This window comes from Pinus tabuliformis, chromosome 7 (assembly GCF_031772625.1).
Source record: "Pinus tabuliformis cultivar Carrire ecotype Pingquan chromosome 7, CPIR1, whole genome shotgun sequence".
Classification (NCBI taxonomy): domain Eukaryota; kingdom Viridiplantae; phylum Streptophyta; class Pinopsida; order Pinales; family Pinaceae; genus Pinus; species Pinus tabuliformis.
In genome coordinates this window covers 1,845,840,526-1,845,984,704 of record NC_142293.1, presented here as the reverse complement: position 1 = coordinate 1,845,984,704, position 144,179 = coordinate 1,845,840,526, and the positions used below count along the sequence as shown (strand labels likewise).

At 36.8% G+C, this 144,179-nt stretch overlaps 1 protein-coding gene across 1 annotated transcript; it reads right to left on the bottom strand.

Annotated features, from left to right (window-relative positions):
- Positions 1-43,420: 43,420 nt before the first annotated feature.
- LOC149255805 (phosphoenolpyruvate carboxylase 4-like) lies at positions 43,421-126,231 on the bottom strand. The gene is given in 21 exon segments (XM_089460579.1): positions 43,421-44,359; positions 44,361-44,822; positions 44,913-45,119; positions 45,238-45,364; positions 45,487-45,575; positions 45,929-46,027; positions 84,819-84,965; positions 85,050-85,151; positions 85,240-85,365; positions 85,593-85,907; positions 86,095-86,165; positions 104,809-104,946; positions 120,761-120,902; positions 121,162-121,257; positions 121,400-121,476; positions 121,545-121,623; positions 121,749-121,817; positions 122,464-122,541; positions 122,626-122,740; positions 125,456-125,619; positions 125,963-126,231. Coding segments are annotated over 21 exon segments (3,222 nt in total). The 5' UTR covers positions 126,119-126,231; the 3' UTR covers positions 43,421-43,996.
- Between the last annotated feature and the right edge of the window lie 17,948 nt (positions 126,232-144,179).

Sequence of the window (144,179 nt, the reverse complement as noted above, 5' to 3'; positions counted from 1 at the left end):
ACTTCTTGAACTTTTTTCTTCTTGATGTGTCCTTCTATCTTGAGAGTTTGAGGAGTGGTAATTCTTTCCAATGCTTTACAAGATATGGTCAGATTCATTTCTTGTTTCTCTGGGGTGGGTTCCTGGTGTATATCCTCTTATTTTTATGCTTCTTGATCCTTTTCTTCCTCCTCTTCATAATTTATGTAAAATAATTTCTTCTCAACACACTTATGACCTTTAGTGTATTTGCTATCACAATTGTAACAAAGCCCTTTTTTTTCTTTTTTCTTCCAATTGTTGTGGTGTAAACCTTGTAGGTTGTGGAAGGCTAGGAGAAAAAACACTTCCATAATTATAGTCGTGAGTGGTGGTGTAGTGGGGAAAAATGCCTATGCAGGACGATCCTATCCACCTAAGGCGTGATAGTGCCTTAGCAACAAACGAATGCAGCTACTTCGGTTTCTTCCTTTATGAAATACGAAAGAGAGGAGATTGGTAGACTTACCGTTATCTTTCGGTTGTCCCTCGATCTAAATCCTCTCCCCTTTGTGTGTCCACAGCTACTTGCCTCCTCGCTTTTGCTCCCACGAGATCACAAGAGAACAGCTACCTGTGACAAGAGAACAGCTACATGCAACAAGAGAAGGACACAATACAAAGGCAAATATACATATTCATAAATGATTCAGGATTAGAAGTAAATCAAATACACTAATGCAAATCATACAATAAACACCAGCATATAGGAAAGAACCGAGAAGCTTTATTGATTGATAAACAGGGTTCAGGAAGAGATACAACCCATAGGGTTCCAACCCAGCATCTCCTTCCCAGCAGCAAGGAATTCCTTCTTCAGCCCCTTTCAAAAGCATAAACACCCAATGATCTAACCACAATCCAACAACAATTCTTTACAATACAATCCAGCCTCCCTAGACCTCATGAGAGAGCTCTATATATAGGAGTTTTGGAGAAAGGATGAGTCAGCTTGAGGCTGGCATGAAGCTGACTAGTGTCCTCTCCCACTTCAGTTCTTGAGTCCACTTGGAGATTCTTACTTCCACTTGGAGATTAGGAACCTCTTACTCATCACCAGTCGAATTCCCTGATCCAAGTGTCATTTTGGAAGCTTCCTGGGCATTGACACCTTGAGGAATGAGTCTGCCACTTGTCCAAGTACGCTCAGCGCAGGTGGCCTTCTTTGCAGTTGACATTCAGCGCAGGTACAGAGTGGAGCACTTGACATTCAGCGCAGATGCTCAGTGGAGCAGTTGACATGATCCAGAAATTGCTTGTTTTTGAGTGTTTTCAGGTGGAGAACTTTCATAAACTGCTGTGGTTTGCTGGCCTTGTTCCTCTAGGGGTAGGAACAACATGTTTAGGGACTTTGGATCCCTTAATTATTGACATTTCATGCTCAGTGATGCAAGGCACAAAAATGTCTATAACAGTTGCCCCCTAAAGTATGAGGCCGTTTATCGGGTGAAATGCTTTATCCAGGGGATTCCGAAGTTCATCCATTTGCTGGGAGGAGACCTGTAATAAGATACAATACAATACATTATGATTCATTCTGCTTTCATGATCTAGCTGAGGCGGGCATTCCCATGCTCAGCTTTATAAATACATTTTGGGACATAGAACAGACGATTGTCTGATGGTAGACTGATAGTTCTGGCGAAACTATCATCCTTTGAGAAGGATGATCATCTGCTGCAATGATGTACATAACAAATGTCTTTATTTTCCTGAATATATTATCGCAGCCCGGATGGATGAAACTAGATCCGGGGTCTTCAAACTCGTTCGATGTTCACTCTAAGTACAAGTTGATCCATGTGAGAATTGCGCTGAAGTCGAACATGGAAAGACATCGCTTGATTACCGGTCAATGATGTAAACCGTTAACAAGCGCGAGAGGAATCACCGATAATGATGATGACCCTCAAGGTACTGCAGTACAATTCACGTGGTGTGAATAAAGGACTTGGCGTCGAACACCATGCAAAATCTTCTGGTCGAAGGTCATTGATGTATACCTGTCGGCGGAAGTGAGAAACTTGCCATTGAGGCATGCAAGCTTCAAAGTACTGAAGGGGTTGTTCCTAGATCAACTTCTTGGATAATGAGCTGATGTCGACAAGAAGCGATCCGTCAAAGGAGGGCCTTAATGAATCCCACATCAGTGACACGGAACGGAGCTAATGATTTTAGTGGAGGTGAAAACAATCTGTGATATATGATTCAGGGTGGCGGTCATGAATGGACGAAGGATAATGTATGGCAGTGGATGGGACCTGGTTGACTCTTTCTGAACGACTTCTCTTGAACATATGGCGACACTGATGCGATGGATCGGTAGCATTACCCCAAATATGGATGGTATGGCAAAGACCATGGTGATGTGATCGGTGAATGAAACAACCCAACCCGATGTGATACGGAGGAAAAGTGTCATGTTCAAGAGCGACCTGCTACCATCAAAGACTTCTCGATTTTCCCAATTTTTCCCCAGTCATTGCTGACCAGTACCTCTTTATTTTTGTCAAGCTTGAGGAGGATAACATATGCTTGTTCTATAACCTGCCCTTCGGGCAAGCCCATCGCTATGTTTTAACGAGCCTAGCGATAGGGAAACTCGTTCTCGTCTAAAGACAAGTTTGTCGCTATTTAATAATTTTAACGAGTCTAACGACAAGGAAAACTCGGCCCTTTTCATTTTTAGAGAGTCTGAAAAGGTACATAAAGTCAACTCCAAAATTCCTTTTTCGTCATCTAATCCCTTAAGTCCGAAAAAGTATAAAACAATACAGAAGGGATGAGTTTTCGGTACTTTTAACGAGCCGAACAAAACAAGCGCTCGATCTTTTTGTGCAATAATCCCTCAGGTCCAAAAAGATTAAAATCTAGAGGAGGGATAGCTCTTCCGGTCGTTTAACGAGCTGAATGGCCAAAACTCGGCAATCTTTTCATATTTTACGAGTCAGTTGAAAAGAGCTTAAAGAAGACTCATCTTCTGAGGGACGAGTGATGAACAGGGATAGCAGCTGATTCCAGGTACAGGTTGGAATTTTCCAATCACGGCAGTGTCACAAGGATGGCTAGGTGAAATCACTCTTCGCAGCTGTTCCTCAAAATGGGTAAACAATCATATGGAGGTAAACGATCGGCCAAATGAACGGTGGAGGTGAAAGTGCACAAACACGACCAAAGCTTTTATGGTTGATCAGGTTACATACTCAATGGTTATTTACCGAGATGGGTTTATTTTTTAATGAGCTTGAATGCGCCGCTAAAACTGCTCAATCTTATGTTTTTTAACGAGCATGAACTATGTGCTGAAACTGCTCGTTATACCAGTCATATGATAAGTTTGCATGCCCCCAGCATAATAATGCAAATCGAGGTGCATGCCCCCCAAGCTTCATTGCATTCAACTCGGTGGTTGGAATGAAGGTTTACCTTTGAGATTCGGAAACGAGATTTGTTTCATTTTTTAATGAGGTTGACACAGTGAAAGAACTATCCTCATGACTCCTTGTTTCATTTTTTAACGAGGTTGACACGAGATAAGAACCGTCCTCGGAGCCCACTGTATTTACAGTATTTCTATTAGGGCGATGATCCACGCTGACAAAATGTTTAGGAATCTTCCGAATCCATTAGATATAGAAGATTTCATATTGTAGGTTTCCACTGTGGCCACTTCCGTCAGATTATTTGCAGGCGGTAGGGCAAAAGTACCCATTAAGGCGGGGTATTTTAGGAGACCTACTCCAATATTTTGAAGCGAATGATTGCTTCCATGGATCATTGGAATGCTTCCCGTAACTTGTGAACTGTCGGGGAGGAAAGTTTGTTGGTCGACGACTGTAATTCCTCCTTGAAAGGGAAATGCAATCTTCCTGAAGTAGGTCGACACAACTGCGGCCATGGCATATATCCAGGGCCTTCCCAGTAGGATGTTGTAATCGAGGTTTCCATCGATTACTTCAACATCAATTCCTACTGTTTTGCCCCCTAGTTCAACTTGCAAGTTACTTAAAATCCCGTATGGAGTGTATGATCGTCCATCAAATGCTTTTAACGTCGTTGACGATCTCGACAAGGGTGGTGAGCCTAAATTCTTCCAGCAACTCATCGACATAATACACGTAGATGCCCCCTCATCAATAATTGTTCGATGAACAGTTTTGTTGAGGGCTTTCACTTGAATAAGGAAAGCTAGTTGAGCTGGTAACTGAGGGTCATATCCTTTATGATCAAAGGCCACAAGATTGGAATCCATTGGGTCAATTCCACCTATTGCTGATAATAAAGCTTGCTCTTGGGAGAAGCAATTTTGCGGTACCTCAAGTGTCGACATAACGGATGGCGATTGGGCCAGGTCCTCTATCTGTGCTATTTTCGCACAAGGATTAAATGTTGATTTGTGTACTGCTCCCTTTTGCGACTTTATCATTGGCTCAGGGACGATGGGTGGCACAACTTCAGTCAAAGTTGTTGTCGAACTACTAGGTTGTTCATTAGCCTTGTTGTTCGACAGCTTTGGATTCCTATAATCCTTATTCCTCGTCAAAGCATCATTTTGCTGCTTTGATACAGACAACATAAGCACTTGGGATCGGGAAGCATTTTGATTAGCAACCAGTTCGGTCCTCGGGCTTGGAAACGGATCAGTCAACACAGCTGAGGTTTTCGAACTCTTAAAGAATCTTTTAAGCTCAGCTTTGTATGGACAATCTGCTGTCCAATGATCCTCATCGCATATATGACACCCCGTAGGGGGTTTCCTTTTTCTCCCTTTCTTTTTCTTCTTGCCCCCTGGTTGCTTCAGTCGTTTGCCCTTGTCGTCCGACACGGCACTTACTTCTGAGGCAAGAAGTTCCTCATTTGCATTTTGACCGGAAATCTTACGGGCCTTTTTAGATATAGCCTTTGTCAATTTCATGTCTGTTGCGCCAATCACGCCATCGCCGGCACGAGAGTCACTATTTGATTTAGGAGGAGGAATAATTGAAAATTCCAGTCTAGGGGCGTCAGGTATTTTATCATAGAGCGTGCCGGACTGAGAATATACTAAGTCTAGATATTGTGCACGAGCAATAACTTGCTCCTCCGTTACGACTCCCCCCTTGGCCACATCTTCCGTTATGGCAGGAAGTAACGACTTTATAAACCATTCAGCTAACAGCTGATCTAGAACGTAAGTCTTTACCATCCTGCGACGACGACGCCACTCATGTATATGATCGGATATATGTGTGGCCATCGTCTGCTTGAAGTTGTTAAGATTTCCGTTCTAGTTTCATACCTTATCGGTAATTGAAAATGGGTTAAGAAAGTCGTGGCTAGGGAACTGAAATTGTCGAAAGAGGCTCTAGGTAATTCAATATACCATTTAGCCGCTGGACCCGTCAATGTCCTCTGAAAAAGGCGAAGCCTTATCGAATCATCGTTCAGGGTGTTCGAAGAACACCACGGATGAAAAGTCATGACGTGATTCGATGGGTCTTCACCTAGATTTCCATTGAATTTAGGAATGTCCGATGGAAGTTTATGCGGAATCGCTGGCCACCGAGGGGCATAAGCAATTGGATCATTCGTCAGCCGGTTTAGATCTGGTAATTCTAGAGTTGCTACAAAGGGCAACTGTTGATTCAGGTTAGGCGGAGCATACCCAGGATAAGATGGAATCGCCTGAGCATTGGGTCTTTGCATACCAGCATAATGTATTTGATGCTGGCAACTTTGACAAGTTTGATGGGCATAACCGTTATTATACGGTTGCCCATTACTTACAAAGACTTGTTGCTCGAGTCCTTGATATGATTGCTGGAATTGCGGTTGTTGAGTTTGAACCAGCTCCGGTTGTTGGACCATTTGTGGTTGTCCAATACTGGATGATTGACCAAGATGAGGAGTCATAGTACTTGTTTGAGCCTGAGTCGCTCCAGATAAGGAGGCACTAACCGGAGGTTGTGATTGAGTTTTCGAGACAAGAGGCTGTTGTATGGAAACCTGAGAAACTTGGGGTTGACATAAAACAGGTAGCACTCGTACTTGCGACGCAATTAACATACCAGGTATAGTGGCGACATTCGACACAGGGTGGACTGGTTGCATTGAATATGCAACCCTTGGTTGCTGAGGCAGTATTGGTACCCATTCGCTGGATGTAATTCCAGTTTGACCTGAACTTTGTTGTAAACTCCCATATGGTTGTTCTTCGGGGGGGAACAATGAAAAGGCATACTGCCCTCCATATGGTGGCAATCCAGTGCTTAAAGGGTAGATTGGCCTTTGAAGACACATTGGATCAAGTTGTTGAGTTTCAACATAAGAAATACCAGATGATAATCCGGATGAAGAAATAGGAACTAACCATGTCGTCGAAACAGTCTCTGATTGGACTCCAGCTTGTTGTTGACAATTTGCCGGGACAGATGGTATACCAGCGAACATCGTTGGAGTAGCAGCAGGAGGCTCTGCCGCTGCTGTGTCGGATGACACAGTCCTGGATGTCGACGGTTGTTCAGACATATTTAGTCTATCCAAAAGATTTCCTAGCAATTCTACAAGAACTTTGTGATGAAGGTAGACTAACTTCGAAGATCAACGCAGGAATAAAGGGTGATTGTTCCGTTTAAAATAAATTGTTAACGACGCTTTAGACACAACTTGCTTTTTCAGTTTTAAAGAGTCGAGAAAAAGCTAAAGATGACTCTAGTCTCCTTCGATGTTTTAACGAGCCCGAAGTGACAAATGCTCGGATGGACTTTTTCTGTTATAGAGTCTGAAAAAGGCCAAAAGAAACTGCTCTGGAGATCTAGGCAGAGGGTGTGCCAAACTTTTCGCAAAACCACAGAATACGTTTTACGGTACGGGTGGTCGATCTTCGTGAATGCTGTGTTCACTGCATTGCGATCAGTAGGGCGGCCGACACGGCTTCCTAAGGATAAAGGATATATGCCTATAGGGGTCTCCCAATATATACGCGACGGTAGGTGGGAGAACAAGTCTGTATTAGTGCTATCGTCCCTCAGGAGGAATCACCCACCTTCTTAGAGATCGACAGTCACTAGGTTTAACGACGCCGGAACACGTCTCTACCTAGACCTCTATGTTGTGCGTTATGTTGCAAAGCGTTGTTAGGTTCATTCAGTTTATTTTAAGTTGATCTTTTTAAAGTTTGTCTTTCAGGATCACCACGAGATGTATGGTACAAATTCCTAAATGCAGTCTAAGATGATAAGCAAGCTTTATAATCTTTCAACTTTGAAAATCCTAGCTACTAAGGGAAAAGAGAGCGACTATCTTTTCTCAAAGAGCAATCAGCACACTCTAATGCACTCTTCCTAAATCAAACATGCAAACTTATCAAAATGCAAATGCACAATGCAGGTGTTTGTTTTCCACTTTCTTAGTATAAATGCCTACAAAGAAAGCTTTTTGTACAATTTTGAATTTGCTTTTAAATGACTGAAACAAACAAGTTTACTTTTCCAAAATCAGCAAGGGTAGAAGAGATTACAATCACTTTGCGACTTTTCGAAAGAAATACTCGTTTCGACACTTAAAAGTGACAAATTCAAACCAATAAGCAAAAGCAAATGATAATCAAGCTGCAAACAGCCAATGAACTCTCTCCCAAGATCACAATCAATCAATCAATCAGATCTGAATCAAGGCTACAGGATGACTATTTCGCTCATGCAAAGGAAAACTGTAAATGACGCCACAAACACATAAAAACACTTACAGTCTTTTTGTACAAAAATGAGGCGGAATTCAAGCAAAGAAAAGGGGTTTCAGATGTGGTACCTATGCTGGTTAAAGGCAGCAAAAACAGAGATCAAAACAGGGCAAAAGACAGCAAGGAACCCCAGCTGCACAAGGCCAAACTGGTTCATCGCAGGTACAACACTGTCAGTTTGACATTCAGCGCAGGTAGCCTTCACGGGACCTGCGTTGAAATGCAGACTGCCTTCACAGTGCCTGCGCTGAAAGGAGAAACTCTCGTCTCTCTTGGTTTCCGGGTCATAAAATGCTCGAAAATCAACTGTTTCAGGCCAAATCAGAAACACAAGCAAGGTATAAACAGAGGGATACTTTGAAAGGGTACTAAAGACTATCACAAAGGATCATCAAGTCATTTATGAGTCCATTGTTAAGATCATAGACAAAAACCCAGTAAAGGATCAAAGCAGCAACATTCTACTTTGCAAAGCAGTTCGATTGTTGCCGTTGAGTCTATGAAGTAAACAATGATGCAAGCTCAAACAAAATGACTTAAAGCAAAGTTCTTCCCCAGTGGAGTCGCCAATTTGTTGTGGGGAAAAATGCCTATGCAGGACGATCCTATCCACCTAAGGCGTGATAGTGCCTTAGCAACAAACGAATGCAGCTACTTCGGTTTCTTCCTTTATGAAATACGAAAGAGAGGAGATTGGTAGACTTACCGTTATCTTTCGGTTGTCCCTCGATCTAAATCCTCTCCCCTTTGTGTGTCCACAGCTACTTGCCTCCTCGCTTTTGCTCCCACGAGATCACAAGAGAACAGCTACCTGTGACAAGAGAACAGCTACATGCAACAAGAGAAGGACACAATACAAAGGCAAATATACATATTCATAAATGATTCAGGATTAGAAGTAAATCAAATACACTAATGCAAATCATACAATAAACACCAGCATATAGGAAAGAACCGAGAAGCTTTATTGATTGATAAACAGGGTTCAGGAAGAGATACAACCCATAGGGTTCCAACCCAGCATCTCCTTCCCAGCAGCAAGGAATTCCTTCTTCAGCCCCTTTCAAAAGCATAAACACCCAATGATCTAACCACAATCCAACAACAATTCTTTACAATACAATCCAGCCTCCCTAGACCTCATGAGAGAGCTCTATATATAGGAGTTTTGGAGAAAGGATGAGTCAGCTTGAGGCTAGCATGAAGCTGACTAGTGTCCTCTCCCACTTCAGTTCTTGAGTCCACTTGGAGATTCTTACTTCCACTTGGAGATTAGGAACCTCTTACTCATCACCAGTCGAATTCCCTGATCCAAGTGTCATTTTGGAAGCTTCCTGGGCATTGACACCTTGAGGAATGAGTCTGCCACTTGTCCAAGTACGCTCAGCGCAGGTGGCCTTCTTTGCAGTTGACATTCAGCGCAGGTACAGAGTGGAGCACTTGACATTCAGCGCAGATGCTCAGTGGAGCAGTTGACATGATCCAGAAATTGCTTGTTTTTGAGTGTTTTCAGGTGGAGAACTTTCATAAACTGCTGTGGTTTGCTGGCCTTGTTACTCTAGGGGTAGGAACAACATGTTTAGGGACTTTGGATCCCTTAATTATTGACATTTCATGCTCAGTGATGCAAGGCACAAAAATGTCTATAACAGGTGGGATTCCTTGTTTCCATAATTTCTCTTTCAATTTTTCTTGCCCACCTGAATGCCTTCTCCAATGAATCAGGTTCCCAAAGACGAACCTCGTGTTGAATATTATCCTTTAAAGTCCCTATGAAGACATCAACCATTTTCTTCTCTGGAATATCATTTACCCTTATATTCAATTTTTGGAAGTCCTCAATGTGCTCTACCATTGAACCCTTTTTTTTGAGATTTATCAATTGGCTAAAGAAGGTGTTTCTCTTTGTATCCTCATAATGTGCTATCATTTCCTCTGTGAAAATTGACCACGTGACAAGTGGTTTACAAGAACATATCCCTTTATGCCATAAAAATTGATTCAGTTCTAAATAATTAGATGCAATACATACCTTTTGTATTAGGGGTACACCATGTAGATCAAAATATTTCTCCATCTGTAGTATCCAATTTACCGGATCCTTGCCATCAAACTTCCTCATCTCGCTTTTTCTTGATTTTAGGAGCTCGATCTTGAAATAACCATAACTCTGTACTTTTGGATCTTTAAGTTCTAAAATTTCAGTCTGTAATATCCCTCTTAGTCCTCTTTCTAACCCCGCAAGTCTGATCAAGATTTGATTCTCCAATGAAAAGTTATGCCAAATCTCCCACGATGACCTGAGTATATGCTGGTTTAGTAGAGAAAACTTGTACGACGTGCCACAGGTCACAGTTTCCACCTTAGGTTCTCAAAATGACACCCAAAAAACTAGAGTCCGTCCTATTTCTGTAAATTCTTATGAAAATTCAATCTAATGCTCAGAGCAAAAGTTATGACGATTTTCCCAAGGTGACCTGTTTGTAATGTAATTCGGGGGTCTGCAAAAATCCTAACTTCTTCAGATTATATCTCTGCAAATATTGTGAGACAGGATCTGAAATTCGAAGCCAAGGTTCAGACCGATTTCGTCTCCAATGGGTTTTTTTTAGCTTCTGAAACGTTGCCGAAAAAAATTTATAGCGAAAATGCTACGATGACCTGTTTGGAGCAGCGAAACCCTAGAATACAAAGCTCTGATACCAAATGTTATGAAACCAGCTCACAAAAAGATAGAAAAGATAGATCAATGCCTTAGAATTCAGCCTCTTCGAGGGGGAAACCTCCTTTACATTACACAAATGAACAATTCTTGGATGATACAAATGACAAGACCTCCTTTCTATGTATAGGAGTCTAAGGGGTCATAATATAATCAGAGCCGACATAACAATAATAATGTAAGGGCACAATAATAACAATAGTGGGCTTCTATGGGCCACAATAATAACAATAGGGGACTACATGGGCACAACAATATAATAAGGGGGTTGTACTAATAACAATAAGGGGTTACACTAGTAGTATAGGGACCTAACAGAAATGAGAAAAATTTTTAATCCACATCATTCCTACACCCTTCATCAAGGAAATCTGATATGTTTATATGTCTTAAAGGGATGTTTATTTCAATGCCTCCATATCCACTACCATGGGAGGATGTTGATGGAGTTATTTTTCTATGTAATTGTGGGCTATTATGTTCAAAGTCACCCTTTGATATTTTAAATTTATATTGGTCTTCCTCCTCTTCCCTTATGTATTTGGCTCTTTGTTGTGTTGTCACACTTACACAAGTTTCGATTCCTATTTGTTTACCTCCATCCCATTCCATTTTCCCACAGAGTTTATTTTTGAAATGGGTGTATGAACCTGTGTAATTTCGTTTTCAATGGAGGTATGTAAATTTAGTGGTTCCACCCCCTTTCCTTGCTTAAAGCCTAGAAACATATTTCCACAATGGGGTTTGGTTTGCTTTTGTTTTTGTACCCTCATATCCACTCTCCTCTTCCTCCTCACCAAGGTACTCCTCCTCTCTAGGGCTTTCAAATTCACCACTACCCACTTCTTCATCATCTTCATCATGATCAACCCTCCTTCTTCTACTCTCCACCAACATAATAATAAAAAAAATCAACCAATATCAAAAGAAAGCCAAGCCATATAGCCATGATGTTTGAAGTTTTGATTCTTTGAACTTTGGTGGAATTACAGTTTCTTTCCTGCAATAAAATGGAGGAATGGGAATGGGAAAGAGAGAAGATAAAATTTCCATTTAACAATGAACATATAAAAAACACAAATGCTATATTAGAGTTGATATCCTACCTCTTTGGCCTTCAATCCCAAGCTCCAATCTCCCTTGCAAGCTCCTCAGGCTCCCAAGCAATCCTCTCAATATTTCTCTCAAACTTCCTCCTCAACTCAAGCTCCAATTCCAAAATCCCTCTCTTGCTCTCTCAATTTGAAAATGGTGAGTTATAAGAGGGGAGGAGGGCCTTTTATTTCTTTTGTCCCTTCCCCTCCCTCCCATTCCGCCACGCGGCCCACCCATTTCACCCATGGGGAGAAATTTTTTAAGGAAGGAGCGATTAGGAGTGACCGCTCCCCAACCGCTCTTACCTTAAAAAAATTGCTCCCAAAGTAAACAAGAGTGGCTAGGGATCGAACGCTCTCGAATTCTCCCTAGTTCACTCCTCAAAAATCAGGGAGCGATCTTTTTTAAGGAAGCATGCTCCCAAAATTCACTCCCTGAGAGAGTGAATTTTGGGAGAGTGCTCCCATGGTCACTCCTGAGTGGAGAGCGGCTTTGGGAGTGGATTCGAGTGGGGGTCTCCCTTGTAACCCTGATCTAGATGACTATCTCCTTTCCCATCATATAGTGTTTCCACTTTTTGATAGCTTGTATTAGGGCATAAATCTCCTTGTTGTATGTAGGGTAGTTGAGAATCATCCCATGAAAAACTTCAAGATATCCGCATACATGGATTCCTCCCTACATCAATACCATTCCCATAGCATACGTAGTTTCATCTGTCTCCACATTGAAGGGTTGTTGCAAGTCCAGTAATGAAAGAACTAATGATTACCTAATTTTTTTCTTCAACTCTTCAAATACCTTCTACTGACCTTTGCCCCATTCAAAAATTTTAGCACTCATTGTTATGGCATGGAGCGGTGTGGCTACTACTAAACATGAGACTATGAATTTCCTTAGGAATTTTGTTTCCCCAAAGGAACTCCTGACCTTAAAAACATTTCTAGGATTCAGCCACTTCATGATAGCCTCCATCTTAGCAAGATCTATCTTAAGCTCCCCTCCACCAATTGCATATCTTAAATACACCAAAGTTTATTGTGATTTTTCACATTTCTTAAGATTTTCGAATAGTCGGTGCTTCTTTAGAGTCTCTGGCACCTGCATCAAGTGTGAGATGTGCTCCTCCTAGATAACATTGTAAATGAATATCTCATCCAAATAAACAATAACAAATTAATGTAATTAAGGGTGTTGTACATCATTCATTAATCTCATGAATGTAGCTAGTGCATTACATAGACCAAATGACATGACTAACCACTCATACAAACCTTATATAGTTTTGAAGGAAGTATTCCAGTTTTCTTCTCCTTTAACTCACACCTAGTGATACCCTAATTTTAAATCAATCTTGGTGAAGTATTTCACTTGCTGCAACTATTCCAACAAGGCATCAATCCTAAGCAGGGGGTTATCTATTCTTAAGCATAATTTTGTTTAATGTTCTATAGTAAATGCATATTCACCAAATATGATCTTAGTTTGGCACAATTATGATGGATGACCCATATGGTGAGGTTCTTGTTTGAATAGCACCTTGCTTCAATTGTTGCAACTACTTCTTCACCTCAAATTCTTCTAAAATGGATTGTGTATACAACCTGATGTTTGGAAACAATTGAATCTCATGCTCCAATTCTCTCTTGGGTGGTATCCCTTTAGGCTCTTGGAACAGTCCCCTGCATGCCTATAACAACTCTTCCAATTGCTATTTTTGTCCATACTGCACACCTCCAAGGATGTCTTCTCTCTCATTGACTCTTCTACATATTGATTCTCTTCAAAATAGTAAAACATACTTCTTGCTAGAACTGGTCAGTTTCTTTTTTTGGTTAGCACTTACCAATAGAATTTAAGGCTTCTTCTTCTGCATGGTAATGATGAATAATTTCATGTCCTTGATGAGGCGATATTAATTGGTTCTCTTCATGAATATTTCCTCCTACATAGTTAATATGGGGATTCCTAAACACAACTCCACATACATCAATTATAACTACATCCAATTCTACTTCATCAATAAAATAAACACTGATATAGAAAACTTAATTTTACATTGTTTGGTTACCTTTATTTTTACCTCCTTGTTGACCCATCCCAATGGATATGGGCTAGGATTTTCATTAACCTCTAGTCCAAGTTTGTTGACCATATTCACTACTATGGGATTTTTCCTATGAACCTAAGTTGAAAAAGGCATCAATCATTGTCTTTTTTACCTATATCTTTATATGGAATATTTGTATCATCTCCTTCTCTTACTATTGAAGAAGGCTACTCAAATTCATCTCCTTCCGCACTAGGGTGAAAAAGATCTATTTTCCATGTCGAAACTACTTTCCACCTAATTTCTCGCATCTATGGTGATAAGATTATTTTTCTTCCCATACTTATTTTAGTTCTTTAGGTTGAGCTCTATTCAATTTCCAACACTTTCCATCTATGTGACCATCAATGTTACAATGATTGCTATGACATTTGCAATCATGTATAGTAGTTGTTTTCTTCTTTCGCTTTCCCACTTTCCACTTCTTCTTCCCCTCCCTGGAAGCTTCTTGGTGTTCCATCTACTTTTAACCATTTGACTACCCTTTCTCCTAGAATATGTTTTCAACATACTGCATCTACACACAAGCATCATCCATTGTTCTTGGTTGAATAACATCACTTTCTTTTCTAGATGGTTTTGTAGATCCCCTAGATAATTGAGTGCATATGGGTTCTTAGGAGAGATACCAAACATTATTTCCATCTTCCTAAATTCTATGGACACTCTAACCCTATATATTCTTGAATTAATGCCACTGAATCCATTTTCTCTCTACATACCCAATAGGATAGAACCGGGACTTGATGATATTTTTAAAATCTGCACACCAAGTTACTGAACGATCCCCCTCTAACCTATGGGTTTTTGTTTGTCTTTTCCGCTAGGTCAGGGCATGACCCTCTAATTTCAAAAAAAAAAAAATTGTTCATCTATGTGGTAAACATTGAAATAAAACTCTAACTATTGCAATTAGTGATTTAATTTCAAAGCATCAATCTCACCCCGATACAGATTATTGGCCACCTTTGTTTTTATCTTGAAGAGGAACTATGAATGGTTAACTACTCTTGAACTTGCCTGTTCTTTTTCGAGTTGCGTGGACTCTTTCTCTAGTTCTTCCCAATCCCTTGATTTTCCCTCTGATCTAAACTTGAGTTGGAACACGTTTCTTCTCTTATCAACCAAAGCTTACTAGTTAGGGCCACCATGATAAGGCTCGTATTATGGTTTATAAATGCAACTTGGACTTCCATCTACACATAACACTCCTTTGCCATATATCAAGGGTTATCATAAAACCAATTCATCGGCCATGGTTGTGGTTTCATGGCTTTCTACTTAAATCAATTTGATCCCTTGCAACTTCCCACAAAATACACAAAGAAACATTTTTTATACCATTATGATCTGTAAACGGCCATGGATACTCCATTGGACAATTCATCACAACGGACCTGTGAAAATAAACTAAAATATATAATATGAAGCATTAATTCCTTTTCAGAATCCATATTTGTTATTTTTTTTTTGTTTTATAAATACAGTAGATAATATGTGTAAGGAAAAATAATAGATAATATGTGAAAACTAGAGAAAAATTAAATAGAATCACTCACCAACCACAATGAAAACCATGACATGCTCTAGGAAACCTTTGCGGGAGAAAACCTAACTAGAAATTGAGGTTCCTCTGCTCTCTTTTGTCTAGAATGAAAATAATGTAAGTACAAAGGAGAAGGCAGTCTCTACGGAGTTTCTTGAGACCTATGGCCAGTGGATTGCTATAACAAAAACCCCTTTGTTATGATCTCTATCTATCCATACTCAACTACTCTACTCTACTCTACAATGGAACTCATTTTCCTCCTAGTGACTTAGTTATAAGATAGCTTGATACCCAATTAGGGGTTAGTTTTGACCCATTCACCCCTCAACGTGAGTTAAAACTTGGCCATTCTAAAGTCTTCTTCATATTCCCTATGTGGCTAGCCCCTTTTCCGTGAGTGATACTGGCTGACATAGCACCCTCTTGAATTATGGTGGTCAAACACAATAATTCAACTTATAGGAGGCATAATTTTTGCATTTGAACTCCATTTAGCGTCTTTCTTGCACCATAGTAAGGGTTTCAGTGTAGAATAGAATCACAATCCATGGCACTTATCTCATAGCCACATGGGCCTCATACAAAGTAACCTCTTATGTGCACTGAAGTGTTTTTTGAAACCATATGGCCATTCAATTATATGTCTATGTTGTGACATGCTTATGCCCATTGTAAAGTACCTCCAAAGTCATATTTTAAACTAGTATAAGAATCATATTTAGGTAAAATCCAATTATATCTCTCTTATTATCACAGAATTAGAGGATTTCAAAACAATATTTTCCTCATCAATGTTATTAATAGTGCTTATCCTATCCCTTGAATTTATGACCATAAGGCCATTCAACCATCTCTAAGTTATGGCATGTTTATGCCCATTGTAGGATTGTTAGGATATTCTGACACATAGGAAGTAATTCAGTACAACTTGGTCTAGTGTATAGTTAGGTAAAGTGTGTTTCTTTAGTATTTACTTTTTGTAACTTACAATATGACGGTTATGATATGTTCTAGACATGAAGTGACCTGACCATTTATTCTCTCCTCGATATTACCGACACTTGATCTGTGGCTTAACACCCGATTGGTCCATTATTTCTATTTAAAGAGAATGGAGGGTCATTTGTTAGGTGACCATTTATGACAGAAGCTTATGAAAATTTTCTTTCTTTAACATTAATAAATTACCTAAAGTGGTCGCGTTGGCTCAGGTCATGGATTGTTTCCCTCTTTGAGGGTTTTAACCACGTTAAGAATATTGGTGTGCTAATATGTGATCTGTTTGTAAGTGGTGTCCTTTGGTGGTCTATCTAAAGAACTTACCCTATAAATTCCTACATGGTATCAGATCTATTCGAGGGCCACATTCGTTGGTGATCCAAATCTGAAGTCGGTACAACTCATTCGACTATCATTTCCTAGATCTACTATTTATGACCACTTTCGAGCTAAGAGGACTGCTCTATTGTGTTAGAAGCATTTGTTCCAGTGAGGAACCCCTTTTGTTTCATGCGAAAAGGTTTATTGTAGCCCTAGCTATGTCATTTTTAAGATCTGGAGGTATATAGTATTTATTTGTAGTTTTAGTTATTTATCTCTCTGTTTATTTTGGTTTATTTATCTCTTTGTTTTTATTACCATATCTATACATTTCATTTCTGTGTATGATCTTTTCCCCGCGACTCTATACGATCTTGGCAAACCAGAAACAGAAAAAAAGGATTTTTCTCATGTGTATGCTCTTTTCCGCCGTGCCTTAATGTGATCTCAGAAAATCAGAAACATTGAGGGAAATATATAGTTTTCGGCTAAATCTAACTTTAATTCATAAGGCTCGAATACTTTTGTTTGTTTGTTTGGTTTGTGTGGTTTTTTTTGTAGGCAAAAAGGGGTTTTTGAAGTAAGCATGCACCCCAAAGCTTCAGTGAACAAACAAAAAAAAAACCCATTCTTCCTTTCCAAAAATTACTAACTTTATAAACTAGCTCACTTGATCCAAAGTTACTTTATGATAATAGAGGTATTGGATTCAAGTCTTTATTTTTGTTGAGTTACTTTTTCAAGAAGCACATGTATCTTATGTTTTAAAGTTACATTATGTAAAAGTGCTCTCACCCATTATAAAAAGTGAGTCACTTATAATTCTAAAGTCACTTTATCTTTTATTTAAATTACAATTTAGTGGATAGTTCATAAAGTACCATTGTAAAAGTGGCTTTCACATATAAAGTGGGTCACATAAAGTAATATTTTTTATAAGTGAGATAATTAAATAAATTTTGGAAAATGAGAGAATTTTTTTTTAAATATAACATTATCATTCACTTCCCAACATTTACGTGGTTTGTCAGCGTCTTCAACAACTTTTCTTCAAAAATCCATAACTTCATCCAGAAGCCGTTTTCAGAGCTGTTTTTTTTAATCAGCCTAATTTTTCAAGATCTTTTCATTAGAACACTTAGTTTCATCATCTACATCTTCAATTTCTTTTAAAATGGAAAGTCCATGCCTAGTTATTCTTGACAACAGCAACTACTTCCAATGGCTATCTTACATTGTGGATTTACTTAGAATTAAAGGCCTTTATAGAATAGCCTCAGGCCAAGTGTCTAAACCTCAAGATGGAGATAAGCAAGCCAAATGGAAAAATAAGCAAGATCAAGCACGTGGGTTGATAGGTATGTCTATTTCTCCAGACCTTAGATCCATATCACAGAAATTGATACCTCTGATGAAGCAATGAAACAACTCAATAAATTTTTTGGAATTAAAAATGAAATTAGAGCCCATCAACTCGAAAATGAGTTTCTTACGTTGGACCCCAATAATTTTTCTAACATTGAAAATTTTTTGTCCAAGTTCAAGACCCTTAGACTTCTCTTGGAAGGTGTTAAGGTTAAGAAAGAAGATGGTAGCCTTATCTATTCCATTCTTACTAAGTTAGGACCAGCCTACTCTGTGTTTGTTTCCACCTTCCATTCTACTAGAGAAGCTTTTATTTCTCAAGGACAAGACTAAAAGACCCCTCTTTTGATGCATTTTGTGATTATTTAATAAGAGAACAAGAAAAAATCCTACATCTTAGTCTTCTTAATACTGGAAACTCTTCTAAGAAAGCCTTAGCAGCCCAGTAGAAACCAAGTTCAAAGAATCCTAAGAAGAAGCATCCTAAAAAGAATGGTCCTAAACCAAACAAGGTTCCTAGGCAATTCCAATCTCACAATGAAAAATCAACTCAACAAAATGATAAGGCAACTGAAAACAAAGGGAAGAAGACTAATAGACATTGCAACTTTTGTAATCGCGATGGCCACCTAGAATCCAAATGCTTTAAGAAAATAGAAGTCTTGGAAGAAGCAATGAAGAAGCACAACATCCATTTGGATCACTCTTCAACTTCAACTTCATATTCAAGAATAACACTTTCTGCATGTGGTTGTCAAGCATCCTGATCTGGTTATGCACTAAATGTATCTTCTTCTTCTCATTCTCATAAGTGGCTCATTGATTCTGGAGCTTCTTATCACATGGCCAAAAACAAAGCCATGTTTTCTTCTTTAAATGATAGTAACACCAAAAATATATATGTTGGTGATGACAGATCTCTTAGTGTTGTAGGGACTGGAACTATCCATCTAGACAATGCTCAATTTAATGATGTATTATGTTTTCCTACCTTATCCTGCAACCTCCTATCTGTATATCAGATAACTCATTCAGGTGAAGGTAAAATCGTTGAATTTTCACTTCATGATGTTGTAATTAAGGACCTAAGATATCCTAGATAGATTTTAGCTACTAGCATTGTTGATCATTCTACAAGGTTGTAAAATTTCAATAACTTTGGGTCATCAACGATTTGGTCACTTAAACTATCGCTCCCTTCAAAATCTATGTAAAGAAAATATGGTGACAGGTCTTCCTATGGTATCTTACATAGATGGTGTTTGTTCCGGATGTATACTCAAAAAACATCATCAATATAGTTTTGAAAAATGTGCCTCTTGGCACGCCTCAGCCCCTTTACAACATGTGCATAGTGATTTATGTGGTCCACTTCTAGTTGTTTCATTCTCTAGCTACAAGCATTTCTTAACTTTTGTTGATGATTTCTCCAAACGCACTTGGGTATACTTCTTAAAACTCAAGAGTGAATTCTTTAACATGTTCTTGGCCCTTAAGGCCTTTGTTGAGAAACAATCTGGACATCAAATTCTTAAGTTGAGATCTGATAATGGCAGAGAATATGTTAACAACAAATTCATCAACTTTTTCACTGAGCATAGAATTCAATTGCAACATATTGTTCCATATAATCCACAGCAAAATGGTGTAGCTGAAAGGAAGAATCACACCTTAAAGGAAATGGTTAATTGTATTCTTCAATCTAAAGGACTTAGTCTTAATTTTTGGGCAGAAGCAATTAACTGTGCAATTTACATAGTAAATCGCACTCCTACTAAGGTTTTAAAGAATATCACTCCAGAAGAAGCATGGAGCTCAATTGAACCAGATGTAACTCACTTTCATGTTTTTGGAAGTGAAGCATGGGCCCGTGTTCTAGATGAGAAACATAAAGCCTTAGAACCTAAGAGTGAAAAATGTATTTTTGTTGGATATTCTGAAGATGTCAAAGGATATAGACTTCTTCAACCTAAATCAAAAAATGTTATCATTAGAAGAGATGTAAAGTTTTCTTAAAATATATCGGCCTACGAGACTAGTTCGGTGGATGTGCCACCTCTCTCTATCCCTTCTACTTCTGAAAATAATCCTTCTTCAGATGATGACAGCGAGGATGACAATCCTTCCCACCTTCTCGGGATCCTCCTTCAACTCCTCAGCTTCCAAAATCGGTCTGTGCTACTCGGGATGCAACAGATGCTCATGTAGGTGATCCTACAGATCAACATCATACACATTCTTAGTTCGACAAAGCCTCTTCTTTACTGGCTCAAGCTTCAGCAAATTATGATCATGACACCTTTGCAGAAGCTTCAAGCCATCCAGATTGGGTGCAGCTATGAATGAAGAATATCATTCACTATTGGAAAATGATACATGGGACCTTATTCCCCTTCCAAAGGGATGAAAACTTGTTAGATGCAAATGGGTTTATAGAACCAAGTTTGGACCAGATGGAAAAGTTGATAAACATAAAGCTCATCTTGTTGCTAAGGGATTTTCATAAGTTGAAGGCATTGAATATACTGAAACCTTCTCCCCTGTTGCCAAAATGAACTCTATCCACCTTGTTCTTTCCCTTGCTACCTCTTTCAAATGGGAAGTCCGTAAGATGGATGTTAAATATGCCTTCTTGCATGGGGATTTGCATGAAGAAATATATATGGAACAACCTCCTAGCTTTATACAAACAGACTCCAGCCTTGTATGTCAGCTTAAGAAATCCCTTTATGGTCTCAACCAAGCCCCTCAGGCTTGGTATGCCAAAATGGATAGATTTCTTTTAGATATTGGCTTTTCTAGGTGTCATTTTGAGAATACTATCTACACCAAGAAAGTGGGTAAGGTATGTCAAAATGGATAGATTTCTTTCAGATATTGGCTTTTCTAGGTGCCATTTTGAGAATATTGTCTACACCAAGAAAGTGGGTAAGTCTCTTATCATTCTTGTTCTTTATGTTGATGATCTTATCCTTACTGGTAGTGATCCCAACCTTATAAACCATGTGAAGTCTAGCCTTAAAAATCATTTTGAAATGACAGACTTAAGACACTTGCATTATTTTCTTGGTCTTCAAGTCTTACAATCCAAAGAAGGTATTCCCCTTTCCCAGTCCAAGTATGCATGTAATCTTCTACGCCACTTTCACATGGAATATTGTAAGTCATCCCCTTCTCCCTTTTAGTCTGGAGCCAAACTTTCAGTCATGTGTACTTCCCCTGAAGTCGATGCTACCTTATACCATCAACTTATTAGAAAACTTTTGTATTTGACCCATACTCGTCCTGACCTTTCCTTTGTTGTTGGCCTTGTTGCTCAGTTTATGCAAAGCCCACATGAAAGTAATTGGAAAATAGCTAAAAGAATACTTCGTTATGTTCGAGGTATAGTTCAGTTTGGGATTCATTACAATGCAGAAGCATCTCCTATATTGGTTGGTTTCACTGATTCTGATTGGGCTGGTGACCCTGATGATCGGAAGTCTACTGCAAGTTTTGTCTTCACTTTTCGTTCTGGACCTATTACATGGGCTTGCAAGAAAGAGAGTTCCATTTCTCTTTCTTCAGTAGAAGCAGAGTATCATGGTGTCGTTGAAGCTAGTAACGAAGCCCTGTGGCTTCGTCAGATCCTGTTAGAGTTTGGTTTTCATCAGCAACAGCCAACTACACTTTGGTTTGATAATCAAAGTTCCATTCAACTATGCAAAGATCCAGTCCAACATTAGCGCAACAAACACATTGAACTACACATGCACTTCATCAGAAAGCTCATTCATGACCATGTTCTTGAAGTGCAATATTGTTCAACCAATGATCAAGTTGCAGACATCTTTACGAAGGCTCTCACATATGCGAAGTTTACTAAACTTCAATTTATGGTTGGAGTTCAGGAAGTTGTCACTAAGGGGGGATAGGCTCTAATGCCTCCTTCCTTCTCCTATTGTGTCATATTTGTACATCCTTCAATCTTATCCCAAGTTGTTCTTAAGGGGGGATGTTAGGATATTTCGACACATAGGAAATAATTAAGTACAACTTGGTCTAGTGTATAGTTAGGTAAAGTGTGTTTCTTTAGTATGTACTTTTTGTAACTTACAATCCGACAATCACAATATGTTCTAGACATGAAGTGATCTGACAGTTCATTCTCTCCTCAGTATTACAGACACTTGATCTATGACTTAACACCTGATTGGTCCATCATCTATATTTAAAGAGCATGGAGGGCCATTTGTTAGGTGACCATTTATGAGAGAAGCTTATGTAAATTTTCTTTCTTTTACATTAATAAATTGCCTGAAGTGGTCGTGTTGGCTCAGGTCGCAGACTGTTTCCCTATTTGAGGGTTTTAACCACATCAAGAATACTGGTGTATTGATCTATGATCTATTTGTGAACGGTGTCCTTTGGTGTTCTATTTAAGGACCTTACCCTGTAAATTCCTACAAGGATACCTCTAAAGCCAAATTCAAAATTTACATGAGTCACAATTATGAAAGAGTAAATTATACTCTCTTTTCTTTTCATAGCATGGGAGGCTTTCAACACTTAAGATTTTACTCATCCATTGTATTGGTAGTGCTTCACATATCCCTCAAATTTGACGCATCACTTATTTCATTGGATATTAGCATTCATCAATGATCTTTGGAGTTGTCTTAAGGCTGTCGCTAATTACTAAAATGAAATACTAGTTTACATTAATTATGCTAGTGTGTCTAAAACTACGAGTAACACTTGCTATATATTCCACTACCAAATTTATCCAACACAACTTAGACATTAGGTCAATAGTTTGGAAACCCTATGGTATTGTGTAGCCTATACCTCAAATTTGATAAATCACTTATTTCCTTGTACATTCATAAATGATCTTTGGAGTTGTATTTAGGTTATCCCCAATTATTGAAATCAGGTACTAGTTTACATGATACTCTAAACTAGTGCCTCAATGCACAAGTGATATTCATTATCTATTCCACTATGATTTTTATCCCACATAATTAAGTCATTATGTCAATAGGAAGCCCTATTTTCTTCCCTCAAAATTTATGCAATGAAAGCCCAATATTTATCAATGACCTTTAGAATTGTGTCTTCTCTTTAGACACTATTAATTATCACCTTGGTTTGGCCCTAGTTATCAAAATGAGATGCTTGTTTATGTTAAGTTGAGTTTACATGTTAAAACACATATTTAATGGAGTCTTTTGGGGCACTTTCATTTTCTTTGAAAAAAAAATTATTCTCTCTCCTTCCCTAACATCCATCTACATTTCAAAAGATCTACTTCTTTTCAATCTTCTTCTCACTAACATAACTCCACACCTTCAACAAGTTGCTAACAATAAATGTTTGATACAATAGAATGATTGATTGGCACTCAACATGGCCATCCTATTTGCTACCTGAGAGACATGGGTAATCTAAGGGATGTGTCCTCCCATAATTCAATGGATGAATTCATTCATTATTATAATGTTTTCCCTATTTTGTGTTCACTACATGAACATTAGGTCAATTACAGAAACACTAGAAGAACAATCTCCACCATAACAACAATTAATTAAAAGATCAACAACATTGAACAAGTTCAACAACAATGCTATAGCAATTAAATAATTTTAATATAACTCTTATTTCATGGACACCTTATAATTTAATAACTTAATGATGTTGATAATACATAAGAACAATCTCCTAATAGGATAATTATATTTATTTATTGATTTGTTATGGTCATAATACATCCAAAATAACATATTGATGACAATAACACATTAATCACTTAACTAATCCATGGGAGACAACAGGTCGTTCGACCCTACAACTATTTACTTTTTTGGACCTTTTGAGGGCACATTGACTAACTATATAGACTAATAAAATGTGGTTCCTTGAACAAACTACAATTACAATTGTTGGAACTAGAACTTGACAAATTATTGTTACAACAAATTTGTACAAGTCTTTATTTATATTAATATATTTTCAAATAATTAAACATCACATGATATACCTTCTTGTTTAAAAATCCACCCATTACATGGATAAGAAAACCAAAATCAAGTAATTGTTTAAGTTGTCATGATGTTATTAAGCTTTCTCTCTTCAACTTAGTTCATATGAATTTCTTTACATACTTTTGTTGAGCCGAGAGGCTCATTCTACAACCCAATATGAGGGCATGTGTAAGTCTCTTTGTCTCTCTATTGAGTCGATACGTGCCCCTTGAAATAAAAATAAAAATAAAATTGTGCTCTAAATAGAAAAATAATGTCCACTATAATAAAAGAAAATGAATATGCTATAACGTAATTAGAAAAATAATGTTGGCTATAATTAAAAAATGAATATTCTGTAAAGTAATTAAAAGTAAAAAAATGTGTGAGTAAGATGTTTAAACATTAACATTTAAATAAACTATTTGAACATCTATGTTAACTAATTTATGTTGATGTCAACTTCATATATATCTATATAGAGAAAAAAACATTGTTAAAATAAAACATTCTATGTTGTATATAAAAAATTATTGAATGTGGATTATCAATCAAATATTTTAATACGAATTAGTATTGACATATACTTTAAAATATATTAATAATAATAATAAACAATCATTTTAATTTGCCATAAAGAAGTTGTTATGGTTAAAACATTTCTTTGGTCTTATATATACTCTATATAGTGTTCAAAAATACAATTTAAACAATGAAAATTATACCTTGTATTTTGCATTTTAAAGAAATTTGCACATAAAGAAATTTGATCCTTCTGAACTTATGTTAGATCTATACTTAAAATGGATCTATACTAGTACATTAGTAAATGAACATTATTACATTTTTTTTATTGAGAAATATTTCTCAATACTATATTTAAAATCCATACTATTTCACTAAATAATATATGTTATTTTTTATCATTGCAATAACTATTTCAATTTCCATGTTTCCGAACCATGTAATTTTCCTAATAAAATAAAATAAATAAAAATATAAATAAATAAATCTATAATTTTGGTGCTAGCTACGAATAAAATGATACTGTCACTTATAATTTATACCCTAGTTTCATATTAAAATCTAGTTTTAATATAGTCGAGAACGCTCTTAAATCTTTTCTATACTATTCTCTTACATTGAGAAATATAATTTTTTAAATGATTTTGGAAATATCAAAAAATATTCGCTAAAATTAATTTAGCCATTTTAGGAGTAATAGTATTTTATTTGAAAAATAATTGCATACTTTATTAGCAGAACCCCCTTACTAGCATTCGTTATTTTTCTCTAAAACTATGTTCAAATTAGCAATGCATATTTCTAGCCATAAGCTATTCAATAATTTAGACTTATCAATATTTTTAAGAATTCTTAATAATAATAAGATAACAATTGATGGAGTTGTAAAGGTAAGTGTTATATTATATATCTGAATAAATCTAACTCCAATTTATTGGTAATATATATACTTTGCTAAAACAGATAAATCCATACTGAAGTAATGCATGATCTCTAAACATATGGTGAAATGGGTAATTCGTGTTTTGTTACTCTAAGACTTATCAATAATTGTGGATTAACATGGTGTTATGATTGATCATAAATCGGATTGTAATTATTGGTGTAATATCAAAGATATAATCATAAAGATCAATGTTATGTTGTTAATATTCTCCAACTTATATATTTTGGCTTTCTTAAATGCATTGGAACTCAACTCTTCAACTCAGTCAGAACTTTTGCAGATAATAAAACCAATCTAAATTCCATTCTTCACCTAATTTTGTTTGGTACTTGCAGATAACATACATTATCTAAATTCCATTCTTTACGCAATCCTTTTGAGTACATATAAGACGTTTTCTTCTCACTCTCTTTCACTTAATGTGTTTCTAAAAACCACTCTCCTAAAGAGTTTTTACTTACAAATGAATCATCTTGTTTGACAATTTTGAAAGTTCATGTGCAAGCTTATACTAAACTAAAAACTCTTTGCTATCTTTATTTTGTAAATATTATAACAGAGATTATTTGAAAGGTTTTTTTCACATAACCTTATTAAACCCCTCTTTTTTACATAATACTCGGATTCATTGAATTACAGGTGTTGATTCCTAAAGACTAGACTACAAACACCTCACCATTGAAAGTTCTTTTTCATCATATTGCTTTATTAAAACCTCTGTAACAAGTAATGTTTGGGAATATTCCCCAATATTATTATCCCATTGACTAGTACCAACGATAAAATAAATATCAACTAACAAGTAATGTTGGGGATATTATTATCTCATTGACTAGTACCAACGATAAAATAAATATTATCTTCAAAAGATGAAGATATTAAATCCCTTTTAAAACTATAGTTATTCATAACTTGCTTAGATTAATTTCTAATTAGTTTCTAATAAACAGAACAATAAGCATTTCTATAATCAACCATTAATTCAAAATCCCCTTAAAAATTTAGTTATTCATATCTTATCATAATAAGCATTTCTATAATCAACCATCAATTTCAAAATTCCCTTAAAAATTATAGTTATTCATATCTTATCAGATTAATTTTTAATTAACTTCCAATAAATAGAATAATAAACATCTTTATAATTAGCGACCAACAATAATTTATGTGGAGACAAAAGAATCTATGCATTATGATCTATATAATCAGCTACCAAATGTATATTTTAGGGAAAACAAATCTATATTGTAATCTTTAAAATCAGCTAGCAACCAGAATCATTGTTTGATTATGTTTTGCAACTATCCTCTATTCAAGATTTGTGACCATAATGTTTGAGGAAAAAAACAAACAAACAAACAACAAAAATAATGGAGTGAAATAACAAAACGTTTGCATGGAAAACCCAAAAAATGTAACAATAAAACTCAACAGAGAAACAAATACAAAATAATAAGCATCTCTACAATCAACTACTCACTGTAAATTTGTCAGATAAGTAGTTCAAAAGTCAAAACTACAATATCGGGGTTAAGCAAGGTTGTCCCCTTTTCCCTACCCTTTTTTGGTATTTGCATCGATAAGCTAGAGTGTCTGGAAACTATGGGCTGCAAAGGCACCGAGCTCGCCAGTATTATCATTACTCTTCTCCTTTATGCTAATGATATTGTTCTTCTCGCAAGGAGCCATGATGACCTAGACAAGCAGCTTAAGGCTCTTCGTGTCTATTGTTCCAAGATGGGTATGATAGTTAATACTGACAAGACTAAAGTGTAGAAATTTTGAATAATTAAGTATTTATTCACAGAGATTATCCTGATTATGCACTATTTTGGAATACATAACCTCCTCTACGTTGATCATCAACAGCGTTAAAAACAATGAAACATCAATCGCATGCACACATTAACACAGTATGTAACTCGGGGAAATCTTACAGCTGAAAACCCCACACTATCTGTATATTATAATGATTGAGAACATGTAACAATACATAGTACAATACTCCTCACAAGTACTCAGTACTATCTCCACCTGTTACACACAAAACTAGCTTAGATCCAAACAAGTCACAGGTTCAAATCTTCTCTGTTGCTTTGCCTGCCTCCACTGCACAATGCAAAGTGAAAATCACATGGGCACAAGCTACAATTGCCTTGATATTGGCCCACATTGCGCAATCCTCATTGGCATTACTCAATCCATGCATGTGCAAAATCTCATGCACAACTGATATTCACAACTCACCCTTTCACTTACCTCTAACACCTGTCTCTGTTGAACTGTCCATGCACTGAGTTAACTGATGTATTCTTTAGTTGCTTTATGAGTTAATAATTAGTGAATTAATTAATATTTAATTCACACAACTCATCACTAGAGTATTCTTTAGTTAGACTAAAATACAACTAGTTCAACCAAGTCAAACTGAACACAACTCCATCAACTCCACAATCAACTCCACCAAACTCACATGCATGAGTTCTAACTGAAGTCCTCCATGCAATAGCTCAACTAACACATAAGAAACCATGTGATTCCTTCTGTCAGCTGCATGTGCCACATCCGTAGCTCGAACTGAAGTGCTCTAAAAGGATAAGATAATGTTTATAGTCCAAATATTACTAAGGGCTAATAATATTTGATTGTTTCTATTTTTAGCCTGGCAGTCTAAAAATAGACTCTGATCACTCCGCTGTGAACCAAAAATAGAAGTCCATCTATTTTTCCCAACATGACCATTCATCCATAAACAGCGTCCTGCAACTCATAGACCATGATCCATATGTCTAAAAATAGACTTTGCGCCAAAAATAGCCTGCGGGCCCACTTAGTGAAGGCGACTCCTTTCCACTAAGCTCCATCATCTTGTTGCATTTTCAACATAAGGTCATGATCATTAAATCCAAAAATATCACCCATGGTAGTTTCGTCTATGATAACCCTTGTCTTGAACATGTTTCTTCTTATAAATATTTGGGTATTGACTTTCATCATCAGCTCAACTGGAATTATAGCATCAATAAAATAATTATTAGAGGTTGGAAAGCTTGAAAACAATTGTAAGTCAATCGATCTTTACATTTGGAGTAAAAAAAGATTCCAATTTGAGACTCTCGTCACCCCTGTTATCTTCTACAGATGTGAAATTTGGGGGTACAGTATATCTTGGGAGTCGTGGAGAAAGATTGAGATGATCCAAAAGCAATTCATAACTTATAACCTCAAGATCAAGGGAAATACTCCCTATCCTATCCTCTTGATCGAAGTTGGCCTGTCCCCCATTGAAAGTGTTGTTATGTTTAGATATCTTATGTTTAAGAAGAAGCTTCACAATATGGAATCCAAGAGGCTCCCAAAAATTGCTTCTAACTTTAGTCAAAAACCCCCACCTGTGCCTCAAGCGCAAGTGGCATTAGGATGCTCAGTGTTAGCTCAACCTTTGGGGGATTAAGGATGAGATCATCATGAGAAGTAAGGAAAATATCAAAGATACTCTTACCTCTAGTTTTAAGGACAAGATGTGGGATGCTAAGGAGCTGGAGGGTAAAAGGAAGCTAAGGTACTATAAAGAGGTGATCAACCCCACCCTTGATAACCAGAATTCTCTCTATGTTGACTAGCACTAAGAAGAAAATGAACATCGTTAGGATTAGAACTAACTCTCCTGAGCTTTGGAGTGAGACCAGGCGGTGGTCTATTCCCAAGATTCCCTGGGGTGATAGAATTTGTCAAATTTGTGATACTAAGAAGGTGGAAGATGAAAAGCATGTCCTTATAGACTACCCGGCTCTTGCCCACATCCACTCTCAATTCCCTATCATCAGCCACACCTCCAATCTTCTTAACTTATTAAGCGAGCCCAATTATAGCGATCTTGGAACGCTTCTTTCTCTGCTTCTTGATCACAGAAACAAGATTTTGAAGAATGGCAATTAGACTCCCTTTTCTTGAGGTCCGATAGACCGCATTGGTCTTAGTGGACGTTAATCATCATCATCATCATCATCATCTCTATAATCATCTAACAAATTGTAAATGGTTTTGGAAAAAAATTTCCATTCTCATCTTCTCAATATACAACTACCAACCAAAAATTCACTTTTCCCTGCTTTTGCTATTCTTGTCTAAAATATGTATACATAATGTAAATGAGACAATCAAATAAAAATAGTAGATAATAACTCGAATTAAATAATAAAACCCAAACTTTACAAGGAAACACAACAATGTCCCAATAAATCTCAACAACAAAAAGACGAAGCATCACAAAACAACAAGCGTCTCTATAAACAGTGACGAACTGCGTATTTTGGTGGGGTAAATTTTTGAAAAAAAAAAACAAAACAAAACACACTTCCACTCAGCTACCCACCAAAGATCACTATGTTTGTTCCTTTCTCTCCTAAATCTGAAATCTATATACATTTTATGCATGAGGGAAAAAAAAACAACAACAACAATTGATTGCATAAATTAACTCAACTAAGATAACAAACCCCCCCCCCCCCCCAACCCGACTTTAAGAGGGAAACACAGAAAATGTAACAATAAATCTCAAAAAATGGGAGGAAACCTAGAAATTCAAAAAATAAAACTAAAATTTCATGCAAGGAAAATAAGTAGATGAAGTGTCATTGCATTGTACTGCTAACTAGACTACAGATCAACATATACTCAAAGGAGTACCACATTTTGGTATTAATTTAGATTGGCACATGTGGGGATTACAAGCAATGTTCCACCAAGACTGATGCGGCGGGGAGACATGGGTGCGAGGAAACGCACAGGCGAAGTGTGGGAGTACCCGCAAATTTTAGGGAAATTTAGAGGGTGTGGGACGTCGAAGTATATACAATGTTAAATAACCCAAAAATATTTTCTTAAAGAGAGATTTATGAAATCCGATTTGGTATAAGGGCCACAGGCCTGAGATATGAGAGGCCCAATTGATCTGGGATGTTAGAGAGGGCACATGAATGTGAGAAGTGTTGTTAGATGTGAGAGCCGCCAATTTTTTTCACAGAGCGCTATCCCCAGAATGAGCAGTTGTTAGTGTTTCCTTCAGCAGAGGTCGAAATACGGGAGGAACAAAACCCGGATCGGGATCGGCCGCGAGAGACAAAGTTGCCGGTCCAGCGTTGGAATCTTGTGAAATGAGATCCAACTGTCGATTTTACTAATGAGCCATCCTATGTGATCCGTCCAGTCTGTTGTAATGAGGGTTACAGATCTGGCACACCCTGATAAACTTTCATCGGGATGCAATTATTTTTGAGAATTTACATGTATGCTTTGATGAAGTATATGCCAGGAAGTTGAAGAAACTTTGTTAGCCCTGTGTTTTACTCAAGCTAGACTGTAAATTCCATTTAACCAACATCAAGCTAAAGTGTAAGTTCCATTTCCATTCGTTATTTTCATCTTATTGGTTCATCCATGAAGAATTATCAGTGATTCTATACATTTAGTCCATCAAGCTAGACTGTAAGTTCTGGTTGCAGGTATTGTAGTTATGCTAGTGTTAGTCGGTTGGTTTCTATGATTTCATTCTCAGCTCTTCTCCTCTCCATGCGCTTCTATTTAACTATTAGGTATGCCCGGTTAACAAACATATTTGCATAAGTACCGCATAGTCGCATAGTCCGGCATAGTCGCATAGTCGCATTTTTGGCCGCTGCTTGTATAGGTCGCATAGTTCCATACTAGCATAGTTGCATAGTTGCATATCCAAATCATAGTCGCATAGTCGCATTTTTGGCCATGACTTGTATAGGTTGCATAGTCGCATTTTCTAGTGACATCTCTACGATTCTAAAAGGAGATTTTCCGACTAATCGCAAATATAGTGAAGAGAGATAACAAACTCTCTGGGTGGCCGAGACTCAGCGAATCACCACCACCCCTGCCCTGAGTAAAAAAAAAATCAACATTCGTCAAGCCAAAAAGAGTCGGGTTTGAAGCATAACCTTTCTGGATGAGGATTTAAAGTGCACGGCGAAGAATATAGAATTCAAACTAGTTCCTACAGGTCGCCATGCGAAGAAGATAGAATTCAAGATAGTTTATGCAACTCGCCAGGCGAGGAATATTAGAGTCCTTAGGCTTGTAGTGCGTGATTGGATTTAGTGTAGAAATTTTGAATAATTTAACACATATTCAACAGAGATTATCCTGATCATGTACTATTGCGGAATACATACACAATACATAAGCTCCTCTACGTTGATCATCAATATAGTAGCATCAATAACAATAAAGCATCAAGAGCATTCACACATTAACACAGTATGTAACCCAGGGAAAGCATCTCGCTAAAAACCCCAACTATCTGTATATTAATGATTGAGACCATGTAACATTACAAAGTACAATGCTTATCACAAGCAATCCAGTACCAGCTCCACCTATTACACACAATACAGCTAAGATCTTATCTCCAAATCTATTCCATTGCTTGCCTGCCTCCACTGTTCAATACCTGCTCAAGAATGAATGAGAATGGTTTACCAAACTCGTATTTCACCTCCAAAGAATCACTCACACTGTGTTAGACGTGAGCAGAGGCTATAATACTGGGCAAATACATGAGCAAACTCATTGGCATACTCAATCCCTTGATTGTGCAAATCCTCATGCACAACTATAGTCACAACTGATAGCAATCTGATCCTCTAACACCTGTCCCTGTTGAACTGAACATGCACTGACATGCAACTGAGTTAATTGATGTATTCTATAGTTGTATTATCAGTTAATAATTAGTTTAAAAACTCATCATTAGTCTATTTGCAGTTAGACTAACTACAACTAGTTTAACCAAGTCAAACTGAACACAACTCCATCAACTCCACAATCAACTCCACCAAACTCAACTGATTGAGTTCTAACTGAAGTCATGCATGCAACAACTCAACTGACTCATAAGAAAAGCGTACTTCCTTCTGACAGCTGCATGGGCCACATCTATAACTCAAACTGAAGTGCTCCAAGAGAATAAGATCAAGTTTATAGTCCAAATATTATTATGAGACAATAATATTTGACTTTTCTATTTTGGACAGCCAGTCTAAAAATAGACTTTGATCACTCCTGCTGTGATCACTCCTGTTGTGGTCACTCCTACTGTGATCACTCCTGTTGTGGTCACTCCTGCTGTGATCATCCCTGTTGTGGTCACTCCTGCTGTGATCATCCCTGCTGGGATCCAAAAATAGAACTTGCGCCATAATTTGCCTGCGGGCCCACTTAGTGAAGGCGACTCTTTTCACTAAGCTCCATCATCTTGTTGCAATCTCAACATTTAGTATGCAGGGCTTCCACTGGATGAACAGTGAAGGTTATGTCCAGTAGCAAGCTCTCTGGGTGGCCTTAAGTAGTTTTCAATAGTTTCAAATCCAAAGGTTAATACTGAAATTTATACTAATTCCAGTCAAATCCAAATCCAACGAATGACTCATGTACAACACAGTGACCATATATAGCACAGTGACAGAGACTTATCAACATCCAACAGTAGCAGGTGAGGGCATTCGAAGTCTGGTGGGTTGAAGACAGAAGAAGACAAGCCTGCTAGGAATAGCAAGATCTGGGAGATTGGCATGTCTTTGAATCTGTAGATGGGTCAGTTCGCCAATTTCAGCATCGCTTCTTTTTATCTAGTTAGCAGCACTCATTTCGGGACTGACAGGATTGAATCTTATCAGAGGGCAGCTTTTGATCCAAGCTTTTGTTTCTATATGTAGAGACGTGAAGCGAGTAACTATTTTTTGTAATTGATATTCATTTCAAGGGAGTATACTATAGATTTCAGGGTGGATTTTGTCTCTTCTTGCGTCGAGCGGATCATACAGGCAGGCAGTAAGAACCCTCCAACGCCATTCTGGATTTATTGGGGGAAAGGACCTGGAGAAACCACAACAGAAACCTCTACAGGCAGCAAAAACCCTCTGATGCCATTCTGGATTTATTGGGGGAAAGGACCTAGAGAAACAACAGCCTGCGACTGTAGTGGAGCATTAACACGATTTCAAGGGCGTATTCTGTAGAGTTGGGCCGACATTCAGAAGGCATTTGCAGCTTCGCCTCCTTTACCTGACACATACTGGTTTCTTTTGGAGCGACAATGAATTCTCATTTGTTCAGTGCAGTTGTCCGAGAAATGTGAGCAGATAAGTGTGAGCAGTGTGGTCAACAGTGAGAGAAGCGAGAAGTGAGCAGTGAACAGTGAGCAGTGTGAGAGCAGAGAGCTTTTATGCAACAGAAGTATCGAGCAGCAAGCAAGGAGCAGCAAATGCATTCAAACATGACAAAGGAACAAGAAACTTTAGAACATGTGGAGACAAATGATTTAGGACAACTGAAAATTGCTTCATCTGCCAAAGCTGGGAAGTGGGTTTGGGTCAATTCCAAACAATATCGGAGCATTTTAAAACGAAGAATAGCCCGTCTAAAATGGGAGCAAACAAGGAAGAAACGGTCTAAAAAGAAAAGTACTTGAGCCCTTCACAAAAAGCACTCAAACAAGTCTCATTTACAAGCACGTGGCAACAAGAAGTCCAGAAGAAAAGGCATTGATGATTCTGCCTTATATAGTCCCACATCCACACCTCTCACTTGGTCATCTGATCTTTATGTGAAATAATTGTTAAATGAAAAACAGAGGTTGGAGGTTTTAGAAGCTAAAGGACAGGAAAGAGATCATAAAATTCATATAATAACAGCTGAGAACAAGGGTTTAGCAGAAAGCAATAAACCTTTAAAAGAACAAGTGGCATTGCTACAGGAAGCTCTCCTGATAGGGAATAATGGCAATGCATGAAGGCGGATGTGCAAAACATAAAGAAATTTGTAGTGGAAATTACAGAGGTAGTGAATGTGAAATCATTCCAAGATAAAGGGAAAATGATTGCCCAAATAAACAACCATGCAGATAACGCAAGGGAAGAAACGAAAGGAGATTCCACCAAAGTTTCCAAAACTTGGGCTCAAGTTATTAGCAATTCTGCTAATAAGGGAGGAACAAATATTCAGGGTGACAACATGCAAGTTAGTGAAGGCAAAGAAAGACAAAACAAGGCAGCAAACATAATTATTAAAGAGGTGAATGATTATGGGAAAAATGAATGTACTCTTGACCTTGCAAAAAACTTCTTGAAAGACAAGTTATAATGGCAAGGACAAATATGCCAAGCATGGAGGTTGGGTAAGTTTAACGGGGAGAGAGCCAGGGCCATAAAAGTCATTATGTCTAGCTTGTGTGATACATATATCATTCTAAGCAAGAAACATCTCTTGAGGGGTTCTCGTTTTTTCCTAGAAGAAGATTTAAACTATGTAAACTTTGAAACGGGAACTATAAACTCAAAACGGGAACTCTGGCCAAAAAACCCCGAAAAAACATCAAAAACAGTGCTAAAAACAAAAAGTGTTGATGCTGGAATAACACCTTCTTTTTTTCTTGGGTAAATTTTCAACATGTTTTAAAAATGGCGGTGAAAACCAATTTTTTTGCGCAAAAATTATCCAAAAAACACCCTCAAAACGAAAAGTGTTAATGTTGGGAGAACACTTCTTTTTTTTTTTAAAGTAAAATTTCAACATTTTGAAATAATGGCATAAAATATTTTATCATGACCCCGAAAAATATTAAATATAAAAAATAATGAAGACATAAAAAACAACAAAAAAAAACAAACAAACAATGGAAAAACACAAAACAAAAAAAAAGTTAAAAAATAATAATAATAATAACAAAACATAAATTAAAATATATACTAAAAAAAAAATCAATCATAAAAATGTTAAAAAAAAAACAAAATTAATGATAAGAATTAAAAAACTAGAAAAATAAATAAATAAATAAAATAAAATTTATAAACAAATAAATAGTAAAGCTAAATAATTGCCAAGCTAAAGAGCGATGAAGGGTGGTCGAAAGATATTAAGTGTAACATCGGAGTTAAACAAGGTTGCCCCCTCTCCCCTACCCTATTTGGCATTTACATCGATAAGCTCGAAGGCTATTTAGAGGAAGAAGGATGTGATGGCACGATCTTAGCTGGGATAGTCATCATCCTTCTTCTTTATGCTGACGATATTGTTCATTTGGCAAGGTGCCCATCTGATCTTAATAAGCAACTCAGGCTTCTTAAGGATTTCTGCTCTACCATGGGTATGACTGTTAACACTGAAAAAACAAAAGTTATGATTATCAAATCCAAAAAGGACACTTACGCTAATTTTATGTATGACAATAATAACTTGGAGGAAGTGTATTCTTACAAGTACCTAGGAATTGATATTCATCACAAGCTCAACTGGAACCATAGCATTGAGAAAATGATTAATGGGGGGTGGAAAGCTTACTTTGGTCTTGAAAATAATTGTAAAATAGCAAACCTTGTAATGTGGGATAAAAAGAAGTTCCTCTTTGAAACTTTAGTCACTCATGTTATCTTATATGGCTGTGAGGTTTGGGGTTGCAACATCTCCAGAGAATCATGGAGAAAGATTGAGCAAATCCAGAAGCGTTTTATAACTTATAACCTGAAAATTAAAAGTAATACACCCTATCCTATTCTCCTTATAAAAGCAGGTCTTTCCCCTATTGAGAGCCTAGCTATGCTTAGGTTTCTGTTGTACAAGCACAAAATCAGTAACATAAACGATCATAGACTTCCTAAGCTAGCTTTAAATTCTAGCCAAAACCACCTAAGGCTCAATCGAGGGTGGCATAAAGACACAAAGGCCTGGTTAAACTATTGGGAGATCAACGAAAATGATGCATTGCAAAACATAAATAACATTAAAGATATTGTTACTTCTAAGTTCAAAGAAAAAAAGTGGTGTGAGAAAGACTTAGCGGCTAAAAGAAAATTAAGTTATTATAAGAAAGTCATCAACCCCACACTAGAAGATCAAAAGTATCTCTCTATTTTAACTAGCTCAAAGAAGAAAATTAATATAGCAAAGATTAGAACGAATTCTCATGAGCTCCATAGTGAAACAGGTCGTTGGGAAGTTCCTAAAACGCCATGGACGGAAAGGATCTGCCATATATGTGAGAATAAGAACATCGAGGATGAAAACCACTTCCTCTTAGAGTGCCCCGCGTATAACCACATTAGATCTCAGTTTCACAATCTTTGTTACAATACTGACCTTCCTAGCCTTTTACATTGTCAAAATTATAGTGAGCTCGGGAGGCTTCTCTCCAAGTTTTTTGAGCATAGGAATAAAATTTTAATCAAAATAGATAATTTGTTTCTTTAGGTCCGATAGACCATTATTGGTCTCAGCGGACGTTAACCATCATCATCATCATCAAAAAAGATATTTAAAAAAATGGGAAAAAATTTATCTTGTAAACCATAAAAAAATAATAATAATAATAAAATAAAAATAAAATTCGCAAAAGAAGAAAAAATATATATATGAAAAAACAAGATATATATATATATATATATATATATATATATAAACAAAAAATTAAGTAGGTAAAAAAAAAAAGGTAAAAATTAAAATTAAAAACAAACTAGATCTAAAAAAAATAGAAAATTAATAATAATAAAAAAAATTAAAAACTACTAAAATTAAAATTAAAATGTTGATTACTTCAAAAATATATATATATATATAAAAGACAAAAATAAAAATAAAAAATGTTAAAAAAAAAAACTGGGAAAAAAATAAATTAATCAATAAAAAACAAACTAATTTAAACAAATAAAAATAAAAATAAAAAAATAAATAGGAAATTAACAAAAATAAATTAAAAAAAAATAATAAAATTAATATTAAAAAAAAAAACAAAAATAAATTCAAATTAAAAATAATATATATATATATATAGATATATATATTAAAAAAAACGTAATTATTTTTTATTAAACATACATATTTTATTTAAAAATAATAAAAAAAAAAAAAAAAATTTAAATTTAAATTTTTTTAAACCATTTTTATTTTTATTTTTTATTTAAAAATACAAATTATTAAACCTACATTTTATATTAAAAAATTAAAAAATAAAAATTAAACCTATATTTTATTTTTATTTTTATTTTAATTACATTTTTTTAAACAATTTCTTTTTATTAAAAGGAAAATTATAAAAAAAAATTTAAACAATTTTTTTTATTTAAACAATTTTTTTTATTTAAAAAAATAAATCATTAAAAAATAATAATAATAATAATAATTTTTTTAAACAAATTTAATTTTTTAATTTAAAATTATTAAAAAAATAATAATAATAACATTGTTTTTTATTTAAAAAAATAAAATAAAATAAAAAATGTTTCGGTGGCCCTCCACCCCCGGCCGCGCCATATTTAACAAAAATCAAAAAAAAAATAACATTAATTTTTGAATTTTAAATTAAAAACTAAATTTGTTTAAAAAAATTAAAATTAATTTATATATATATATATATATATATATATAATTTTTCTTTTAATAAACAAAAAGATTGTTTAAAAAAAATGTAAATTTTAATTTTTTCCTTTCTTTTAAATATAAAACATAGGTTTATTTTTTTTTTAATATAAAATGTAGGTTTAATAATTTGTATTTTTAAATAAATAAAATTAAAAATACAAATAAAATTGTTTAAATAAATAAATAAATTTTAAATTTTTTTTAAATAAAATACGTATGTTTAATAAAAATAATTACATTTTTTTAATAAAAAATACGCATTTTTTTGGTTTTTTCTTTTTATAATTTGAATTTATTTTTGTTTTTTTTTTAATATTAATTTTAATAGTTCTTTATTTTTTCTTGTTAATTTTCTATTTTTTAAAAAACTAGTTTGTTTTTAATTTTCTATTTTTTCCCAGTTTTTGTTAATGTTTTCTTTTTTAATCTCTCTTTTTACTTACTTTATTTATATATATATATATATATATATTAGTTTTGTTTTTTTTTCCAATTTTTTTTATGGTTTGTGAGATAATTTCTTTTTAACATTTTTTTTAATATTAATTTTATAAGTTTTTTTAATTTTTTTCGTTAATTTTCTATTTTTTTTTTAAACTTGTTTGTTTTTAATTTTTTTTCTCTAGTTTTTGCTAATGTTTTTTTTTAATTTCTCAATTTTTACTTACTTAATTTTATATATATATAATTTTATTTTTTTTCCAAATTCTTTTATGGTTTATGAGATAATTTTTTTTTAACATTTTTTTTTTTTTTTTTTTGTCTTTTTTATATATATTTTTATATTTGTTTTTTAGAGACAATTATTTCATGTGGATTGAAAATTTAATTAACGATGTATAAATATGTAGAATATCGAAAATGCAAAATATCAAACTTCTCTAAATATGCAAATCAATAAAAACCTCACTACAAAAAAAAAAAATGAAGAAGAAGACCACTTCCAAAATTATTAAATTTACAAAATAATTATTTACATTTCATACATTAGAAAATTTAAAGTCAAAAATTTGGTCTTTTAAAAAAAGGGTCTAATGCAGAATAACCACTTTTTAAATCAACGTGAAAATCACTACTATTCTAAAACGCAATGTACATAAAAAATTAAAGTGCCAAAAACTATGCTCTAAAAAAAACATGTGTTCTGCATCACCCCTTTTCAAAATCGGGTCATTTTTTTGCTATCTCTACAAAACGGGTAACAGTATCAGTTCCTATTTCAAAGTTTACGTTGATTTTAATGTGAAACAACAAGAGGAATGAAGGGATGAAATTTTAAAGGTTGGGGCAGCAAAAGATGAAGGCAAGAGAGCATGGATTTACAAAGGCAAAGCTGTGATAGCGCGATTTAGACCTCCTTCCAAAACAGAGGAGCAAGATGGTAATAAAGAAGAGGCAACAAACTCTTCAACATGAAATCAGAAAGCAAGGTCAATATGGGAAAACAGGGACAAAGACTCAAATGTGAGTCTTGCATGTCAAAATAAATAGCAATCAAGTGATACTCAGGTTTCCTTAAGATTAGTTTGTTGGAACTACAAAGTTTACCCATGAAGACAAGGACCTGGGTTAGGGCCTATTGCAGAAGATAGAGACATAATTTGCCACATAGAAACACATGAGAATGAAGGGTGCAAGACACCTATGTTTGAAGGACACTGGAAGATGGTCGTGTGGAACAAGGCAACAGGGAATGGCAAAGGGCATGGGGGTATCATGGTTTTAGTAAGGAAGAAAGAAGGTTGTCTCATTCAGTTAGAAAAAGAAGACTCACATAAGCAATTCATTTGGTTTAAAATATCAGAAAATGTAAACCACATCAAAATTGCAACATGTTATTTTGCGCTGCAGGTTTCAAAAATCTACAAAGGTAGAGCGCTTAACCACAAAGATCCATTTGCAGCCTTAAAAGCGGATATTGCAACATATTCGCAGCTAGGTGAAGTCCTTATAGTGGGTGATTTCAATGTTAGGACTGCAAGTGAGCAAGCTAGCGTTTTTTGTTGTAAAGATAATTGTGACCCTGTTTGGCTTACAGAGGAAAGTAATCATCAGTGAGAAATAGATTTAGAGGACGAGCTGCAATCTCTTCGGTGAACAATTGCTTATTCTATGTGGGGCCTTTGATTTAATCATTTGTAATGGCTTGACTAGATGGGCAAAGTCCGGTAATTTCACTTGCAATACCTACAATGGAGCAAATGTGGTAGATTATGTAATTTTCTCGCATGGTTTGTGTGAGAAAATGGAGGAAGTTTTCACTGGCGATCAGCTGTAGGACTTCAAATCAGATTACAAGCTAATTTATTTATGTTTCTCTTAGATTGGAAAGAAACAATTAGAGTCAAAAATTCAACATGTCCAACAAAATCTCCCACAGGGCAGAATTCTTTTGACCCCAAAAAATTGTAATACCTTCAAAATAACACTCGAGAGGCTTTTCGAGAAGGGGAAAATTGCAATTCACAACCTTCATAGTCATGAATTAACACATTTAATTCAATGTGCACTTGCAAAGTGCAAAAGAGCAAAAATTAAGAAGTCTGAAACAAGTTGCTTTCTGGTTAATGCTCGGTTTGACGAGGAATGCAAAAAAGCAAGGAGAACACAAAACTCAAAACTTACACGCAGTTACTAAGCAAGAAAAACGCTGATTTCATGGTTTCAAGGAGGGAAGAACTAATCTTCCTTGGAAAAAGTAATCCCAAAAGCATTTTGGAAGGAGCTTCAACCGAAAAAAAATACAAATTGGAAAAAATATTACAGCTTCTAAATGGTTTGACTATGCAAGACAACTCTATGCGCAGGTTCCCAAGGTTGACCCTCCCCCCTTGGTCATCACTGATACTAAACTCTCCACGATACAAGAGATAGAAATGGGTATCAAGAAGTTGGGTGTTGGAAAAGCAAAAGACTTCGCTAAACTCCAAGCAAAATATCTAAAATGAGGCTCAAAGATTCTTGCACCTCACATTACAAAAATCTTCAACAACATCATACAACAAGGGCTCCCCACAGATTGGACAACTAGTCTAGCAATACCTCTTTTCAAGAGCGGTGACGTCGATAATCCCTCCAATTATAGGACCATTATGATAAACACTTTGTTTGCAAATCTATTTGAAAGCATGCTAAAAAACAAAATTAGCAAGTGCGCAGAAGAAAGAGATAAGCGTGCTAAAGGGCAAACAGGTTTTAGACCTAAACATTCCATAGTGGATCATTGTATAAACCTTTAAGGCACATCACTATAAAAGTTTGGGAGAAAATAAAAGAAGCCTTTTGCTGCTTTGTTGATTTCAGAAAAGCGTTTGACTTGGTTCCTAGGGATAAGCTTTGACACAGAATGAAGGAACTTGGGATTCCTAAACATTTGAGAGTAGTGGTGCATAGGCTGTATGAAGAGGTGAAAGTCAAAAGTAGGACTTCAACAGGGATCTCTGAAAGTTTTAGAAGTGATATTGAGGTCAAGCAAAGTTGCGAACTGTTTCCTACCTTTTTAAGGTTTATATATCGACAAGCTTGTGGAGTGGTTAAATTCGCAGGGAATTGATGGTATCCATTTGGCCAAGTTATTAAATAAGGCTTCTTTTGTATGCAAAGGACCTTATTCGGATTGCTAAATCAGTTCTTCGTTTGCAAGAGCACTTATTATCCCTTGCACATTTTTGTAGAAGTGTGGGGATGGAAGTCAACATGAGCAAAACGAAAGTAGTGGTCTTCTCTAAGAAAAAAAATACATAACCAATATAAGTTCTACTTTGAAGACAACATTCTGGAAGAAGTTTTGGATTACAAATACTTCATAATTGACTTCAACAAAAATCTAAGCTAAAATGATTGTAGAAAGAAAAGAACTTTGAGGGGTTGGAAAGCATTTTATGCTTTTCAAAATAGGTGTAGAGAGGCAGAGTTATGGGACTAGAAAACCACTCTAAACTCTTTTTGGGCTTCTAGTGATTCTGGTGATTCTCTATGGTTGTTAATTATGGGTCGGCAGTACATCTGACATACAGTGGAGACAAATTGAGAAAACTCAAATGCGTTTGATTACACCTAAATTTAAGATTAAAAGTGCAATTCCTTATGATATCTTGTTAAGTGAAATAGGGACTACTCTTATTGAAGCAATTGCTATGGCACGAGTCATAAGGTATTTAAAAAAATTGAGCAAATGGAAGAGCGTAGATGGCCTAAAGTTGTCTTTAATGATAGATTGTGCAAGAGCAAAAAAACTTGGATGCAACAAAATAACAAATGGTTTAGTAAATGGGGTATTTGCTTGAACGCGTGTCCCATAAACAACAAAGAAATAAAAAAATTTGTTATGGAAAAGTTCCACAAGCATACTTCGAATAAAGAGACAGAAAGAAAGAAAAAATACTATATTGAAGTGTTTAACCCCTCTCATAGTCATCAAACCAAAAGCATACATAGAGGAGAAAAGACACAATATTGAAGTATTTAACCCTCTCATAGTCATCAAACCAAAAGCATACATAGAAGCCAATATCTCTTGTAGAACCAAAATTCTTAATGTTCAGTTAAGGACTAATTCTTATCAACTCTGTTGCAAAACAAGGCGCTGGAAAAGGCCAAAGGAAGTGTGGAAGGAAAGAGTATGCATTTTTTGTTCTTCCGGAAAAGTGGAAACAAAAAAACATTTCATTTTAGAATGTGAGGCCTTCAAAGACAACAGGGAAAGTTATGCAGGTATGCTCGCAGCTAGCTCTTGGGAAAATCTATTTAGCAAGGGGTTTGTCAAGACGCTGGGACCATTTATTTTGAAGCTTCACAGAAAAAGCGCCGAATACATCAACCAGATGAAGAAGCACCATGTCTCATAGGCTATCTTTAACCTCGTGAACATTAAAATAATTTCTTTTTTTCTTTCTTTTATATAATTCAAGTTCATATTCAACAATGAAAGCATAAATAGACTAATAGTAATACATTGATCCACAAATAAAATTTAAATTCATAATTGAATCAAATAATGATACTCATCATTCATTTTCATACATACATATGACATACTCATCATTCATCCATACCATAAGATTCAATAATGAAATATTCAAATACATTGATCCATATCATTCACCATTCATCATTCTATAATCTACATTGATTTACAAATTGAATTCATCATTCATCATTCTAGAAGAGCTCGATGGCGGGCAAGAGAACACAACTCAATGATAGCAAGAAAAAACTCCGCAAAGCTTGATGGCAAACAAGAGAATTTGGAAAATGAATAGGTACGTTAACCCAAGTAAATCTTTAACTTTTTTATTTTAGATTTATTTCTTTTAAGGTTATTCTATATAAAATGTTATTAAACAAATTGAAAAGAGACGCCCACAAGTACCCTTTTTGGGAAATTGTGTCCCCACACTGGAAAAACACAACCCTACATCTCCCCTCCCCAAGAGGAGAGGATGGTGAAACGCACCCCCCGACCCCCGGACATCCCCGTGGAACACTGATTACAAGTGCTTGTAAAATCGTGAACATTGCTATTACTTGAGAAAGAGCGCAAATGGATATTCCAAACATTCATGCACGTCGAGATTGAACACGATATATAGTGGTTAACACGGCAAATCTACAATACGCTGCGGTTGTTAATATATAGTGGTTAACAGGAAGCATCTTGACAGGAACATGCAACAGCCTCAAAACAATATTTGAAGTACATCTTGTCTTGAAAAACCATTTCTTGCTTCCCAATATGAACATCATATAGTCATGTAACATTATATAGTCATGTAAGTTCAAAACTTGCACTAAACATATTACTCCTATAATACAAAAACATTGCACTGATATCCAGGACAGTGCACAACAAAATTAGAACTCAATTTTCTTAATTGCCAGCTGCTTAAGCTCCATCAAACAAAAGTTCACCCGCTGTCTTTTCACTCCCTTTCAGCAAAGAAAAGTACACACTTTTATTTTAGTTTCTGCCCAGCACAAATTTTATTGACCAATCTTCCATTCCGTCTTAAACTCAGCCTACCAGTATCAATCCAATGCGCTTGCTTGAAGAAATGTCACACCACACTGCTTGCTTTCTGTACCTTATACAAGTATCAATCTGAATAGGGTATATTCCGACGTGGGATGCATACATGCATACTCATTTGAATCATTAAACAGTGGCATCCCAAAACAAGCTGCTCAGCCAGTGTTCCTCATGCCGGCAGCTATACCATTGATGGTGATAAGCAATGCATCACGAAGTTTGGGGTTATTCACATCTCTTCGCAGACGACGCAATATTTCCACTTGGATCATGTTAATGGGATTTAAAAAAGGAAGTCTGCTTTCAATCAAACGCTTCAGACTTTTGTTGTTTTCCGTGAGTTTTTCGTGACCACTAACGAGCAACACATACTTCTCTGTCATGCAAAAGGCTTCTCGCAACTCTTCACCTAACTTCTGTCTACTAGGAGACACCAAAACTTCATCATAGTGCTTAGCAATGGATAAATCTGACTTTGCAAGTACCATTTCAATTAAATCAATTGTGCATTGAAAAAAATGGCCATTCTCTGTACATGGCTTGTAATTCTTCTTTGTATCCCTTTGCACAGGCTGCTTCGAGGCCTGCTCCAACACCAAGCCATGCAGGTAAAACAAATCTGGTTTGTGTCCATGCAAATATCCAAGGAATTGCACGGAGATGCCCAATCTCAGAAGACTTTTTCCTCCTTGTTGGACGGCTTCCAATATTTAGATTACCAAGCTCTGCTTCAGGAGTGTCCTCACGGAAGTACTCTAAAAACTGTTCATTTTCATAAACAGTGCTTCTATAATATTGCCGACTGATTTCTGATATCTTTTCCATTACCCCTCGCCAATTCATACTACGAGGAGGATCTGGGGGATGTAAAGTTGCAAGCAAAACAGCAGTTGTGTAGATTTCTAGTTGTCGCACTGCTGTTTGTGCCAAGCCAAACTTTGCCTGGACCATTTCTCCCTGCTCTGTCGATCGGAGAGTTCCCTGTTGGATAGAAATCATCAGTCCATCACTCAGTTAATAACAAGATCCTTTCTTGAGCCAACTGCAGAAAATAAGAGAGGTATAAATTACCATGACAGAACCAGGCGGTTGAGATTGAATGGCAAGATATGTAGGTCCACCACCACGCCCAATACTTCCTCCACGGCCATGGAATAGGGTAACTTTAATGCCAAATTCTTTACAAGCAGCTACAACATCTTCCTGTGCTTTATATAATTCCCATGCAGCAGTGAAACGCCCTGCATCTTTTCCTGAATCAGAATAACCAACCATAACCTGCAAGAAGACATTGGTACATCACAATAAGCACTTGATTGAGATATTACACCTTCAATACCCAGGCTTGGACACTATTACTATTAATGCAATTGCATTTTTTTGTAACTATGATTACCTCCTGGTGTCCATTATCATTTTCAATAATATGGTTTCGATACCAATCTATTGATAATAACTTCCGAATGACTGATCCAGCACCTCTCAAATCTTTGACAGTCTCAAATAGGGGCACAACACGCAAGCTGTCACATGTTCATATGTCAACCAATGATTTTATGCTTGTACAAGAAAAAAGAAAAAAAAATCAAATTGATTACGAATGTATGTATTTCACGAATCGAGAAATACAGGTTCAGAACTGTACGTGTTATCAGGGCAAGGTCGTCCTAGTTCTCCGCTTACGGCTAGACGTGCATCTTTCTGTAGCAGCTCCACAGCCAGAATATCACTAGCCTGTAAGTCACTGTGAACTATTAGGAAACAATAAGCCTCACTACCAGATTTTGGGGGATATAATATTAAAATAGCATTGACAGCATCTCAATTCAGTAAATTTCCCTAAACTTGTACGAACTTCTGAAATAAAGAATCATAATAGGATTCCTTTATCAGTCTATATTCACAAGAATTACATAATAGAACAAATCATGCCTCTGGTTAGAGATTCCTTCTTATAGAGCATTCAAAAATAGGAAACAATGAAAATTAACACAAAACCATCACTCGCTTCTGCCACAGCTCATGAACTTATGCTCTATGCTAGCATAGCTGTATAACATGCCTGAATACAAAAGCTCTAATGATACCTTTGAAGCCATTGAAATAACATAAGCTCCAAGTGATTCACTGCCTAATTCTGCAGCTACACGGAATGTATCTAGAACCTCCCTTACTTCAGCTGAAACCTGTATAGAGTCAAGATCAAAAGGTTGTGACATTCATGATTCATCAAATTCAGAATTCAATATAAATTGCAAATGCACTTGAAAGCACATTTGTTTTTTCCAAGTTCCATAACCCCCATACAGAAACCAACAACTGTTTTCTTCTACAATGAGCTCTTGATAGTAAACAGAAAGAACATTATAAATTTGACAAATACATAAGTTACAATCAACTCATTCATACAAAAGCATAGTGTTAATTACTTCTCCATGTTAGGATATAGGTTTAAAATACAACGTTTAAACTAAATTAAACTTATCCCTAAAAGTGTCTACTTTTGCTTCACTTTCCCAATACTCTCAACATGAGCTATTCCCTTATTGAATGGAACACTCAACTTCAGACTACATTCGGAGCCAACGACTCCTTTCTCCTACTCTTAAAATCTATGCAGAAGCATATACAAAACCACCTAGCCACTGTCTCAATGTCACATACACAATCAAGACGTTACCTCCCACACTCAATTTTACGACAACTGCACCACAAGTTTGTGACAACTCACTTAACGTTCTTCCATGTGTAAATGGAACACCTCAGAAAGCACAACCTGCCTAATTTCATTTTATAATTCTTCAAAATAATTAAAATTTATTCAATGCTCCACCGAGTTTCAAAATGCCGGTATGCCAAGAAGTGTGGATACATCTTGAAGACATGTAGAGAGAACCCACGAATTTCAGGGGATATCAACGTCCCTGACATAGGGAACCCTATCCAAAATATTAGATACATTATTACAAACATAAAAAAATTCAAAATAGCTTTACCAAAAACAATTTTAAAATAAGTAACATTTCAAAATACCCCTTCACTTGTGAAGGGAAAAGAAAGACACATTCCTTTCTTAGTCAATGTTTGTGATTTAGAGAAATAATCCTACTATTCCCGATGACTTAAAATGTGATGAGAGCAGTGAGTCACTAAATCATCAACCTCATAAATCTTCACAATTCGAGAGTTTCCTCAACCTATTTTAAACCAGCATAGGCACTCCTCTAAACCGATGTTTTCAATCATAATTATTAATAACTAAGAAAAGTAGAACACGGGCATGGATGATTGCCTCCTCAATAGCAACGGCCCCTCCCCTTTGTCAAGCAATTTTCCTAGGGAAGAAATATCTTTCCTCTATTAACTGCTACAAATTGAGCAAAAACAACATTTCTAAATTGCCATTTTCCTTTAAGTCGAAGAGGGTCTTCTTTAGAGAACTGTCTCCCAGAACTACTACATGTGAACCAGAATAGGCAATTAAATAATGCTTAGAAAAAATGTTATACAAATCAATGTTACATTTATCGTTATCAACAATTTATCGCCAGCGATCCAAAATTTAAATTATCGGGAAACTTGAAAAAATACAAAAATAATCATTTATTTTTCAATTTTTTAACTTCTAAAACAACATCAACATCAAACAAACACATTGATACATAAATATGAAAATTAAATCAATATATAAGTTGTATAAGATGTCCAGTGATACATCAGATATGGATATTGAAATTTGGTATTTACCCTGAGTCATAAGATTTAATAGAATGATACAGAGTCATATCAAAATAAATGTATCTCATCAAATGTGTCATGGCATTGAAGACAATGGATTTTCCCTTGTGTTACGAATAAAATATATAAATAATATAAATAATGTAAATAATAATAATCATAAATAATGATTAGTTAACTACTAATTTGGTTGAAGAGGAGTGTCTAAATGAGACATGACTCTTCGTGAAGAGACACTCATTCGGAAAATGATGAGAAAGATATCAATTTGAAGATCGATTCAACTCTTAATTCAACCGAAAATGAGTATTGGAAACCTGAAAAATATCTTTGTGAAGATCCATTCACAAGGAATAAAACGGAGATTGAGCAACGAAGAAAAAGATCAATTCTTTGGGATCTTTCTTTTATTGAAAGAGAACAAACAAAAATAGAATCGGATTTGTCCTCAAAGTGTTTATCAAAAGATTATCCAATCTCTTGGGCGAAAGAATTATTTACAGAAGATCAAAGATATACAGAAGAGAATTCCTTTCCTTTGGAGAGGAAAAGATTCATTGAAAATTTTACAAAATCAATTCGTTATTCTTTTTTTTACATATTGCCAATAGATGAACCGTGTATGGGTGGTCCTAGTGCTACTAAAAAGCCCATTGAAGAATCCAAAAGGTTATTTAAAATAAAAAAAAATGTTTTTTCCCAAGATTTAAGGGATTCAAAATCCTATTCATTAATGAATAGGATAGTTGATCTATGGAAGATCAAAACATATTTTGAAATTGAAAATCCTTCCTTGAATTGTGCTATGCGGAGTTTTACTCTACCTTGGAATCTATTTTCTGCGTTCTGTGATCAAAGCAAAGGAAAATACATATTGCACAAAAATTGTCTGGAAATGACAGATCAATTCACTCTATCAATAACTAAGCCTAGTAAGGTTCATGATAAAATTTCATTTTTTATTTATTATAAAATGAATCCATTATATGAACTCAACAAGAATGGATCGTTGAGATCGGATCGGATCTTCAATCACAGAGAAAAATGGAAGAATCGATCTTTATGGGTCCTACTCAATATTATTGATAAAGCGGATGATTATTTAGATCAAATAATCGACAAACAATTGAGCCAAATCGATTCCAAAAATTGCTTGGAGATAGGAACTCCCTTTAACAATTATAGAACTGAAGCTTTGGGTTGGTATGAATCAATTAAGTATAATATTGACAAAAGGTATTCGAAAAATTTATTAAATAGATTCTATTTTATAAATAGGCTCAATCGCAATTTAAAGGATCAAATTAGAACAAATTTTATAGAAAATGAAAATTTAAATAATGTAACGAAAGATACAATTGACCGGCATTCATCAAGTTGGAAAAAAATTAAGAGAGAATGGTTCAACCATTCTATTATTCGAATTGATAAACATATCAATCGGAATTTGAATGTGTACAAATGGTCCAATCAGACCGAATACTTTATGAAATATTTGAAACAGATTTTTTCTAAAAAAAAATATTTTAAAATAGTGTTCGATCCAATTGAATTATGTACTAATACTAATCGAGATTCAATTGGTTGGTTTGTGTTTTTATCCCTTTCTAAAAGTACTGTAAAGATCTTAAACTCGAAGTTCGATATCATTTCGAACTTCAATTCTAAGTTCGATATTTTAATTTCATTTTTTGATTTTGCATTTCATGGGCTCCAAAGTATGAATTATAGACTATTAAATCAGTTGTTAGATCCAATTGGTACTCTAATCGTTCGTTTAAAAAAATTTAAAACCTTTCTTTTGTATGACCATAATCTTTCACAAAGATCGAAATTATTGATTGATGAAGGAACAATTGCACCATTTGTTACGAATAAGATACCAATTAATCCATTGATTATTGACTTTTTCGATAATGAAAATAATCGCATGGAATCATTCGATAACACTTATTTTTCGACGATATCCAACGATCGAGACAATTGGTTGAATCCTGTGAAACTATCTGATCAGAGCTCATTGATAGCTTCTTTTCACGGAGCAAATACGCTCCAATTTTTTGATTATTTGCATCATACTCGGCCAAATTATAGGAATAGATTACCTTCTGATATGAAAAGATTTTATATAAAAAGGAATAATTTTACATATGGACAATTATTCAATCTTTTGATCATCCACAACAATCTATCTTCCTTGCCCATTGGTGAAATAGGACCCGTTCACTCAGAAAAAGAGACTATTTCATTCATCAAATCACAAGTATCTAACATATTATTACCTAAATATTTAAAACGAAAACGAAGTGGTGACCAAACGTTTGTATTAATCTATGATTTGTACAGATCCTTCAATTTACTAACTCGATTGAATCCATTCGTTCGTGAAAAGAGATATCTTTCTTCGATTGAAGAGATTTCTACAACGCCTTTAACAAAAGAACAAATAGTCAATTTTGAAAAAACTTTTTGCCAACCTTTTTTTGAAAGATCCGATTCAGAAGAAAACAAATTTGATCAGTGCTTTAAAATGGGTTTCAGTTCAAACGTGGGTCTTATTCAAACTCGATCTTATCAAGATGATTTACTATCCGAAATGTTTTCCAATAAGAACGAGGAAATTTTTCCTCATATTCAAGATTGGTTTGTAACTGAATGTTTAAAAAACAAAATAGTAAACGAAGACATAGATGGAAGGAGTACCCTTTCTAATTCATCTAAAGAGGAACAGAATATTTATAGGATCTCTCAAATAGATAGTATTTTTTCAAAATGGGATTTGTTCAAAACATATATGCCCTGGTTTTTTACCTCTACATGGTGTAAATAAAAGCAACGCTCTCGTTCTCATTGTAAATCATATTCATTCTTATTCTTATTCATATATTTAATATAATATTTATATCCTCAATGGATAACTTTATATTCCAAGTCTTCTGGAGTAATTAATTTATAGAAGGAACTTTGTTCGCTTTATTTGATATCAAAGCAATCGACCCTTTGGCCGCTTCACTGCTGCACAAAGCTCGTTCTCCGGTCACCGGCCCTTGGCCATCAATCGTCATCAACCTTGTTGCTGTCAAATTGAAGCGTTTCGCTACACGTTGGGAGATTCTCCATTTTTCAGCCATCTCCAGCCATCTACGCCCAAAGTGGAGTAGTCGCCTCTGCCTTCTCGACCAGGCCCTGACGTTATCGGTCACTCACAGTCGCACAACCATCCATAGAACAAAATATATATATATATATATATATATATTACAACATTCAAATTGCATTTTAATTCCTGCGGCTGCCAACGAGAAATTGAGAGCGCTACATTCAGCAACCATTCAGCCGCCTTTCTGCTTCCAACCTCCGTTATCTCCACCCTGATTCGTCTTCGTGCATTGCCATCATTGTGTATTGTTTGTTAATAGAAAAACCGTCACCACCCAACAGCACTCCAACCTTCCACGGCATACCACACCACCTAACCCTCTGCAATATTGTTAAACTCACATGGATAGCAAGACAGATATGAGAAAGATAAATCAGTGAGTACTATTTTTATTAACAATAGATGTACATTTATAGTACAATAGGTGACTCTTGGGATTCAGATCCCAAGGTCTCTTGGACTGCTTTGTCCATTCAACTTCCACGCTAACCCTTTAGGATTAGGTGTCCAACATTCCCCCCCTTAATCCGAAGGGTTATGTATGAGTCCAAGAAAAGAGCTGTAATACAAAATGTGCAAAGAATGCATGGCAGCACTAGGCTGATTGTGCTCTATGAAATGTTGGTATAAAGAGGACGGTGGTTTAAGGATGACCACCAACACTGGAACGCTTAGTGCAGTTCCCGGAACTCTTCCAAAACTGGCAAGAAACTGAAGTTTTCTGCTAGAGGAAGTGATCCTATTGTTTCAAAGAGGGAAACCTTCAACCATAAAAGGGAGGTCTCACCCCGTATAAAAGGTAAAACTTCAACCTGAAAAGGGAAGTCTCAACCTGTGATGGTTTAAGGATAACCAACAACTCATGAATGCTTAATGCAATTCCTGGAACTCTTCCAAAACTGGCAAGAAGCTGGAGTCTTCTGCTAGAGGAAGTGTTCTCAATCTGTGTTCACGGGCATCTGTGTCTCTGGCTGCAACTCTGAAACTGGTGTGGCAGGTTGTGGCTCAGGCTCGCTTGATGTGACTTTGAAGCTTGTAGATGACCATCATTTTCCCCCCTGTCAGGTACAAGGTGAGAAGATGGAGAAAACTCAACTGCAAGATTGTTCAATACTCTGGAACAAGTTCTGACATGTGTTTGGAATATCTTCTTGGCTGTTGATGCCCATTGCCAAGAAGCGATCCATCCAAGATGAATCTTTGTTCTTGCAGGACGTTTGTTTCTGAAGCATCTGTGTGAAGAATGGCTGGTTTTATGACAGTGCTCACATGGATGAAGATCAAAACAGTGATCTTTCAGATGGCCAACTCGGTCACAGTGTTGGCATTTGACGATATGTTGTTGTTGCTGTGGAAGAGGGGCAGAATCAGGAACAGTTGAAGCTGAACTATCATAAGGAGCAGGTGAACTGTCATAAATGAATCCAGCACTCTGAAACTGAATGGGCTTGGCATAGTCTGGAATATGAAAGGACAAGTCCTTGTCATATCCAAGACCAGTTCTGTGCTTGTTGTGGACAAGCTGTTCCCAAGGTCTGATGATGGGCTTGGGAAGTGCAGACTGAGTTTCTGCATCTGTATGTACAGCTGCTGCTTTATTGGGTACTGAATCTAAATGAACTTGAACAATATTGACTTGCTGTTTATGGGAGTCTGCTTCATTGTTCTGAACAGAAACAGGTTCAGAATGATGACTCCACTGCTGTAATTCTTCCTGTTGTAGCTGTGATTCAAGCTGCAAAAACTCTATCTTTTCTTGTGCATATTGTAAACATGTCTGAATTTCTGAGAGAGATCCTTTGCTGATTTGTAATGTGTCATCAACAGTAGATAATATCAAAGTTTTAAGGAACTGTAATACTTCACTGGTTCTGGCCATTTTTCCTTCAATGTCTGATTTACACCTTAAAAATTGATCACAACCAGCAATATTCTTTATAAATATGCAGCAGATGATTAGTGTGCAACCATGTACAGTTTTCAACCATGTACAGTTTTCAACATATAACTATTGCAGAAGGACCATTTAACATTGTATTCACACCATTCACCGCAGTCACAAACCGTGGTAATGAACCAGTCATTCAACGCACTGAGCTATTAACACCAACACATGAATCAATACACAATACAAGGGTCTGACTTGAGAGAACACCAAGCTCAGGCAACAGGCACACAAAGTACAGTAACTCGGCTTGGATTCTGTAATATTAGAGAAACTTCCTTCTTTTTCTGTAACATAGTACAGTCTATAACTTCTTCATTTTTTATATAAAAATGCAGCAAATCAATAATTCATCATGAAGCAAACCCATCGTGGATATCTTCTTGCTCTTATTCAAGGAGTGAAGGGTAAAAATAGTTCTTAAATCACAGCCTAGGCCGAGCACATTAATGGGTTATATCAATGTGTACAGTCTAATAATGAGACGTCAAAAGAACCCAAAATAAATTAAACAGCAGAATCAACAGCCTAACAAAAATTGGCTTTGACACCAAGATCACAACTGCTGATGTATCTGTGGATTCCCTACTGCTACTCACATCCTTGACCTTCGTTGGTAAATCGCAACGCGGTCAGAATATTCTTCTTCGATCTATCATCGACAACGGAGAATGTGTGATAAAGCTTTTCTCTTGCAACCTATGCCTTCAGAGGTCTTTATTTGGTCATCCACGAAAACAAAATCGTAATAACTCGAAATTTCTAATCAAATTTTGATTGAATCTCAATTCTGGTTCAAAGAAAAGATGCCCTGCAGACCAGGCAGATCTCAAAGGATGTTAAAAGAATAACACAACAAAAAATAACATTTACTCTCGGTTATCATGCGACTGCCGTTCCTCGACTTGTGCATCTTTTTGTGAATCCTGCCCATTCATTTCTGCAGCTATCTTCTCATCCATGGCCTTCTCGGCTCTAAATAAAGGCTCGTAGTAATCCGAATGAAGGTCCATACATTCTCTTAGCAACGATGTAACTTTGTAGCATTTGTCAGCAGTATCTTCTTTATTCGCCTCGCCTTCTTCAACGCACTTCTCCCAAGCAATGAACTGATCCCTGCATCAATTTATATGAGCCTGACGCCATGAAGTATTGATCATTCGAAGCCTCCCTTTGCAATTGCTAGTGCATTGTTCGTTTCCAGCTATGGAGTGTTGATGCGCAAATCAAGCTACAGCGCAAGCTAAACACCGTCGGAAAGCCACACAGTCGACCAAGTTTACTTCGGAACCATTATGAAACCAGAGGATGGATAGGTGCCGAGAGGTAGCAATGACGACCAGCACGACAAAGGTTTTAAGAGCGGGTCCGTTTCTACTACTACAGAAGAACCACCTCCGTCTGAAGACCGTAACTCTCAAAAAGCCGAATCAGACTCCACTTCTGCTAGCAATTCGACGGAACCAAATAGCCTTCAGTTGGAGTCAACAATAAGAAATTTTGAAGTTGATGCTTTCAAGTTGATGGAGCTAATTGGACCGGAGAAGGTAGACCCGACTGATGTGAAATTAATAAAAGAGATCACAGGATTCTTTGAAAACAATGATATATGGAACCGGTGTTTACCTGCCCCTCTTCATGTATCGCTTAATGTCGCACACACTGTGTTCTCTGCCTTGAGACCATATAAAGGAGAACACCCAGAGGCAACAAGAGACCGATGCTTAGGCACAGCTGTTATGATTGCTCACCGCACCAATGTTTTTATATGAAACAACAATTTTAAGCACTTGCATCGGCACTCTACTCAACACAGTGAGGAGGGCATCCGCTCTTCCATCTTAAAGCAAGTGGAGATCTCTTAACTCCCTCCCTTGATAATCGCATATAGCATTCAACGATTTATATGTTGAATGTTGATGAGAGCTGTGCATGCAATCAACTATCTACGTCCTTAACATAAACAAATACAAAGAAGCGATCTGCTGCAAGGTTTTCTGTGCAAAGCTTAACTGTAAAGATATTTCACCGGCCTTACAACTCACAGTTGCCCAAATTTTCATTCAAAGCTTTTCTTTTCAAGGCTTATAAATGTTTTCTCATATTACCTCTATGCACGGCAAAATGCTACAAATATGCTGCACAAATTATACAAATATCTCCGTAAAATTGCACGAGTTCCTATATAAAGCTTTTCTGTACAGACTTTTAGATGTCGCCTGCAATGTCCGTCTTTACAGATATATACGAGCAAATATCATAAATGCATATGCCTAAACAGCCCGCCGAGGTTCAAAGCCCGTTCCACAGAATCCTTTGGGCTTAATAAAAAACCAAAAGCAATCTCCACCGAAAAATAATCACCGACCTTTGTATCACGAAAAAACTCCTTTACCTCATTGAAGAGTTTTAGTGGCTAAATTACTCAAAAGCCGGTACTTACCGTGATCATTTCTCAAATTCCAACGTCTTACCGTCGATTGCATGACCAGGGACAAAAGAACACATAAAATGCACTATTATTCGCAGGGAGATGCACCGTTTCTCACCCTGAGACTCTAAATTCTGTGAAACGGTGTAATGGCTATTATTTCAGTAACGCTAACTTGACAGAGGCTGCACAGGCTTGGCAGAGACGCAGTGGGACAACGTTTTCAGTGGAGTATAGGAGAATATAAACGCCTGACGCAGTGAGACAGCGTTTGCAACAGGTCTCTTGACAGAAGAGCAGTGCAACGGATTGGATGGTGGTAGTGCCAGACTGGGGAGTGCAATGGATTTAGCAGCATGGAGTTGAATAACGTAACTGTAACAGGAGCTAAAAACGCATGTATTAAAACATGGCATGCCTTTGAATTATCAATGCACCATAATTATATAACAGGCCCACCAAATTCAATCATTAATGAAAGAGTAGTTCAACACCGCCAACGACATTTGAACACGGCCATCGCACATGGTCTTCAAGGTATTTCCACACATAGTCAATATACCATTAACGCAACAGTCATGACTTTCACAAACTCAACAATGCACAGTTAGGAATTTAAATGGTCAGGACAACGCTTTTTTTTTACAAAACATTTATAAACAGTGATGACAGCCAAAGAGCGCAGGCATAATTTCGAGGGTTAGGACTGTAAAAGGCAGAGGGCTAGGACTCATATGCACATAACAGGCCACAGAAAAACAAGTGGCTCCGATACCATGTTAAACTCACATGGATAGCAAGACAGATATGAGAAAGATAAATCAGTGAGTACTATTTTTATTAACAATAGATGTACATTTATAGTACAATAGGTGACTCTTGGGATTCAGATCCCAAGGTCTCTTGGACTGCTTTGTCCATTCAACTTCCACGCTAACCCTTTAGGATTAGGTGTCCAACAAATATCGATGCTCATCTTTTGATTGGTTGTTTGCTCCATTACTACGACCATCCACCACTGCCGCCAACAAAGCGACTGCAGCCAACCGACCATCTCCAACAGCACTCCAACTTTCCACGGCATCCAACTGACCCTCTCCAACAGCGCACCGTTGCTGCGATTTCCACACACCACCAGCACACCGTCAATCAACTTGTCACGCCACAGTCGTTTGCTGTCCACCACCACCGTTGCCTGTCTTTCGCATTGCTTGTCCGTCCGGTAGCCAAAACCCTTATTTTAGTCAACCAATTGAAGCTATTAATCGTTGCCATCGTTCTATTAAGTTGTGGCTCAATTAAATCATAAAAGTTATATAATTTATATAAATTAAAGATAAATTAATGATTTATATAATTAAATCATTAAAGTTATATAAATTATATAATTAAATCAAAAAAAACTTAATTATATATAAACTTTTAATTATATAATTATATTTATAATTATACAATTATAATATATAATTTACAACTATTTAATTAAAAATAAATATAAAATAAAATTACCAAAAACCAAAAAGAGAATATTTGAAATATATATATATATATATATAAGGAGATAAAAGAAGTGAAAAAAAATATACGAATTCATATATTAAAAAAAAAAATGGAAAAAATAATTGAGAAACAAAGAAATTATAAAAAGAAAGGGAGCATAAACGATAAGTTTTGAAGGAGTAATAAGCCTTGAAGGTATTTAAAAAAGAAGAAGACAATAAAGTTATTAAGGAGTGGATCTTAATATAAAGAAAGACATACATATATAGAGAGACAATATAAAGGAGTATTTTTTTTATAAAAAAATAGGGTATTCAAGTTTTTAACAATCCACATTAAAGGAGAATATTTGAAAAATATATATAGAAAAAGGGATATTTTATAATAAAATAAAAAAATTAAAAAATTAAAAAAAAAGCTCAAGTTGACATATTGTTTACGTAAAAACATAAACACAAAATGGAAATTAGTGAGGGAAGATTTCCTAAAACCTTTCGTAAATGTGTTGACACACTATTTAAAATCAAAGGATCACTCGCAGTAAGAGATATCATAATCTCTATCAGTCCCACTGAAAAAAGTAATTATGTTAGTCCTAAATGTGTTAACCAATTGGTGATTCCTAAATCAAATATAGTTGAAACAATTTTTGTTAACACATGTGACAAACAATACGACATAAGCAATCTACACCTGAGTATTGGAGATTATACTTTTACCTCGCAATTCACCGTGAAAACCTTATTTTTTTGACGATAGTGACATTGTTTTGGGCTCACCCTGGATGGAAACTCTAGGGTCCTTTATTTGAAATACAAAAAAGAAGTTTTTGACATTTTCTCACAAGAAGAAGAAAATAACGTTTCAAGATGTTACACTAAAACCAAATTCAGTAACGCCAAAAGATATCAGATATTTCAAAAGTAATTTCTCAAGAAGGTAAAAAAATATTACAAAATATGCAAAATGAAATTGACAAAACCATTGTTGACAAAAATGAAGAAGTTTCTCGATTTAAAAACCATAGTGAAAAATTACTGACGCAAATTAAGAAACTTAAGAAGGATAAAAAGTCATTTGAAAACAAGGTACAACAATTTATCGAGAATGAAGCATCAAATGTAGGAATTCAAGTTGACAACAAAACAACAGATACCGGTCCAGTGAAAGTCACAACTCAAGAAGAAGACGAGCAAGTTGAAGAAAAGACGCGCTTGGATGTTGCACTTCAGATGATAAACACCCCAAGTGAAGGTTTGGTAACGAACTCAACAACATCATTCCCTGAAGTAAATCAAAAAATTTCCACACACCTAATAAGGGAAAGTAAAGTCCCATATCAACATCCAAATCATGAGAGTAGACAACTCAACCAAGCTACGTATCGGGACCATTTAGACCAGAAACAACAAATTGATGTTTGAGAGAATAATGATGTAAAATCAATCTCGTCCTATGCTGACAAGTCGTTACAAAATTCCAGTGATCAGAATATTACACAGAAAATCAATCTGGGATGGTCTGATCCCTTCTCAGTGAGATAGTTTTGTTTGTCACTTGGAAGATCATATCAACTTGTATCGACGAAGATGATTGTTCCGAGAGACAAAGTCATTCGAAGCCGAAAAAGAGATTAAGCCTTTTTCATCGACAAGCTCTGAGGACAAAGCTTTCTGAGGAAGAAGGCAATGTTATGAATAAAATATATAAATAATATAATAATAATAATCATAGATAATGATTAGTTAACTCGTAATTAGGTTGAAGAGGCATATCTAAATGAGACAAGACTCTTCATGAAGAGACACTTGCGTGATATAAAAGCAAGCCTCTCGTTCTCATTGTAAATCATATTCATTCTTATTCTTATTCATATATTTAATATAGTATTTATATCCTCAATGGATAACTTTATATTCCAAGTCTTTTGGAGTAATTAATTTATAGAAGGAACTTTGTTTGCTTCACCTTGTTTGCTTGATTGAAAATGGTCACAACATCCTCCGCAATGCTATGAGAACTAGACCAAAAGATTGACCGACCAAAAAATACATAGAATATTCAAATTTTGAAAAAAGCATATAATTCACGTGCATCCATATGAATCCAAATTATTATATAAAAATATGCAACACTTCCCATGTATATAGCAAAGATGCATATAACCAAAATATCACCAAATGCAATCCTTCTATGAATTAAAACAGATCAAAATAGAGGCTCTAAATGACCTCCGAAATCCAAAGAAAATCATGCTACAACAAATAGCTACATAAAATCAAAATCACTGCCTATATTGGGATCCTCCTCATCAAGATCACCCTCTAAGCATTAAAATAAGATAGAAAATGCTTAGCATCCTAATCAATGATTTTGTTTAAGCGAAGTCTACATTTTCACTAGGGTCATGAAGGAGTAGCTCAATAGTCAATGCCACCATCATTGAGGTACATATAGGACTTGGTGATCTTGATTAAATGTTAGCCCCATAACCTCGTGCATCACAAAATCCAGTAGAAATGTTGTAATTCCGTCAATTCTGAAATCTTAAAAATTGTTCAAGTCTTTTGGATTTTGAGTGGGATCTAAAATTCTATAATGTCCATATGAAATGTAATGAGGACAGAACCACTCTCAAACATCCAAAGTCAATTAATGGTAATGTTAAAAATATAAGTAAAAATATGAACATGAAAAATAAATAATTTAGTATTACCATTGACTACTAGGGATGTATCTCATGAGATGAACCATGGAAAATGAAAACAATAGCTTTTCCCTTGTTTGCTTGATGGAAATAGGCAAAGTATCCTTACAACTCAATTCTCTAACTCACTTTTTTTTTTAAATTAGGGTTAAAAGAAAAAAAAAAGGTAATAAGTTGAAATTGATAGAGACATGGCGATAATTTCAAAATTTTCACAATAATTACCACTGATCCTATCACCAAAGTTGGTTTTTGTGATATTATTGTGATAATTCCAATATTATCACGATAAGTGCAACACTAATACAAATATAGATGTAAGTACTATAGGACACCCCTAGTGCTTGGGGATGTCACCCCAAGGACATCCCATGTCACATCCCAATGTTCAAGTAGTATGTGAAGCATCAATAACACATCCCATGTTAGATTGTAAGGCTTACGTAATAATGGCCCTTTGTTAGACATTAAAGTATAGTTGGATGATGGTTGAAATAATCATGCAACCACCACCTCTCAAATAAGTAGTTAGATCTTATAACCATTTCTGATCTCTATAAAAGAGTTAGACACTACTATAATGACAAAATCTTAAAACCAATTGTTTAGTCTTCATTTTTTATCACTGTGGCTTCCATTGATCTCATTCTAATATGGTATTAGAGAAAGACTGATTCAAATCCAATTGAAAGAAAATCAAATCAAATGCATTCAAATGTTGAAAGGAAATGTTGCCATTGAGGGACTTGTTACCCCTCTTATCAATAGGGGTACATACATTTTTTCAGTGTAACATTCATCACCATTGTAAGCCCAAGGTCAAGCCAAAAGCCATATAAAACCATGTGAGGCCCTGTATTAGGCATCCTGGACGTGTGGTCTTGTCAGTTTGAGACTATATTCAATTGTTTGATCAAGACATGCCATATCCCTTGAAAGCTTCACCTAAGCACTCTTTTCCCTAACCGAATTGGAGGGATTTTTTGGTGGACTCTCTTGAGAACTCGTGGTTTTATAAGAGCCTACACTTGTAGGATTGATCACAAGTGTATGGAACATTTCACTTCACCTCAAAGTGCACCTATGTCATTCCACATGGTTAGTCTTATCGAAATCTATAGGTGACCTTGGCCTTGGTGCAATATTCCTCATGACAACTCTCACAGCATAACAGTCTCGTATGACAAACTTTCACATTTCCTGAGGCAGTTCACAATTCCCAATGCAAAATGGTCCATCTAGTCAATAGGTCAATCCAATCTAATATTGTAGAGCATGATGAGAGGATTCCATGCCACCTGGAATTTTTTCGATTCGAGCATCTAGTGGCTAATTACGTTTTGGTCAATCTTGGTCAACATCTCTAAACATATTTCCAGGTAACAAAACAACGGTAGCATTGAGTTGAGTGTAACATGCATTACATTAAAGTAGTCCACTCAATGAGAGGAATAAAAACTTTCATAAAAACTTCAGTTTTAGATGTTATGTACTTCTGAATTCTTTCCCTCTTAGTCATGTTTGTTTACTTCATAAATTTAAGGGTTTAGTTCTGTATGAATGATAATTTAGGGCTTTATGTATGTAATGGAAAATTAGGGCTTTATAATTGTTTAGTGATTTACAATAGGAGGGTGTATTTTTTAGAGTGACTTACCTTTTAGCATTGCAAAAAACAATCAATTTTGGCAACCAATGTATGATACCATTGTTGTTGTTGCCCAAGGTGTAAAAGTGCTACATACAATGAATTTTGGCGGCCAATTCTTCAAGCATAAAAGAAGGTCATCAACTCTAGATTCGCAAAGTTGAAGCAGTCATCGAAGGTCACTAGAAGCACAATCATATGGACAAATAAGAAGGGTATGGCCATTCTAAATTTCTTAATACATTGTCCTAGGGGTACTATGTTTATCAAATCAGTGGACGCATCTACACATGTAAAATATGCAGTGTTGCTATGTGAGTTGTTGGATGGGTTCCTCTAAGAGATCAGTTTGCACAATTTGGTGCAAATCATAACTAATAATGCAGCTAATTATGTGGTTGTTGGTAGGACGCTTATGGACAGGCATTGTTCATGTTGGACATCTAATCTGTTAGGGTTGGTATGGAGGAATTCCAACTGTGATAGAAGTCGAGACCTCTTGGAAGATGAAAACCAAGGGTCGGTGACATATTAATATGTACATTCTCTTTATGAAATGCATCTTGTGTTCATCTATTCATTGTCTATTTTTGCAAGTGACTCCAGTGGTGGTATCAAAGATACTACAATTTTTTTGGGTTTGTAAGCCATGCGTGTGTGGCCTTCCTGACCACTAGTTTTGTGTTCTTCTATTGACCTATGCACAACTAGGAAATCTTAATAAAGCTATATGATGGAAATACTGAGGGGGTGAATCGGTATCACTTTAATTAGTTAATTTTAACTTCACAAAGCATTAATTATCATTAGCATTAGATTAAAACATAAATCAACATCATCATTCAACAATGCACAACATCAAAGACAGTACACGAGATTTTTAGGTGGAAACCTAAGAAACCGGATTCGTTGACCAGGCCTCTGTTGAAGGAAATGTAACTAGGCTAGGTCTTCATAAATGTAATTTTGATATTTGTACTTATTCAACAAAAGAAAATTTATTTTGATATAATTTGTCAATGAGTTTCTTACTCATGAAAATAGGAAAAACACATTTTGAAGTGCTTCTAGAGAGTCAAAATCAAAATGTAATTATGATAAGACCCTTTGAGGGCATGTTACATCATGTATGACATCATACAAGGTCAAGGGAACAACTCCAAGCATGGTCAAATACCCTACTACCGTTAACGAAGTCTACAAGCAGCGAAATAATGATTAAAAGTGAATTAAAGAGCAATCTATCAAGTCGGCCTAAATGATAGTCATGTCAGCTTGAATAGGAGGGACAGACCTCTATTTATAAAGGTTGTCCACTCCTCATTTGGACACACACTACATTCTGAAATCCGCAAGCAAGAGAGGGAAAAAAAAAGGACGAAAAGAAGACAAGGAAGAGGGCTACAAGGGCACCGTAGTAAGAAGACAGAACAGCGAAGTAAAGGAGGACTTTTCTGAAGCTACTACAGTCACACGTGTGAGGTCATGGAATGTTTGACTGTGGCCATAGTAGCAGAGAAGAACAGTTCAAGCATCATCACTATTTGGGTTGGAATTTAAGGTCTACAAGACCTCCCTCTAGAGCGAAGAAGATACCCTCACAAACGAAGGAAGCCGAGAAAGAAGAGGATTGTTTCTAGAGCTAGAAACAGTCACATGTGCGATGTACAGCAGGGGATGACAGCAAGCTAAACAATCCTTTGTTTGGATAAGAGATCAAGCCTCCAAAGGCTCACAAGCCTATTGAAGGAGTCCATCTTTGTAAGGTGAAAAAGACTCTAATTGAAAGACGAAGTGTTGGAAGACAAAGTGCCGAAAGAAGTGTCAGAAGATGTGTCGGAAGTGATAGTGCAAAAAGAGAAAGGGTTTGACTTATGCTTGGAGGATATCCTAGTCAAGGGTCTAGGGTTTGGTAGTTGTTCAAATAAAAAGCTTCAATAAGAGAAATATTACAAAGGGTTTTCCTCTCAAGAGTGGAGAAGGTTTGTTCCTGGCAGAGAGCCAAACTTTCTGTTCTTGTTATTTTGTTTTGGTAGCAATTTGATGAAACACACACATTAATAAGAAGAAGAAGATAAATTGTAAAAATACATCACAAATTGCTATCAAGCAACGGAGAATCACTTTACACTACTTTGCCCTAGATTCTCTAACATGGTATCAGAGGTAAGGTGACACATCAAGGATAGGGCAACTCAAGAACACTCATCAAGGGAAAGCATCTACAAAGTTGAAGCATCAAGCCTAGAAGTCTCAATCACTTCAAGGACAAGAAGGATCTATAAACCATCATTCATCAAGAAGGTCTACAAAGCTAGAAGAAGAACCTTACATTAAGGCACCTACAAAGAAGAGCAGATTGGAGCAGGACCTACATCAAGCTACAAGTCATCAAGCAAGTCCAATTGAAGAAGGCAACTTGAAGAGCATCAAGATCCAAGAAAGACAAGCCACCAAGCCTTCAAGGAGGAAGCAATTCCATTACACCTCAAAATCTATCAAGTAAGCACATGTCCCCTTCTGAATATACATCAATGTCTTTTTGCAAGGAAAGCAATAAATTGGTAGGGACCAATAACTTTCTTGGATGGAAGAAGAGGACTGATCTACTTCTCAAGGAGAATGAACTCCTAGAACTTGTCAAAGGGAATATCACTATCCCTGCTAAGGAGCAGACTCAAGCCTTACCCAAGAACAATAAGGATGAGACAAGAGCTCAAAGGATTCTGATAGAACCAAATTCCAATCAAAGGCTCTCTCATTCCCTATGTCTCCAAGTTGGAGACATCGAAAGAAATTTATGATAAACTATTGTAGAGCTATTCACGGTATCCACCAACGGAGAAGTAATATCTTTGAGGAATAAATTATACAAGATGAAGATAACAAAGGAAGGAATAGCTCCCTACTTCATGAAAATCTCTGAAATGAGAGATCAACTTCAAGAGCTTGGGTAAGTCATGTGTGACAGAGAGATGAGAACTGTTGTACTCAATGCTCTACCTAAGGAGTGGGGAAACTTCACATCTGGCATTTATGCCAAGAAGCAAGCAACCACTCTCAGTGAAATGTGGTCTCTATGTAGGACAGAGGAAACCAGACTTAAGGCAAAAGAAAATGTGGGATCAAAGGAGCAAGCATTTGCTACCATGGCCAAAAGAAAGGGTAAATTTGGCAAGTTTGGTCCATAAAGAACAAACAACAAAGACATGTCCAAGATCCAATGTTTTGGATGCCAAGAGTATGGACATTACAAAAGGGATTGTCCTAAGCTTAAGAAGAACAATAATAACAAAAGGAAGAGGGAAGAAGCTCACATAACTCGAGATGAAAGAAGAGGGAAAGAAGCAAAAGAAGGAAGATCCTACAGATCTCTACTATGACTAGGTCAAACTCTTTACTTCTAGACTTCTTTCAAAGTTTTGAGTAGAATAGGAGCATGTAAGAATAAATTAAATTGCATGGCTAGAATCACCCTCTAGAATCTAGCAGCATGATGTACTTAGAGTTCTAGACACTCATGTAGATGTAGCATTTATGACAAGAACAAAAATGCATAAGTAGAAATATATTCTAGAATATAGGAGCATGGCAGATATAGCTCAAAAATATTCATATAGAAGAAGCATACCTAGTATAGGACCTCACATGATAAAAGGAAAATTGATCATGACAAGAATCTTAGAAGACCTACATCACCAAAAGAAAGGAAACATTTGAGGGGCAAGGATCTTTAAGATCCTATGATGGAATCTTCAAGAGAAGGTTCATGGACCAAAGCAGATGTCTCATTGGGAATCCCATTCATGGGTTTCAAGAAAAGAATGATATGTAGGCAAGCTAAGATGAAGCAAGAAGGGCCACACCAAAGGATGATCAAAGGAGAATCAAGATGAGGTGTGTATGCAACAAAGTTTAAAGTCATGTTATCACTTGTATATTATTAAAGTCATGGGTATAGTTCTATAACGTGATCAAACATGAAAGAATCCCTTTCACCAAGAACATGCTCGAAGGCATGTACCACAATGCGATGAAGGTCAACAAAAGAATATGCTCACATAAGGAGCAAGCAAGAAAAAATGCTGACAAGTCCAGAAAGCAATCAATGAAGGAATGCTCTCACAAGAAGCATCAGATGGTTGACCTATCTATCTGAGAAGAAACAAATGAAGAAAGAGATCAAGCATGTAAAGAACACCATGATCACCAAGAATCACTATCTGACAAAATTCCTTGAAGATATCTCCCGAAAGAAGGCAGGACAACTCTGAGAAAGGAAGAAAGGACCCTTGACACCTATGAAGGCCTTGGAGATACAAAAGGTGCAAATAATTTATTCTACTCTACAGAGATGTCGTGATGAAGAAGCCATCCATGAGAAGAGTATTCCAAAGCATGGACAAGATGACAAAGGAGTAGCCAAGATGATCTAATAGTCACCTTCCACGAAGCAATGACATGAAAAAACCAAGAAGGAAAGTGATCGATGGATGGTACCCTACCTAGAAGAAGTTAGAACAAAGACTTCATGACATCAAGAAAGAAAGGAGATCAAGCAGTTGGAGGACCCACGAAGAAGAAGCTATTGATGAAGGAAAGAGTCCCCAGTTAAGAGGGAGCTCTAACAGGTCCTTCATCAAGAGAGAGCTTTGGAGATACAAAAGGTGCAGATAATTGATTCTACTCTACAGAGATGTCGTGATGAAGAAGCCATCCAACAAAATAAAAAACAATGTTGAAACAATATCAGGATGAAGTCATGATGGGCTACTAGGTCAAAACATGTAACCTAGCAAGTACATTGAAGCATCCATGAGAAGAGTATTCCGAAGCATGGACAAGATGACAAAGGAGTAGCCAAGATGACCTGATAGTCAATTTCCACGAAGCAATGAAATGACAAAACGAAGAAGAACAGTGATCGATGGATGGTACCCTACCTAGAAGAAGTTCGAACAAAGACTTCATGACATCAAGAAAGAAAGGAGATCAAGCCACTGGAGGATGCACGAAGAAGAAGTTGTTGATGAAGAAAAGAGTCCACAATTAAGAGGAAGCTCTAACAGGTTCGTGATCAAGAGGGAGTTTTGTATCACCCCTGATTACAAAGGAGTGACAATTGTGTTTTCCATTTCATGGGTCATGCGCTAGACCAAGACTAACAGCCGTAAGTCTAGATGAAGGCCATGAATGGAAATGCACACACAAGTTAGACACAACATTCATGTCTTCACTCAGGAAGAAAGAATGGGAGGATTGGGTAATCATCTGACATATAATACTCTTTGAGGATGTGTAGGGCATCCAAGATAAGAGTAGGCAAGAGGACTGATATTCTTTGAGGGTTTGGAACCCAAGATAAGAGTAGTCCTAGAAGGTCATACTCGGAGAACACCCGGGTGGGTATGTACCTTAAGAGACAATGATGAAGGTGTCTATAAATCATTGGTCTCGCCAGCATTGTAGCTCATGGTCTCGTAAAGAGATGGAGTTGTTAGTCAAGGCCTTGCACTATGACAATGTTGATGAATATGATGCTATAACAAATGGATTGCAAATCCAGTTTCTCTTATGTGAATTCTTCAAGATTGAAAATTGCCAAACACCTCGTAATATTGTATGAATACCTCCCTAGTTAAGAGGGAGTGTTCAAGGAAATGTAACTAGGCTAGGTCTTCATAAATATAATTTTGATATTTGTACTTGTTCTAAGAAAAGAAAATTTATTTTGATATTATTTGTCAATGAGTATCTTGCTCATTGAAAATAGGACAAGCTGATTTTGAAGTGCTTCTAGAGAGTCAAAATCAAAATGTAATTATGATAAGACCCTTTGAGGGCATGTTACATCATGTATGACATCATACAAGGTCAACGGAACACCTCCAAGCATGGTCAAATCCTCTACTAACATTTACGAAGTCTACAAGCAGCGAAATAATGATTAAAAGTGAATTAAAGGGCAATCTGTCAAGTCAGCCTAAATGACAATCATGTCGGCTTAAATAGGAGTGACACATCTCTATTTATAAAGGTTGTCCACTCCTCATTTGGACACACACTACACTCTAAAATCCACAAGCACGAAGGGCTAAAAAGGACGAAAAGAAGACAAAGAAGAGGGCTACAAGGGCAACATAGTAAGAAGACAGAACAGTGAAGTAAAGGAGGACTTTTTTGAAGCTACTACAGTGACACGTGCGAGGTCAAGGAAGGTTTGACTATGGCCATAGCAGCAGAGAAGAACAGTTCAAGTATCATCATTGTTTGGGTTGGAATTTAAGGTCTACAAGACCTCCCTCCAGAGCAAAGAAGATACCCTCACAAACGAAGGAAGCCGAGAAAGAAGAGGATTGTTTCTGGGCTAGAAACAGTCACACGTGCGAGGTACAGCAAGGGATGACAGCAAGCTAAACAATCATTTGTTTGGATAAGAGATCAAGCCTAGTGAAGGAGTCCATCTCTCTAAGGTGAAAAAGACTATAATTGAAAGACGAAGCGCTGGAAGACAAAGTGCCAGAAGATGTGTCAGAAGTGACAGTGTAGAAAGAGGAAGGCTTTGACTTATGCTTGGAGGATATCATAGTAAGGGTCTAGGGTTTGGCAGTTGTTCAAATAAAAAGCTTCAATAAGAGAAATCTTACAAAGGGTTTTCCTCTTAAGAGTGGAGAGGGTTTGTCCCTGGCAGAGAGCCAAATGTTGTGTTCTTGTTATTTTGTTTTGGTTGCAGTCTGATGAAACACACATTAATAAGATGAAGATAAATTGTAAAAATACATCACAAATTGCTATCAAGCAACGGAGAATCACTTTACACTACTTTGCCCTAGATTCTCTAACAGCCTCACGTGTCCCAAATTGGGCGAATCGAACGCGATTCGGTGGGACTTGTGTCCTCCAGATAGTGTCCGAGCGTGTCCCATCAAGACACCTCGTGTCTCGATTCTAGGACACTTGTCACGCTTTTTTGACCTCCGGGCAGCCATAAAAAGGCCGATTTGGGCCATTCTAACTTCACAATACTCATTCTCTCTTGATGTGGCTTTGTTGTGGGTATGTGAGAGCGAAGAGAAAAGGGTATGGGAGCATTTTGGAGGCGATTCAAGCAACAGGTAAGTCCGTTTTCTCTCTATTTTTTTGCATTTTTTTACAGCAGTTTGCATGTGCGTTTGTTTTACAAATTTGTGCATTTTTTCTTTATTTTTTTACAGCATCCATGGCTCAATCAAGGGCAGCGGGGAATGGGCAAAGGAAGGGGATATAGAGGAGAAGGATGCAGCAGATGCAGAGATGACATTGGATACAGAGGAGGAGGATGTAGCAGAGGAGAGAAGTGGTGACCATGATGATGAATACAGTGATATTGATTTTGATGATGAGGATTGATGACTCGTGAGCTACCTACTGCCTTGAGGCTTGAAGTTGTTTTGTATTTGCTATTTCTATTTGTCATTGGCATTGCTACTACCTATGTAACACATTTTGATTTTGATGACTTAATGAGAAAACTACAGTATCTTGTCTTTCTCCTATTGGATCATTGATGAATATTGAATATGTATTATGTCACAATTGTATTTGTATGCATAATGTTACTTTGTAAAACTTACATCTTTTGAAGATCTATGTTTGAATCAATGAATTTGTATCATGAATGAGAATTTGTGTAAGAAATATCTAATTCTTAATATATATATATATATATATATATATATATATATATAAATAATGTGTCATGTTGCAGGGGGTCAAAGTGCTCGTGCCGGACACTCAAATCCTCATGTCCTTCATGTCTTGTGTCCCCATGTCAAATGACTTAGTTGGAAACCCTTCCGGGAGAAGAAACACTGAACACTTTTAATATAGGTCTTTAATGATTACATAGGAAACTCCAACTTCCAACATTCTCCAGCGAGCACTGGAAGGAGGCTCCAACCACCTGATTTATCAGCTCCCACTGAAAGGATGCTCCAACACCCTGATTTACCAACTCCAACTTTAAGGATGCTCTAACACCCTAGTTTTATCAACGTCGATTGAAAGGATGCTCCAACACCCTACACAGGCTCCAACCAGCCCTAGCACCACCCTTCCCCCCTGAATATAGAAGACGAAAGAATAAGATTGATTATGCTAAACGTGTTGCCCAGCACTTGATCATTGTACATTACAGCCTCTGCTCACACCATTGTTCAAGCGCATCAAGTCACCTGCTCAATATTTCAAACCCTACTAGCATCAACAATAAGCCTTTGATCATCAATGGTATCAAGCCCTAGTAGCAGCATAGACTCTTATTGTCATTCCTGGCAGCATACATCTTTTACTCTTACTGTTTACATTCCAAAAGCAGAACACGTAACTTTGATCTCTCTCTAATGTCAACATCATGGCATTGCATGGCTGCAGCAAACATACTCCACTTAGCCAGCTAGCACCAACAGTAACATATTGACAATAAATGGATCATCATGGCAACTGTCACCGCAATATACTAGCAGTCCTGCAACTCAATCATACTGCCATCAACATTTCTTGTTACAAACCCTGAACAGGATTTTTGACTCGTACTCTGATCATTTGCATCATCATTCAAGCAATATCTCTCGACCTGTATCACTTACTCAAATCAACCCTAATACTTCGTTCAACAGTGCTTGGCCAATGTAATATTGCTGCAACAAAAACACACAATGCAATCATCCTATAGCCACACAAATATATTGAAACACCACCAATCTCTGGCAAATGTACTAGTCACAGGTACAACTGGATTTAGCCTTCCAATGCACAGATTTACAAGCCTCAGATTGTATTGCCAATCTCAATGTTAGCTTTATCTATCAATCATAGTGTTTGTGATCATCTGCCAAACGCTACAAGTAACCTTCTCGATAATAACTAGTCTGCTCACTCACACAGTGCTCATGCAATCAAGTCATGACAATACATAACACATCAAGTTTTGACAGCAGTACAAAAATCTCCTACAGATAACCATACCCAACTATGTCATTGCAGGGATATACATTCAACTAGCATGAATACAAGGGATAGGTATGAGCTCTCAACCATTTAATACCTCTATCACTGAACTATAAAGATATTGAAAGCATAAATAATACACAGTATCTGCCCCTGCATACACAATACTGCCAGCACATGAAATCTCTGTCAACAGTATGTCTTCAATCTCTGTCAAAGACTCATTTTTGTCTCAACTGTTCAATCTGCACATCAGCCTAATGGTGTATCTCTATTACAACACCCAATTATTCCACTGATCAAATGACAAGAAGGTTTGATTAGGTTTGCAACAAATGTAGAAAGTCTTCTTCCCTTCAAAACAATATTGTTGTCATCAACTTAAATCTTCCACTTCAAGTACTGGTCAGTTTCATACATACTCCTCTGTTCTTTTTGCAGCTACGGGACATACATCACACTTCAACACTCATACTCTACCACAGAGTATTCCTCTGCTTCAATAAGTCAACACACTACTTATGATGACCTTCAATCTCTGCTACCTTTTCAAAGTAGACAAAAAAGCCTTAGATCAAGCCCTAACTAGGGCAACAAGTCTCACACGAAAACAAACCCTAAAATTATGATAATGAGCAACTTCATGTCAGTGCAAATGATTGTCATGGAATTGAGGCTGGATTTGTGCTTCTATAATGGGTTTCAAGAGGCCAAAACAACAATCTGAAACAGTGAAAATCTGTTGAATGGTGGTCATTGATGTCAACCATGGAGTTTAACTTTGACTAAACACTTGTCATTGATGTCAAACTGTTAATGAGTGCTCTTATATTTGTCCGAATTACATCAAGTTGGAAGCTCCACTTAAAGGACGGCTGGAAACCTTAGTTCTAGGTATGGATTCCCTGAACTATGGACATACCCTGCACTTGTTGAGGGTTTTTGAAGAAGCATATCACTGATTTTTCCCTGGAAATCCTCTTCAATGGATTCTCCTCGTCAAGTCAATTCCGGTAGTATGAGGCACACCCCAAGAGGCCTCCCAGTTTGAGAGATATTCGCGTTTGAAGTTGAAGAACCCAGTTTGTGGGCTAAAACCCCACGCGTGGTGACATGGCAACCTACCATAGTCCAGCACTTACTCAACTCAAGGAAGAAGGGTTCTCTCATCCATATTTTGACTAGAGTACTTCTTAAGAGGTCTTAGATATTATTTTGAGGATTATTGGACTTTATTAAATATCCACATTCTCATCTAAAAAGGCAAGTGGCCTTATATTAAGGCTCCCTTACCTTATAGGGCTTCAAGTTTAAAATAAAATAAAATTCGAAAGTTACCTCCCTACATTTTCTCCAACGGCTTATTTTTTAAAGCCCCTCTTAACTCAAGGCAAAACTATATAAAGGTTTAATTAGTCCTCATAAGAAGCCTCAGCTCTGTGAAGACCAACATTGCATGAAGCGGGGAGGAAGAAGGGGGATTTTTTGGAAGAAAGGGGATTTTTTGAAAGCAGGGAAGCAGAAGTATCATTTCCCAAAAATTTAGGAAGCGTCTACTATATATATATTTGCATTTATATTAAAAAACATCCAAAATACCAAATTAGTTGTAGAAGACATGAAAACATGCATATTTTTACATAAATCAAGATAGATATGGCATCCATTGTACAGAAATGTTTACTTATTCCAGCATCAACCATCTAGAATCTAGATTCCTCTTCTCTTGTCTAGTCTTTGCCTCTACTTCAATTCTATAGGGATATTAGTCAACATTGCCTAATTTTGATAGAACAGCGTAATCCAAGCCTTCTGGTATGGTAGAGAAAGCTTAACATGCCTAATCAATGATTTTGACTTGAGTGAAGGGTACATAATTGCTAAGGCCATGACAAAGGAGTTCAACAATCAACAACACCAACACTGGGGTACATGTAGGGCTTGGTGCTATTGATTAAATGTCAATCACATGCCCTCATACATGATATAATCCAATGAAACGCCACAATCCCATTGATCGTGAAAACTTTTAATTCTATTGAATTTTGAATGGGATATGAAATTCTATTTTCTCCATATGAAGTCTGATGAGGTCGGAACCACTCTCAAACATCCTGAGAGTACTTTTGTTAGGATGTGACCTTCAATGAAGAAGCTGCCCTTGGAAAAGCACGGGACATTCCTCCTCCTCCACCTACTTAAAACGAGGATGATGAAATGGACCTACTAGAAGGTCCTTTTGTGCCTGAGCCTAAAAAAGATGTTGTTGATGACCTCATGGACCCTATGGACCCATTGGATCCTCCTCCATGTGATCCCCCTACGAGGAAGAGACCACTTTGGCTTTGTGATACATTACAATATGTTGAAAGACATGTCACTACCATAGGAACCTTTAGAGAAAGCAAGAAGCCATGTCGATACCAGGAATATGTTGTAGGTATGAGCACCATCATTTAGGCAAAGCCTCCCACCTTTGAAGAAGCAGTGAAAGAACAGGTTTGGAAGGACGTTATGGCCAAAGAGTATGAGTCTATTATGAAGAAAGATGTGTGGGAGGTGGTTCCGAGACCTAAAGGTAAATTTGTCATGACTTCAAAATGGCTATACAAGATTAAACATGGAGTTGATAAAGTATTGAGAAATATAAGGCAAGGTTCATGGCTAGAGGTTTCTCCCAGAAAGAGGGAGAAGATTATAATGATATCTTTACACCTGTTGCCCACTACACTACCATTCGATCTATTGTTTCCCTTGCTGCTAGTCATGGATGGACTCTTCACCAAATGGATGTGAAAACTGCATTTCTTCATGGCATTCTACTGGAAGAAGTATATGTTGAGTAGCCATAGGGATTTGGAGTACATTACAGGAAAACTCGCATTTGTAGGTTGAAGAAGGCACTATATGGTTTGAAGCAAACCCCTAGATCCTAGTATGCCTGTATTGATAGCTACTTCGTGAAGCTTGCATTCACGAGAAGCAATGTTGACCCGAACCTCTACTTCAAAATGGTCCAAGGTATGCCTTTGATTTTGGTTTTATATGTTGTTGATTTATTCTTGACAAGTAGTGAGCCTCTGATGCTAAAGTTTAAGAGGAAGTTGGCCTCTGAGTTCGAAATGAAGGATCTTGGTTTGATGCACTATTTCCTGGGCTTAGAGGTGTGGCATAGACCCAGTGAGATTTTTCTTTCTCAAGGAAAATATGTCGTGAAACTATTGGAAAGATTTGGAATGGTAGAATGCAAGTCCTTGGACACATCGATGGAAATGAATTTCAAGAAACTATGTGGAGATGTTGTTGAACCTGACTTGGCAAATCCCTTTGAGTATCCACAGTTGATTGGGGCATTGGTGTTCCTTGTGAACACCCGTCCGGACATATGTTTTGCAGTGGACACTTTGAGTCAATTCATGACTAAGCCTCTTCATGCACACTGGGTTGTTTCCAAGCATGTGCTAAGATATTTGCATGGGACGATTAGCCTTGGTCTGAGATATATTGCCAGAGATGTCAAACTTCATGGATACACTAATGCTAACTTGGATAGAAATATTATTGACGAGAAGAGCACATCAGGGTGTTGCTTTAGTTTGGGTTCTGGCATAATATCCTGGATGAGCAGGAAGCAGAATTTGTTGCTTTAAGCATAGCAGAGGCAGAGTATATTGTTGTTAGTATGGTGAGGTACGAGGTTGTATGGTTGAGGGCTGAGGAAGCTCTTTGGAGAGTTGTTTGAGCAGGTCCTGGATACGACAATGATATATTGTGACAACAAGAGTGGAAACTGATTGGTAGAGAATCCTATATTTCATGACAGGTGCAAGCATATTGAGATAAGGTATTACTATATACGAGACATGGTGTAGAGAGGAGTAGTGAGACTACATCACATTTCGACTGATGAGCAGATAACAAATATTCTCACTAAGGCTTTGTCGAAAGTGAAGTTCTTGGTCTTCAAAGAGCAGCTTGGACTGATGGATGTGACCCTCCTAGGTAAGGGTATCGATTGATCAAGGACAATGAGCAATGCTCTTCCCCCCTGTTTGAGCTCGCAAGGAGAGGAATTGAACCAGAGAGCTCTTAGGGTTGAGGGAACTCTAGACAATAGGATAGTCTGTGATCCTTACCTTCCACGATAAGTCGCATCCTGCCTATTGTCGGGCAATAAGATAGTTCGTGATCCTTACCTTCCACTGTAAGTCATATCCTGCCTATTGTCTCTCTTTGTTCTTGATATAGTATACCCGAGTTGGCATCCTATCCACAAGCTAGGCTTGTTGGGAACGTTTCTCCCCATTTGGCTAATGGATGAGCATGCTTGAGATAGACTGTGATCCTTACCATTTATGGAAAATGGTATCCTACTCAAGTGATGGGATGCAAGTGTTCTACCACTGACTCTGTTGAATTTCTAGGTCATCTACTAGAATAAAGTCTTTCTTCACTTGATAACTACTTCAATGATCAATTAAAGATTACTTTCACATAGCATTACATTTAACATCATTTAGACAGTTATACGAAATAAAAACATCAACTAATAAGCATGAAAAAGCAGTAGAGTAACCATGAAACAAAGAGACAAAAGACAAAAAATTAGGCTCACAGCCAGGGCAAAACCCACAAGAGTAAAACCTAGTAAAATTCGATCTTATGAGAGAGAGAGAGTTTCCAGGTTCATATGTACATCAAAATTAATAATAGCAAAATAATAACCAAACAAATAACCAGAATCATGATGAAGTGCCATGTCAAAATCCAAGTCCCTAAAATTTCGGCCCTGCCTAGAATTTCAACCTTTTAAGATTTTGGCCCTCTTGTAATTTCGTTGGATCAGAGATTCATAAGACCAAAATTGATGTGTCCAAATGAGGAGAAATGATATCCTTTATATAACCTTCAAGTGGGGGTCGAATGGGTGCCTCTTAGGGGCCCATCCGACCTATTAATTTTTTAGGCAAATTTAAAAATTCAATTTTCAATTTCTTTTTCAAGATGAAAATACCAACCATGGCTCCCATATTTTCCAACACTCCATTCTTAACCAAGAAGGTACTTTTCATTCTCTCTCTCAAGATCAATCTTCCCAACTAATCATAGGTCTCACAGCCCACAAGCCTAAGGAAGAGATCATAAGTCTCATCATAAGGAAAGATACATAGCATCCATCTCAAAGCATCTCCCCAACCACAAGATCTCATGGGACACAACCTAAGGGAGGAACCAACAAAGCATCTCCCGTGTTGACACCTAATCATTGGGATTGGGTGAATATGTGTAAAATAATAGAAATAGAAAATAAGGAGTTGGAATATGAAGAGACACTAGGAGATGAAGCCCAAGAGTCTCTCCCTCCATGTATATATCTATGATCAGCCTAAATGCACAATCACAATTCATTTGAGGAGTTATCTCATGCCCTGACATGATATCAGAGCTAGCTCCATTTTTGGCTTCCTTGTCTGCCCTTGGAACTCCCTTCTATCATTTTTTTCTCTGCAATCTGTTAAACCCCTGCGTAGAATTTGCAGTTTATTATTCCCTAGAGTGTGGTGCTGGAGGTTGAATGGTATTGCGTTATTGTGACTGTGTTGCTAGAGGTTGCTAGAGGATTGAGCTTGTGCTAGCATTGTCGTCCGTTGAAGTCGGAGCGTTGTGACTATGACCGCACAAATGGTATGTTATATATCATGACTGTGTTGGCATATTGGCGTGGTAATAGTTTGATGGTATTACATTGCATAGACTGTGTATTTCGTTGAGTGCTATTACTGTTGTGGCATTATACCCCGTTGCTTGGTTAACGTTGAACGTTGTCATACCATCATACCACCATACATTGAACATTGGTTAACGCCTCACCACAGCACTCCTCACACCACCAGTTTCTCCCTCCCGCTCCCACCGAATTGCCATAACACTGCTCCCACATACTACTACACTGAATGGTATAAAACTAGTATCATGACTATGATACCTGTTGCTCAGTGCGATACCACCCTCCCCATACCAGTTTTTAATATATAACCCGCCTCACCTCCATGTTGGCCTGTGCATTGCATAATATATATAACGTTGGCCTGACATGGTACATTTTTACGCATGATTGTTGCTTGGTTAATGCCTCCTCCCCGTTGCATAATATATAACGTCGGTCATATAACTCCCCATACATATATCCCCATACCACTGCTATATAATCCCACATACTCCTCTGCCATACTACCAATACTACATTGATTGTATTACTGTGTTGGTTATTATTCATCCCCTGACGACATACGACCGGTCCTCCCCTCGTCGCGGTATTAAAAACCAAGTCGGTATCACACTGCTCCTCCTCCAAACTCCACATTATATACTCCTCCAAACTAGCATATGACCCACCATATGAGCAGTGTCCCTATCCCCTCATATAACACCTCCAAATAATACCTCCCCCATATACACCCTCCCCATCTACACCCTCCCCATATACCACCTCCCCCAAATAATACCTCTATCATACATATATATAAACCAAAATTGTATTTTTTTACAAAATTTATCACTAGAAGTGCGTTTTTTGCCACCAGAAGGGCAATTTTTTACAGTGTATTGCCAGTAGGGTACATTTTTTTTTAAATGCATTCATTGATATCTATTGTTAGAGGCCAAAGAGGAAGAGGAAGAAAGAATTTTAGAGGCAGGGGGGGTAAACAGTTCAATGGAGAAAAGTTTGATCTTCATTGCATATGTTGCAATAGAGATGGATATGATGCATCCACATATAAGTTGCCTACGGACAAAATTGAGCAAGAAAGAAATGAAGCCAAAGGTAAACCCAATGGAGTAACTGAAGACTTATTTAATGCTTCACTTGCTTCTTGGAAAAATGATTGGTTGCTTGATACATGGGCAACTTGCCACATGACTTTTAGAAGAGATTTTTTTGAAGAATTCAATGACAATGTTGATGGAGCAGTATATTTTGCAGACAAATCAAAACTCAAGCCATCAAGGCTTAGCACCATCAGGCTCAAATTGCCTGGTCTTCCAGACTTTCTTCTACATGATGTTGTAGAAGAAACTTGTTGTCTTTGGTCCACATCCGCCAACAAGGATACTCCATTCATATGTTTGATGGCAAGGTTGCGGTCAGAAAAGCATCAGATCGCTCACTTGTCATGGCAGGGATAGAAGAAGAAAGAATTTTGAAGCTACAAGGTACCTTTGCTCGTGCACAAAAAATTTCATACAGTTCTCGCTATGAAGAAGGTACATTTCCATCAAGTCTTTTATGGCATGCTAGATTTGGACACTTGAATTATGACAGCCTTCTTATGTTGAAGAAAAGTGGTGTTACTGGTTTGCCTACAATTCTTAGGAAACTTAAGCAATGTGATGCTTGCATCTTAGGAAAGCATAGCAAACAGCCTTTTCATGATTCACATCCTAGAGCACATAGAAAACTTGAACTTATTCATTCAGACTTATGTGGCCCAATGCATGTTCCTTCTACAAATGGAAATAAATATATGATGACATTTATTGATGACTACACCAGAATGTGTTGGGTTTATTTATTGAAGAACAAATCTGATGCTTTTCAAACATTCAAGAACTTTCATGCATGGATTGAAAATGATGCACAATTTCATATTGGCTCTATTCGCACTGATAAGGGAAAAGAATGCACTTCAAATGAATTTGAAAACAATCTTCGCCAGCATGGGGTTAAACATCAAACAATTGTGCCTTATAATCCCCAACAGAACAGAGTCACTAAAAGAATGAACAGGACAATCTTAATTATGGTACGCTCCATGATGCTTTTCAAGAATGTTAACTGATGTTTTGGGTTGATGCAGTTCTATGTGTTGTGTATATAAAGCAGTGTTGAAAATATCGGTATCGGCAAAATATCGGCAAGGGTCCAGAAAATATCTTATCGGCAATATCAGCAAAAATATCGACAAATATCGGCAAGCATAAAAAATATTTTTTTCAAAATTTTAAATATAGCCGATATTTTGCCGATATTTTCAAAATATCACGATATTTTGCCGATATTTTCAAAATATCACGATATTTTGCCGATATTTGCCGATATTTTGAAAATATCGCGATATTTTCAAAACAGAAAATATCGCAATATTTTCTCGGCGATATATCGTTTTGCCGAAAATATCGCGATATTTTCGAATATCGCCGATATTATCAACAGTGATATAAAGAATAGGTGTCCATCTAATGCTATTAGAAACAAGACTCCTTATGAAATGTGGTATGGCCACATTCCTTCGGTAAAGCATCTCAAGATCTTTTGTCCCACTTGTTATGCCTTGATACCTAATGAACAAAGAAACAAACTTGGTGCAAGGAGTCGTAAGTGTATCTTCTTGGGATATTCAAATACCTCCAAAGCATACTGTCTCTATGATGAAGTTAATAAGAAGTTTGTAGTATCTAGAGATGTGATATTTCTTGAATCTTCGAACGCTGACAATGTTGTTGAGCGGCAGCTTGATCACTTGGATAGATTCAGACATGCCAAGTCTTTTCAAAAATTTGATAATGAGATTCCACATCTTGAAGGGGGATTCCTATACTGGATCAATCTATGGAATCTTCTTCTGAAGCACCTTCTCCCCCGCACGAAGCTCCAACCACTGATCCAGATGACACCTTGAGTGATGTGATTGACAGAATTGGGAGACTCAATCTTGATTCAACCCCAATTCAATCAACTGGACAACCTGGGCCATCTCAAAAAGGTCCTCCAAAATCGCTGACAAAGACACTTGAAAGTGTTCATCCTGATGAGGTTGGAAAGACATGAACAAGGAGCTCTACTAGACATAATGGAGATGATGTAGATAATTCTGATTCACCTGTTGATATGGATGTTTCTTATGATTGTGAACTGAATTTTTCTTCAGATTTTGAACCAACTTCCTTCAAAGAAGTCGCTTCTCATGATGAATGGAAAGAAGCGATGCCAAAAGAGTATGATGCCTTGATAAAGAATGGCACTTGGAAGTTGGTTCATCCTCCATTGGGAACCAAACCAATAGGCTGCAAGTGGGTCTACAAGAACAAGTATAAAGCTTATGGTTCACTTGACAACCTCAAAGCTAGGCTTGTGGCAAAAGGTTTTGCATAGAAAGAAGGGGTCGACTATGAGGAGACTTTTGCCCCCACAGCAAAATGGGCTACCATCAGGACACTCTTTGCCTTGGCAGCCCAGAACAGTTGGAAAGTCCATCAAATAGATGTAAAAATTGCTTTCTTGAATGGAGATCTGAAAGAGAATGTTTTTATGTCCCAGCTAGAAGGATTTGTTGTGAAGGGTCAAGAACATAAAATATGCAAGCTTGTAAAATCCTTGTATGGCCTCAAGCAAGCACCGCGAGCCTGGTACAAGAAGTTAACGAAGCATCTTTTGAAACTCAACTTCAAACATTATGATCTTGATGATGCAACTTTGTTTGTGAAGAAAGTTGGCAAAATAGTTGTATATCTTGTGGTGTATGTAGATGATCTTTCGATGACAGAGAACAACGAGAGCTATGTTGCATCCATAAAGAAGGAATTGAGGAAAGGTTTTGAAATGACAAACTTTGGGTATGTTCACTACTATCTTGGTATTGAAATAACTCAACATCCAAAGTTTATATTCCTCTCTCAGAAGAAGTACAATGGAGATATGTTGAACAAGTTTGGCATGGTTGAGTGCAATCCTTTGACTACTCCAATGGAATAGAACTTAAAGCTCACATCCATTGAAGAAAAGAAATTGAGGATGCAACAAAGTATAGACATCTTGTAGGAAGTCTCAACAATCTTACTACTACCAGACTAGACATGACATTTCATTTGTTGCTAGAATCCTCTCTAGGTTTATGCAAAAGCCTTGTGAGGGACATTGGTTTGCTGCAAAAAGAGTTCTAAAGTACTTGAAGGGGAATCACAACTTTGGACTTAAGTATACACAGGTGGGCGACTTCAGCTTGATTGGATACTCTGATTCAGACTTCGATAGAGATAAAGACATTGGGGTATTTACTTCAGGGAGACAACTTTGTCCATGTTATCAAGAGTTAAACTTGCTCATGACATCATTAAAGGGTCTAGCTTATTCAAGGAATACTCATATCACATCATCACATCCTCAAAGAATTCACATTATCAACATCAAAGAGTTATATAGTTAGCAACAAGAAGTCCTCATAATCAAGGATTCCAACCATACTATCAACATCAAGGAGTCCACTACCTCTAAAAGGACACATCATCAACAGGTAAGCACCAAGGAGCCCAGATCACCATCAAGGAGACTAGTTATGTCATCAACGAGTCATACATTATTGTTAGCAAGGAGTAATCATCATCATCAATATTGTCAACATCATGGCCTACTCATCATTCATCATTATCAGCAACAAGGAGTCATTTATCAATATCATTAAAGGAAACCACATCATAGAGGAGTCCATGATATCAAGAAGCCAACAAGGATTCCAATTATAAGCAGCAAGGAGTTCACTTCATCAACAGCATAGAATCCTCATTATTAAGAAGCCATATTATAATCAAGAAGGAACATATGAGAAGTATATGTCAACATTGAAGTATCAGGGTTTCTTCTATCAATCAATGATTATGGTCCATAAGCCTTGATTTCCATCTCTTACCTATATCATAAACAAATTAATGTGTAATTATTAAAATAATAAAACAATACTTATCTTTTTTCGATCAAGATAGCTCCCTCTAGATCTTGAGTCCTTTTAGAATTCAACCTATAAATCAAAATCAAATGGTCAGATCTTTCTAGGGTTCTTTTATTCAATCAATCCATAGGAACAAGGCATTCATTTCTAACCCTTATTGACCTTAAACTGTTCCAAACCCCAATCACCTTTCAGGTTTAGACAAAGGGTTGTAACATCCTTGCATCCTAGGGTTTAGAGTTAGGGTTTCCACTTCAAACCCTAATCAATCTACCAAGCCACTTGATTTATAATCATTTTTCCAACTTTGTCAACTTCATCTGGCATCTAGCGCGTATGACTTCGCCCACACCATTATGTATAGACTAGGGTTCCATAAGAATAAGTGTCATTACTATCACATAAGAGCAAGGTCCCTATCGTCAAAGGGTACTATTATATACAAAATTGTTACCAAGAATCACTTGTTATGTTGATATTCGATCTATGTTAAAGCCATTGCCACATCAGAAGATCATTGTCACGAGAATTGAACTAGACATCATTACAAGGAAATGTGATCACAATGTAGGGGTTCATCGTCATATACCAAACCTCAATGGTAAGCCAAATATAGTGTATGTGTATATCAACAGGCTATTGCAAAGACCGAGTCGCTAAGGCATATATATGTATATGGTGACTATATGCGAACTACGGGATTGGCCACAGAGCGAGCCACAAATATATATATGAGCCAAAAAATTGAGCAATGACTGAGTTACTTCAATCTTTTCACAAAGAGGTAGATGCGAACCTTTCCAACCACGGTATATCAAAGTAATTTGTGTCACTATGTCTAGCAAAGCCAATGAGTAGTCAAGCAAAGCCACGATACGAACAAACAATGTTGTCAAATAATGTGATGCCACTATGGCAATCTCAGAATATGAAGAGATACCATTCAAAGTGATGCCATGCGCATTTATAAATCAATGTTTCATGCCACAGAGGATGAGTTGATAGCTATAGTGAACTACAGAGATGTGCCATACCGACAATCCATACCACAGTGAACGTGCCATAGTCATCATCCAAGGAGAATGTGAGTTGTTGTAAACATATGCGAAGAAGCATAAATGTATACAAGCCACATAGAGTGAAATGTGAGTTACAGCCCACTGTACCAGAATGCGATCCACAAGATATTCACATAAAAAAAAAAGTCGCATCACTGAGATTGTTTGATTTTCGCATGACAAAGATTTTTGCAACAATGGTAATTTTTGTATTTCTGATATTACATTACAGTGGTTATATAGTTCTCATATCACAACTTCACAAATATTGTATATTTACAAAGATAGTCTACGTATCCCTGTAGTCTCCTCTTATCACAGAGATTGGAGGTTACGCATCACAAAATTATATATGCGAGCAATAGAGCCACTTATATATGTGAGTAACAATGCCACTAAGAATAGAGTGGGCTCTCCCGAAGTTTATGTATTACAGAGCCACAGAGGTCTGAATTTTTCTGACTTTCAGAATAGCTCGGATGGGACATAGAGAGCTCAGATTTTCATAGATAAATTTGTCTTTTAATACTGCTCTTGGATAAACCTCACGCTGATCCACGTTAAATTTCTAGGTCACCTACTAGAATAAAGTTTTTTTCCCCTGATAGCTACTTTAATGATTAACTAAAGATTAGTCTCACATATCATTAAATTTAACATCATTTGTGCAATTATACAAAAGGAAAACATCAATAATAAACATGAAAGAGCAGTAAAGTAACCATGAAACAAAGAGACAAAAAACACAAAAAATAGGCTCACAACAAAGGCAAAACCCATAAGGGGAAAACCCAATAAATTTATTCCTCATGAGAGAGGGAATTTTCAAATTCATCTATACATCTAAATTAATAATAGCATAATAATAACCAAACCAATAACCCAAATCATGATGAAGTGCCATGTCAAAATTCAAAGTCCCTGAAATTTCGGCACTCCCTAGAATTTCGACCACCTCCTAAAATTTCGGCCCACCCGTAATTTTGTTGGATCAGAGATTCATAAGACCAAAATTGATGTGTCCAAATGAGGAGAAATGATCCCCTTTATATAGCCTTCAAGTGGGGGTTGAATGGGTGCCTCCTAGGGTCTCAGCAAACCTATTAATTTTGGAGGCAAATTTAAAAATTCAATTTTCCATTTCTTTTTCAAGATGAAAATACCAACCATGGCTACCATATTTTCCAACACTCTTGAGGGTTGAATTGGGATAATAGGATAGACTGTGATCCTTACCTCTCATGGTAAGTGGTATCCTGCCTATTGTCCTTGGATATAGGGTGGTAGCTTGAGCTCCCCTACAATGATTCTTCTTCTTTAGATTCAAGAGTGTTTAGCAGATGAACAAAGATAAGCAGAGGTTAACAGAGACGACATATGACTTGACGATGATGAGACATTTGATATGGGACTTTTGATGCGGTCGGAAATTTATTCCTAAGTGAGAGGGAGTGTTAATTTGGCAGCGCGCCGATAAATTCCCTCCATTGGACAGGCTTCCTCATCTAGAGAAGACCCTCTTTGCCCATGGAAGAATGTAATTTGGTCAAGGAAAAATATAATTTTTAATGAAAAACCCACAAGTGCACAAAAGTATAGATCGGTCTAAAGTCACAATTGGGTCTCCAAAGAAGCATATAAATACACTTCAAGGCAACCTCATTTGGATATCAACATCAACACATCTCTTCTTCTCTCTCTCCTCTTGTGATTAGTTTGTACAGGTCTGAAGCAAGGAGTCTGAGCTCACACATGCGAAGGGATAGAGGCTAATTCTGATTTTTCTGCGTTGACTCTTGTTTCGGCAGATGTTGACCAAGTTTGACTTGGCATTTTGACCTGATTTGACGACTGAAGTTTGACCACAGAAACCTGAAATTTGACTGTAGAATTCTCTCTCCTTTAACTGAATTTTTTGGGACTATTTTGACTAAGGTTTGACCAGCAAGGAAGGCCAAATTTGTTTGACTGTTGACCGAGCTGATTTGGAGCTGATTTGACAGCTGAACGTTGACAGGTTAGGTCATCTTTGACTGCTGTTGACTTTGACCAGAATTGCAGATTTGACTTGTTGACCAGATTTGACTTTGAGACTCATCTTCTGGCTATTGATTGATTGGTTTCTTGAATAGTCAAAGTTGTTGACCTTTGACTTGTTGTTTACGAATTGGAACATTGTATCTCTCTGCTGAACATTTGATGACAATCTAATAGAAGAAGAATTTGGAAAGGGTTTTCCCCTTGTGAGGTTTTTCACTGGTCTTTGACCAAATCTTGTGTCTCTTGTCATTGCTCTTGCCTGTGTTATATTGTATACTGAATTTACTGTTCTATCTACAATTGCTCATTGTCATTGGAAGATTAAATTTGTTTAAAGTGATTTCCAATTCAAGAAAGAATTGGGCTAAGTGATTGTACTAGCATAGAACAGTGGAAAATTAACAGGGGGCGCCAAGTTTACTGCAACATATGTTCAGGCTGACCTAGTCAATCTAATGTGGGTCCATAAGCCCCCATGGGGAGGGCATGCTATTTCTTGAGATGTTTATAAATACACACTTAAGTGTCATTTGTAAATAATCAGTGTGAGCTGTTTTTCTCTCTAAAAGTGTATCCTGCAGGCACCATATACTATTGCACCCTCTCGCTATCTTGGTGTGACATTTGTGATCAGTTATCTCTATATAGCACTCTTATGGTATTTTACTCTAGTGCATCTATGGTTCACAACTAGTGCACTTGCTCACTCTTTATCAAGTGTTGTTTTCTCCTTTCTTATTGCAGGTTTTAGGGTTTGTTAGTGGTTCCTCTCAATCCTTGCTTTCTCTTGTGATGTCACAATTTTCATGGTCAAAATATGTCTTCCATCTTCCCCACATTTTTTCCATTGCAATGATTCCAACTGAAGTTGTGCAAACTGTTGATCCCCAACCATCTATAAGCATTTAATTTTCAATCGGGTTAACATAAAACAGAATGCAATTATAAAGTATCATACAACCAACACATTTTGCACATACTATAATAATAATAAACATACATGTCAAACTATTTATATGCTAGCATGGAGTAAATTACCTCAATAGTTGGGGGAACAAGGGGCCGCTTGCCTTTGAGCACAATTACAAGAAATTCCAGCTTCTTTTCTTCATCCCATTCACTATAGGTACCCATGTCTAAATACTCTGTAATGACATCTAAAGTTTCTTAATGTTTGCCAGATTCCTGATCCACCAAAATTTGATAAATCTGACAGTCGACTGTTCAAATTATAAAGTTGAACATTTGAACCATACTTATGATAAATACCTGGCGCAGATCAAGTTTCATCAATATCATTCCGAATGTTGAAACCCGCCGAATAAGGTCAGCCAGGCGTCCATCAGCTAGGATATCTGACCCACATGATTGCTGCAGAAAACGAACTAAATTAATGATGCACATTTCACCCCGGCAGGAAAAGCAGATGCTCACTCCAAACAGAGAACTTTAGAAATACCATTGATTCATAGCAAAGCATCAGAGGTTCTAAAAGTTGTGCTGAATTTTCATAGTACTGATTAGGGTCATAATCACAGGGAATGCCCTCCAAGATCTCTTCAATCCGCCTACGTGTAGTGATAAGCTATAAGCACAAGTGTATAAACAGACGCACATTAGATATGAAACATTTGAAAGGAGAACAAGGTACGATTCAAATTTTAACGTTAATCCTAACTACGATAAATTCAATTCAAAACATTAGCTGATCTAAACAAACATAAAATACATCCAAACTTAGATGCCCCAAGATATTTGACAAAATGAACATATTCTTTGCAAACAAGAAACAGAATCAATGGAGTAACAAACCTTTTCCCTTACGTCTCCAAGGACAATTCTATAAGGAGCAAAATCTGGGCGCTGTGTAATGTTTGGATTAAGAATTTTATCAAAGATGGATTTACCCACATTAAATTCTGATGTTTTCTTTCGAGGACTGGAAAAACCAAAACCTGCTGTACTACTGGCAGAAGGAGTTCCAGTCCCTGATCCAGTTGAAGATGCATTTGTAGAAACATTAATTGTTCTGACATTTACATCCAGCTTTCCATCTTCATACTTCTCTGAATTTCTTGAAAGGGAACTCTTCAACAGTGTCACTGAGCTCTCAGCATTGTGACCAGACTAAATGGCAACAAAAGATCATTCTCTTAAGTTACAAATTGCAATATTCAGCATTTGAATCTTGATGCATGAAAAAAAGTCTTCAACTTTTTGAGAAAACGTTATGGAGAACAACATACTATATTTGTTTTTACTATTAATATCTGAAAAATTAATGATGAATTATTTTGAATTCTGTCTAATTTACCTCAAAGGAATCACTGTGATCTGTCACTGGGAACTCTAAGATGGGTAGCTGGGATTCTCCATCATTGCATTCTATACAAGAAAGTAGAGGAAAAGAATGAACATGAGGCATGTCACATGACATTTGCACAGAAAAATTGTGTTGAACAAGGTATCAGCGGCAACTCTCTAATAGATGGCTATTTACCTGAAATAAGTTTTCAGGCCAACATTACAAGCAATAGCAAAAAATTTCCAAGCAAATTCACTGTAAAGAAAATAAATGATCTATATTGCACAAAAACAGAGAATATAGCAGATTCCAGAATAAACCCAAAGATAATGGAAAATAAGGAAATATTCATCGTGTCCACGAAAATTATATGCAAATAGTAAATACACAATGATAGGGAGAAACACACTGCTTACATGGGCTTCACACCATCTGCCCCAGAAAGATAAATGGGGGCACTCTGCCACCCAACAAGGAAGACATAATGCCTTCTGGAATACCCATCAATATCAAACATATGATAGTCAAATGGTCTGCCCTTTCATAATTTTAAAAACGGATATTTCCAGCAAATTCCTTGTTTTATTTGCAATTTAATTTGCCGAATGTTTACGAGAAAAAATCTTGAAGGAATTTGTCAGAAATAGTATTGAATATTGAAAAAGGGATATTACAGTGGTGTCAGAGCTGCTTTTCTACCAGCCTGAGGTGATTGATTAGCAGTGGAAGATTTATCTTTTGTTCCGGGAATGTGAAATTTCAACAGGACTGAAACCCTAGCTCCCAATTTATTGTGCATTTCAGGAGGCTGCACAAAAACAGAGAATATAGCAGATTCCAGAATACACCCAAAGATAATAGAAAATAAGGAAATATTCATTGTGTCCACGAAAATTTTATGCAAATAGTAAATACATAATGATAGAGGGAAACACACTGCTTACATGGGCTGCACACCATCTGTCCCAGAAAGATAAATGGGGGCACTCTGCCACCCAACAAGGAAGACATAATGCCTTCTGGAATACCCATCAATATCAAACATATGATAGTCAAATGGTCTGCCCTTTCATAATTTTAAAAAGGGATATTTCCAGCAAATTCCTTGTTTTATTTTCAATTTAATTTGCAGAATGTTTACGAGAAAAAATCTTGAAGGAATTTGTCAGAAATAGTATTGAATATTGAAAAAGGGATATTACAGTGGTGTCAGAGCTGCTTTCCTACCAGCCTGAGGTGATTGATTAGCAGTGGAAGATTTATCTTTTGTTCCCGGAATGTGAAATTTCAACAGGATTGAAACACTAGCTCCCAATTTATTGTGTATTTCCAGAGGCTGAGTTCATTATCTATCTGGGCCAAATTTGTTGTATTTGCACAAGCCAAGTTCGAGGGTTCAGAAGGGCCAAATTTGTGAGGGCCGCATCCATTAATTGTTGAGGCCAAGTCTGCCATTCACTGGAGCCGAATTCGTGATACTCGCAGTGGCCGAATTCGTGGGTTTTTGGAGGCCGAATAGCTGTGCAAATTCACGGGTTTTTGGAGGCCGAGCCACTGTGCAAATTCATGGGTTTTTGGAGGCCGAATCGCTGTACAAATTCGTGAGTTTTAAGGGGCTGAATCAATGTGCAAATTCGTGGGTTTTTGGAGGCTGAATCACTGTACAAATACGTGGGTCTTTGGAGGCCGAATCGCTGTACAAATACGTAGGTCTTTGGAGGCTGAATCACTGTCCAAATTCTTGGGTTTTTGGAGGCTGAATCACTGGGCAAATTCGTGGGTCTTTGGAGTCTGAATCGTTGTACAAATTCATGGGTTTTAGAGGCCGAATCATTGTGAAAATTCATGGGTTTTTGAAGGCCGAATCTTTGGAGAAAATTGAGGTTGAATCGTTGTAAGAAATTGAGGGTTGTGGAGGGCCAAACCACTATGCGCATTGGAGCGAATTTGTTGTGCGTGTTATTGGCCAATCTAGAGGCAATCGTTGAGCTGCAGAGGGTTAATATTATGAAGCAGCAAATTCGTGAGAGGTCAAGTTATCACTGTTGGGAGGCCACGAAAGTCTCATCACGATAATGTTCTCTGTTGACCACACTTTGTCAACAGTCCAAGAAGCAGAGTACAAAGCAGCGGATCAAAAAATTTCAAATCAATGTCATCATTCAGCTTCCAGCTATATCATTGTAAACCCAATTTCTGCAAAATTATTGTAAATAATGTTAGTATGACCATTAAGCCATGTAATAACACCTAGGTAAGCCTATGATTTTTACAAAGGATTTAATCCTAGGAAGTTTTTTTAACCTCTCCGAATTATGTGTGTTTGTAAACACAGATAATCAGCAGAGTTTCTCTTCCAGTTATAACCCCAAAGCTACGGTGGAATTCATTGACAAGGTCTTAGGTGAGTCCTAATGCTTATCGAGTCTATGTAAAAGTGTGTCTAGAAATATTTAAGTGCATGGTTACCCATAGTTAAACATCATGGCTAAATTATTTTATTATATACACACTTGGTTTCATTCCAGATCATATTGTGTCACAGAACTGGGTAGTGTCTTGAGGGTCTATGTCTAAATGTGTATTTCCCCTTCTAAAGGTTGAATTAATTTGTAATATCGTGATGTAAAAAATGTTTTAGTGCATGGTTACTCATAGTTAGACACCATGGCTAAAATATTTAAGAGTGGAAAAAATAATTGATCCCCTATAGTCAATTTATTAATTTTTCTGGCAAAATTAAATAAAAATCCTAAGCCAAAAAATTAAATAATTTTGAGTCAAAAATAATTTGAAAGAAAATAAATTCTCTCCATGTGAAATATAATCAAAAATTCGTGGGGCAAAGATAAATAAATTTTTGGAGAACCCCCACCATGGGAAAAATGGTTTTTTAAAGAAAATTTGACCCCTTGGACCTTGGTTATTAAATCAAAATCAAATTTTTTAGGATATTAGTCCATAACATTAAATTTTGGATCAATAAAAAATAGTTTTTAAGAAATTCGAATTTTCCTCAAAAATTAAAAAATTGACGACAAAGATCAAATTATTTTCAAAGGAAGATCAATGTATAAGATTATTTTGACGAGGATCAAGCCAACTAGTCATTATTTCCACTTCGAGGGCTTTCTATTCTCTCATTTTCTATATAAGGAAGCTATGAAGCTCCTCATTCTCATCTAGGGATGATGTAATTTTGTAACGCATGTGTTAAGCCTTGCTATGCTAGAATTATTTTTCACATAATAGAAAGATTTCGGGGTTTCAGTGCATGGTGTTCTTCTATCTGTTGATCTGTGGTACCAGCGAGTATTTTGTTCTTTCATGCTCTATATTGTGCTAAAATTCATAATTGTTATTTGAGTTGTCAGTGATAAGAACATTCTATTGGTACCGTTATTTTACCTTAGCTGATTTGATTCACCCCATGATCTAACAATTATTTTCAAGATTAAAAAGAGATCTACAAGTACACTAGCCCTTGGACTCCAAGTTCACAGACTGTGGGGAAGGATAGACCTTGTTTGAGCTCTGGGATTTCATTTTGAGGAATGATTTTGCAGAAAGGTTTTGACCAGTGATTTTTCGAAATTATTCATCCATATTATCTACCTCTAAAATCTCAAGATTTTCATATTTTGCGCTATAAAGATCAAATCGGCTAATGAGAGCAATTATTTTAACTTTGTAAATATTGTGAATATTTGTAAATAAATCTAACTCTCACGAGTTTCCTCTTGCTCCTTTAATGTCATTTAAGTAAAGAATAATATCTTTGAGCATATCATCATTCTCTAAGTTGACTAATAGTTCTAATTGCAAGCATTCCTACATGCCATTAGTTATCAAATTAGCAAAATTTTTGTAGCTTGTTCTCTTCCTTTCATTGTCATTGAATATCTCCTAAAGGATTGCTAGCATCGTGAAATTTGGGTACTTTTGCTTGTCATTGCTATTAACTAAGGGAATTGGATATTTGCTTGTCATTTGAAGGTTAAGGGGCTTGCTATTATTGTTGTCATAATTAGCATTATAAATATTTCTTGTGAGTTTAATTTTTGTAATAAGTGCACTAACATATTGTGTTGCAAGTGAGCATCACATCTAAGAATCATAATCTTGCCATGTTGACGTTAACTCACTCTTAAAGCACTTGATTGATTGAGACCTAGGACCGTCGCCAATTTTATTGAGTGGCAATTAGAGTTCTAGTGGGGTCGTATGTTGAAAACCATGTAGCTTGGGAGGTACTCCCACAAGTCTTGGGTCCTTGACTTGTGAGGAGAAAACCCACAAAATGGAAATTGTGGGCAAAGTATCCAAGCCTGGGGGTTTTGGACCCAAAGTGTGGGCTTGAAACCAACTAAATGAATTTTATTTGTCTTTTGAGTCATATAGGTTCAAGTCAACCTGCTAAGCCAAGGGGCATGAATGTTAGGGTTTACACCCTATGATCTACTATATATTGGAGACCAATTGAGAGGTCATTCCACAAGAGCAAGCCCACCTTGTGAACAACAAGAAGCCTAAGAAGACCGCAGTTCTTGAGAGAAGAGCCACATAAGACAAGAAGAGAAGTCAAATTCACTGTTTGAGAGAAGGACGAGTTCTGTGATTATTTAAGGTATGAAGTTGCGAGAGGCCACAGGTCCGAGTTGCAGGAGGCCACAGGTCTGAAGTTGCAAGAGGGTCAAAAGGCCTGAATCTGTGTACAAAAGGGTCGAAAGGCCTCAGACTAGTGAACATAAGAGATCTGAGGCATCAAGGAAGGTTGCAGACTATTCTGTGGGAGGGCCAAAGCCCTAGAGGGGGGTCAAAAGGCCTCGGACTTGTGAGAAGTGGGCCCGAAGTGCCACAGGTTTGTGAAAAGACCAACAAGGATAATAAGGAGGTTGTTGTTTGAAGAAAAGTTGGTTTGTTGAAACAAAATTATGTTAGGTGAAAGGAAGAACCTAACAATAAGTAGTTTGATGTTGGTTAATATAGTAAACTAAAAGAAGTATCATTCTTTGAACAGTTGATTGACAAAAATCCAAAAGGAGTTGATCTCCATGTGTCAAGGAGTAAGGAAAACCAAGGACAGAGGACAAAAAAGAGTTGATCTTCAGTAGACAAGAGGACTGAAAGCGTTGATTTCAAAGGAATTTCAACCAACAAGTAAGTTGAGTAACTTGTCTTTGTTTTATTGGGTAGATTGAGGGTTTGAAGGATTAGACCTCGAGCCCTAGTTGTACTATAGCATTTGTATTAGGATTTCTAATGGGCCATGATCCTTGGTACAGGAGCCCTATGATGGACTTATGTTGATTTCACTGTTGTTATATTTCCGTAGTGCAAAGTGCTTCATAAATGAGTATTCAGTGTGTTTATGTCCTAGTCCAAACATAAACCACACCTAGGGTACAAGGGAATTTGAACATTGGTTCAAAGCTACTTTTAAGGGCAAGTGGATCAGATTGTGCACTGGAAGTTGCTTAAGAGGGAGTTGGTTGGCATGTTGTTGAAGGATAAAGAACATTTCAAAGATGATTGTTGGCTTGAGGTATGAGGATAGGTTGGATGGGTTGTCCAACTATTGTTCGTGGAAGGAAAGGATGAAGCTAATGTTGTTGGTAAATGAAATATGGGAATTTGTTGAAAAGAGTATTGCTAAACCAATAGTTTCAATTGATTTGGCTAAGCATGAGAAGTTAGATGTGAAGGCCAATTTGATCATTCTTGATGGAGTCAAAGATCACTTGATACCTCATCTCTTGGGGAAGACCACTGCCTATGAGATGTGGAAGGCTCTTCAAGATTTGTTCTGGAACAATAATGAGAATCGAAAGATGGTATTGATCAAGAAGCTCAGGGCCATTAAGATGACAAATGGACAGAATTTGACTTCGTATCTAACGAGGATTCAGCGAGTTACTGAGGATTGCCTTGAAGGGCTTCTCTGAGGAATGGAATCCTTTTATCAAAGAAATAGTCTCTCAAGAGAAATTGCCCGATTGGAACAGGATATGGGACAATTTTATCCAAGAGGAACTTCAGGACGAGGATCTTCAAAAGGAGAAATTTGATGAAGCAAATATGGCCCTCGCAAGTAAACTAAGGAAGGGTAAAGGGAAGTTCAACAATGGCAAGAAGAAGAAGAATCTAAGTGAAGTGATGCTTTGCATGTGGCAAGTTTGGTAATTACGTAAGTGTTCGTAGAGGAACAAAGGAGGGACTGAGAAGAAGCAAGAGACGGAAATGGTTGCTTCATCTACAGTCGCGCAGGACGATTTCCTGAAAACTTTTCTCTAGTCTCTCATTTCTCAAAGAGCACCATTAGTGAGGGTACATGGTTCATAAATAGTGGAGGGTCGAAGCATATGACAAGATCGTGGGATGTATTTGAGAGCCTGACCAAATGGAAGTTTGATCAAAACGTAAATATTGGTGATAAGAGTCAAAAGGCAGTCAAAGGAGTTAAGATGTACCATTCAGAATGGAGCCAGGGGGTTATTGTTAGTCCAGGATGTACTATGGGTACTGAAGCTCAAGTGCAACATGTTCTTTGCCTCAGCAATTGAGGCTAAGGGGTTTGAGGTGATATTCTGGGACGGAAAGGTGATGTTCAAGCCTCATGGCTCTAACTCCAGTTCGAGAGTAGTTCTTGAAGTTAGGGAGAATGGTGTGTACAGGTTGAAGGGCAAGCTCATTGACCAAGGGAAGAAGAAGGTTCCTGAGAATCGGGAGGGGAGTCAAGTTCGAGAGGGAGTTTGCAAACTCAAAGGGAGAATTTGCAACTCAAGAAGAGTGTATCGTCAGAGGGAAGAAAGGAGACTACTACAGCTAAGAAGGAGGAACCATGGAATGGCGTAAATGCCTTTAATGAAAAGATGACACGACAGGCTTCTAGTGGCAGGCACATTTCCATGAAGAGTGTTATTCATTCCGTAGGTTATGCTTCCGTAATGGATGACAAAACATGTGATGAATGGAGAGCAACTGTGTCACGGGATTGTTGGCCAATGTGGGAAGATGAGTTACTTCTAAGGAATGGAAGTACCTCCCTCACTAAGAGGGAGTGTTAAAAATGGTGTAGCTTGGGAGGACCCCAAAAGTCCTAAGTGCTTGACTTGAGAGGAGAAAACCCACAAAATGGAAGTTGTGGGCACAGTACCTAAACTTGGGGGTTTTGGACCCAAAGTGTGGGCTTAAAACCAAGAAAATAAATTATATTTATGTTTTAAGTCATGTAGTCTCAAGTCGGCCAACTAGGCCAAGGGACATGACCGTTAGGGTTTACACCCCAAGATCTACTATATATTGGATGTTAAAAATTGGATGGTTCAAAAGGTCTTTCCAAATCGAGAAAACCCACCAAAAGGGAGTTGGTAGGGCAAGTTACCCAAGTGGTTGGGGTTTTGACCCAAGGTAGTGGGCTTGAGACCCAGGTTAACTAATTGTTTATTCTAATTTCTATTTAAGTTGTTAAATGAGGGTTTCTTGATGGACAAGGAAAACCCCCAAGACATTCACACAAAAAGTATAAATGAGAGGCCAAAGGAAAGACCTAGACACACATTTTGAATGTCAATAAGAGTGGATTGAAAGATCCCTAAAGAAGACTGAGTTTTGTCCAAAGAAGCTGCAAATCCAAGAGAGAAGCCACAGTTTGAGCTAGAAAGGTCGAGAAAGGAAGATCTAGAGTAAATTCTGTGTGAGGAGATTGGCAGTGGAATTGTTGAAGTGGTTTAGAGTAGACCAACCGAGACAATGAGACAGCGAAGAGTAGGGCAGCTAGTCCAGGATAAATACGCATTAGTGGAAGGTCTAGGCCGCAACCAAGTTAGGGTTGGCCGCAAACTTGTGGGCAAGTCAAAGTGGCTAAAACCTAACTGCAGCAACAAGTAAGACCACTCATGAGCAAAAGATAAAGGGTTGCGGAGCTAGACTATGGATGCTAGGTAGGTTGAGACCTACACAAGCTAGAAGAAAAGCTCAAATAATAGCCTAGTTAAGGTAAAAGACGGTCTGATCTGTGGCAGCAGACGTTATAGAAGGCAGGCCAAAGTGGAAAGTGTGATCTCAGAGTTGTTAACGTAGGTTGAAGACCTCAAGTATTTGAAGTTGTCATTTGTTGTTGAAGTGCAAGACCGCACACTTGGAAGACAAATCCGAGACCTGGTGTGCACTGGATTGTGGTCTAGTTAAGGACAACAAGGCCTACTGTTGAGGATAGCAAGGTCTAGGGCTACCGAGTGGGAAACTAAGACAGGTTGGAGGGTTTTATTCAAAGAATAGGTTGATAATGGAAGTCCATTAAGTCAAAGGAAAGACCTAACAACAAGGAGTTTTGGTGTTGGTACAATACAAGAGGGGCTGAAGGAGAAGTTCCTCTATGAGTAGCAAACAAAGATCTAAAAGTAGTTGGTCACTCTGTGCAAAAGGAAGACTGTAGCAACCAAAGGATAGGGGTTACAGCAAGGGATAGTGGACAAAGACGACAAAAAGAGTTGAAGGCAAAGAACTGCTACAGCAAGCAAGTCAAGATTTGTCTCTGTATTTTATTGGGTAGATTGAAGATCTAAAGGGATCAAATCTCAAGCCCTAGATCAGTGAAAGGACAGACTGTGTATTTTATTGGGTAGATTGAAGATCTAAAGGGATCAAATCTCAAGCCCTAGATTAGTGAAAGGAAAGACTGTGTATTTTATTGTATATTATGTATACTAGTTTGCATCAAGGCTTCTAAAGGGCCATGATCCCTAGTACAGAAGTTCTAATGTTTTCTTATTAATGGACTAATGGGAAATGAGATTTTTTTTTTATGTATTGTTATTGATTTCACTATTGTTATATTTCCACTGTGCAAAGTGCTTTTAGCTAAATACCTTTAGTGTGTTTATGATCTAGCCTAGACATAGACCAAATCTGGGGTACAAGGGAATTTCAACATGGTATCAAAGCTGCTTTGAAGAGAACATGAATCAGAGTGTGCATAGAAAGCAACTAAAGAGGGAGTTGTGAGACAACTATAGGAAACAATAGTATTGCCTAGACATGGAAGAGAAGATTCAGCGGGGAAGGTGTTTTGGCATGAACATGTTAGCTCCATGTGGATGGTAGGTTGATGGTGAGATAATATCTTCATTGGTTTGTGGAGTTGCACATTCGACAGTGGAGCTAAGAGCACATGAGGCATTTAACCTAGGAGGATGAGAACACTTGTGTTGAGTTGCAATGGTCTAGAGTGGATTAGACCCAATGTTCAACCGCAACTCGGGACTACCTTTGGAAGGACACAAGTTTAGTAGCAATGCTTTCCGGGAGGGAAAGCAAAGTGAACCAATGGAGGTTGTGTAGGCTTAGAGGAAGTCTAGCTTTAGAGGGAGACAGCGAAGGAATGTTAGTAGCCTAGTGGAAGTTTGAATCTTCGAGTTCATGAGAGAGAGAGTGGAGTTTTCATCCCATGCAAGGATACTCACGAACAATGTGAGGACACTCATGGCGGTGCAAGGGGAAGTCATGTTGCATGCAAGATAAAGCTAGGCCTAGTATAAAGGAAGACATGGCGCATCTGAAGACATATATGGCCACGCAAGGAAAGTCATGACTCATGCGAGGCAGTCATGGGGATGCAAGGAAAGTCATGAAGCTAGAGATTTCAAGGTGTGATAGAATACCTTCCTCACTAAGAGGGAGTGTTGAAAATTGGGTAGTTCAAAAGGTCTTTCCAAATAGAAAAAACCCACCAAAAGGGAGTTGGTTGGGCAAGTTACCCAAGTGGTTGGGGTTTTGACACAAAGTAGTGGGCTTGAGACCCAAGCTAACTAATTGTTTATTCTAATTTATGTTTGAGTTGTTAAATAAGGGTTTCTTGATGGACAAGGAAAACCCCCAAGACACTAACACTAAGTATAAATGAGAGGCCAAAGGAGAGGCCTAGACACACATTGTGAAGGAAAAGGATGGAATAAAAGAGCCCTAGAAAGGACCGAGTTTTTTTCCAAGGACGTCGCAGATCCTAGAGAGAAGCCACGGTCTAAGCTAGAAAGAATGAGTAAGGAAGATCTGTAGTAAATTCTGTGTGAGGAGGTCGGCCATGGAATTGTAGTGGTTCAGAGTAGGCTGCAAGACTTAGAGGGCTAGTTGGGCAAGCCGAGAGGGCCAAGAATAGTATAGTTGGTCCAAGACAGATCAGCATTAGCGGAATGTCTAAGCTGCAGCCTAGTTAGGGTTGGTCGCAAACCAATGGGAGCCCATTCTTGGAGGGCCAAAGTGGATAAAACCTAGTTGCAACAAGTAAGGTCACTCGTGAGCAAAAGATCAAAGGTTCGTGGAGTTGGACTGTGGATGCTAGTTAGGTCGAGACCCACACAAGCTAGAAGAAGGTCAGATCAAAGCTGGGTTAAGGCAGCAAAGGGTTTGATTTGTGGCAGCATAGGTTACAGAAGGCAGGCCAAAGTGGATAATGTGACCATAGAGCTATTAAGGTAGGCCGAAGGCCTCAAGTTTTTGAAGTTGTGGTTTGTTGTTAAAGTAAGGGCAAGACCGCAGACATCGAAGACAAATACAAGCCCTTACATGGGTTGGACTCTGGTTTGGTTAAGGACAACAAGGCCTACTGTTAAGGACAGCAAGGTCTAGAGTTGCCAGGTGAGCAGCTAAGACAGGTCGAAGAGTTTCACTCAAAGAAAGGGTTGATAATGGAAGTTTGTTAGGTCAAAGGAAAGACCTAACACCAAGGAATTTGGTGTTGGTATAGTACAAGAGGGGTTGAAGGAGAAGTTCCTCTATGACTAGCAGACAGATATCTAAAGGGAGTTGATCACTCTGTGCAGAAGGAAAACTGTAGCAACCAAAGGATATGGTCAATGAGCTAAGAGGACAAAAAGGGCTAAAAGGCAAAGGACTGCTACAACAAGTCAAGATTTGTCTCTATATTTTATTGAGCGGATTGTGTGAAAAATTCAAGTCTGAAATCCTATTGCAGCGACTGGAATTAATTCTTCTAATTGTTAATTAATTAACAATTTATTTGCTATTGCAAATATCGATTAAATCACACAGCAACCTTCACAAATAAAACTGCGGAAAATAATAGCACTGGAAACTGAGAAATACGTTAGCACACACATAAAATTTAACACACCTATTTTTGGACTAAAGTCCCCGGCAAAACCCATCTTGGGAAAATCGGTGCAACAACTGAGGGTTTTTATTATTAACATTAGTAAATTATCTTAGTACAATCTGGATGTTGAATACTGGCTATCAAGCAAAGAAAATACTGGCAAAAATAATCTGAGAAATTACCCTCACTCCAAGCAATCCCAGCTCTTGATAGCCACTGAAAAGCAAGTCGTCTACCTTGCCCTATGTAGCTTCTACATCACCCCTACGTAGTCTGCCCTATGTAGCTTCTACATCACCCCTGCGTAGTCTGCTACACTGTCAGCCCGAAACAACTGCAAATCAAGTTGTCCTACCTCTTGCTGACTAGGAAACTCTCTCTGGCACTCTGGAAATGTCTTCCGACCTTTGGAACTAATAACCAACTTCACCCTAGCAAAATTGAACTGCCCTCTGAAGCTTCTGCGCAACCTCTTGGAGAAATTTCGACCTCTGCAAAGTACTCACCAGATCTGGAAATATCTTCATTTGGCCTCACTGTCCCTGCCCCTCTCTGTCTCTACTTCCCTTCTAAAGTTCAAACTCTTCCATCTACTGCCTTAGTAAAATCAAACTCTCTAAGGAAAGCGATCTCTAGTGTGCGTGTTCTCTATCTACCCATCAACTTCTTATAATCTTTTGTTGGGACTCCAACTAGCAAGATTAAATCTTAATCGAGGGCTAAAATTATTTCCTTGTCAATCCGTGTGAGTTTCTAGATGATACGTGCCTTATCTCAATTAATTCTAATTAATTGACACACATAAAATTTGACACACTTATTTTTGGACTAAAGTCCCTAGAAAAACCCAACTTAGGAAAATCGGTGCAGCAGCTGAGGGATTGTATTATTAAGCAGCATTGAAATTATCTAAGTACAATTTGGATGTCAAATATTGGATATCCTATAAAGAAAATACTAGCAAAAATAATCTGAGAGAAATTATCCTCACGCTGAGCAATCCCGACTCTTGATAACCACAGAAAAGCAAGCCATCCACCTTGCGCTCTGCAGCTTCTGGATCACCCCTGCACAATCTGCTACACGCTCAGCCCAGAACTATTGCAAATCAAACTGTCATGCCTACTACTGACTGGAAAACTGTCTCTCTAGCAGTTTGGAAATGTCTTTCGATCTCTAGAGTTGATAACCAGCATCACCCCAGCAAAATCGAACTGCCCTCTAAAGCTTCTGCACAGCCTCCTGAAGAAATTTCGACCTCTCTGCAAAGTGCTCACCAAATCTAGAAAAATCTTCCTCCAGCCTCACTGTCCCTGCCCGTCTATGTCTGAAGCTCGAAATCTTCTGGCTACTGCCTCTGGAAAATCGAACTCTCCAAGGAAATCAATCTCGAGTGTGTGTGTTCTCCATCTACCCATTAATTTCTTCTTGTAATCTTCTGTTGGAACTCCAACAACCAAGATTAAATCTTAATCGATCACTAAGATTATTTCCCTATCGATCCGTGTGAGTTTCTAGATGATTCACACCTTATCTCAATTAATTCTGGTTAATTAACGCCTTTTCCTAAGTTTAGACTTGAGAAATATTTAAAAATACACTAATAATCTAATTGAGACACTTCTAGGTGGAATTTCCAGAAACGATTTCTGGGTTATGGAGAACTCTTGTATTTTAGCCTCTCCACAAAGTTTCGAGACTATAACACCTTCGATGCTACAAAAACTAATAGATTGGAGATCTAAAGGATCAAATCTCAAGCCCTCGATTAGTCAAAGGACTGACTATGTATTTTATTGTATGCTATGTATACTAATTTGTATTAAGATTTCTCAAGGGCCATGATCCCTAGTATAGGAGCTTTAATGTTTTCTTATTGATGGACTAATGGGAAATGAGATTTGGACCAATATTCTTGTGCACTGTTATTGATTTCATTGTTGTTATTTTTTCGTTGTGCAAAGTGCTTTTAATTGAGTACCTTTAGTGTGTTTATGATCTAGTTTAGACATAGACCAGATATGGGGTACAAGGGAATTTGAACATTGGAGACCAATGGAGAGGTCATTCCACAAGAGCAAACACACCTTGTGAAGAACAAGAAGCCTAAGAAGAATGCATATCTCAAGAGAAGAGCCACAAAAGACAAGAGAAGTCAAACTAATTGTCTGAGAGAAGGACGAGTTATGTGATTGTTTAAGGTCTAAAGTTGCAGGAGGTCGTTGGTCCAAATTGCAAGACGTCGCAAGTCTAAGTTGCAAAAGGCCGCAAGTTTGAAGTTACAAGAGGGTCGAAAGGCCTCAGATCTATGTACATGAGGGCCAAAAGGCATCAGACTAGTGAACAGAAAAGAGTTGAGGCATCAAGGAAGGTCACGGACTGTTCTATGTGAGGGCCAAAAGGCCTCAAGACTTCTGAGCTATGTTGCCAGGAAACGTGGGTTCGGGGACGGGGACGGGTACGTCATTTTTCGAAACAAGGTGCGTGGGTTCGTCGGGGGTATATATATATATATATATATATTATAAATTATAATATATGTGAATTTGTATATTTTTCAACTTTAAACAAGAAAACTAAAATATTTATGATTTAAACTTCAAATATTTAAACATGCACATCATTGAACATTCAACATTCATAATGAAATTTCAAAATTTCTAGTTAGATATCAAGTGCAAATTGGAGTTTACATATTAATAAGAATCATGATATATGTCCATCGTCATACTACATTCAAAATTTGTCTTAAGGCATCTCCAAACAAGAACTGGGAAATTTTAAAATACTAAAATAAAAGTATTTAATAGTGATCAATGGCTTCCTCAAGTGATGTCATCAACATCACTCAAATCTTCAGTTAGCATACTCTCGAGGTAGGGATCACTCTCATCTTGAGGCTCTTACTAATCCATAGCAATTGGAGGTAGCTCAATAAGGCCATCTGGTTGTATCTCCTCATCCACACACATAGCATTATTTGTGTATTGGTTCCATCTCTTGAAAGGACCCTCGTATCCAGGGTCTTTTCAAGATATGAGAAGAAGTGTGCTATGAACATACGCTAAGTTCTCTGCCTTCTTTGAGCCCAACATATTTCTCTTTACTAAATGGATAAAGGCATAAGTACTCCAATTCCTCTCGCAAGATGAAGAACTAGCTACCTAGAATATTAGGGGAAGCCCATTAAATTAATTAAAAAATAAAATATAAAAACTAAAATGAACCCAAAAGAACCTGATTTTGGGGTTCCAAGTACCCATCATCAAGGTTCTCCGTACCTGTCAAGACAAAAGAACCCAAATTTTTTTAATGAAGAACCCATTTCTTCATAGAAGAACCCAGTTCTTCATAGAAGAACCCGATTCTTATGGGTTCTCCTCAGAAGCACCCGAACCCGAATCCGGTACTTGGGGACGAGAACCCGGGACGGGTTCGAGAACCCCACCCTCGGGTTCGGGAACCCATGCAACATAGCTTCTGAGAAGAGGGACCAAAGTGTCTTAGGTCTATGAAAAGACCAACAGGGATAATAAGGAGGTTGTTGTTCAAAGAAATGTTGGTTGGCTAAGTGTATAACAAAAGTATGTTAGGTCAATGAAAGGACCTAACAGCACGTAGTTTGATGTTGGTTAATACAATTAACTGAAGGAAGTGTTCTTCTATGAGCAATTGATTGAATATATCCAAAAGGAGTTGATATCTATGTGTCAAGGAGGCAAAGAACAACCAGGGACAGAGGAGAAACAGAGCTAATCTTCTATGGCAAAGAGGATTGAAAGGGTTGATTGCAAAGGAAGGTCAACCAGCAAGTAAGTTGATTCATTTGTCTTTGATATATTGAGCAGATTGAGGCTTTGAAGGATTAGACCTCAAGCCCTAGTTGTATTATAGCATTTGTATTAGGGTTTCTAAAGTGCCATGATCCCTGGTATGAGAGCCCTATGATTTCTCTTGTTGATGGACTAATAAAAAGTGTTTTGGGCCTATATATCTTGCGTACTCACATTTATTTCTCTGTTGTTATATTTCCGTTGTGCAAAGTGCTTCATAGTTGAGTATCTTCAGTGTGTTCATGTTCTAGTCCAAGCATTGACCAAGCCTAGGGTACAAGCGAATTTCAACAGCAACAAAAGTCCACTCTTGAATTATGGAGTAGCCCTCTTCAAACATACATAGACCAGGCATGCAATGTCGAAGGTCCACCTAAGGAGATTTTTAGGCCACAAATAGATGATTTGAGGAGTGGCTTGGATGGATGGTATCAAACTTACAAATTGTTTTTACAGGAAGACAAGCATATTAGGAGGTAAGTAGGGTTTAAAGATTTGGACATCCCAATTATAATTAGAGTAGCGTTGCATCAGCATGGTGGTCTTTTTCAGGGATTGTTGATGCTTAGTGGCAAAGGCATTCTCTGGGAAATCATGGAATCTAGAGATGTTATGGTTATGATTGACATCCCTTATTACAAAATCCCATGTTAGTTGGATTGGATAGAGGTTATGAGTTGGTATCCTACTAAGTGGGTGACACTTCTAGCCAGGGGTACCGCATAGCGGGAACCATTGGATATTGAGAATGATGACTCCTTATTTGATAATGGGATCCAAGTCGGATCATCCCATCATATAGTAGAGTCTGACTACTCTATTTAGCAGAGGGATCCATGTCGATCATCCCATCATATAGCAAGGTTGGACCAAGCAAGAAAACAAAACTAGGTGGAAGAAGGGGAGCATGAGGTGTTCTACACTTCAAACTTGTCAGGAGTTTTTGGGGAGCATGGCCTACATCTTTGCAATATGACAGATGGTGACCATGATGTGGAGTTTAGCAACACTGAGATGATCTAGCAGATATGTGCTGAAGCATTCCACATACTTGTTTGGGATCCAAAAATTATCGGGTTGGATTTAATGCTTCCCCTGCAATTAGAAGTAGCAACCATTTATAGGATTCCATTATGCAATAGGAGTTGAGCAATGCCTTCATCAGAGTCAGTTGGGATCCAGTGACCATTCCACGAATTGGTCTTGGCATTCAAATTCTGGAGTCCATGTAGCTCATAAGGAATCCAAAGTGCCATATTAGAATTGCTTGGGGACAAGCAATCTTGGGATGGGAGCACTGTAATGTTCCTTTCCGAGACCAAAAGACCAGCTAAATAATTTAATTATTTAATATCATCTTTAAGGTGATATTTAGTAATTAAATTTATAAAAGTGAATATTAAGAGACTTGAAAATTAATTAAAGAATAAACCTTATAAAAAAAATTAAAATCACTTTATTAAAAGAAGGAAAGGACCCACCAGTTTCGAAAGACATGATGAATTGGATTATTGTGAGTTGGATTTGGGAGTTCTAGTAGCTTAACGTGAGAGGGGAATCCCTTGTATAGCTCCCAATTTCGGTGTGAAACTACACACCATAGCTGGTGGTGATTAGTTTTGGTGGTGAAAGATTTCACCCTATCTAGTCAAGTGGGAGAACCACTTCAAGTTCTTCAGTAGTGCTCATCAAGAGAAAAGAGGAGGTCATGTCATCACATCACTGGAAGACGTTGAATTAGATTAGGTAGTTGTTGGGGTTTGAAGATCACGTGGAATCCAAAAGAACCCAACAGAGTTTTTAGTATCAGGTTTTCCTAAGAATTATTGATGTAATCCCCTCTCAAGATTATTTAATAAATAAATTGGGATTTTTGCCTTATTTTCTCTCCAATTTTCTGAATTGGTAATTTTATTTGTTTCTGGCAATTTTTTATGGTGTATTTTCATTGAAGAAATTGTCATGAAATTATCATAATTCTATGTTGCACGAGTTTTCGGTACACAGGTACTTCGGGTAGGGGGGAACAAGTATCCAGCACAGCTAGAAGCTTTGCCCAAGTTTACAGGAATCGTCGAGTTGGGAGCGGCAATAATATAATATATTAAAATTTACTATATATTAAAAATAAAAAATAAAATAATTTATTCGTGTCCATCCAAAAATTGCCAATCAAATTCCATCTTGCAAAGAAATATGTAAAAGATTGAACTTCGACACACTACAGAAAAAAATCAAAATATTAGTCCATCAACAATTTGCCAATCAAATTCCTTTCCAACAAAGAAACATACAAAACTCCCAAACTAGAAAAAAAGGTTGTTATTACTCTATTATTATGTGATTTCATGCAATGCTATATTATATTCAACTTTGAAATTCAAGTTTGGAAATTTATAAAATGAAACTAACACACACCCTATTCTTTCTCTTTCTGACCATCACTCTAATTCGTTGAATCTTATCATTAAAGCTTCAAGATAGGCTTCAAGAGAGTAGACTTATTTGCAATTGTTGAACTTCAAGATTTGCAACAGACGCTGCCAAGGAATGACTGGAAACTGTCTATATTTTGTTGAAACCTTTGCTAATCTCCACGTCTTTGTCGCTTTACAAGCCTGACTTGGCATGTATCACTTAGAAAATAAACAAATGGTACCTTCCCTGCTCAAAATAAGTCCCTGAAACGTCAAGATTTGTTGTAGTGAAGCTTCCGAAAAGCTCCAAAGTACCTGTTGAAGCTCTTGGCGATTTTGGAGAGTTTCCTACAAGCTCCCAAACTCCCAGGAGTGTGGGGTACGTGCTCTCCAATGCCTAGGAGAAATACCCGTGTAACTATGTCATAATTTAGAAAGGGGATATTTCCATCAAATTCCCTATTTTATTTGCAATTTAATTTGCTAAAGGTTTACGAGAAAAAATCTTGAAAAATTTTGACAGAAATAGTATAGAATATTTAAAAGGGGATATTACATTCTGCAAGTTATTTTTTAAGTATAAATGCAATCATATATATATATATATATATATATATGTCAAGTCCTACTAGAACAACTGGTTGTGTATGGGCCTCATTTGCAAGGCGACCCATGATCAAACCTCACGGGGAATGGTTGTGCCCAGTGTCAGGAGGAGGCGACATGCTAAAAAATCCAGTCAGCTTGGGGCTGGTATGGCCTGGTGCGATCCCTGGGTGACTTTGATGGATTAGATGCCCCTAGGTCGCGGCTCCTCAAGCCACAGGTCAAGCTTGGAGGACCACAAACAACTTGACAAACAAAATATATATAGATATAAAACAGACACTCCCAGGTCTTAATCCAAGATTTCCAGACGAGCACATTCTTTGTAAAGTTTTCCTAAGGCATAACCCTCAAGACTTCCAGACGAGCACATTCTTTGTAAAGTTTTCCTAAGGCATAACCCCTCCTTCAAGACCAATGCCTTTTTTCTAGGGTTACATAAGGTTTTCCTACAGTTTAGAACCCTAATTTAGCACTCTTTCTTCCCTTTTTCTTGCAGCAGGTAGCATTTCGTGGATTTATAGGAAGAAGCTGGTACCTCTCTCTCACTTCAAACTATAAAGGTGAATTTCAAAAAATCCATGTCACATGCATATGTGCTCTGATAACTCTAAAGTTGATCTCATAGACAGATAAAATATGAAGGTAATTTTCAATAAATTACAGTTACAGGGACAAGTATGATATGCAAACAAATTCTAAAGGGAAACAAATGAGAAATGCAGGATTAAACTTATCCAATTAAAATACTTACCTGTACATGCAGGCATATCTGCACCAGCTGGAAGTTGGGTCGGTAAGGCTGGACTATTGCAGACTGAATGCTTTGCATTCGCCCTATGACTAGCCTGATGAAACCCATTTTCCTGATGCCGCTCCTCATATCGATTTTCTAGCAAAGAAATATTGAATAAAAACTTCAGCCATATTTTGAAAAGAACCATAACCTTCACGGAATGCACCCAAGTAAGGCTCAAAAGTAACTAAAATGCTACAAGAAATGTAAATGACTATGAATGGCAAAATATAATTGTTTTTTTTCATATGTTGTTAAAGAGACCTACTATGTGAGAATAAGACTTTATCTCTTATATTCAAAAGAACATTACAACTACATAAAGTAGTAAATTTTTGGACATCGAATGAAATATAATTTTCCATTGGGCTAAAATAAAAAATGATGAAACAATGCCAAGCCACTTCTCCAAAATACATGATGAATGTAAGTAGGGTTGTCCATGCCTCACCAATTCCGCTGAGCCTTCAAATAGCTAACAAACTTATATTATTCTGCTGCAAAGCCTTTAGTAATATAACTGAAGTGCAGTATTGATTCTGTCTTTAAAGTAACTGATGACTGTGATGAGGTTTTAAGTGTGCATCATGTGTTGATGACTTGTCCTTAGTAGCTTTTGTCTTGTGGTATTTTTAGTGGGTTTCATTTTTGGCAGAGTTCATCATATAGTGGAAAGCAACTCCCATCTAGGTGTTAATTCTAATTTAACTAGAGTAGATATTATTTTGTCAGATACGTTAGGTCTTATTTGTTTAGAGATTTTCACCTCTAAAAGCTCCTCCTTTTTTACAGGTAAGCACATATTTCTCTCATCAAGGATACCTACAAGCCCACACTTAATTAACTATCATGTTGAGTTTTTCATTAGCAAGTTTTGTATGTCTTACTCCTTAACAGGTTAGCATATTTGTTTTAGATTTCCTCACCTAGCTCCACCTCTAATCCTTGTCAACTAGTATCAAAGACTAAAAGTCAAATTACAAAATTAATTCTGTTGCCCTAAAAATCTTAGCATCTTGCCTGGTTTTCCATTTTATGGCTCCGCAGCTGCAGCTATGATTTGACTTCATAATCCATTTAGCAAGGTGTTTCTCAAAAATCTTCAGCATTCTTTAGCACTGTAGCTACCTGTGTAGCTAATTCCAGCGATTGCAAGTAGAACTTGCAGTTTAAGATAAAAACTCTTGCAGATTAACATTTAGTTTTGCATGTTAAATAAGAAGCATTGCATGCATCTCAGATGTGTTAGCCAAAACGCATCGTAAGAAAATGATAAGTGTTGCATGTCAGCTACAAAGCACTGCATGAAGTTCACAAGTGACAAGTGTCATTTATTAGCTGAGAAGTGTTATGTGAAGCTAACAAATGTTTCTAATTGAGACCAGTGCCTTAAAAACCAGCCAAACAGGAACTGGAACCATCCAGTTCAACTGGCCAAACCTCCAAAGGCACCCAGAACCATCCAGTTCAACTTACCAAAGCTCCAAAGGCACCAAATCAGCCTCAAACCAGTTCACTACTGAACCAGCCAGTTTGGTACAGAACCAGTCTGAACCAGCCAGTTAGGCCATTTCCATGCCAAAATGGTCTGGGATAGAGTGTATGGCGTCTGGGAGAGGCTGCCTATAAAATCTAATTTTCCTTTTTTTAACTTGTCTGACTCATTTTGAAAAGAAAAAGCAAATAATTGACAGTAAGGGAGAATTCAATCTCTTCCATTGCACTAAGCAGTGACATCCAGATGTCAACAGCCACTGGAATATCATATTGAAACAATAGCAGTCAAATGAAGAGGACAAAATCATAATTTATTTTGGTTATAGCTGTTAGCTGTTGAAGTTACTACAAGAGTGTTTACACCATGTTGCTAGTGCTTCATGAGATTTGGGGTACATAGTGTATAATGATATGATCATCCACTGGATGCTTGAGATAATGGATTTGCACATGGGAAATGGTCTGTGATGGATTTGCATGTGAAAAATGGTCTGTGATGGTTTTGCATGTGAAAAATGGTCTGTGATGGTTTTGCATGTGAAAAATGGTTTACTTGGTGGTTACGACCTCAATTAGGTGTTAGCATGACATTCTTCCCTAGGGCATTGGATATCTCCTTAACAGCTTTGGTAACATTCTACAATACGGCCACATGAAGATGTTTACTTAATTGGAGAACACCCTACTTAGAATCATTTTGCATCCTAGAGAAGGGCATTGGGCCCTAGACAACACAAGGTAGCTCGGACACCTGCATGGAAGCATGGAATTGGTTCATGCACCCCTAAGTTTGCAAAATTGTTCATGTAAGGAGAGTGGACAAAATGGAGTACATGGATTATTAGAGTCATTGGAGGATTCACCTCATGGAACGCCCTTGCATTTAGAGCCTTGTTTGTGGTCAACAACTCCTTGGAGCTTGACACATGTATGCTTGAAGTTTGAACCATAGCGCTCGACATGTGTGACCCTACATGTCTTATTGTGGGTTGCTTGTAAGGGCTTTGGCTCATATATGTATTGTTGGTCGCCCTTGCCTCTCATATATATAGAGGAAGGAGAGAGTCCTTCATTGATCATTCATTCAGAACTCAATATTGTTCTTTCTTGTGTTAGAAATGTAATCGGGAGGAGCGCACCATTTCTCCTCTTTCTCTCTTCGATCGTATCATGTACTTCATCTCTCTCTCTTGGAGTCACTAGGGCTTCTTGAGCTTGTTGTAACAAATTGAATATTGGGGTTATGGTTTCATCCCTTAGAGATCTGGAGATTAAGATTTTGAGATGAAACCCTAGGTTGTAATTATTGAAGTGATAAAAAAGGGGAGTCGTCTTTCCTTGGATGACATGCATGTGTGATGCATACTTGTCAGATCTCCTTGGTGTAAGCTAGGGTTTTCTCTATCTTCCCTAGATAGGGTTTTACAGAGTTGTTATGAAATAGTCATTTCTACAACAGCATGTAGACTCATAACAATGGAGAGTCGAGAAGATAATTCAAAAATGTCATTAACATAAAAGTCTTCTACATGAGCTATGGAGGCTATCTTGGGAGATAAATTCACTTAAGCAGATAGTCCAATTTGAGAACAAGTCTCTAAGAGTTTTAACATGCAAGTCTTGTACATGACTTATGGAGGCAGTCTTGGGGGATAAAAATTTTGAAGCATATAATCCAGTTTGAGAACGAGTCTCTAATAGTTTGGAATTTTCAATTTACATTATGTACATGAAGATATTTTTTTCATTGAATTTTTCAAATTTAATGTAATTTTTAGTAAAATGGTTTATTTATTATAAGCTAATCCAATTTCAATCTGACTCTGACTAAACCCTCAACTAATTCCAAGTCCAAGTCCAACTTTTAAAACATTAATTAAGACATGTTGTGTGAAGATAAGAGTTTTGCCATCCCTTCACTTATTTGTATTGGATGTTTTATCATTAATGAACATATTATTCATAAAAGTCTTTTATTATCACAATCACCATATGCACTCATGTATCATTGTCACACTAATCCACAAACACTTCTCTTCAACTATGTTTTTCACATTCTTGCACTCTTATCATCACTTATTTGTGGTGGATGTTTTATCATTAATGAACATATTATTCATAAAAGTCTTTTATTATCACATTCACCATATGCACTCATGTCTCATTGTCACACTAATCCACAAACACTTCTCTTCAACTATGTTTTTCACATTCTTGCACTCTTCTCAACAATTCGCTACTTGTTGACAACATCCATGTTTCTCCATCTTTCAATGTCACACACTTCCATTCATGCTTGCTTTCTCAGTCTTCCATTATGTGCTTTTCTAAAATGCTTCCCTTTGTTGTACTTCCTTTTTTGCACTTTCAATCATGCTTTCTTACCTTGTGATGGCTGACACTCCTACATAGTCTATCTAGGGGCATAGTCTATCCATGGATGCTCTTGCATCAAACTTACACTAATGAGATTCTAAAGTTGAAACTCTTTCAATGACTTTGCTTCTACATAGAGTTAAAAATGGACCTTCTCACCATCACTTCTCTTCAATAGGCATTAATAAATAAAACAATGCTACAAAAATGACCTACTAAGTCTCAATCATTGACCTCATTAAAGTACTCCATGTTCTATATGTTAACTTTTAATACCAAGTCTGATTTATTTATCTTCAACAATTATTTTATGCCCAAAAATTAGTGTGCTCAATTGTTTAATGGTGTTGTCATTGATGCCAACATCGGTCCTTGAACACTCTTAATAATCACCTAGATTGCATTGATTGAAGCTCCAATGATCAAGATGTCCTAGAAGCCCAAATGATACCCCGCATTTGACGAAGATTTTGGTTAAGCAGATCAGTGAAATTGCTAGTGAGTATATCATAAGATGATTGTCCTGGTCGTGTCGATCCCAACGATATGTGGCATGCTTTGTAAATCCTCACAGTTGAGGAGATATGCTCAGTCAAAGTTGGTGCCCCCTTCGTGTGGTCAAAATCCCCAAAGTTAGATGATGTGGCAAATTGTTTTGGATTGGTTTATGTGCGATATCTTTATTTCAAAAATAATGATGGACCTAGCTTGTTCACAAAATGCTGAAAGGAATTTTACTTAAAATTATTTTGTGGCCCCTAGTTAATTTTGGCCTTCAAGTCAAGTCAACCATTCAAGAAGAAGATAATTTTGAGTCCAAAAAATTCAAATTTGAAATTCTAATCTTAAGGTCACCTCCCTCCAATTGTTTAAGTCAGCTCCCTCCTAGAAGCCTCCACGATCCCTATATAAGGGATTCGTTTGCCCTCTCTTTTGAACAACAATCTCATGCTTTCAAGGTAAAGTTTCTTTAGGATGGTCTGTGGTCTGGAATAGTGATGCCAAGAAAATGAGGAGGTCGAAATTGAAGATCATTTTGGGTTTAATTTTATGATTCTTGGTTATGGATCTTTGTTGGTTAGTGAGCAGTTTCTGGGGCCATTCAGCCTTCTCTGAGGTAGCCGTATGCATTCTGAGGCACTTCATGATTATTTGGATCATCTCTGTGGATTTGCATCTAAGACATTTCGTTGAGATATTTTGGCCCCTATGTTTGAAGCTATTCTTGTACAATTTCAGAGGCTTATCACACATACTTGAGGGCTAGCTCATGGTCGATTTTTTGGCATAAATTGTGCTAGTATCTCAAGTCTTTTTCAAACAAGTATCTCAAGGTTCTTTAGGGATTCCTGACGCCCATCTCGCCCTCTTATGACAGGCCACTCTGGCATATATTTGCACTCCTTTTTGAAGTAGTTTGAATTGTGTGTAGCATTATATTATGTGGGATTTTGAGTTTACAGTACTCCTACATTCCGAGGCAAGACTTCTGTGACATGTGGCTACAAAGCACTACGCCTATCTGTGGCATATATATAAAGTAATTGTGGTTGAACCCAAGTTGTTGTTACAAGAAACTATCTCAGGTGTACTTTCAGCTCTCTATATAGGACTAGTATCCAACCCCAAACTAATACAAGTGGTTGTAACTGAATGTTAAATCAGTGGCACATTTCACAATCAAACGGACTTGAGGTATGAGACAAATTCTTTATTTTATGTTAAGTTGAGTATTCAGGCATGACATTCACTGGTTGCAAAGGTTGAACAGAGGACTCGTTCAAATTGGTTCTAGGGCTTATTTGAAAGTATACATGTAGCATCTTTTCAGAAGCCAATAAATGTCATGATTAAGGCTGAGTCATGAACTTGCTTCTAAGTCTGAATTTGGCAGCATGTACCTCTACAATGTGCATGAAATCAACTGCGATAGAGACATATATGAGCATAGTTGAAGGCAGTGTTGGTAATGTTCTAGCATTGCGTTGTTAATTTAAGTAGATTTGATTGCTATAGTAGTCAATTTGAGATCGTTGGGTGTGTACACTAATCGCGTCACTGAAGTATGTTTACATTACAGAGAAGATTCATTTTGCCCTTGCTATTATAAGTACCTCTTACTGCTATAATTTGATTGGCCAATTTCAAGGATATCTATGTCTATGAGTTTGGGTAGATGATGATGTGTGACTCAACCAAACAATAGTGACACTTAAGATTGTAGATGTTTTTCTTGGTTGTAAATATCAAAGATTGTACGCTATTATATGCAGGCAAAGAGGGAATTGATAATGATAATGCAAGGGTGTGATGCTACATGTGATGAATGTTGTCTTGTATGCCATGAGAAGAAGAGAATGAGTTGTATGAAAAAAATGTAGAATGATGTTGCTAGGTTTTTATGATACAGAGAGAGAGAGAGAGGAAATTTGCAAGTTTTTTGCATGGTTGAGGAGACAAAGTACATTGATCCTAATGCATTAATGGACCAAACTATTTATGGTTGTGTATGAAACAATGGTTTTCATGTATGAACCTTTGATGAGTCAAAATATGTTGCTATAGTTGTGTTGAGCAATAAGAGTGTTCGCTGTGGTAAGCTTTGTTAAGCCTAATATTGTCATATATTGCTTTGAGCTATTGCCTCGTATGCAGCAGATGGTAAGTGAGTGCTGATCAAAGGGTTGAAGACAATTGTTGCTATGAATGTTGCTAATGTGGAAAATTTGTTTGATTGAAACCTGGTGCTGATAGATTTTGTCAAAGTTTTATTATGAGCAAATATTTTGCTATTAATGTACGTGTTGAGCAGAAGTAGATATTGATTAATAAACAGAGATCATATTGTAGTTTGTTCTTGTATTGTTATTGAGCACCAGCGAATCCACTCTGAAAATTGTGAAACATGGTCCGCTATGGTGAATTGAAGGTCGGAGCCTTCAAGGCAAGTAGTGGCTTGCTGAGTAGGGTGGCAAGGTGGTGCAAGGCAGGAGATTGGAGTCTCCTTCAAGTTGGAACCTGAGAACACTTCAAGGCGGCAGGGTGGTGCTAGGGCATTGGACCCTGTGCAGGGTGTTGGAGCATCATTTTGGTTGAAGTTGAAAAATCAGGGTGTTGAAGTGTCCTTCCAATTGGATCTAGTAAACCAGGGCATTGGAGTGTCCTTCCGGTTGGAGTTGGTAAGCCAGGGTTTTGGAGTGTCCTTCTGGTTGGAGTTGGTAAACCAAGGCATTGGAGTTGGAGCTGGTAAACTAGGGTGTTGGAGCATCCTTTCAATTTGTGTTGATATATTTGGAAGTTGGAGATTCCTATTGATGAAAAATTAAAGACCTATATTTAGAAGCGTTTGGTAGTTCTTCTCCCATAAGGATTTCCACCTAAAAATCCTGTGTCTATTGTCTTTGATATTATGCGTTGTTGAATGGTGTTGTTGATTTATGTTTTGATCTAATGCTAATATTAATTAATGCTCTGAAGATTAAAAATTAACTAATTGAAGTGAAATATTGGTTCACCCTCTTAGTATTTCCAACATCAATAAAATTCAGAAAAATTGTATATAGATACATCGATATTTTAACTTCACAAATAAATTTGCAACGAAAATAAATAGAAATTCAGCGACAAGAAATAGAAAAAAATTATGCCCAACAAATTCTCCTTCGCATTATTAACTCAAGTATATTAGGGCCTTGACCCACAGAGAATACGCAAAAAAATACAACACAATATGGAACCTGGATTTTGGCCCCTTTGAATTTAAGCCTCTAGAGAAATTTCGCCCACTGGAAATACAACACACTTGAAAAATCTCAACCTTGAAAAGCTCAACTCCTCCACCTATAAATCGGCCTCGTTTTCTTCACCTATATGGCCTCATAATGCATTAAGAAATTCAGCCTTCCTCCTTTGTGCAAACCCTGGGTTTTAAAACTCGACTTCTCATTACTTTCAACCTCCTCCAATAACTCAATCTCCTTCTATAATACCTTGACCTATTTAATACATCCTGAAATTACCTCATTGCACACATTTCCCTTTTCTTTAGTCCTCGAGTCTCTCACTCCTTTAGAAAATCGCTCTCTCAATTACAATGTGTCTCTCACCTCTCCCTTGGGCTTTTTTATAATTTCATTAAGCCAAATCCCTAACCCTAATCTCCCAAGAGATCAATGGCTAAGATTAGATCCTAAGCCTCACTTGAGATCCAACAATAGAGATTAGATCTAATTCACTTATATAATTAAATTATTTATCTTTGGAGATTTGGCTAAAAGTCAACATAAATTGATAAAATGATTAATGTACTTTTCCTAAGTTAAACTTAGGAGAGAAATCATAATAATCACTTACTCCTCATGAGAAAGAACCTAAGATGCAATCTGACATCTTTTGCGTGCTTTACACCTAGCCTCTACAGAAGCACCTAGTGAGGAAGGTGTTCTACACCACCCTCAGCTTATCTCTGTAAAACACAAACTTGCCATTCACCAAGGGCTTGGTGAGAATGTCTACCACTTGCTCATCTATGGAGATATACTTAAGCTTCACAACACCCTCTACACTCTTGTCTCTAATGAAATGATATTTGATCTCTATATGCTTGGACATCTTTTGCATGCTTGACATCTAGCCTATGTAGAAGCACCTGCCTAAGCTATAAACATCAACACTCCCTCCTAGCGAGGAAATTGTTATGCAACACCCCCAGCTTATCTATGTAAAACACAAACTTGCCATTCACTAAGGGCTTCATGAGAATGTCTACCACCTACTCATTTATGGAGATATACTTTAGCTTCACAGCGCCCCTCTAGACATTGTCTTTGACGAAATGATATTTGATCTCTATAGGCATGGACATATCATGAAATACTCCAAGAGTTTGATGCAACTCTGATTGTCACAGTGAACCATAATCAGATCCAACTTGAGACCAGATAATCCTATGAGCATCTTGTGAAGCCCAATGGCTTCACAACTCTACCTCTATTGAACTAAGTGACACAAATGATTGCTTTCTATTGAACCCAAAATGAAACAGCACCCAAAGGTGCTCTTCCTGTCCATTGCACTCCCAGCGCAATCTAAGTTTGTATAGAGTATTAATTGCACTCCACCATACCTAACATACTTGAGTCCATATTCCATTGAACCTCGAAGATACCTTAGCGCATGCTTATCTGCCATCTAATGAACCCTCCTTGGCTCCACCTAACATACTTGAGTCCATATTCCATTGAACCTCGAAGATACCTTAGCGCATGCTTATCTACCATCCAATGAACCCTCTTTAGCTCCACCATAAACTGGATCAGTGTGTTCACAACAAAGCATATATCTACTCTAATGTTGACTAGATACATCAAAGAACCTATCAGTTGCCCGTATCATGTGGGTTCCACCAACATTCGAGTTAATGCATGTTGCTTAACTTTTATTGTATCTAATCACTCCCCCTCCTCACCCTGTATGAGGCTCAATCTTCCTTCTAGCTCAACATCTCTTTCCATGAGTTTGGGGAATGTCAAAATATGGTTACAAAGGTCTAAATTTTGGTTCCCAATCTACCAAGGGAGATTGGTTGCATCACATGATGGGATGCAACCATTCACCACATGACCAAATTCCTACAAGGGTGGGTAAGATAGCAACAAGACTCACAAAGGATGATAATAACAAAGTTTAGAATCACATTCAAGTTGCTTAAAAAAGAATGGAGGTGAACCCCCTTAATGAGTTGTGTCAACAAGAGGTCGATGAGTTGAAATCACAAACACAAATGTTTGAAGAGTATATGGCAAAAGGGGTTAGGACTAGGTGGCATATGCACTAGATGGTTGACGAATATTCTCCTACCAAAATCGATTTTTAGAACCCAGAGCATAAACACAAATCTAAAAGAATCCTAGACATACAAGCCCCTAGTGGTAACCTTACAAAAGATGAGATGGAAACCTAACAAAAATTTAAAGATCAATTATTGAGGATTTTCATTTTTGAAGGATTTGACCCCTTCTTAGATGTTGCCATGGATATTGTCCATCAAGTTGTTCCCCAAAGAGCTTGATGAATCAGAGTAAGTTAAGTGATAAAAGAAATCAAGAATGAGAAGTCCAATAGAATTTCACAAGCAAATGTTGCATGTGGTCAGCCTTGCATACTTTAAAGTGTGCCAAGAAGTTGTTAAAGAAGCAAGTATGGGGGAGTTGGTTAATGTTGGGCTCATAAAACTTATCCCTAAATGTGTTAAAATTAACTTAACAGGAGGATGGCACCCAGTGACCCCAATGAATTAAATGGTGGCTCAAATAGTTCCCAAGGAGCAAACATGTTTTATTAAGGGCCACCTTATCTTAGATAATATTAAAACTTTTAAAGAAGACGTGAGTGGGCTAGAGAGACTAGTCAAAAGGTTGTTCTTTTAAAAATTGACTTTGATAATGCTTATGATAGAATTGAGAGGGACTTCATCCTCAAGATATTGGATTGGTTGATATTTGGTTATATGTATCATTTATCCATGGATATGAGAGGGACTTCATCCTCAAGATATTGGATTGGTTGATATTTGGTTATATGTATCATTTATCCATGGATACACCCATATCATGGGCCTTTGCCAAATTCGGTGTGAACAATGTGCCATCAAATTTTATCTGACTACAACATTCCATCTAACAGGCCCACCAATTGGTTTTGTATCTCTGTGTAATTGTAGTTGATGTTTGTGGTTATCTATTTCAGGCAACAAGAACACAAGGGAAAATTAAAGGTATCCACTTACCAAATGCTAACCAACTCCTTAATGTTTACTTTTTAGATGACTTGACTAACGCCTAAATTGACACAACAAATTGTGAAGAGCGCTATGTTATGTTTTGATAGTTACCACTATAAAGAAGAAACCCTAGCTTTTAGAAAAAGGATATGACATTATGTTGATGCTAAGGACAGGGATGATGAAGGTGCAAAAAGTTCAAGAGTAAGAGGGAGCACATTTTTCTCAAAAGATAAATATTCTATAACTTTCCTCTTTGATTAAGACTATTGTTATTGTCTTTAATTTTTAGTTAGTTTCTTGTCTATGTATCCTTTGCTTAGTTGTAATCATTATTTCATATCCTCTCAAAGAAAATTGTAGGTTAATGGCAAAGACTACCTAGACTTTGGCAGCAAACGGAAGAAGTGGAAGAACAAAGCAAAGCAAGAGCATTTTCCAAAATTTCTACTCGAAGGATATTGCACCAAGATAAAGGGAGAAAGTTGTTCGAAGTATGTCTCAATTGTGCCAAAGAAAAGTCAAGATCTAGCATGCAACATGGAAGCAAGATTTGAGAAGGTTCTCCTAGAAAGAGGGAGAGGATCATGTCAAGAAGTTTGCCTCGGTTGTAAAAGTTGCCTCAAGTTTGTTAAGAGCATGAAAAGAAGCCACATGATTGAAGAAGACTTTACACTTTGGGCTTGATTGAATGAATCAACGATGATTCTATATGATTCATCTCTAACAAAAGTTGAAGGACTCATGTCAGAGGGAGCAGTTGTGGAGAGAGTATTGCTTCTAGAGGGAGTAATCAGAAAGCCCTGTTATGACCTCAAAGAAAGTTGACCTCAAATTCCTGGATGATGATTGTCAGTGTAAGAGGGAGTACTCAGTCAAAGTGACCTAAAAGCATTTGCGATGATGGATCCTGTAAAGTTGCAAGGATTTCCAAATTTAGCTTGAGTTTATTACCAAAATTTGGGCCTAGCTTTAATTTCTCGAATGAACAAGTCACCTCGTATGGAAGAGGCTGAGTATATGGCAGTTGGATTCGCAAATTGAGAAGCAGTATGGCTTCAGAGACTACTTGCTAGATTGTATGATAACATGCATGGTGATGAAAGGTGCAATGAAGCTCAAGTATATCTCCATTAATGAGTTGATAGTCGATATTCTGCCAAAACCTCTTTCTAGAAGGAAGTTTTCATACTTCCAGGACAAGCTCGGGCTTGTGGAGAATGCCTATCTTATTAATAGGGACTGATAATTGCATCATGGATATGGTTACTCCCTATGTCATGTACTTTGGCCGAAATTAGGGATGTTATCCCTTAGTCAAGTACATTGACCGGAATGCTTTGAAAGATCAAATAGCAACATGGAGTGACATTCTTCCCATGGCATGTACTTTGACCTGATTAGGGAGGTTATCATTGTGTCAAGTACATAGGCCTGAATAGGAAGAATGGTCCAGTGGACTGACATTCTTCTTGTGTCATTGTATAGTGACCTAATTAGGGTTGTAGTCCATGTGTAACTTTGACCTGAATTAGGAAGAATGGTATGATGGACAAACATTTTCCTGTGTCGTTGTATAGTGACTTTATTAGGGTTGTAATCCCTATGTCACTTTGGCCTATATAGGAAAATGGTCTAGCAAAGGAAAGTCGTTCTCTTTGTGTCAATGTATATTGACATGATTAGGGATGTTATCCTTGTGTCACTTTGACTTAGATTAGGGAGAATGGTCCTAAAGGTTGTAGAGCCTCCTAACATCATGCTTTGATCTCTTTCTAGAGTGAGCTTGTTTTGGCATTATGCTCTGATCTCTTTCTAGAGAGAGCTTGTTTACCAAACAATGGATATGTGCCATATGTCAAGCGTACTAACTAGGTTATGTCAATGTGATTGATGTTGGTGATGATATTGATGATGATGCTTATCTTAATCTTGGTAATCCTTATAGAATTGAGAACTTGAGAACATCTTGAAAGTTGTTAGTCATTGTGAATACCTCCCTAGTTAAGAGGGAGTGTTAAAATTGTTACTAGGTTTGGTCTTCATAATGTATATTTTTATGATCTTGTAAAGAGTCAAAAAGAATTTATTTGAGTCAAAAGAAAAATTATTTTTGTCATGGCCCATTTGGGCATTTAAAAGAAAAGATAAAATTCAATTTTTATGTGTCTTTAGTTCAAATCCCAACTACCAAGTTAGCCCTCCAAGGATCAAGTCGGCTTGCTCAAGAGTCGTGTCCTTTCGCATAGGCCTAGTCGCTCTTCTCCACAAGCAGATTCGGATCAACCATATCTCTGAGGCTTAAGCGAAGGGTCTAAGGCTTAAGCAAAGGGCCTAAGTCAAAAGTTCAGGTTTGAGACTGAGTATGGGTCTAAGGCATTATTCTTCTAAGAAATACTAGCTACATGAGGCATATTTCTCTGTGATAAAAGACGAGTTTTCTATGGCACTAGAACGAGGACTGAGGCTAGGCTATAGGCAGAATTTCGGCATATCTAAGGTAGAATAAAGGACACTCCTGAAGTAGTTTGTATGATGTTTCTAAGGAAATACTACAAGCTAAATTAAATTTCTAAGGCACTATTAAGGACAGACATATGGCATATCCTCGATAAGACTTCTGGCAAATTTCTTATGATTGTTGAAGGTTGTTGTTGTTCTTGGAGGGCTAACTTGGCACTTGGATAATTGGTCTACTGATCAGGTTAGATGTCACTTGGATTTCTCCAATTGACAATGATTCTATAAGGAGAGGATTGTTGGATTTTCCCCTTGTGGATTTTGCCTTGGCCACTGGCCTAATTTATGGTGTCTCTTATCTCTTGTGCATTGTACTTGATTGGTTAAATTGATAATTGCTTGATGAATAATAAAGAAAGGCTAAAAAGAACAATAACATCTTCACAAGTCATTATCAAGATCAGAAATTCTAGCTTGCACTCGAATTTCAACACCTAGAAACCCTAGCAGCCAGATCGACTTGGTGAACTCACTCCCTCATAATCATAGCACCTGCTCCTAAAGATAAAAATTGTGTTTGGTCTTCAATTAGAGGCTATGCTATGATACCATGTTAGATTTCCTCAAAACCTAGTAACTAATTCGCAATTTCCCGAGTGTAACTTAAATTATGAATACACTAAGTTTCTAACTTAAAATGCACAATGGAAAATAAATAAATCTGAAGACAAACACATTCAACATATAGAACACAAGATATACCCAAGAAACCCCCAACTCCGAGGAAAACCTGTAACTGTGTGTGCTTTCTACTAGCTCAACAAATAATAAATTTATCAAAGATTTATACAGCAAGGGAATTCTTCCCTTCTACAACAAACTCCACCCAAAAACTGATATGAATCAAAATCAAGACAACCCCTACTCAATGCTTGTGCAGATCTGCTCCTTTGGGCACAAATGTGCATTGTACAGCCGCATAGGTCGATTTCTCCTTGCGCACTGCAACTCATTTGTATAGTTGCACTAGTTCTAAGTTAGGTTGAGGCTATTCGACCTCTTTCTTCTTGCCACTCGATCCCTGATTTGCTCGTTGATTGCTAAAAACACTTCTCTTGTTGAGCCAATCATACTCTCTCCACTCTTCGAATTGGCCACTTGCTCTATCTCCTCTTATAATTTTGACCTAAGTTCCTCCTTCACTCTCAATGATTGAGATTGAATCATAAGTTAACTTAGAATTTTTAAATGTTTTCCTAAGTATAACTTCAGAAATAGTTTAATAAATTAATATTATGTTAAAGTGGTTGTCTTGTGGGTCCCTCTACTAGCCTTAGCACCTAGGCAAGCACAACTCTTACTTCTCTATTCCAATAAACACAAATTATGAAAGTAAAAGGTTGGCATTCTTTTGTGTGTTTTCCCTCTAGAAAGTGTCAAGTGTTGTGGAGCCAAAAGTGTCCATATGAGTAGGAATGAGTTTCTTTGAGCAAAAACTCCTATTTATATACCATGCATCCAATTTGGAAGGCTTGGATTTAGTTGCATATATAACATTGGATGCATGGCATATAAATAGGAGGTTTCACTCAAAGAAACTCATTCCTACTCATACGGACACTTTTGGCTCCACAACACTCGACGCTTTCTAGAGGGAAAACACACAAAAGAATGTCTGTGATTGTTGTATCCATCAATGATCAATATGGAACTAATTCAAGCCTTCCAAATTGGATGTGCGGTGGCATAGCCAATACCTTTTCAACATACAAATCCATTTCAATGGATTTGATTAATGACTTTCCCATGACGCAATGTCAACATGATTGTATCTTAGTTAAAGTGTAGCATTTTTTCAAAAGGGTTTCTCCATTCCCTGCAACAATACCACCAATGCCCCCAAAAGCTACAAAACTGTTCTTCCAACACATTCAAAGACATTATGGTTTGCTACTCAATATCACTTTGTATCAAGACTCCTCTAAAAGTGTCATTTTTTAAAACCATTGATCTAAGGCTACAAAAGTAAATATTCTTCCAACATATTTGGCTACAACACCACTTTGCATCAAGAGCCCATGCTCTTCAACCACTTCTAGCAATCACTATGGAAAATGCTTGCCTATCAATTGTGGTTTTCTACTGCTCTTTATCTCAAGAGATATAGTCCAATTGGAATTGTTAATAGCAGATTTTTGTATGCTTTAAGGGGTAAATCAATGTTGTCAGACTCACACTCTTTTAAGACCCAATTGGCCTGTGACTCGAGAAGACTCAACAAACTCTTTCAAACTTGAAGGGGTAAATCAATGTTGTCAGACTCACACTCTTTTAAGACCCAATTGGCCTGTGACTCGAGAAGACTCAACAAGCTCTTTTCAAACTTGACAACGAGAAAAATACTCAAAATACACACATAACATACACATCTAAAGATACAGATAACATTACATGTGCTTCAGAAACAGATTTGATATTTAAAATAGGAAAATCAGCCACATGCCACTTTAAGGAAGAGAGATACGCATAACATATGCTTGAGAAGCTGGCATGATATTTAACATAGGCAAATAAGCCACTCAGATTAGTCATCATACCTACTACAATTATAAAATTAATGTGGTTCAAGAGGGCATCTAAATTAATAGAAAGGAAAGGGAACCACAAAGAAGAAAAAATATTTGAGAATCAAGGAAAAAGAAGAAAATAGAACTTCATAATAAGCAAGGTAGTAAACATAAAATCAGGCAGAGAACAAGTTGAATTCATATTTAAAGCAGAGACAGATAAATGAACCTGCTTCTAATATTTCATATGCGAATTTTGCCAACTCATCACTGCATCTGTTCATTGAAAGTTCAAAACGAAGACTATCAATTTCTCGAATATAGAGATCTGCTGCCATCCAACGCGCTAAGAAGCAAACATCCCTGGTAACCTGCACATAAATTCATAGTATAAGAGGAAGCTAGCCTTTTCCTCAAGGTTGAGGTTCACGTATCTTCAAAAACAAGCAGCATTTTACCTTTTCCTACCAAGTTAATCAAAAGACAAAGATGTTTGCTAATTGAAAAAAATAACATATTCATGTGTTGCAAGAGAGCCTGTGCCACTAATACAAAGCAGAGAAATGCAATTTCTGCAGTTTCTATTGACTACTGTAATGATTGATGGTCGGCTTTTCAAGTCATAAGTACCTTAGCAGTTACATTTGGATTGCCATCTCTATCACCTCCCATCCAGGAACCAAATCTGATCGGAGTGCATGTCAAAGGAAGAGGCCTACCAGTATGCTGAAAAATTATAAAACCATAGCATTAGTGTAATTTAATCATTTTAGAATGTCATATTTCAAGCCCAACTGGCAGGCAAATTAAATATGATAGCTTCCATCTGAAGCATCAATCTAATTTGTTCAATATCAAAGAAATCAACCTTTTTTAAGGCAGCACTGACTCTACGTAGATAATGAGGCACAGCTTTCCAAAGAGACTGTTCCACAATGTGCAAACCTGCAGAAAGGTAAGACAATTAATATTCATGAAAGAACAAACTATCTGACAGTCTCCTTGACACTCACCAGCCCGAGCTTCATCCACAGGTGTAGGCTTATGACGTCTCAATTCATCTGTCTGCCATAAGGCAGTAACCTCTCTCCTCTGCACAGAAATCCAATTGATTAAATAAATTGCTTGAAACATATGTAGAATAAGGGAAGCTACATGTCCTATATGACATATCTACATAACCAACAAATTAGGGGTGAGCAGAAGCAAATTGTTACCAAATCTTCAATCAACATTTCCCGCTCTTCATGGCCCAGGTCTGCTCGATCATTATATTCCAACAGATGCTGCAAAACAGAAAAGATAGACTAAATGGACTCTGGAGAACAGGGTAACTTAACAAAATATGTTCACAAACACCACAGATTGTGTAGTACAGATTGTTTCCATTTTACAGACCATAACTATTGCAGACATCTAACTGTGGTAAAAAATGAGCAACTTAGATCAACCACTACTTTCCCTTTGGGGCATTTCCTGCAGAAAAGATAATCGGGCATATGAAAATACCAATGAAGAGGTGATAAAAAACAATTGGATTCAGATACATATCCTCTCTAGGGCATTTCCTTCAGAAAAGATGTTTAACGAAAATGAAAATACCAATGAAGAAGAGATTAAAAACAACTGCAGTGAGAAAAATAATCCATGAAAATGTGTGAAGGTTAAAGAAGAATCCAGTACTCAGGAACATGAGAAAAGTACTATCCTCAGTAACACACATTTTGAGTATGAAAATCAGATAAGCAATTTTGATACTTATCAGTATCAAATGGCATTGTACTGTCAAAAACTTTTAAAAACATAAAGCAGGAGAACATCTCTTAGTCCTCATAAATGTGCTTGTAAATATCATCATGGCAAATTTCATCGACCTCAAAATGGATTTTAAAGGAACAGTTGGAGGTTAAAATCCAAGTCACAAGGACTTACTGCAATTCGCAGGTGCTTGTATTGCAATGTCCGTCTATTTATTTGTGTTGGATGTGCAGTCAAAACAATTTCAATCTCCTGTGACATACAAGCTACCAGAATTAGCAGACAATTTAAAAGGAAATGCAACAAATTTAGTTAAAGTTAAGTTGAGGTTAAAACCTGCTCACAAACAGCATTGTACAAATCTTCAGGAGATGTTCCACTCTGAATCATCTTGTTGAATATGTCATCACATGACTTTGACAACTGAACAGTATTTTTTATTCTGCGTACCCTGTAGAAGAGTATGAATTTGTGCATATTAGGCCAGACTATCCAGATTATGGAATCCCAATTTCCCAGTGGGCAGTTCTCTGTATGGCATTTGTACTTTTGATGACTCCAATGACAATGAACAAGTATAATCAGTTGGAAAGCATCAGGGGAAACTATAGACCAAACCCACATTTTCCCAAATTACAAGTCAAACAGCAACCCACATAAGGAAACAAATTTAACAACCATCACTTACTTCAATTTGAAGGCTACCTTACAGTGTGTATGCAAGATTGCAATGGATTCTGCCCCAAAAAATGCTACTAGATCTAAACAAGCAGAGCCATAAACCTGAAAAAATTTCAATAATAGGACCTGGTTGGGACAAGCATAATCCTTACTCCACTCCAAATAAGAGTTGCACTATACGGATTAGGATATTATGCAGGAAAGCATGCCTTATGAACAGAAAAGGCAAAAGATAACAGTGTTTTAATTGCCATATGCAAGGCCTTCACAGATTGCCCCATGACACCATAAAAGGAACTAACAATATAAAACACGCATCCATAACAGCAAAGGCAAAAGAGCAGCAAACATGCATTCATCCAAAAAATTGCAGCAGGGAAATAGCCAAACAGTATATATCTTCTTCCATTAATCATAGGAAGAGAAGTATAAAGCATGCCTTCAGAGCAGAAAAGATAAAAGCTAACAGTGCTAAGTGTTAGTAAGGCATTCACAGTTTGCTCCATAACAGCATAAACGGAACAAACAGAATAAAACATGTATCCATAACAGCAGAAGGTAAAGGACAGCAAATGTCCATTCATCCAAAAAAATGCAGCAGTCAAACGGCATATATCTTCTTCTATTTATCATATGACAAGCAATATACTTCCATCAATTCAAAAACCCTTATAGACCAGTACCGTCTCTTACCCTATTCAAAAGAATATGGTTTCTAGCTTAAATAGTTATCTGTGATGAAGCACATTTGAACCAGCGCTTAAGTCCACTAATTCAAAATACAAAGTAAAATTGCTTAATACAAATAAATTCTTTCAAAATACGATTTTAAATTTATTCATACATGTAAGGTCTTAATTGCTTAAAGTTCCTCCAACAATAAGGAAAAGTACTTGGAACTTTTGGATACTGTCCAGAAAGCAATGGTCATTGCCTGGCATTAGAATACCAAATTTTGGTGCTTACAATTTACCTGGGTGATTCCAGTCCCATTCAGAATTAAAAACATCCACAAGCAGAATAGACCTCTGTAACATTCTGATGGGCAACAATGTGAACCCCTGTAAGAACAGATTAGGAACAACGGATGCATCAGACAAGGACCACTTTATCCCCACAACAGGAAACCACAGACAAATTGCTTTCAACGGCAATGTAACAGAGCCTTGAGTTCCATATTGTGATACATTTATCCAACAAGGACCGCTGCATCCTCACAACAGGAAAGCATAGGAAGCTTGCTTTCAACAGCAAACTAACAGAGCCTCACGTTCCACATTGTGCTATCCATCCATAACATTACAGCCCATATAGCCTTGCCGTGTTAGATAGATTCACAAGTTATAGAAAACATACGAAATAGAACTGTCCCAAACAACCAGGCAAAACCCACCATCCTAAACAGTCAGGCAGAACCTGCCTCCTGAACAACCAGGCAGAACACACTCAATAAGTAACAATAAGGGAAGCCGCACATTTGCACTACGTCAGACTTCTCATTGCTCGTTACGTGCTATGCTACCATAAACAGGGAGCAGGAAATGAAATGCAAAAAGGGCACAGAACCAGAAAAAGGGCTAGAGTGATTCATAGGCAAGAGGAGCATGAACATGCTTCAGATGATAAGAAACATGAACCTGCCGCCTTGCCCCACGGTGTAACATGCATGTAAAATTGATTAGTGATGTAGCCTAATCCCTGGAATATTATGCATATAAATTGACTAAAAATGTATTAACATTGCGTCAAGACAGGAATGAGAAATGAGAAACAGGTATCCCGGTTAGGTTTCTAGCAACATGTGTTACATGCGTGCTTTTAGCAGGAAGCCCTGCTACACCAGAAGAAAAGAACTAGCAACTATGGATATTCAAAAACTAACAGAAAAACCTGAACAAGCTAACCTGATCAACCGAAATAAACAAAAACCGCAGTAGCTATATTATCTAGATCTATTAAAAACCACAAACTGTGCTTCAACTCTCAAATATAAACCAGCTGGGCCTTGGCTGCCTGGTGAGGCTCTACCCCACCGATTCAAAAGGCTTGTAAAAAATGGATGAGAAGGGGAAAAGCCACATCTGATCAAACCAAAATAGTCGTAGACCAAAATAACTACATTACCTAGATCAGTTGTAAATACAAACAATCTGCTCTTCAGGTCTCGCATATAAACCAACTTGGCCTTAGTTCCCTAGGGAGCTTGGTGAGGTTGGCAGAATATTAAGCGATTCAACAAGGTTTCATTCTCTGCATGTCGAAAAGGGATGAGGCTATTTGGGTAGATTTGACAACCCTCAGACCAGTTACCTGATCCAAAGGAAGTCCATGTCAGGCAGTGAAAAACCTGACATAAGAGAAAGGCCACAATAACCACACTGTCTAGATCTATTGAAGAAAATCTAAGCTAACCATTGCTTCAACGCACGCAAACATAAATGGCCACGAAGTTGGCTTACAAAGGGAAAGTTGATAACAGTATTACCGATGGTGAGTCTCTGCTATGCCCATCAGGTTGAGATAATGGCTGAAAGTCCTGGCTAAAGATGCTGCCTCTTCCAACGTCATGCTTGACAATTCTAACGCAAGCTTCTTCTCAAGCACTTCTGCTGCATCCTCGATGCCCGCAATTCTCATGTTGCATGCGCTCTACACAGAACAGAAACCCAAAAATAACATAAATGAAACAGTAAAAACCTCAAAAATAACTTAAACGAACACCAACTCTCCCGCAAGTCTCCTGCAGACACGATAAATTTCCGAACCAATTCACAAACACTTTAAAGCCAACTAGGCTAAATCTATAGACAATTGTCGGAACTAATTTTCAAAGGTATTCAAGGTTCCAACAGTGTTAAAAGATAAATCTCAGCACAGACTCATGAATGTAAGATTCAACGCCAAAAAATTCAGCACAAAGTCCTTCTTTAAGCCATAATTTGACAGCATTGCTGATTGATTTCTTTCTGTGTAAATCTTTGAAGTTGCTAACCTGCGAGAGAATTCGTTCTCTCTCAACTTTCTCCATAAATTGCTGGCCAACCTCACGTTGAAGAACATCGTTGAGAAGACTGCCAAGCAGACGGCAGTCGTCCTCGAAGGCCTGGAATGAGATCTCCTCAGCAATATCGTCTGTGGTGTCCGTCATGACGTCTAACGAGAATCGAACCCTCAACCTCTGAACACTGAATTACACTACGCCGCAGCTCAATAGTCGACCTCCATCTCGTCCATTCATTTACAGAATGGAGAGATATTTAGAGAGGGATATTTTCCGAATAATCTTTGTGTACTAAAGGATACCGTGACTAACACTCCGTGACTGACACGTGGCATGGCCGTAAACCGGTTCCGAGGTAGCTATGGGAAATATTCTACCAATTGAGAAAAAAGGTCCAATACTTGTTTTATAAAAATTAAATAAATAAAATTGATTATGAAACAAAATATTAAATAAATAAAATCAGTTATGGAACAACGAAAAGAAATCCAATACACGTGGACCCTACCACCCTGGAGTTAGAATGTCTGAGACCTTGGGCATCGAGAAGATTTTCATTACGATTGCCACGTGGTATTTTTAATTTTTTTTCGGGGTGTGTTTACTGCTTCAACAGAAAAAATATAATCCTATTTCTTGTCGTTTATGGGGACCAATGGCTTAATTTTAAGTATTAGAATAATTATGAAATTTTATTAAAATATTTAATTTAATTGTTTTATGAGTCGGTGAATGGGGTTAAAGGAGACTACTATTTAGTGATTTTGTGTTGTAAAGGTTATTTATTCAAGAATTCGGTGGATGAAAATTCAATTTTGTTAAAGGTTGGTATGGTTCAAGATGAGTGTGATCATGGATGATTTTGATGATTTAGATGCTCTAAGTTGATTTCTCAAGTCAAAGTTTAGAGTGTGATCATGGGTGATTTTGACGACTTAAATGCTCTAAATCGATTTTTCAAACTAAAAACGAACAAAATTATTTTATGATTTTGAATGATTTTAAATATACATATTTTTTGGTCAAATTTATTTAGAACTAGAAAAGAAAATGTTGGAATTGATTTTTCCATTATGCACTGAATACTCTCAGAATTTTATGTATTTAAAAATGAATTTTAAATAAGAAAAAATATAATTTGATTAGAAATTGTTTCCCTAACCAAAAATTTCAAAATTTAGAGTAATTAAACAACTGCTTTTAAAATTTAAAATGACTAAATATTTTTCTAAAAATAAAATATTAAATTTAAATTTGACTAAATATTTTTCTAAAAATAAAATATTAAATTACAATTTTATTGGTCTTTGGGTAAGAAATTAATGTTAAGGTTATTAAAAGTATATAATTTTATTAAAATTAATTTAATATAATTATAAGACAATCAAATTTATGATATTATTTAGATTGAAATTGTGTTTGGTTTTGAACTAAATTTGAAAATTGTTTTTAATGGTTTTTTTTTAATCAAGGACAAAGTTATAGGTTTAAGAACTAAAAATATTTATGAAAAATGAAAGAGTATAATATAATTGTTTTATATTTTGGTTTTTTTCCTAAAATATAATTTTGAATGAGAATGTAAGTTTTTTTTGTTATTTAAATTGTATTCTTATTGCATATATGAATTAAGTTCTCTCAAAAATCTTTAAGACATTCAGTTACACAACTTAAATCTACAATTACAACAAATCCATATTGTATTTTGTTATTTAAACTATACTAAATGAAAATTTGCCATATTAAAATTGTCTCGAAATTAGACTTAGAAAAATGTCCAAACTTAAACTAAATGGGAATAGTCAATTGATTATTTTAAATATTGTACTTTTACTTGAATAACAATAATGACCTAGTTAGCCATAATTATTCTCACCACCGATTAATAATGAAGTTACAAAATCTCAATGCTATGAAAATTAAGTTAATGATTCAATAAATTCAATATTTTGAATGTTAATTAGGTTTATCTTTAATGCTTGGGATGAATGATTGTTATTCTCTGGCCAAGTTTAATTATTGCAAGTAACATGATAAATTTTATTACTATTATAGATTCATCTTAACCACCGATCTAAAATGAGCAAGAGGGATCAAATTTCTTCTTATTTATTTATTTTAGAGTGCAAAAAAACATGTGTAAATTTTTATTGTTTAAATTGTATTTTACATGAGCAAGAGGGATCAAATTTCTTCTTATTTATTTATTTTAGAGTGCAAAAAACATGTGTAAATTTTTATTGTTTAAATTGTATTTTTGAATGTTATAGAAACTAATACAACCACATTAAAAATATTAATGTGGTTCTTCTTATTTATTTATTTTAGAGTTCAAAAACATATGTGTAAGTTTTTATCGTTTAAATTGTATTTTTGAATGTTATAGAAACTAGTACAACCATATTAAAAATATTAATGTTGTTGATATAGCGGAAGGTTTTATAAATGTAACAAAAAAGACTATTGCAACACGAAGAATGTGTTATCAATGTTTACTCTTACGTGATTAGCCATGTATAAAAAAGTTATGGGTCAACTTTAGCTTGAAAAAAAAAAATTACTCATCATATTGTAAATGGATTGTTTTGTTAAATAAAATTTTCTTATATATTAATTTCTCCATCTAATTAGAATATGAACTTATTAGAATTGGAATAATCTCAAATCTATAGGAAATTGGTTGGTGAATAATCTCAAATCCCTAGGAAATTAGTAGGGGGGAGCCATGTGGCACGAATCAAATTTAATTTGAGAAAAAAAATAAAAAATTACACATTTTATTGTAAAATCCGTCATTTTCCTTAATAAATTTTGCTTATATATTAATTTTCCCATCCTATTAAAATATGAACTTATTAGAATTGGAATAATCTCAAATCCCTAGGAAATTGGTGGGTAGGTGCCATGTGGCATTGTCTTTGTGGCGAGGGGATTGTTGGCAAGTTGGGCCAGCGCATCATCAATTTGAATAATAAAAGGATTGAATTGCAAAAGGCTAAAAACGAGGAACTAATGGTCTCATGGACTATTTTTAGTCTCATGGACCTTAAAATATCATTTCATTAAAAGTCAATGCAACCTAACAAACTTTGTAACACACTACAACTGTTGATAATCATTAAGACTAAGCACATGCTTAGCATATTCCCTTGAGAATCACTCTCAATTAAAAGAAAAACAAAACAAAACAAAACTTCATCCACCTTAAGTTGAAATAAGAAGTCTTCAGCAATTACATTGCTTTTCTATTTAGAGAATATTTTATTTTTATTTTAAGAGGGGTGGACATACTTACACATGGCCTTCATATTGGGTTATAGAATGAGTCTCTAGACTCAATAAAGTGTTGTCTAAACATGCTACATTTTGGGGTTTTTTTGGTCGGACAAAAAAAAATTTGTGGAATCTTAATTTTTGTTGTTTAAAATGGATTCAGCACCCAGGCACTTAGATAGTGGAGAGTTTACGACTCAAACTTGTGATTAGAAGAAATCCTAGGATTTTGGAAAAATTAGACCATAAAATATATGGAAAACCCCTCCAAAACCTAGAACAAATAGACTACCACGTATTATAATGACTTTGAATCTTATTGTTAAGAGTGAAAATCCAAAATGAAACATGTATATTACTCAAATAAAATGCGAAAATATTTTTTATGGAAAAAAATCAACTTTTTAAATAAATATATTTTCTTTTGATAAGTTAAAATTATATTTATGGATGTAAGGTTTGAGGTTGTAGTATATCTAGAGAATAGTGGAGGAAGAATAAGCTTATTCAAAAGCAATTTACTTCGAAATTAAAGGAAATACTTCATACTCTATCCTCTTGATTGAAGCTACTCTTTCCCCCATTGAAAGCATGGTTAAGAATAGGTATTTCATGTATAAGAAGAAGCTATACAACATGGAATCCAAGAGGTTCCCTAAAATTGCTTCTAATTCTAGCAAAATTCCCCACCTCTGACTCAAGCAAGGCTAACATAAAGATGTCAGTCTTGGCTAAACAATTGGGGGGTAAAGGAGGAAGTTCTTGGAGAATAAGATTAATATTAAAAATATTATTACTTCCAAATTTAAGGATAAATTGTGGGAGGATAAGGAGCTAGAGGGAAGAAGGAAGATAAGGTATTATAAGGAAGTGATTAACCCCAATTTTGATAACCAAAATTATCTTCTTGTCTTGACCAATGCTAAGAAGAAAATGAACATTTCTAAGATAAGAATTATTCTCATTCAAAATCTTTGCCACACTACCCACCTTCTTGATTTGTTAAGTCAACAAAATTATGGTGATTTAGGAACACTCATCTCCCTTCTTTTCAATCATAGAAATAAAATATTAAAAAATTTCAACTAATCCTTTACTTTCTTCCAATCTAATAAACCATATTAATTATAAAAAACATTAATAATAATCATCATTTTTTATTTTATAATCAAAATCTTATTAAATAATATAAAATTTCTACTCAATTATTGTATTTTTCATTAATATTAGCATTATTGCATTATTGTTACTCTAACAATTTAATTTTTAATAAAATATTGGTACTCGATAGTCATTTTTATATTTAATTTCTAATAAAATATTGGTACTCGATATTTTTAGTGAAATATTTGTACTCGAGCGTAGTTTTTATATTTAATTTCTAATAAACTATTAGTACTCGATAATAATTTTTATATTTAAATTATTATATTTTAGGAAACACTATCATTTTATAAATGAATATTATATTTGTCTATTATGACCCATCACATAATTTTGAATAATATATTTTTGACCAATATCATGTGCAAGTTCGATATTCTATTTGTTATATTGTTTTATGTGAATATTATTTTTTTAAATTAATGGTGTATTTTATTTTATAGATAAAGTTAGAAACGCAAATGGTTGTATTTTAATAATTATATTAGATAAAGGACACATGTTTATGATGTTATTGTTTTGTAGGAACTAGGTGTATATAATTTTTTTGTTTGTGGAATAATGGATTAGTTTTTGTGATAAGAGGGACCAAGATAATGGATTAGTTTTTTGTGATAAGAGGGACCAAGATTTAGTGATTTGATTACTAAATTTTAAAAAGGTAGAGACCAGTCATGTAGCAATCGAGACCAGTCATGTAGCAATGGGAGTATTAACATTTATAAAAATGTGCATTCTAAACTGTAAAAAAAAGATATACATGTTCTATTTTAATATTTTGATACAAACATGTTTTAGATATTTTATTATTTTTTTTCATTATATGAATTTATAATAATTGTTAATAAAATTAGTATAAATTTATTTTAACTTTGGATTTATTAAGTGTTGAGAAAGATTAAACTTCTCAATATGCAAACTTATATTTTAGTGTAAAACTTTGAGAAGAAGTTTACTCTTTGAGAGATTTGATTGACTTGGACATTTAGTAGTTCCAAAATTAAAATGAACTTATATTGGTTATTAATAATGTTATTTATATCATATATAAATTCCATGCTTTTAGAAATAATAATTTTCTTATTTTTATTTTTACTGAAAATTATATAATACATACACATATGCATTTAGCTTTTTTCTTTGACTTGGGCCTGGAGTCTGCCATAAAACGATGTATGCTTGGATAAGAGCTCATAATTCTCGAACATAAGGAAACAAGTTAATGGCTCAAGACCCATAGGCATTTGGCAGGCGTGAAAGTCTACCCCCTTATGGACTACCAATGGGTAATTCCAGTCTATCCCCTTATGGACTACCAACAGGTAATTCCAGGTGGTGTAGTTTTCCTTAAATACCAACATTTGTGGATAACAGCCAGTGATGGTCATCCTCATTAATGGTTTGACAACTAAGTTATGGTAGGTTTTCCCACTATTAAAAAAAACAAACAAACAAACAAAACAAAACAAAACATTTTTCTTCTTTGACATGTTTAATTTTTTTGTAATTAAATTTTTTAATGTCATATGCATTACATTGATATTATATAGAGAAAGTGTTTAGGAAACAAGTTTATTATAAATATTAAGTTTTTATATGTTTATTAATTAAATTTAAATATGAAGTTTTGAAATATTATGGTTACAAATATGGATCATAATTATTTTAATTGATATGGTAAAATAGATCTTAATTTATAGCTATTATTATCATTTTATATATAAATATTCTTATTTCTAATTATATATTTATTAATTGAAGATTTATGCTCTGCGAATTTTAGGGTTTCTTCTGCATAGCCATACATGTGCAGCGTTGCAAGAGGGGGCTCTACCCCCTCCTTTAGCCAGAATATTTCAAGAGTTCATAATGATTCTGGAACTACTAGTATTCCCCTTCAATCTCCCCTTGTCTTCGACATCCTTTTCATAGAGAAACTAGGCGAAGTGGGATTTCTGGGTTTGCAACGAAAGCCCCACTCACTGCATCCTAGCAAGTTAGAAATCCAAGGCTTTGCATGTTAAAAGTGGTGTAGGATCCAAAATATGAGGTTAAATCTGGAAAGATCGAAGAATATATCCAATATATGCAGGATCACGCTCTTATCTGCAAATTCATTGGATTATGACCCTCTGAAAAGTCTTTGATTAGGTGGATCTGAAACAAATGACACTTGCAATGTCAAATAGAGTTGGAAATAGGGCTAAAAGGATTCCTCACAGTCATTTTCTCCAACTTAGAAGACAAATCGAGGGATTTTGAAGGAGGACCATATTTTTTAACAATGTATGGCTCTTCATGTGATTTTGGAAGGAGACATATAATCCAGAGAAGGATGACTTCCTTGCTACCCTAGTGTGGGTACGACTCTTTTCTCTTCTCAAGGAATATTGGGAGGAGGAAACCCTGGAAGGCGTCAACAATGTCATCAACCACTTTTTCAAAGTATCAAAGGCTACTAAGATAGGGAGGTACACTTCATATGCTCAAACCTATGTTTACAAGAATATATCCCAGCCTCTTCTAGCCTCCATATATATTTATTATCATGATAGTGTTTGGAAGTAGTCTTTATATTATGAATATGTTCTCTTCAAATCTAGATGTTGCTATGGATACAGACATCTTATTAGCAATTGTTCGATGAATACTAAGGAATCACCTGAAGAACATTCTTCTCATAAAAAGCAAGATGATTTGGGAAAATTCCCCCAAAGAAGAAGAAATATGAGCCCGCAACGTACCTCAAATCTTGACGAGCTCCTTAGGTATGGAAGTACCTCAAATCCTAACCAACTCCTTAGATATGGAAAGTACCTCAAATATTGACCAGCGCCTTAGATATGGAAATAGGTTTGAGTCTCTCCCCTCTCCAAAGGAGTCTCCAGAGTAAAACAACATGTAATCAAGCATATTATAAACAAAAGGAAAATCCCATAACCCTCCATTAAATCCTACAGAGCATATGACAAAATCTCTTAAAGAGGACCAGCAAAATCCATTACCATAGGAAATCGTTAGCACCCTTTCAAAAGAAGATGAAGTAGAAGCACTGCTAGAAGATATGGATCTTGATGATCCATGATTGATTGCCCTTGCAGAAGAGTGGCATGGAAAAAATATGAAGGACATACTAACTCATTAGGCTAGGGTTATGTCAATGCCTATCTTTGGAACAAGGAAAAATACCAACTAGGATCGAGTTCTTCTCAGTCCAATCTTGGGGTTCAAATGAGGGATTTCAAGGTGGTCTCCATGCAAGACAAAGTAGCTAAAAAGCGAGGGCGTAAGAGCAATAAGGCATTGATCCAAGAAGACAATAATCAATTAGTCAATTGAGGGAAAATCTTGCCAATGTCGGAGATATTCCCCCCTTGAAATCTTGAATCTTCAATAAGTTCTCTATGTAATCATGATTATCATAGTCAATTTTTGATTGCGTGTTATTGGTAGGCCGCTTGCTAGTATGAAGAACCCCCTATATTTTGCCCTCTTTAAAAAATCCAAGATATATGTGAATTTTCTTATATATATATATATAATCATGGTATGAATATGAATCATCATTATCTAAAAAAAAAATAAAAAATTATTGTAATGTGCATATTATGATTTTTTTAATTGTTTGTAATTTTATTAATGAAAATAAAATTACAATCTAATAAATTAAATTAAATAAATTTATTATTATTATTATTTATCTTTTATTACTTATTAAGTTAAAATATTTATTAACTAACAAAAGAATGGCATGGAAAAGATGTGAAGGACATACCAACTCATTAGGCTAGGATTTTATGAAATGTCTATCTTCGAAACAATGAAAAATACCAATTATGCTCGAGTTCCTCTCAGTCCAATCTTGGGGTTCAAACGAGGGATTTCATGGTGGTCTCCACATTAGACAAAGAAGCCAAAAAATGAGTGATCTGAGGGATCAGGAAAATTCTCAAAATCAAAAGTGCTTGAAATCGCTCAAAACCAACACTAGATCGTAGTGCTCGTTGTCCTAAATCCAATGCCACTTGAATTGCCTCAAACTGACATCGTATGCTCAAGGTATTGAGTTCTAAAGTTTTGGCCAAACAACTAAAAAGTCAAGCAGTACGACTGACTGGGCTACTGATTGGGCAGACTGTACACTGATGTCAACATCTAATTAGGCATGCACAATGAGTGGTATGGACCAATCTGATGTTGTCATATGGCAGTACCATATAGGATTGGATGGCGCATTGTTATTGGTCGAAGGTTTTGGTACGGGCCAATTACAGAGTGACACGTGGCCCAATCCCAGGGTGCCACATGGCACTCCGGGAGAGGCCAGAATTTGTTACGGAGACTGGTCGACCCCATCGGAGTACAACATGATACTTCATACCAACGAACCGATGACTGAACCAACAAACCACGCTAATAGTTCTTAATAGTTATGGCAACTCGGTTATAATTAAATAACAGTAGTTGGCGCATTAACGGGAAGGGCAGGGCACTTGGCCCCAGCCCCTGGTCTTATCGGCACCCATATGACTATGCAAAGGAGTTAGCAGAGGGGGCGAGGGTCGTTAAGCCCTAGCTCCGATTCTATCAGCGGCCATATGACTAGTACTGCAACGAAGGGGGCGAACCAGGTGACACTTGGCCCACAATGACCCTCGGTTCCATGAACCACTATGTGATCATATGTCGAGACAGAGGGAGCAGAGTGGCAGGGGTGGGTGGTTAGCCCTAACCCTCGACCACATGGCGTTAATGTGACCTTGACCAACACGTAAGGTATATTGGCGCGGTTAAGGAGTCAACAATTTGCCCCTTCTGCGGCGGGAATTCCACCGGTGCTAGGTGAAATTTTCGCTTGACGATTGGCAGAAAGGCAGAAAACGTATGATGACTAGCCAAAATTGCAAATTTGCAAAACAATTAGCAGAATTTGTTCAAGGAAGCATAACTTGCTCATTTTTTAACCTTTTTTAGCTCAAAAAGAGCCTAGTTGGGGGTTTTTGAGCATTTTGAATCCATTGGCAGCACTATTTTTGCAATTTGACCACTGTAAACTGATGTAATTTCAGATTTGAGCATATAATTTCAAAGGCCTAACATTGGAAGCTCGACCGGAAGAAGTAGCCCAAGAGGGGTGAACTTCATTATCAAATTGTTTTTTTGTGTTGTTGTTCATGGTTCATTTTTCTTTGTTTTATTTATGTAAATTGAGTTTAAAAGCACTAAGTTTATGTACTTTTGCAACTTGATCCATTGCCCACAAGTCTTAAACTTGCTTGCAAATTTTTAAGAAACCTTCAAGCTTTTAATATCATATCAGTTTGGTATCAGAGCATGGTTGTTTTGAAGGTTTGGATGTGATTGCAAGTGTTTTCTTGATGCTTACAAGGTTAAAGTTGAAAATAGGAGAAGGAGTGCTTGAAGAACCAAATACTCAAATTGGTTCAAGGAGGTCACAAACTCCTTAAACTCCATTTGTCATGGCACATGAAGGAGGACATGAGATGATGTCTGAGGATGAGAGCGCTTTCAGAAAGGTTTTCTATGACATGTCCGAAATGGTGAACATTTTATATGAAGAGAGGACAACAAGGTTGCACAAAGAGAGTTCAAATCAACCAAAAGGTAATGGTGGTGATGGGAGCCATCCTCCACCTCCACCTCCTCCTTTACCTCCATCTTCACCTCCATTCTCATCTCCTTCATCTCCTTCACATACTCCTCCAAGGTCTCCAAAAGGACATGTTAAGTCTCCTTTGTTCAAACTTGATGCCAAGTTTGAATTGCCTATGTACAATGGGGAAGTAAATGTTCAAAAGTTGGATAATTGGGTTTGACTGATTGAAGTCTATTGTAGGATTCAAAGGATTAAGGATGATGTGACTAAGATCCATCTTACTTCTCTTCGTTTGGAAAGTGCAACTCTCATCTGGTGGGAGGCCAGAACTCAAGAAGACTTGAAGAAAAGTGGTAAAATTATCTCTTCTTGGAATGATTTTGTAGCTGCATTAAGAAGGAAATTTTATCCATTAGCTTATATGCAAAAATCAATTATGGATTGGAAAAATTTTAAACAAGCTAAAGGTCAGAGTGTTCAAAGTTACACACAAGAATTTAGAAGAAGAGCTTTCATCTTGGGTGTAGATTTGTCTTCATAAGACACTCTCCTTAAATGTATAGGTGGATTACATAGTTTTTTGAGACATACAATTCTTATGTTTAATCCCATCAATCTAGAGGAAGTATGTGTTTAGGCAACTCATTTAGAAGCAAGAGGAAAGAATGTTCCTCAAGAAACTAGCAAGAAGCCATTCAAAACTGGAGACACGGGAAAGAGGAAGTTTAAAGGCGAAGGAAAAAAGAATGTTACAATCAAGAAAGAGGGAGATAAACTCACACACAAACATTGTTTAAAAGAAGTCCATGATGAAGACCATTGTTTGAAACTACATACAAAAATGAGACCAAAGAAGTTTAACAACAAGGGGAAACAAAAGATTGTTGCAACAACTCGACAAGATCTAGGATCTGATTCGAGTGACGAGACCAAAATCACAGACATGGGAATGACAGGTGAAGCTTCTATTACAAGTACTAGTTCTTCTAGTATGCCTATTGAGCCTCAAAATGATAAAGAAAGAATTTAGATTTTCCATATTAAGGTCATTACAAAACATACCAAAGTTGATACCTTGTTTGATAGTGGATCACAAGTTAACCTTATTTCTGAAGCTATTGTCAAGAAATTAAACTTAGAAACTACACATCATCCTAAACCTTACCCTTTGGGTTGGGTATGTGACAATGTTTGTTACACGTCATTTTGTCACCATTAAGCAAATGACTTCCAATCTGGATCTCTCGCTATCTAATGAAGTGTTCCAAGAATTCCCCTACAATGTTAGAAGAAAAGCAATCCCAAAGATAACAAGAATCATGTATTACATTGCTCATAAACCTACTTTAAGCACTTGCGCAGTTTCCTAGCCATAATTTGCGCAACCACAGTTTTTACCATTATGGATTGTGCCAATTTGCGCTCTATCTTCCACTATGAACTGCGCAAATCTCTTAACGTAAGTAAAAATAAAAAGTGATTTATAGAAGCCTTGTTGGAGGAATATTTCCCAACTGAAGCCTCGAGCTTCTACATACTTGGGCCTCATCCCTCTGTTGATGGAGCAAACTTCCTCCCTTTGTGGAACCCTAATCCCTCCTTTTGAGGATCTCATCCCTTGAGAAGAGGATCTCAAACCTCCTCTTGTTGACCTATAAATTCAACACATACCAGAGGCCTAAGCGGGACTTCTAAATGTAAACTTATGTTGTTGAAATAGGGCAGGAAAGCTTGCCACCTAAAGGGAGGATTGGAGACCATTGGGACGAGGTTTACAACATCAAGGCAAGGTTGTATTGCTCCTTCTTATTCAAGATTAATACAAAGTAGTGTTTCTTTCCCATTGTATTGTTCAATGGAATTGATGTACTGTGTGCTTACTTCCATTTTTCCATTGATAATGATATTAGGTACTAGTTTCCTTGATCACTGGTATGGATTTTATTGAGTCATTATCTATCATATGCTTTTGATCCTTTGTTGTTATTATGTTTGTAGGTATGGATTATGAGCATTGAGGAGCTGCATTAAACTATAGTGAGGATCTTCATCAAGCATTTATTTTGAAAGGTATGGATTTTATATTCCAGTACTCTTGCTTATAATTCAATAGGAATGAACTCAAGGAAAGATTTATTAGTTTGTTTGTTTGTTACTAGACTCAACCATTGAATCTAGGGAGATTTCTCTTGTCCGCAAAAGCGATTTGTCTACATAACAAATTGGTGACCATATTGGGGAACGATTTTTTCTTCATGATGTCTTCTTGTAACCACTTTTTGTAGCCTTGTTTGACTGTGTTTTGAACCTTGTAAGCTAAAAAAATTGGATTTTTAACTTCTTCTTTTTTTCTTATGTTTTATTGGCTTGAACATTTTTTCTTTAGCAACAATGCGCAAATTTACGCACTTAACCTATAGCAACAATGCATCTGCACACTGGGCCTAATTGGTTACTTGCGCAAGTCTCTAAATTTTTTGGAAAATTAGGGTTTTCATCTGCTGGGCCCATAGTTTTTTTTATTGTTGTACTTTCTTGGATATGTTTACATTTTGAAGAAGTCCATTTTATTTCGATTGGATGTTTTGAATTACATTCTTGAAAAATTACTCATCTTTGCAAACTAGGGTTCAGGGTTTGATCTAGTGAATTGTTGATTAATCAGAAGAAAGATCAGTCATTGCTGAGATAGCTTGAGTCTGTCCTTATGTTATGAATAAAAATATATAAAATATTACAAATATGTAAACAATAATAACAATAAATAATGATTAATTAGTTAGTAATAAGTTAATGAAAAGGTATGTCCCTAAGGACATAACCGTTGGTGAAGAGGTACCTGCATGCGGTATATAAGCAGGCCCTCACCCTCATTGTAATCATATCACATTAATTATCTTATACAATATACAATATACAATTACTTTTCCTACTATGGATGTTTACATCTTTGAAGTATTTTGAAGATTACTCCGCTATGTATATGAACCTTATTCGTTACATTGGTATCAAAGCATTCTTATGGGTATACGAACTTTGCTCGTTACATTGGTATCAGAGCATTCCTCTGAGCATACGAACCTTGTTTGTTACAATGGCATCAGAGTTTATATGAACTCTGTTCGTTACTTTGGTATTAGAACATTCCTCTAAGCATATGAACCTTGTTCGTTACACCTTATTCTATCAAAAGATCAGATTAAGTACTTTGTTTTCAAGATTGTGAAGAATCATTAGTATTGGTAAAAGTTAGGGTATTTCAAGGTAACACTTGTGATTTAAAGTTTGTTGTTTTTGTCGAAGTGAATAATGGTTATTCCTTTCTATAAGACAAAACACAATATTCTACTTACAGTTATTCGTAATTCATTACATCAAAGTTGAAATTATGGCTTTTGTCTGTTGAAATAAGAATTAATTGTTTGATTTTGGGTATGCAAGAAGTTGTTAAGATTAAATTTTTGCATTTTGTAGCATGGATTTTAAGGAAATTAGGTTCCATTTAAAAAAAAAAAAAAACATGTATTATGCATTCTCTCTGATTTGTATTTTGAAAAATATTTGTTGATTCTTGCATTGTTGAAAAGTGAATGAAACCTCTCTCCTTACTTTAGTTATGATTCATTGAAGTGAAAAGATTACATTATCATGCTCGATTGCATTTAGTTTTGAGTCAGGTTATAACACCATCGATTTCACATCCATCAACCTACTGAGTAAACAACAACTTAAAAACAACGCTAATAAAATAAATTAGATTTTTTTATATTTCTAGGGCTCATTACACCTACATTAGATAAGATTGTAGGGCTTTGGAATAGGAAAGTGAGTTAACTTTCCAAAGTTGCAAACAAAAAATAGAATATTTCGGTAGGGAGTAAATCCATCTATTACAGTTTGACTCTAGGAAGCTCCTCTTACAAGGGAGTTAAGCACGAGATCATATCGGACCCAGTGAAGTGATCGACCCCACTTCATTGGTTACGGTAGCACAATTTAGACGCATTACAAACAGTGTTGAAAGGTGCTTGGGAGTCACTTGAAGGATAAACCTTAGATTGACCATGTTGAGGAACCTTCAAGGGGATTGAGCTTTGTTACTCTGCCCTTACATGTATGTTTAAACTGCGACTGTCTCCCCAGGTTAAATTGTTGTATGTGGTAACCTTAGAGACCTTTATCTTAGGGTTGTTATCCAAAATGACAGCGGGGGGGAAGTCCTTGATGTACCTAGAGTAGACATTGACTAGACTCACTTGGACCTTTCTAGAGGGTATTCTTCACTCGAGATGGCATAAGTGAAGTTACTTTCACCAAATCATGGTCATTAAGCAGGTTGTCAGTGTAACTAATTCCACCTACTCTATATCTATCCACTTTTCACATTGATCTTTGCGACATTGGGTTTCATCACCAACTAGTGATTTTGTTGTGAATAGGTTGTTTGCATGATTTGATTCCTTAGATTTATTAGAGCATGTTATTTGCTTGTTTTACTTTCTGTAGACCTTAACCGTGGATTATGAATTTGGATTGTTAATATTGTTAAAATTCTTAATTAAATTTATTAAAATTGAATCCAATGGCAATAATTTTGGAATTTGCTGACAAAGAAACCCCTTTTAACGGGAATCCTAGTCCTTTTTTTGGCTTTGGAAATGTCGATCCTCCTTATATGGCTATGTTGTCACTTCCCGGATTCACAACAGGTTTACCGGTGTAGTTGTTTTCAAATTCTTTAGTCCAAAATACCCAAATTGTTCTGCCTCAACCAAGTTCTCCATCTCAAAAACACCAACCGTTTGTTGACCCTTTACCTTCTTCACCCAAAATGTCTTCCTCCATTTCTTCTTCTTTGCTTGGTAAAAGCCTTGACGTTAATAACTAGATGGCTAAGAAGAAGAAGAAGCAAGATAAGAAAGAATTCAACCAACCAACCATTGTTCTAAGTATGGAAAATGTTGAGGAACAATCGAAAATACGCCACAAGCCAAAATCCCCTTGCAAGCTTTGTAAGGGTGACCACCTTCTTACTGATTGTCTTGGTATTCCAAAAGTGTTAGAAGTGTGGTCTAAAAATTCTCATCAACCAGTGATTGTCAGGTTTCGAGGAAAAATGGTAAAGTTAGGTTTCCTTCTATGATCTGATTAAGAAAATTAGTTTTGTTGTGCTAAAATCCCTTTCTAGATTATATTAAATATCCTTGAGGATTCATGAGATTGCTTGCAAGTTTAAACATGGGTTTTTGAGTGTTTTTATGTGCAAATTAACATAAACAAATGACTGAACAACAACATATAACAGACATTAACATCACCATAAACAATATCACAACACACATGTTGAAGGAGTTCACCCCTCCTGGACTATGTTTTCTTGGGCCAACTTTTAATGGCTTGGCCCTCTCTATTATGCTAAAAAATGTGAATACATCAGTTTACAATGCTCAGAATGCTCTAAAACTTGTTCAAATGGCTCCAGAATGCCCAAAAATGCTTATGAAGTCTCTTTCTGCTCCTGACTTGGTCAAAAAGTGAAGAATTTATGGCCCCTCCAAATCTTTTGCTAATTGCACCACAAATTCCCCAAAATCCGGCATCATCCTACAATTTCGCTTGAAAAATGCGCTAGTAGAGCAACAATTTCGCTGAAACCCGGGAGAAATTGTCGGACATTTTAAATGCCCGCTAACGCATATGTACCAAAAATTGTGGCCACGTGGTGGGCCACGTGTCCGGGGCTAAGGCCAACGGCTCGCCCCCGCCGGCTAGATCCTCCTCCACGGTGGTCGCGTGCATGGTGATGTGACCAAGGGCCAGCGCCCGTGGACTGGCCTTACCCCCAAACAGCGCGACAACATATTTTAAATATAACGTGCAAACAATATGGTTAAGAAAAATGATGTGTGGTGTAATGGTAAGGCTTTGTATTAGGGTTGGGAGGTTGTGGGTTCGACCCCCATTGCCTCCACTAGACTATAGTCAATTTTTTGGTGGGCTCTTGGGTTGCCACGTGGCGGCTTCCAACTAGGCCATGTGACAGCCCATGGTTGGTCACCTCTCTAACCAATCACAAACGCATAAATTTGACCAATAATACTATGCCACTTGTCAGCACCCCATTCGGCGAAGGATCCCATTGACTAAGTCAAACTGCCACATACCCTGCCTAGTCAACACCATGTCAGCAGTATGGACTGCTGACTGGGCTGTCAATTTTTTTTGAAAATTCACCTGTTTGGGAAAGTGAACATAACTCGTTTCTGGCGTCATACGGAGTCTGTTTCACACGAAATGAATTGCGTCGGATTCAGGATGACGAGAACTACGCATTCGTCCTGGTTCCAAAACAACCCAACAACATTGAATTTTGAGATATTTTTTGAGCACCTGATCACCCCTCCCCACTGGAAGCCTTTTGGACCCCAAAATATCACTTGCAGTTGTCCAACAAGTGAGGGTACAGTTCCCGATTATACACTATTGTGGAATACATGGACAATACATAATCTCCTCTATGTTGATCATCAATTTAGCAGCATTAAAATCAATGAAACATCAATCGCATGCGCACATTAACACAGTATGTAACCCGAGGAAAGCATACAGCTGAAAACCCCACACTATCTGTATATTATAATGATTGAGAACATGTAACAATACATAGTACAATATTCCTCACAAGTACTCAATACTATCTCCACTTGTTACACACAAAACTAGCTCAGATCCAAACAAGTCGCAGGTTCAAATCTCCTTCGCTGCTTTGCCTGCCTCCACTGCACAATCCTGCAAGAGAATCACGTGAGCACAAGCTACAATTGCCTTGATATTGGCCCACACTGCACAGTCCTCATTGGCATTACTCAAATCCATGCATGTGCAAATCTCATGCACAACTGATAGTCACAACTCACCCTTTCACTTACCTCTAACACCTGTCTCTGTTGAACTGTCCATGCACTGAGTTAACTGATGTATTCTTTAGTTTCTTTATGAGTTAATAATTAGTGAATTAATTAACAATCAATTCACACAACTCATCACTAGTGTATTCTTTAGTTAGACTAAATACAACTAGTTCAACTAAGTCAAACTGAACACAACTCCATCAACTCCACATCCAACTCCACAGAACTCACATGCATGAGTTCTAACTGAAGTCCTCCATGCAATAGCTAAACTAACACATAAGAAACCACGTGATTCCTTTTGTCAGCGGCATGTGCTACATCCGTAGCTCGAACTGAAGTGCTCCAAGAGAATAAGATAATGTTTAGAGTCCAAATATTACTAAGGGCTAATAATATTTGACTATTTCTATTTTTAGCCTGGCAGTCTAAAAATAGACTCTAATCACTCCACTGTGAACCAAAAATAGAAGTCCATCTATTTTTCCCAACATGACCAATCATCCATAAAAAGCATCCTGCAACTCATAGACCATGATCCATATGTCTAAAAATAGACTGTGCACCAAAAATAGCCTGCGGGCCCACTTAGTGAAGGCGACTCCTTTCCACTAAGCTCCATCATCTTGTTGCATTTTCAACACTCCCTCTTAACAAGATATGGATTATCTACAACCCCTATCCTGCAACTCTGGAATGTTCTGCATGCAACACATTTGCCCGGTCCACTTGCTCCAACAACACTTGGAACAAAAACACTCCCAAATGACCACTCTGTTGGGCTAGGAACATACTCTGATGCTAAAACTCTACCTAATGCTGACAAGTTCTCCCTCTCTGACATCTGTGCTACTGTAACATCTCCATGCATGTCGCACCATTGCACACCTCTTTGTGCCACCTAGCACTGTGCAAAACACTTGTGCCTCTCGCATTGCTGCAGCCTGCTAGCTATGCGCTGTCCTGGGATTCCCTACATTGTCGCTCTCTCTGTCGTTCCATCTGCATCTGGCTCTACCCAATCAGTCAGTTCCTGCTACTCCACATCGGGGCTCCCGTAGCAAGGTCTCATCCAAGAGGTTGGGTACCTCAAGGATCATGCCCCTCCTCCTTGGGACAATCAATCCACATCACCCCACCTCCTACCTGGAGGTATGGCTGCATGTAATCCGTCAGCCCACCTGGCTCGAAGTCTCCCCCTACTAGAGGTCTCTGCATGAGTAGATATCTCTACTCGATCTCC